At 46.6% G+C, this 144,179-nt stretch overlaps 1 long non-coding RNA gene across 1 annotated transcript; it reads left to right on the plus strand.

Moving 5' to 3' along the window:
* Nucleotides 1-1,450: 1,450 nt before the first annotated feature.
* LOC138282745 (uncharacterized) lies at nucleotides 1,451-114,420 on the plus strand. Its single transcript, XR_011200998.1, has 3 exons — nucleotides 1,451-1,560; nucleotides 86,134-86,242; nucleotides 114,189-114,420. It is a non-coding gene; the product is annotated as an uncharacterized lncRNA (long non-coding RNA).
* The last annotated feature ends 29,759 nt before the right edge of the window (nucleotides 114,421-144,179 follow it).

Below are 144,179 nucleotides of genomic sequence, written 5' to 3' on the forward strand. Positions count from 1 at the left end.
ATGAACTGCCTACTTGACTACATTTCCCATAATGCATCATTCTGGTGTTTGCTACCCTGAAATGGAGCTATCTTGGTTGAGCATGCCCCTGTGTACATGGTGGGTGGGGGTATGGCATTGATAGGGGTACAGGCATATCACATGATACTCACCGGTTGATGTAGTGGGCTCAGAGGTGTCCAGATCTCCAAATCCTGACACTGCCTCCTGCTCCAGGGTCTCCTCCACCCTTTCTTCCAGGGGTGTGGGTGGTGATACGGATGATGGTCCCCCTCCTGTGCCTCTCATCTCCCGGAGCCTTTCTGCCACCCTCTCCTTGGTCCGGGAGCGGAGGTCATACCACCGTTTTTTTTATCTCTTCCACACTCCTGTGGCTCACCCCCAGGGAGTTCACTTTTTCTTGGATCTCCTGCCAGAGTTGTTTTTTGGTGGCTTCTGGCACATTGAGGGCTGCCTTTCCGAATAGTTCATCATAGTGCTGACAGCATTCTTCTGTCAGCACCTCCAGCTCCTTCTCAGAGAATTTTAGTTTTCGTTTTCTAGGTGTTTCAGCCATTGTAGCTGCTGTTCCTCCTGTTTGCAGTTCAGCAGTTTAAAATGGGTGTGGTCCTCCCTCCTCCCAGGTGTATTTGTAAACTTCCTGGCTGTGATGTCATCATCATGTGCCAGGAAGTGTTTCCAGAGTGTTCTGGAGTGGTTTCTGGAGTGTTCTGCAGCACCTGCAATCAATTTACATGGTACTCGCAATTTGCGACACCCACTCGCAAATTGCGAGTTCGTTTTTTGCGCGGTCGCAAAAAGCGACCTCGCAAACAGCGGACTCGCTATCTGCGTTGCGACTCCGGGTGCAAGTCGCAAATTGTACACGGACATTGTACCTGCATTCCTATTAGCGACACGCAATTTGCGAGTCGCTAATTTTTTTGTACCTACATCTGGCTCCTATATCCTTGGATTGAACAATGATATACCATGGATGAGTGTTGCAGCATGTATGAGATAATTCCTTCGCTCGCCAGATTTTGATGATAATTGTTTCTATTTTTTGTAGTTTTGATTCCTGACGCTCCCATATTGTGTGGTAAAAATCTTTGGGGGGATTTGAGAGGCCAGAATCATTAATAATTTTACAAGGGACTCATCTCAGTCCCTTTCCTTTCCCTCTCTTCGTTTGATCTTTCACTCCTCCTTTTCTTTGCTTATTTATTCATTCTTACAATAGCACTTCATTGAGTAGTGCTTTCCTATTGAATTCTTTTTGATCTATGTATATTCTATTTGTGCTGCTAGCCACTTTTCCATATTGTAAGTACCTGTGTGCAGTATTTCCATTGTCTTACTATGGTTGTTGTTACTAACATAGAAAGGAAGGATTTTCTAGTCCTTCCTTTGTGTTGCTGATCGTTGCCAGCAGGACGCTAACTGAAGCCTCCTGGCTCATTTCTGATTGGGCACCTGTACTTCCGGCGTCCTTCATCTCCCGGCTACCGCGCGTCCCGTGTAGTTCGTCGGGAAGGCGGCACCCGAACTAGACCAAATTCTGTCTCGTAGGATCTCAATGTAAGTTGATCTTTTTGCTACCATTATACCAAGCATGTTGCTTCACCGCGTTCCCCCTGAGCCTATTAGGAACGCAACTCTTTGTTCTAATTTGACCAGGTACTGGCGTTCCGTTTAGTTCTTCAGGAAGGCGGCACCCGGATAAGACATATTCTGGCCTTGAAGGATATTAACGTAATTTGAGCATTCTGCTCCTATTATACTAAACTTGTTGTGTGTATTAGTGGTTGACTGCGTTTCCTCTGAGCCCATAGGGAACGCGGTCTCCGGCCCTTTTTTCTTTCTTTCTTCTTTTTTTCTAGTTTGAGGCGTTACGAATGTAATTCACACGTGGGTACTTGGACCCTTTTTACATCGGTAGCCCACACGGTCCTCTCGCCTCTACATTTGACTTCTTATTGATTTCTAACAAATGATTATGTTCCTAGTAGGTAATTTGACATATCTTTAGACTTGCATCAGATTATGCTTCTCTTGGGTTTCCCTTTGCTGTCTGTTTACCAAATGTGATAACACTGGCATTTTGACATATAACATTACTGTCTTCTGAATCACCCATGACATTCCAGAAACATAACTGTTTGACAATAATTTTTGTTCTGATAATTATACTATGCGAGTCCTGCGTTTATATGTTATTATAGAAACAACGAGTGATTGTAAGTTTGCGCTTCCCATGGAGACTTGTCCTAAGTCAAGGATGGTAAGCATTTCTTTCACTTATTCAACATACCCTCCCTCATTTAACATATGACAGTTTGGCTACGACCACTAAATCCTTTTTAACTGATAAACACTAATTGTGTATTTCCCTCAAATAGAATTGGGATATGTGTTATTCTGTTTTCTGTTTTTTCGTTTTTCTACAGGTATGTCTCAGTTCCTCTAATCAATGTGAACTGATGTGAAAATAATCTCACTTCTATATCCTTTCAGATGTTTTGAATACAGTGTATGGTTTCACTTATAATGTCTGGAGAAGATTTAGTTCAGTCCTGATGAAGCACCAAGTGATCCGTTTGGACGTTGTAAGGCGCGAAACATGTTGACTTTCTAGAGTGGAAAAAGTAATCGCTTTTTGGCCATTCATACTTTAGAGTATAGGACCGTTATCTCCGTAACTCTATATGTTTTTAATCTTGACCAGCACCTCCTTAAACTAATAAATTTGGTCTTCAAGGGAGTGACCGAGCCAATTTTAAAATTTTCTTTCTCTCCAGCCTTTTTTCTGTTCTTTGTCTTTTCAGAGGTCTGGCAAAGAGGCCCCCACAAGGGTCCGGTCTGACATGGAGCAAGCCCAATGATGATACATGAGGGCCTTTGCTTCTGAATTTACTCATACCTGGGACACCCTGTGTTATTTTATGTCGTCTTGTCTTTTTGGAACAGTGTACTTTTTTGACAGATACATTATGAATTGGGAGAATGTACACTGGACCAGTTAATCTTCCAGTCCCTCTTTCTTTTTTGATATCTAAATTTACTTGCCAGGCCTGGAACGCTCCTTTTACTACATGTAAGTCACCCCTAAGGTAGGGCCTAGCGAGCCTCATGGGCAGGGTGCTATGTATGTGGAAGGCAGGACATGTGCCTAGTGTGTGGCCTGTCCTGGTAGTGACAAACTGCCTATTTGGTTTCTCACTGCTGTGAGTGCTGCCTTGCTAATAGGATTGCATTGGAAATGCCCTGCCTTATGTCTAGTGGGTATTGTCTCATCTATGAGGGGTAGCGTAGGCATGTTTGGTATGGTTATAACGGTAGTGAGAAATGCTGCTTACTGGTGTATGTGGATTTTTTATTACCACAGTGCTCCATGTGGTGCTCCGGGGCGAGGAGCACTGAGTTAAGTGCCCCCGGGGCACAGGCAGGCACCTACTTTGAGTGCTTCATCTCTGCAGCCCGAGCTTGTGAACAAGCAGGTCTCTCTCTGTGTGAGAGACCCACTGCCAAGGGCCAGCGTGAGGCCAGAGGAGCCTCCGTGATGACGACGCACACCTGGAGGAGCGCTCGACCAACCATGACCACCGCTGGTCACCCTGAAGTGAAACATCATCCAGAAGCAGAGGATCACTGCCAGCTGGGCAGGTGAGGCGGCCTCCCAGCCCCGCACAGTCTTGAGGGCCGGATCACCGCGTTGAGCAGGAGGTGCGTGGCCTCCCTTGACGCGGCAAGCTGCGCGCACCTTCCCAAGCCTCATCAGGAGGCTTTCATTGCTGAAGGCAGCCCCTGTGTGAGGAGTGGGGTCGCCTATCGCATAGGTGTGGGCTTTTCCTGATGTTCTTTCCACCCCCTCCCCGGGCATATTTTGGGGATCGTATGGGCTTGATTCATGGGGATATTACTTTGCGGGGCTGACAGAGGCCTCGACCCGCTGAGGGCCCTTTTGCGCCCCACTGAACTCAGAGCACAGGAGATCCTGCGTTTCGCCTATGGGGCTGGGGTTTACCACACCCTTGTATAATTTAGGTGATGGTGCATTTATGATAACGTCCTGGCACTTTTGGGTGACATGTGCTTACTAGGACATGTGCATTTTTTGGGTAACGTGTTTACAATGACGTGCATTTTTAGTAACAATGACAACCTGACTACTGCTTATGTTGTAGATTAGCCAGTAACCTAGGTGTTTTATGTGACTACTGCTGGCGTTTGCAGAGTAATATTACTGTGTAATGTTCTGACAACTGCTTGGGTAGCAGGAAATTACTGACATGTTGTATTTGTTCTAATGATGTTGTGTACAATACAGTTTATTTTTATATAACTTGATGTTTCCTTTGTGGTGTGGCTATTGCGTCACGTGTGTTGTGCAATCACTTTACACATTGCCATTGGGATAGGTCTGACTGCTTGTGCCATGTTACCATAGGGGTGAGCAGGGGTTATCTTGGGTCTGTACTCTTGTAGCTTAGATAATAAACAAACTAAACAAGCAGACCCTTTTCACAAGCCATTCCCACTGAGAAGGTAGGCAAGAGTTTATGGTCCGTGTAAACGTCTCAATGGGTGCCCCAAATGCAGGTCTTACATTTTTGCACCACCCACACATGCTCCAAAGCCTCTCTTTCAGTGGTGCTGTAATTAGCTTCAGCATAGGAGAGAGTCCTGAATGCAAATGCCACTGTGTTCTCTTGACCATTGACCCTATGCCCCAAGACCTATCAGACTGGCGTGAACAGCAATGTAAGATTAAATGTTTGTAAGGCCGGAGCTGTAAGCACACAATTTCTTATGTCTTCAAAAGCAGTATTAACTTGAGTGTTCCACTCAAATTTGCTACCTTTTTTGAGTGAAAATCTTCATGGCTGTACAGCTAGAGCATAACCAGGTACTAACTTGGCATAATACTCACAGCGCCCCAAAAGTGAGGGCAGGGTGTCCTTATCATCAGGTGGAGGTGCGTTCTTTATTGCTTCCAAATTACAAAATTTGGTCGTGTGTCTTGCTCTGAAATAGTGTGGCCTAAGTATTCCACCTCCTGTACCGTTACTTTACATTTGTCGGATTTCACAGTCATACCCCTTGTTTGCAAAACATGTAATACGTTTTTCAAAACTTGCAAATGTTCCTCTTGACTCTATGAAAATCTGAATATCATCTTAGAAAGCTTGGATGTGGGACAGATCACCAAAGAGGGCGTCCATCATTTTTTGAAAAGGGCTTGTCGTGGATGCAAGTCCAAACGGCAGACGTAAATACTTGAATGCCCCAAATGAAGTAACAAATTTGATGAGCGCTTGAGAATTTTCAATCAGAGGAATTTGATGGTACACTGAGTGAAGAGGTATGGTAGAAAAAAACTTAGCTTGCCCCACTTTGGTAATCATTTCCTGTATATGGGGAAATGTTGACAATCCACCAAGATATTCTGATTAAGAGACTTCAAGTCCACACCTAACTTGAGGACTCCAGACCTTTACTTTGTAAGAACAATCAGAGAAACCCAATCTGATGAGTTGTTGGAGCGATGATGCCTTCACACTCCAATTTAATCAATAAGGTCCTCATTTGAACCTTGGCGGTAAAAACTGCCTACCGCTGCAGCGACGGCCACCAAAAGTCTGTCGCCGTGGCTACCAGCCATCCGCCGGATTATGACCACAGCCGGATTTCCACCAGAAGGGTGTCGGAAATCTGGCTGTGGCCATGCCGGCGTATGGCGGTAAGGTGGCGCTGCTGCCAGCAGCAGCGCCTCGCCAGTAGACCGCCGCCAGCCATATTATGAGAAATAATACGGCCTGGCAGTGTTCTGCTGTTGGACGTGGCTGCTGGCAGCAGCGCCCCGTCCCGTCCCCTGCTGGAGGACCCCCTCCACACAGGTAAGTGGGTGCTTCAACAGGGGAGGGAGGTATTGTGTGTGTGTGGGTGTGTATGTTTGTATGTGCGTATATGTGGGTGTGTGTTGTGTGTTGGATGCGAGTGTGCATGTATGAAGGTGTGAGTGTGTGTATGTTATGTTTTGTGAATGCGTGTGTGCGTGCATGTTTGAAAGTGTGTGTGGGTGTGTGTGAGTGGAAGTATGCATGCGTGGATGTTTGTGGGAATGTGTGTGTGTGTGTGAAGGGGGCGTGAATGTAGGGGGGTAAGAGGGCATTGGAGAGGCAGGGGGGGTTGGTGGATAACTGGAGAGGGAGGGGGGTAGACCCCTATCAGTGACGAATTCCCTGCCACTGATAGTGCCTACCGCCACGGTTTTCGTGGTGGTAAGGAAGCCACGAAAACCATGGCAGTAGGCTGGGTCATAATCCTGCAGGTGAACAGTGACGGCCACCGGGATGGAGATAGATGTCTCCAGCCCAGCGGCTGTCACCGCCATGGCGGTCTGAGTGGTACATTGGCGGGTTTGGCTGTCATAATATAGCCTGTTGGCGGTACTTACCGCCATATTTCCACCAACCGCCGGGGTCATAATGACCCACTAAATCTTTCAAATGTAGCCTAACACTCAGCAGCACGGGGCTAGCCTTATGCACCAAAGGAACTGGACTTTAATTTAATTCCATGTTCAAACCCTTGGGCTGTGCAAACGTGGTCCTTTAACACATCAGGGAATGAGGCAATCATACGATCCATGATATCACCTGCCACACCAACAGTCAACAACGGCACAGTAACATGCAAATCTGGCATGTCACCCAAAATCACTGGAACATCATGTCTAGGATGCAAAATAATACCCAACTTGCCCAAACCCCTCCAGTCCACAATGTCCCTCTCCTTGACTGCAACCTAAATTTTGGTAGGCGTGGATCTCCCCAGACACTGCAAAGTGGACTAGAAGAAACCCAGAAGGTCAATATCCTGATTACCAAATGCTTTGGGACTGATATCAGGATGGGCGAGCACTATTGATTAAGGCCACAACTTAAGGTAAGATTGGTCAGCTTGAATCGTGACTGGTGCTCCAGAATCTGCCATTACTATAAGATGTATACCATCAATAAGAACTTCACCACAGTGGCCCCTTAATGCGTCCCACTGACTTTCTAGAAGGTGTATGAGGCATATCTACTGTCAATAATACATTTGAGAATCTGTCAACACATTCCTGTGACTCATCACGCGAATCCTTGGTGTATACACTACTGATTTTAACACTGCTGGGTCCCCCAATATTCAAAACACTTCTATACACTCCCTGAAAGTGCCCCAGTTTACAACATGATCACATCTTTACTAACGGCTGCACAAGAAGGATTGTTACTGTTAGAAATCGGGCCTTCGGTTGGCAGTGAGGTTACCTGCTGTTCAAGCAAAGACCCTCACTCTAGTCAGGGCAAAGGAGAAACACACCCGGTTAACCCCCGCTCACCCCTTTGGTAGCATGGCACGAGCAGAAAGGCTTAACCCAGAGACAATGTGTGAAGTATTTGTACCAACTCACACAGTAATGCAATTAAACACTACAAAACGGACACCACACAGGTTTAGAAAAATAACCAATATTTATCTAAAGACCAAAATGACAAAAATCCAACATACACAAGCAAAGTTATGAATTTTGCAATATTAAACACAAAAATAGTGCTTAGAAACACAAATGCTCTGATTAGGTGATATCACGGCATCGTGACATAGTCATTCCCAACAATCTGACACTAATGGCGCCGATCACAGAGTCATGCGGATCCCCAGGTACAGTGCCTTAGTAAAATGTGGAAACAAGTCGGTGCACTGAGTCAGGGATCGCGGCGTCGCTCGATCCGAGGCAGCGTTGGTTCCGGTGCTGCAGAGCAAAAGAGCGGAGGTGTCACAAAGAGGCGTGGGGTCCTTGCTGCAGAGCGGTGGAGGTGAGGTAGTGTTGGTGTGAAGCATTGGATCTGCGCACTTCCGGCGAAGTCTGTATCCGGCGGTCACGACGTGGAGCGGTGACGTCCATGGAGTCGTGGACATCAGCGAGGCTGCTGCAGCGTCGGGCCTGGGCGTTTTCACACTCCATCGAGGGCCGCGGCTTCAGTTCCAGTCAGTGTCACGGGATTTGGCAGCGGCGTCAGTCTGGATTCATCCGAAGTTGGGTTCCCTGGATCTTCTCGATTTTCCACCAGCTTCTCCTTTCAAGGGCCCAGGGACTGGATTAGGCACCACTTAGCAGGGCAGGAGTCTCATCAGAGACTCCAGGTACTGGCAGAGGAAGTCTTTGATGGCCCTGAGACTTCAGAACAGGGGACAAGCTCAGTCCAAGCCCTTGGAGATTCTTAGCAAGCAGGAATATACCACAAAGTCCCCTTTGTCCCCTTTCACAGGCAGAAGCAGCAAGTGCAGGATAGCCCAACAAAGCACACTCACAGGCAGGGGCAGCACTTCTCCTCAGCTCTTCAGCTCTTCTCCTTGACCCAGACAGGGAATCTACAAACAGGCAGAGTCACAGAATGGTGTGAGCCCAAACTCCACATTTCTAACTGCTCTCAAAGGGAAGCTGCACTTTAAGGATATTTAAAGACAGCCCCCATGTTAACCTATGAGAGAGATAGGCCTTGCAACAGTGAAAAACGAATTTGGCAGTATTTCACTGTTAGGACATGTAAAACACATCAGTACATGTCCCACCTTTAACGTACACCACACCCTTCCCCTGGGGTACTTAGGCCCTACATGTGTGAAAAGGGAGGGTTTGGGCCTGGCAAGTAGGTACACTTGCCAGGTCGAATTGGCAGTGCAAGACTGCACACAGACACACTGCAGTGGCAGGTCTGAGACATATTTACAGGGCAACTTATGGGGGTGCCACAATCAGTGTTGCAGGCCCACTAGTAGCATTTGGTTTACAGGCCCTAGGCACCTCTAGTGCCATTTACTAGGCACTTCAAATATGCAAATTATGTAAAAGCCAATTACCCTTACAATTTCACATAGTGAGCACCTACACTTTAGCACTGGTCAGCAGTGGTAAAGTGCCCAGAGTAACAAAAACAGCAAAAACAGAGTCCAGCACACAGCATCAACCTGGGAAGTAGAGACAAAAAGTTAGGGGAGACCACACCAAGGATGCCAGGTCTGACAGTTAGTAATGTGATTCCTTGACCCCCAATGACAACATACTCATTGGCCAAGTCCTCCTTGCCCTTGACCACCCTGGTTTGCTAAAACCTTGGAAGTGATAATGGACCTCTCTATACTTTTTTCTACATCAGTGGTTTCCTCTAAAGTTGGATTACAGCACATCAATAGATGCTCTTGAATTTTCTTAGAGAAAAAGTAGAACACAAATTGATCACTTATGTAAATATCTACATTATTCTCATAGCAAAGTTAAACCTTTCCAACAATACATTTGATTCATCAGGGTATTGTTTTTTCATCCTCTCTTTGGCTTCCACAAATACATTCCTTGGTGCATTGCCCGGAGGCGCAGGTATGGGAGGCAAACTATCAAAAACATGCTGACCAGTTGCTTTCAAATGATTGAACAAAAGTGCCATTTTCTTGATGGGGTGATAGTCATTAGCACTGATTGCTGTTAAATAATTCTCAAAGTTTTGCAGCTGGTCACACCATTTACTTTCTGGTTTCCATGGTTTCTGGAGGAAAGGTGGTGGTTGCACAACCCCTTCACTCATTGCCAGGGCAAAACCAAGTAATAGAAAGTAAAATAGCAAAGACCTATTTGCACAGGTACACTTGTCACACCCGGAATATGTACTTATGTTTCCTGGTATGCAGCTCAATTTTCAGAAATAATTATTAGGAGTGATCCTAAATGCCAGTGCAGCTACAGCCAGTGTTCCAAAAAGCTGCCTTATCATGCTCACACGCAGAAAGAGGGGAAACAGTAATATCCACGCAGAGAAAAAGATAAGCGTATACAGCCCAAAGTTACCTTTACTAAGAAGATTTACCATCCCGACAGGCTGCTAAGAGAGGAACGGTGCATTCCACATTCGAAATACCTATGTCGTGCCGGCTGCCGAAAGCACTGAATTTTCCATAGAAAGATGGCCGCCCAACGTAGCGCGTCCCAGCCTGACGCTGAAATGTGGCACGCAACATACAAAGTCCAAACGTTACTAAGCAACAATGTAGGAACAACATGTTGTTGAGGACACAGTGATGTAGCAATGAGAATAACGTCAAGACTTCAGCGCAGTGTCTTCTAACCTGGAGCCAAAAAACAATCATGTTGGGAGGAAATGTTCTGTTGCCGAGGTGAGTGATCACAGCCAATGGTTTCAGCTACGTAGACAGAAAACCTTCGAGCAAATCCAGACTAATAAAAGTGAATACAAGAAAAAAATAAATTCTTCCAACGCAAATAAAACATGTAACATACACCCCCCCAGTAGATTTTGGAAGGCGGGGTCTTGAAACTTCCAAGACGCCATCGGTGGGTCCCCAGCAACCAGGCAGACAATGACCCCACTCCTGGTGCGTAAATGGAATGACAGACTATGGATGGCGACGATTATCCTCAGAGATTTCCAAACAGAAGCAGGAGGCGTAGGTAAGTAAATCCTTTATTAGAATAAGAGAGATCCTGTTAGGGTGGTCACCCCCAACATTTTGCCTGCCTCCCTTGACTTTTTTGACACTGTTGTTGCAGGTTTCAGGACTCTGTGCACTTTACCACTGTTAACCAGTGCCAAAGTGCATATGCTCTATCCCTTAAAACATGGTAATATTGGTTCATACTCAGTTGGCATATTTGATCTACTTGTAAGTCCCTAGTAAAGTGCACTACCTGTGCCCAGGGCCTTTTAGATTGAATGCTACTAATGGGCCTGCAGCATTGGTTGTGCCACCCACATAAGTAGCGTCTTAACCATGTCTCAGGCCTGCCATTGCAAGGCCTGTATGTGCATTTTCACTGCCACTCAGACTTGCAATTTAAAAATACTTGCTAAGCCTTAAACTCCCCTTTTTCTACATATAAGTCACCCCTAAGGTAGGCCCTATGTGGCCCATATGGCAGGGTGCTATGAAGGTAAACGGCAGGACAAATTCCAGTGTGTTTTATATGTCCTGGTAGTGAAAAACTCTTACATTCGTTTTCCACTGCTGTGTGCCCTGCTTCTTTCACAAGATAACATTAGGGCTCCCCTCATATACCGTTTGAGTGGTAGATTCTGATCAGAAAGGAGTAGACAGGTCATATTTTCTATGACCAGAGTGGTAGTACAAAATCCTGCTGACTGGTGAGGTTGAATTTTTTATTACTATTTTAGAAATGCCACTTTTAGAAAGTGAGCATTCTCTGCACTTAAAATTCTTCTGTGCCTTACACCCTGTCTCCAACCCACGTCTGGGCTGGGCTGGGTGACAGCTCCCTTGTGCATTTACCCAGACAACCATGAACACAGGATGGTCAGTCACACTTGCACACATCTGCATACTGAATGGGTCTTCCTGGGCTGGCGAGGTGGAGGGGCTTGACACTTACATTTCAAAGGCAAATGGCCTGCCCTCACACAAAGGACTGCCACACACCCTACTGGGACCCTGGCAGACAGACCTGTACTTAAAGGGGACCTTGTGCACTTCAAAACCACTGTTTGAAATCTCCCCCACGTCAAAGGCACTTTGGGTATATAAACTGTGTTCCTGACCCTACCAATTCAGATACATCCTGGGACAGATAACTGTGAACCAGACCCTGCAACCTGCCAAGAGGAGCTGCATGGCTGCCCACAGGACTCACCTGGACTGCTTTGCTGTGAACGACTGCTGCCTTCCTGTTGGCCTGCTGCTTTGCTGGCCTCTGGCTCTGCTGAGAGGTGCTCTCCAACGGCTTGGATTGAGCTTGCCTCCTGTTTCCTGAAGTCCGAGGGCCAAAAAGACTTCTTCTCTTGAAAGGAACTCCTTGTGCAGCGAAACTCGACGTACAGCCTGCCGGAATCCTCGCACAGCCTGCCTAGAGGTGAAATAATCACTGCATTGCCACTCCGAAATGACGCAGCCCGGCTCCCCGAGTGGAGATCGACCCAGCACCAGCGTTGAGACGGGAATTGTGATGCACAGCCCACTGGATCGAGGCATCGTCGAGCCAGACCGACACTGCCTGACCTCCTGCGTGAGGAATTGACGCAGCACCTGCCGTGCAGCAGAAACTCTGCAGCATCGCCCACCGGATCGACGCAGCACCTGTGACTTCGTCCAGCACAACCAGGATTTCCACGCATCATCCCTAGGCATCAAAAAACCCCGCATCGCAAAGAGAATTCAAGCCTGCACGCTGGAATTCGATGCAAAGTCCTTGCCATGTGGAAAAGAATCAACTCATTGTCTTTGTACGCCCAGAAATCCGACGCACACCCTTTGTTTTCCGCACATCTCCTCATCTGCGGTTTCTGTGCGTGTAATTTTGACACATACCAGGTACTTTGTGCACACAGGAGACAATTGTTGCTTTTTAAAGACTTAAGATGCTTCTTATCATTGCAAAAGTGATATTTCAACTTGTACATATCAAATCTTGATTGTTTTGACCTTAATTCATTCAGATAAATATCTTATATTTTCTAAACCTGTATGGTGTATTTTTGTGGTGTTTTCACTGTGTTATTGGATGATTTATTGCACAAATACTTTACACATTGCTTTCTGAGTTAAGCCTGACTGCTCAGTGCCAAGCTACCACAGGATGGGCACAGGATAATTTGGATTGTGTATGACTTACCCTGACCAGGATTGTGGTCCCTACTTGGACAAGGGTGTATACCTCTGCCAACTAGACACCCCTTTTCTAACGGACCCACAACTGCATCGACTACCAGCAGGCTCAAAGAACAGAAGGCAACTGATAACTGCCTCAGATTCCAGAACCCACACAGCGACCAATAAAGCCACAGTTCCATAAAAGAATGTTAAGCATGTAACATAAGTTTGCACTGACAAAATCAAATACAATAAAGAGCAAGTACAGTAAACATTACACCAGTGTCAGCAGAGTGCCATCCAGGAAAGCCATCCAGAGTTTCAGCCCACCCAGTAAGGAAAGTTCCGGTGGGTGAAGAGGCGAGGCCATAGCAGGACCAGAGTGGTGCATCCACAAGGTAGGCAGCGCAGGGGCATTAATAGTCCACCTACAATAATAAGGAGAAGCATCTGGTCACCCCTATTACTACACTGTTAGTCGGTGTCTGCCAGAGGAAACACCATGCAGAGCCTTTACACTACCCAGGAAGGATGCAGTGGGCTGCATGTGCCACTGTGAGGTCCTTCCGTGTTTATGATTAAGCACTAGTGGGACCAATTTAAGTTCCTGTCCACCCCACCTTCCTCACTCACCGGTGCAGGGACTGGAACAAGCCCCCTCTGCAGTGAGAAGAGAGGTCCTGTAGCTGAGCCGGCAGTATTGAGAAAGTGAAGCTGTGACAGTGAAAGAAGGACACCACACATCCCCTGGTGGCCACCTGCTTGCGCTGCCGCTTCAAAGACACCATTTGCCTTAATGGCCTCCTGCTTTCTGTGTGCCTGCAAAAGAAAGCAAACTGAGGCCACTGCAGCGAGAGGAGATCTCCCACTGCCACCCAGCTGCCCAAGAGATGTCTTCCTTCTGCAGGAGGCAATGAGACTGCACCAGAAATGGAAGGAAGAGCAGGGGCGGGGAGGGAGAGTACAGCACACCCCCTTGGTGACCGCCTGACGCTGCTGCTGAGAGTGGTTAACCATGATGGCAACAGCCACAGCACCATTGCTGGATACAGGTCATGGACACACTTGGAGATTCTTAGCCGCTGCAGACACTCATCCAGGCCAGATCCGGCTGAATCACAGCACTCAGGGCAGACCCGCACTAGCACGGGCTGCAATGACTTTTGCACATTTCTCTGTCACAATCCTAGCCTGGTGGAGGAAGTCCCTGTTGGCTGCATCGCTGCTACTTTGGTGAACAGCGGTACCACATCAACTCATCAGCAAGGGCCAGAGCTCTGAAAGGAGAAAGGCCTCAGAGAGAGAGATGAGACCAAACAAAAGGTTCTGAGGCCATGCACCTCCTATGGTGCCAGTAGACAATGTGAGGATAACCCTCCAGCAAAGAAGTCAGAGGGCTCCCAAGTGGCAACCCATCACCCCGGAACACTATCAGGTCCTGCTCCAAGCCACTGTCTGCCAACACTGCCATAGCAGAGACACTGTCAAGGGGAGAGGACAGTCATGTGTACGTGACGCCCACCCAGGGCAGACAGGTGGAGCGAAAAAAAAGGGATGCCTGTAACACCCTGCTAGTGAGGAAAGACAGTAGCCGCCACCCCCAGATCTCCAGATATACTCTGCCTACCCTGAGAGAATAGCCCGTTTAGCGCTGCAGCAACAACACTCGCAGAGAACGCACCATGTCAGACGGCAAGCCATGGACACTATGCATTTGCTGCAGCACACCCTGGCCCTTGGAATCAGTTAATCCCCAAGCTGCGAAGAGAGGCTGAAGAGAACGAGGGACGCAGGAAGGGTTTACGCTCAAATGTCACACGTGCCATATGAAAGGGAAACCTAGATCACGAGGGGCAACTAACAGATGGCCACCCCATACAAGCCCTGCACTTCTCCCCTACCCCAGGAAACAGACTGAAAGCGGGGATGGACCGCAAGGAGGAAGAAAGCACACAGCACTAGAAACCCTGGTCCACCCACACACCAGGAGCCCCATTTACGCACTCCCCAAAGGTACAACATGCCTGATGACAGCAATACCTCAATATTCATGTATTATCCCATAGACAGAGAAAGTGGACAGAGGCATAGCTCATCACTGCCCATGAAAGGAGGTCCTGGAAGTGGTAACGGGCATGAGTAGGAGCTCCATGAAGGCCCCTGAATAGGGAATGGGGTCATGGCTGGATGCCACACCGCACTCAAGAAGAAAAGGAGAACCAGATCAGTGACTGCCCTAATCATCACCTAGCCAGAGCCTAACACTCAAGCCTGGTGACTGAACTACAGAGACTCTATACCACTGAGAAGCCCTGTTGGCTGTCCCAGAACAAGGTACATGCAGCTGCACCTGGAAGAGGAGACTTAAGCTACTAGAAGTCTCACCCACATCATGCAGAGACCATCGACTGTTGACAGGCCCTGTCGGCCTGTCTCAAAGATGGTGCATGCTGCAGCACCCAGAAGAAGAGACTTGTAACTAGAAGCCTCAAGTGTTTCAATTGAAAGAAAGTGCAGGCTGAAGCAGCAAGAATGAAAGAGATAGAGGAGACAAGGAAGTGTGATGTGTTTGTCCACAGTAGGAAACCTGATGCCCAGCCAAGCTTAAGAGAGACAATCAAGAGAGGCCATGCCGGAAAGGCATGCTCAAGAAGACTCGAGCTGCTGACAGCACATCTGGACACACAAGCAGAAAGTAACCGAGGTGAAACAAGGACAACCTGGTGACAGCCCAATTGGAGAATTGAGTGTATCCGATCAGACACAATCACCGACGGCTCAGCAATGCGAATCATCCAGCTATAAAGATGCAGATGTCTCCACAAAGGAAGAAAGGTAACACCTGGCCACCATCACTCCCAGTTGTCAGCAACCCAAGAAAGAAGGCCTACGACCATCAAGGCAAGTTGTCGCTACCTGTCATACAGGTTCACCCAATGACTGGCAACCCCATCATGCCAGCCTTTGTCCAGTGTGTCATCACTACCACCCATGGAGTATCAAGCAACCAACCTAGAGTCCTACACCATTGATATGCCAACAGACATGAAGTGCCAGTTATGTTCTGAAGAACAAGTGGCTTCCTGCTCAACCCTGCCTGCATCCTGATCCCGGTGGCGAGAGCACATCTTGGCAAGGGTCCATCTATCCCTGTGATTGCACGAGCGACTAAGCAGTGGCTCCTCGGTGGTCTTGCATCGGCCTAGATGTAGCACACATGCAGCCCTAGTGGACCCACAAGCTGTCCTGTGGCAATCCAACCAAGGGGCCCCCATAAGCACGAGAGATGAACTTGGCAGTGCCCCTCCAACAGGTTCCAGGAGGTAGCAAGGCTGTGTAATGGAGATTCCAACAGGTCAAAGCATGACAAGACTGTCTCCAAGTGGTTTCAGAAACACCATTGTTAAACTTCACAATGGACTCCGGTAACACTCCTAACTCACCCTGTTTTTGTAATATTGACACCAAGTCCGAGTCATCATCAGCAGAGTGGACCAACCCCAGCAGAGACACCGTCAAGGCAAGAGGACAGTCACATGTAGGTGACACCCACTCAGGGCAGACAGGCAAAGAGAAAAAAAGGGATACCTGTAACACCCCCCTACTGAGGGGGAGACGACAGTCGCCACCCCCAGAAACGAGGAGGGACATGAATCCACCCAGAATGTCCCTGTGTCTCCGAGCCAACATTCGTGTTCTGAACCACTCAGGTTAAACTAGGAAGTGGAGCAGAGATGCCCTGGTGCAGCCAGCATCATCAGTCCATGTACTCACTGCTGCCATGCTGATTGACTATGTGGTATTCAGTTTCTTTTGTTTTGTTTTCCACAGTTTGAACTTGATGTCTTTCCATTTGGATTTTGTGTGAGATGTAGTGTCCTGCTGGGCACATAATGATGCAGCCGCTCCCTAGGAGCATTCCAACACCCACCACTCACCCATCCAACACAGACGTCACCAGTCTGATGACCCTGTAAATAAAAGGGGATGGACGCACGTGCTCTTGCCCAGTTATGCACCAGTCATACTAATGTACATGTCATTACTTTAGTCATCATGTGGGCCTAGGGCCCACTACTTGACAAGGGTGTTCGAAATTGGGTTTCTAGTTGGCAGAGGTATGCACCCTGTCCAAGTAGGGACCACAATCTAATTCAGGGTAAGTCAGTTACGCACCATAAATTAACCTGTGCTCACCCTCTGCTAGCTTGGCACAGAGCAGACAGGCATAAATTAGGAGACAATGTGTAAAATATTTGTGCAACTCATAAGACTGTAAAACATTGAAAATACTGCACCAGGTTAGAACAATAGATCTTCATTTAATGAACAAAATAAGACCCAAACTACAAAAATCCTATCAGTAGAAGTTGAGACAAAGGGGGTCATTCCAATGTTCCCCCATCCGAAATACCGCGCCGCGGTCAAAAGACCGCGGCGGGTATTACAAGTTTTCCCCATGGCTGGCGGGCGGTTGCTGAAAAACCGCCCGCCAGCCCAGGGGAAAACGACCTTCCCACGAGGATGCCGGCTCGTAATCGAGCCGGCGGAGTGGGAAGGTGCGACGGGTGCAGTGGCACCCATCGCGTATTTCAGTGTCTGCAAGGCAGACACTGAAATACTTTGTGGGGCCCTCTTACGGGGGCCCCTGCCGTACCCATGCCATTGGCATGGGCACGGCAGGGGCCCCCAGGGGCCCCGCGACCCCCCCTACCGCCATCTTTCCCGCCATGAACAGGATGGCGGTAGGGGGGGTCGGAATCCTCATGGCTGCGGAGCGCGCTCCGCAGCCATGGAGGATTCACACGAGCAGCGGAAAGTCGGCGGGAGACCGCTGACTTTCCGCTTCTGACCGCGGCTGAACCGCCGCGGTCAGAATGCTCGTTGGAGCACCGCCACCCTGTTGGCGGTGCTCCCGTGGTCGGTGGCCCTGGCGGCCACCGGCCGCCAGGATCAGAATGACCCTCAAAATGTCCTTTTTTACCACAGTTCTAGAATATTAGGTTGATTGCAGGAGAATCCTTAGTGATAACCAAATGTCCCACTAACTCATATCTAACATATGGACTGTTAGAACTGTCGGCCTTCAGGTGTTGTTCCCCCAAACATTTTCCTTACTCCTCCAATTTTTTGCTGGTCTCATATTTGTAAGCCTTAGGACTCTCTGCATTTTACCACTGGCAACCAGTGCCAAAGTGTGTGTGGTCTCACCCTAAAACATGAAAATATTGGCTTACACCCAACAGGCACATTTAATTTACAGTGGCACTACAGCTACCCAAGGCATGTAAGTTAAATGCTCATAGTGGCCCTGAAGCACTTTATGTGCCACTCACCTATGTAGCCTTTTAAACATGCCTCAGGTTTGCCATTGCAGCCTGGGTGTGCAGATAATTCATTTTTAATGCATATAAGTTGCCCCAAGGGTAGGCCATAAGTAGCCCGTAAGACAGGGTGCACTATATTTGAAAAGTTGGATATGCACATTTAGATTTTACATGTCCTGCTAGTGGAGGATTCTTAAATTTGTTTTTAACTACTGCAAGCCCTACCTCTCCCTTAGGAAAACATTGGGTTACCTTATTACATTTAGTGAATAAATAACTAAGTAATAACTTTCGATTGGCAGCAGGTAGAAATATCGGGTTTGGTATCTAAAGAATTGTAATTTAAAGCCCTCTCTAATGGTGAAGTCGGATTTTAAGTCACAATTCTGAAATTGACACTCTTAGAATGTTAATGATGAACCCCTAACTATGACAAAACTGGTCCTGGGTTGCTTGTGTTCCGGATCAGGTTCTGGTTCAGGGAGGACCTAGCTTGGTAGTTCTGGCCAAACTTTTCCAATTGGAGCCAGGTCAAGACTAAGTTGCATACAATTGGGTCCAAACTGAGGTGACATGGTGTGCAAAATAATGACAGACTGGGCTGCAGCCCAAGAAAATTACCAACAGCTGAGATTAATTCAAGCATTCCATCCATCACTATTTTGTAAACTTTTAGAAAGTCAGCATTTTCTTGCCCTAACCACTTGGTGCCTGCAGCCTATATCCTGGGTCACATGACATAGTGACATGGTCTTTGGGTATTACTCCCAGACAGTGAAACAAAGGAGACTAGGTATTGGCAGGATGGGCCATCTGTTACTGAATAGGGGGCGGAACTGTCACCCTCCCCACTTGCACATCGCAAAGATTCTGTCTGAGCACACTCACAAAGGGTTTGACACCAGTCTTTTGTGCCCCAAAACAAGCTGGGGCCAGGACAGGGAATCATGCAATTCTAAACACCTCTGGGTTGGAAACTTCCAGAACCTTCTCCTACTTCAGAGCTACTACCAAATATAAATATTGGACCTTCAGACCCAGCTCTTCAATACACCTCTGGACCTGTGGCAGTCATAGAAGGACTGCTGTGCAGCTCTGCAAGAAGGACTGCTGCTCTGCTGCCCTGCTGCCTGAGTGAGAAGGACTGGACTTATATCTTAGGATCACCAGAGTGACTCCAAGAATTAGTTGGCTATCCTCCTGAGCAGAGCCTCAGGGACAGAAAAGGCTCTTATCATCGTTAACCCAACACCTGGACTCTGACTGCTGTGACTCTTGTCACCCCACCCCAGTCCTGGACCCTCTCAGGGGGGCATGAATTTCCTCTGCCATCCCGCTGTGGTCTCTTAGGCAGAAATGACGGAGCACAGCACATCTCCTCGTAGGCTTGCATTGTAACTGCCGCTTAGTGATGCATCCTGGATACAGGACCTCACATTGCAGATTCTCATACCGCCGCTGTGCATCGCATCACCAGCACAGGCATTTGGATCACAAGCTTTTGTCAACGGCATCTTCAACAACAATACAGTACCCCGCATCACAAGCCCCATTGATGAACTCCTCGGAATCACCGCTGTGTGAAATATCCCTGATGCAAAACCTTGCATCACCGCCCGCAGCCCCTTGGAATCGCTGCTGTGCTAAGCCTCAATACAGGATCTCACAATGCTCCGCAACTAGAATTTAAAGTACTTTGTTCAGAGGGCCATACTTAGGGGGTCATTCCGACCTTGGCGGCTGACTACCGCCAGGGCCGGGGACCGCGGATGCACCGCCAACAGGCTGGCGGTGCATCCATGGGCATTCTGACCGCGGCGGTACAGCCGCGGTCAGAAACGGGAAACCGGCGGTGTCCCGCCGGTTTCCCGCTGCCCTAGGGAATCCTCCATGGCGGCGCTGCAGGCAGCGCCGCCATGGGGATTCCGACCCCCTTACCGCCAGCCTGGTTCTGGCGGTTTTGACCGCCAGAACCTGGCTGGCGGTAACGGGTGTCGTGGGGCCCCTGGGGGCCCCTGCAGTGCCCATGCCAATGGCATGGGCACTGCAGGGGCCCCCTAACAGGACCCCACCAAGATTTTCAGTGTCTGCCAAGCAGACATTGAAAATCGCGACGGGTGCAACTGCACCCGTCGCACCCCTTCCACTCCGCCGGCTCCATTCGGAGCCGGCATCCTCATGGAAGGGGGTTTCCCGCTGGGCTGGCGGGCGGCCTTCTGGCAGTCGCCCGCCAGCCCAGCGGGAAACTCAGAATTACTGCGGCGGTCTTTTGACCGCGCAGCGGTATTCTGACTGCGGGACTTTGGCGGGCTGCCTCCGCCACCCGCCAAAGTCAGAATGACCCCCTTAGTCCCTATATTTGGCCCGCGCTCCATCATGGTGAGGCGCAACCAGATTATCACAGCTGGCACTTTGTGCTTTTAGGGACTAGTTTCACCTAAATCTTTAAGACTGCATATCTCCAGGTCTCCTGATTGGATTTTTGTTGTTTTGGTGTCAAATGAATTTATTACATTTTGCTATATTTTTCTAACTTGGTGTGGGATTAGTCTTGTGTTGTGTTTTCACTTTATTCCTGTGTGTGCTACATAAATACGTTCCACTTGGCCTTTAAATTAAGCATAACAGCATTTGTGCCAAGCTACCAGAGGGTTAAGCACAGGTTAATTTGGGGTTTACTTGTGTTGCCCCCTGACAAGAATTGTGGTTGCTGCTTGAGTAGTGTTTCAGCCCAGTCTCCTACGTGTACCTTTTAGCTTATTCACTCTACTCTTTTTCAGACCCAGTCTCACTTCTCCTCCTGCTACCGCCTTATACAGTAGCACAATCTCTCTGCTTCCTTCTTGATTACTTCTACACACGCCTTGGTGTCTTCTGCTCTTTACTACAAATACTGTGTCTGCTAAAGAAGGATTATACTTCAACTTTATTTCTCACTTTTATATCCCCGCAACATGACATGATCTGGTCTCTTATTCATTCCTCAGTCTTTCCCCCAAATTTGTATGAAGCTGCCAAACGCGTCAGTTCAGTTCAGTGATCTTCTACACGTTCATTAGTTCTCTGAGCCATCATCCCAATATAATATATTTCCACAGCTGTTTTCACTTTTGCCAGATCTAATTTGTTTTCACATATTTAATTTTCTTTCCCCCCTCTCACTTCTTCCTCTGATAAACTTGTTACATTTTTTAATACATTTCTTCCTTCTGCAATTAGACAATGTCCTAGTAACATTTTTGGCCTCATATTTTCTCCACAAAGCCTTTTCCATTTTGCCCATATCATAAAAGTTTCCCTATGACATGTCAAAAGAAAGGTGAGACTGTTTTTTGTAGTGTGCTGCGACAGAAAGACAAATACACTCAAAATACAATAGGTGGCATACTTCTCCATCGGAACTGACATCCAATTACATTTTCAGCAAGATATCAAAGATGTCTCTCAGGTAAAGATCCATACTAAGGGTCCAGATATGAGTAAATTAGATATTGAAAGGGGTTCCTTGAGTGCTAAGGAAAAATTAAGCTACAAAACATTAAAAAGATGTCAAAAGCTAGGTGAGAGATAGAATAAAGTAATGCTCAAAGCCAGACTTGAGTGAGCGGAAGAAGATTTGTTAATGGTGGTCACAAATGGCAGCTGCTGAACCAAAGAAGACTTTCAAAGGACATAAGTATTAATAGGACGGTTGCATCGATGAGTATAAACATTTTGAATGATTGTTTTGTTCTAATAGGTTATCGGACTAAGACGTATTCTAAAATCCTGGGATAGATAATACAATTGTTTGTCTGCTAAGGTAAAGTGTAAATCGTGAGACGTCGTTGATTACACAAGATTAGGGGAATTAAGGGGGTCATTCTGACTTTGGCGGGCGGCGGAGGCCGCCCGCCAAAGTCCCGCCGTCAGAATACCGCTGCGCGGTCAAAAGACCGCTGCGGTAATTCTGAGTTTCCCGCTGGGCTGGCGGGCGACCGCCAGAAGGCCGCCCGCCAGCCCAGCGGGAAACCCCCTTCCATGAGGATGCCGGCTCCGAATGGAGCCGGCGGAGTGGAAGGGGTGCGACGGGTGCAGTTGCACCCGTCGCGATTTTCAGTGTCTGCTTGGCAGACACTGAAAATCTTGGTGGGGCCCTGTTAGGGGGCCCCTGCAGTGCCCATGCCATTGGCATGGGCACTGCAGGGCCCCCCAGGGGCCCCACGACACCCGTTACCGCCAGCCAGGTTCTGGCGGTCAAAACCGCCAGAACCAGGCTGGCGGTAAGGGGGTCGGAATCCCCATGGCGGCGCTGCCTGCAGCGCCGCCATGGAGGATTCCCTAGGGCAGCGGGAAACCGGCGGGACACCGCCGGTTTCCCGTTTCTGACCGCGGCTGTACCGCCGCGGTCTGAATGCCCATGGATGCACCGCCAGCCTGTTGGCGGTGCATCCGCAGTCCCCGGCCCTGGCGGTAGTCAACCGCCAGGGTCGGAATGACCCCCTAAATGTCTTTTGTATGGATGCACTAACAGGACTTGGTGATTGAGAACCTGATGCGCAAAGGTGACTTACCGCTAATTAGGTGATTCCCCAGAGGTCGAGAACTCACTTGAATGAATCGTGGATTCAAAGTTTGGTAAACTCCTTTCAAAAAGAGTCTTAGTCTGAAAGGTTGAGAGGCTATCTTCTGATTTCTTTAGAAGAAGTAGATAAACATTTAGTAAACTTCATATATTTTGGTGGATTTCTGTTGAGAATAGAAAGAATTGTGAAGGAGGGGTAGCTGCTGCAGAGAGTAAGTTGTGAGGTAGTAGGGTGTTGTACTGTTATTGGTCGGTTGGTGAAGGTTTGCACTGTGATTAGTGGAAATTCGGCGGAGAAGATGTTCTGTTTCTGATCATTGTAATTAACCTGAGTTTTGAGATTGTAATAGCAATAAGAAGGTTAGGAAGAGGGGGTGTGGTGATTCCAGTCAGAAAAGGAGAAGAAACCTTGTCACCAGGTCACCATATGATGGTGGCGAAAGGATTACATACATGTCTCTGGCTCTGAGATTGGAGTACAATTACAGAGAAGGAGGGTGAGCTGAGTTTCCTGATATGGGGAACCTTTAATTTGGCAGTAATAAGACAATTAAGAGAGTTACTATGTGATTTAAAACCACCCGCTAAACCCACCCAGTTTAAAGCATTATGTGAATGGGAGAGAGTGGCTTTCAAACAACAAAGGTAGAGATATATCAGACGAACAAAAAGAGCTGTAAGAAATTATGAAGATGCAGTTTGGGACCAAAAAGCACAGATTTGCGTATAAAGTATGAAGGAAGAACACAAAAAAAACAAGGGAAGAGAAAAGGCTACCTAGAAAGAATTTTCAGAGAGAGAGTAAGATACAGGAAGAGCAAAAGACAGATTTTGACTCTGTCTCAGGGGCTGATATATTGGAGGAAATATTATCAACTGTAGGGAATGCTGGAAATAGGCTGAAAAATGCAGCTGCTCATGTAGATCCTACAGTTTCACAGATTACTAGCCAAATGCCAACACTAATGCCTCTAAATATACCATCTGTAATGCAACAGAAAATACTGTCACAAGTAATAATAGCCCAACCGATTACTCCACTGTCAGAATGAAGCTCCTGTTTCTCAGGATCTGTATGGGATGACAAGTTAGGCCCACCTCCGGGCACCTCCAACTCTGGAAACCTTTGTAGCACAGAGTATTAGAGAGGCCAGGCGAGGGGAAGGGAATTAGGAAGGGGACTGCCGGGAAGGAGACCTGCAAAAAGAAATAGTAATACACACAGCAATGTAATCTTATAACTACTGTTATAATCTCTCAGTCATGAGTTTGTTTTCTCTAACAAACTCACCAAAATTCACTGAATATCTCACCAAGAATATGATGACAAAAAAACCCAAAATGAAACAAAAAAATACCTCCCAAGCTAAGTGTTCTAAAGATATTGTTAAAGCTGATACTCATTTAGACAATTTAGCAATATTCTGCATTTCTAAAATATCCTGTCTTAAATTAGGAGTAATCTTCCCAAAACATTTAAGTTAGTATCCTCTTTGCAAAACAAAAATATCCTTTACATGGAAGAAATAATTTCCTCTGAATTTTCCTTGCAATACAGATACACAGATAAAAGCAAACACTTAGGGGGTCATTTAGACCGCCGGGGCCAGGGTCGGCGGGAGCACCGCCGACAGGCCGGCGGTGCCCCGCAAGGCATTCTGACCGCGGCGGTTCGGCCGCGGTCAGAAGAGGCAAACCGGCGGTCTCCCGCCGGTTTACCGCTGCCCTTAGAATCCCCCATGGCGGCGCAGCTTGCTGCGCCGCCATGGGGGATTCTGACACCCCCTACCGCCATCCTGTTCCTGGCGGTTCGCCCGCCAGGAACAGGATGGCGGTAGGGGGTGCCGCGGGGCCCCTGGGGGCCCCTGCCATGCCCATGCCAATGGCATGGGCATGGCAGGGGCCCCCGTAAAAGGGCCCCGCAAAGTATTTCAGTGTCTGCTAAGCAGACACTGAAATACGCGACGGGTGCAACTGCACCCGTCGCACCCCTGCAACTCCGCCGGCTCAATTCTGAGCCGGCGTCCTCGTTGCAGGGGCATTTCCTCTGGGCCGGCGGGCGCTCTTTTGGAGAGCGCCCGCCGGCCCAGAGGAAATGTCTAAATGGCCGCCGCGGTCTTTTGACCGCGGTGCGGTCATTCAGCGGCGGTACCTTGGCGGACGGCCTCCGCCGTCCGCCAGGGTCATAATCAGGCCCTTAGTTCTATTCACAGTGCTCCCTTAGTTATGTAACTTCATATCTTTAGAAACAGGAAAAGAGCAATAAATATTGCATCTGGCAGACTGCCAGCAAACTCCATCAAATGCCCATTGTTTATCTAGTTAAGATAACATCTCACCACTAAGAGCATAACCTGCTCTTCAATAAACTTGGAAATCAACCTCCAGAAAGCACTCTACTAAAGCTGAGAGAGATAAGGCCTGACACAGCCAGACAAAGGACCAAACCCAGAAAGCTCTGGAGGAATAGTGAGCACCTGGGTACTGGGTGTGGCAGGCTTTATAGTTTGGACACACCCAACCTGGTTGCTATGGAAACCTCTACAGAGAGCATTAAAAAACAAGCACAAATCTGTATAATAATAATGTCACGGACAATCAACAAGCATAGGCTCATGCAAAAGGTCATGTTAAGCATACAGCTCAGATTATTTGCAAACAACAAGCATAGGCTCATGCAAAAGGTAAAACAAGCACAAGTCTTTGTAATAATAGTGTCAAGGACAATCAAAAAGCATAGGCTCATGCAAAAGGTAATATTATGCATGCAGCTCAGATTATTTGCAGAATACTAGATATAATGGACTGATTCTCCAGACTCTCTAACACAGGCAATGCCAGTGCCACCACCAACGTGCTCTGGGTGCAGCCTCCTGTGCCTTACCACACCAATGTCTCAAACATGTATGTTGAAGAACCTGTAACGCATTGGTTGGAGCGTGCCCTAGACAGCGCACTACCCTAGTTCTGACAGTATTCCCCTCTCCCAAGAGCAGTCTAGGGCCCGGCTTTTCGGGATGGTGACGATGGAAATAACAGATCAATTGAGGAGCATGAATATTAGTGACAGGTTCCCAAGAATTGTTGTCAAGTCCAAATACTTTCCAAGAAACCAAGTACCATAAAGTGCATCCTCTGTACTTTTAATCCAAAATAGCTTGTACTTCGTACTCCCAATCTCCATTTACCAGGATAGGCGCAGGAAGACTTAAACTATGATTGTTAGCAGGTTTAAGGAGTGAAGTGTGAAAAACTGGATGAATATGAAGGGAGCCGGGGAGTTTTAGTTTATAAGTTACTGGGTTCACTTGACGTGTTACTTCATACAGTCCTATATATTTCGGATGAAATATAGTTTTGTGTTTGAAGTGAAACATTTTTGGTGAAAGCCATACTTTTTCTTTTGGCTTTTATGTTGGGCCCATTCTGTGATGTTTATCATATTGGAATTTATATATTTTTTGCCTTATCAAGACATGTTTTGATCTGCTTATGTATACCTTGCATCTGGATTAAAATGTCTTTTACTGCTGGTATATTTATTGTGTTTGTAGGTAAAGTAATGGACAGCGTTCTTGGATGATAACCATAGAATCCAACAAAGGGTGTGGTATCAATAGAAGAATGATAGGAATTATTATAAGCGAATTCAGCTAGCCATAGCAACTCTACGCAGGATGTTTCAGCGTCATCGGCGTAACAGCGCAGATATTGTTTCAGGGTGTGATTTAATCTTTCTGTCTGACCGTCCGTTTGAGGATGATAACTGATTGATAAGTTGGATTCCGCTTGCAAGGATCAACACCATGTTTGCCAGAATTTCAATGAAAATTGAGAACCCCTATTGGATAGAAGTATTTTAGGTAAACCATGAATGTGTACTACTTGCTGTAATAAAATCAAGACTAGTTGGTCTGATGTGGGTGTCTTTACAAGCAATGAAATGAGCATACTTTTTTAGACTGTCTACGATTACCAATATAACTGTGTGTCCCTTTACTTTAGGTAACCCTGTGATGAAGTCCAAGGTAATGTGTTCCCAAGGGGTTGAAGGGATTGGAAATGGTAGCAAAAGTCCTTTAGGCTTACTATGATCTGATTTATTTCTGGCACAAGTTTCACAGTCCCGAACCATTTGTGTAACATCTTTTTTCAGTGAAGGCCACCAGACATATCTGACCGTTACTTCTACAGTCTTTTGTGGCCCTGGATGTCCTGCCATAGGATGTATATGTAGCCATTGAAAGGCTAATTTTCCAAGTTCTTGTGTGGCGAAGGTATACTTTAGATTCATGAGTAGGTAATCCTTGACCTATTGAATTTTTTGTATTCTAAATGCAGTCAGGCCACTCAGTAATAGGAAACTGCTTTCGAATGTCCTCAAAAAATGTTTCAACCGGGGATATACAAATCATTTCATCAGGAGCGATAAAAAGGTTGTGGTTCACCAATGGTGTGGTTTGTTCTGGAATTTTGCCGGGATATGGCATCAGCTTTTCAATTTTCTTGACCAGGTCTGAAAGTTACAATAAAATCATATTCAGCAAAAAATAACATCCACCGGACTTGCTTAGGTGTTAATAGTCAAGCTGAACTCATGAATTTCAGATTCCTATGATCTGTGTATACAGTTATTGGATATTTGGCTCCCAGAAGATAATGTCTCCATTCGCGAAAAGCATCTCTGATGGCCAGCAGTTCCTTTTCTGCAATAGTATATTTTGTTCTGTCGTATTTAATTTGCGGGACATGTATGCTACAGGATGGAGTTGTCCAAATTCACTGTGTCTTTGTGATAATATGGCTCCTATAGTTACGTCGGAAGCATCTGCTTCTCCAATGAAAGGTTTTTCAGTATCTGGATGTGCTAGAATCGGATCAGAAGTGAAAGCCTTTTTGAGTTGTTGGAATACATGATTGGCTTCGTCTGTCCATTCAAATTTGACTTTCTTGCGTAATAATTTAGGCAATTGGTGCTATTGTCTTGGAAAACTGTTCAATGAATCGCCGATAAAAATTTGCAAATCCAAGGAAACATTGCACATCTCTAACTGATGTTGGTGTTGGCCAGTCAGATACTGCTTGAATTTTTCGTTCTGCCATTTGCATGCCCGAAGGTGTTAGAATGACACCCAAAAACTCAGCTTGCATGACATGAAATTCACATTTACTTAGTTTACAGTATAGTTGGTGTTCCCGCAAACTGCTTAGTACCTGTTTTACATGAGTTTTATGAAGGTTCTCAGATTCGGAGTATATCAAAATATCATTGATATAAACTATCACAAATAAGTCTAAATATTCACGTAAGACATCATTAAAAATAAATTGAAATGCGGCAGGTGCATTACAAAGACCAAAGGGCATTATAAGATATTCAAAGAGGCCGTATTGTGTTTTAAATGCAGTCTTCCAATCATCCCCCTCTCTGATCCTAACTAGATGGTATGCCCCTCTTAAGTCCAGTTTTTTATAAATTACAGTAGATTTTACTTGATCTAAAAGGACAGGGATTAATGGCAAAGGATATTTATTCTTAATTGTAATCTTGTTCAATGCTCTATAGTCAATGCAAGTTCGTAATTCTCCATTAGCCTTTGAAACAAAAAAGAAAGAGGGGATGCAGCTAGTGATTTAGGACGTATGAATCCATTATCTAAATATGGGTCAAGATATTGACGTAGGTGTTTATTTTCTTTCTCAGACAATGCATAAATGTGACAGTTTGGTATGCTGGACCCTGGTACTAAATCAAGTTGACAATCATATCACCTGTGTGGGGGTAATACTGCAGCTTGTGTTTCACTAAATACATCTCCAAACTGTTTGTACTGTGTGGGTAGTTCAGTGGCCTTTTCTGCCACTGTGACGATTTGACTTGTCAAAAAAAAAGTCTGACTGGGTTTTGTCTGATGTCCCTGGACAATGTGTAAGACAGGTTGAAGGGGAAATTAATGTCTGTTTTTGCCAGTCTATGATGGGGTTATGTTGTACTAGCCATGGCATTCCAAGAATAAACCCATATTGAGGGGCTTGAATTCCATTAAATTGAATGCTTTCTGTATGTATTTTGTGCTCCTGATCTTCACAACCAATGGATATAGGTATCGTTTGCATATTTACTGGGCCACCAGAAAGCATCTTTGCATCAATAATTTTTGCAATCTATGGTTTTCCTTTCTGTACACAAGACATATGTAACCTCTGAGCTGTTTCATAATCCACAAAATTCCCTGTGGCACTTGAATCCACTAGGGCTAGAACAACATTTTCATGACCTTCCAGCGAGCAGGATGAAGGCAAACGAAAATGAGGTTTAAAAGTTGTGGCGCATGAATTGACTGAAGGGTAGGCAAGAGTACCCAAGAGGTCCCCGTCTCTACTTCTTGGGTTTTTTAGTTTTCCGATCCAGATTCTTATATAGCTGCATTCTTTTTTGGGGGCAACACTTCAGTTTTAGGTTTGGTAGGACAATCTTTAACAAAATGGCCTTTATGGCCGCAATACAAACACTGTCCATCGCGTCTTTGAGTTTCTTTTTCCTCCTTGGACAAAGGTTGGCGGATCGTGCCTATTTCCATAGGTTCAACAGAGGATTCCATTGAAACAGCCTGCAGTCTGGGCTTCTCATTTCGCCAACCTGATTTTTGTGGTCTTTTAGGATCTCTTTTACTTTCACCTAAGCGATGATCAAGGCGTAAAGTCAGATTCATTAGTTCTGGACATGAGGTTGACTAAGGATCAATTTGAGCCAGAACATCTTTTAGCTCATCTTTTAGTCCTTGATTAAGTAAAGCTGACCTCTTCTGGCCAAGATGTTTCTGCAATCAAACAATTAAAGTGAGCCAAATAGGTGATTATGTCCTTATTCCCTTGCTTTAACTCTAATAGCTGTCGATCAGCCGAGAGAGTTCCTGAACGTCTATCAAACACCTTTTCAAATTCTTCCACAAATCTCCACCAGTTATATTACAAGGGGCTATCTTGATGAACTAGCGGAACAGACCATGCTGCTGCGTCTCCAGAAAGGTACGAGATCAAGAAAGCAATTCTTGATTGAGAGTCTGGGAAGGTAATTGGTCTACAAGTAAAATGCAACTCTACTTTAGTAAGAAAGATTTGTAACTTGGTAGGGTCCCCTGAAGACCTCTCTGGGGCTGTCAGAGGATTTGAGTAGGAACATTGACCGATATGCTAGACGGAGATGTTGGTTGTTGGGCCCCTCTTGGCAGGGCTTGAACTCCAGTGGGATTAGGTATCCTGCGTTGTTGCTGTTGCAACTGCTCAACTTTATCTGCTAGAGCAGCGGTTGCATTTTTAGCATCTACTAAATCACGCTGCATTTGTGTGATAACCTTTAAAAGATCATCCAAGGTGGCTATGGTTGAATATCGTACACACCAGGAGGAAAATGTATTTGTGGGCTCACTATTCTGTCAGAGTGAAGCTCCTATTCCTCAGGATCTGTATGAGATGTCAAGTTAGGCCCACCTCCAGGCACCTCCAACTTTGGAAAGCTTTGTAGCACAGAGTGTTAGAGAGGCCAGGTGAGGGGAAGGGAATTAGGAAGGGGACTGCCGGGAAGGAGACCTGCAAAAAGAAATAGTCACACAGCAATGCAATTGTATAACTAACTATAACACTGTTATCATCTCTCAGTCATGGGTCTGTTTTCTCTCACAAACTCACCAAAATTTACTGAATATCACACCAAGAATATGATGACAAAAAAAAAACTAAAAATGAAACAAAAAATACCACCCAAGCTAAGTGTTCTAAATATATTGTTAAAGCTGATACTCATTTAGACAATACAGCAATATTCTGCATTTCTAAAATATCCTGTCTTAAATAGAGTAATCTTTCAAAAACATTTAAATTAGTATCCTCTTTGCAAAACAGAAATATCCTTTACATGGAAGAAATAATTTCCTCTGAATTTTCCTTGCAATACAGATATACAGATAAAAGCAAACACTTTGTTCTATTCATGTGTTCCTTTAGTTATGTACTTCATATCTTTAGAAAGAGGAAAAAATATTGCATCTGGCAGACTGCCAGCAAACTCCAGCAAATGCCCTTTGTTTATCTACTTAAGAAACAATCTCACCACTAAGAGCACAACCTGCTCTTCAATAAAATTGGAAATCAACCTCCAGAAAGCACTCTCTCAAAGCTGAGAGAGATAAGACCTGACACATCCAGACGGAGGACCAAACCCACAAAGCTCTGGAGGAATAGTGAGCACCTGGGTACTGGGTGTGGCAGGCTTTATAGTCTGGACACACCCAACCTGGTTGCTATGGAAACCTCTACAGAGAGCATAAAAAAAACAAGCACAGATCTGTGTAATAATAATGTCAAGGACAATCAACACGCATAGGCTCATGCAAAGGTAATGTTATGCATACAGCTCAGATGTATTTGCAGACAACAAGCATAGGCTCATGCAAAAGGTAAAACAAGCACAGGTCTGCGTAATAATAATGTCAAGGACAGTCAACAAGCATAGGCTCATGCAAAAGGTAATATTATGCATGCAGCTCAGATTATTTGCAGAATACTAGATATACTCAACTGATTCTCCAGACTCTCTAACACATGCAATGACAATGCCACCACCAATGTGCTCTGAGTGAGGTCTCATGTGCCTTACCACACCAATGTCTCAACCATGTACGTTGAAGAACTTGTAATGCATTGGTTGGAGCGGGCCCTAGACAGTGCACTACCCTAGTTCTGACATCCACAGCCTGTTGTTGTCATGCAACCCTTGACACAGAGAGCTGTTGTTGGTACCCCTGCTCAAATTAGGACTGATTGGGGTGTCAGTTGAACAGGCTACGGTTAATCAGACTACTGGACCAGTATCACAGCAAACAGGATCTACACAGGTCACACCGATTGGAGAGACTCAGCAAGCTTCAGTGGACAGTCTAACGAATAGATTAGTCCCGACTTCACAGAACTAGCAAATTAAGGTTTGGAAACCACCACAGAGTATTATGGCATTAGGAGAGGGAACTTGAGTTGTCTTTATGACACAACTTACACAGACAGAGTAAGTAACAAGAGAAGGATGGGTCACAGAATGGATACAAGAAGTTATTAGAAAGTATGGAAAGATAGAAGAATCAGAAAAACTGAGCACTAGCACTAGAGTAGTTCATGCTGAGACAAATCAAGAAACACAAAAAGAGAGACTAATCAATATTCCATAACTTAAAGTAGAATTGGAGGAAATCTTGAGAGGGTGTTTAACCCCTTCGCTGCCAGGCCTTTTCCCCCTCCTGTGCCGAGCCTTTTTTTGGCTATTTGGAGCAGTTCGCGCTTAGGCCCTCATAACTTTTTGTTCACATAAGCTACCCTCGCCAAATTTGCGTCCTTTTTTTCCAACATCCTAGGGATTCTAGAGGTACCCAGACTTTGTGGGTTCCCCAGAAGGAGGCCAAGAAATTAGCCAAAATACAGTGAAATTTTTTTTCTTCAAAAAAATGGGAAAAAGGGGCTGCAGAAGAAGGCTTGTGGTTTTTTCCCTGAAAAGGGCATCAACAAAGGGTTTGCGGTGCTAAAATCACCAGCTTCCCAGCTTTCAGGAACAGGCAGACTTGAATCAGAAAACCCAATTTCTCAACACAATTTTGGCATTTTACTGGGACATACCCCATTTTTACGATATTTTGTGCTTTCAGCCTCCTTCCAGTCAGTGACAGAAATGGGCATGAAACCAACGCTGGATCCCAGAAACCGCAACATTTCTGAAAAGTAGACAAAATTCTGAATTCAGCAAGGGGTAATTCGTGTACATTCTGCTAATGTTTCCTACAGAAAATAACAACTGAAAAAGAAAAATATTGAAATTAAGGTGAAAAAAACATCAATTTTTCTCTACGTTTTACTCTGTAACTTTTTTCTGCAATGTCAGATTTTCGAAAGCAATATACCGTTATGTCTGCTGGACTCTTCTGGTTGTGGGGATATATAGGGCTTGTAGGTTCATCAAGAACTCTAGGTACCCAGAGCCAATAAATGACCTGCACCCTGCAGTGGGTTTTCATTCTATACCGGGTATACAGCAATTCATTTGCTGAAATATAAAGAGTAAAAAATAGCTATCAAGAAAACCTTTGTATTTCCAAAATGGGCACAAGATAAGGTGTTGAGAAGCAGTGGTTATTTGCACATCTCTGAATTCCGGGGTGCCCATACTAGCATGTGAATTACAGGGCATTTCTCAAATAGACGTCTTTTTTACACACTGTCTTACATTTGGAAGGGAAAAATGTAGAGAAAGACAAGGGGCAATAACACTTGCTTTGCTAATCTATGTTCCCCCAAGTCTCCCGATAAAAATGGTACCTCACTTGTGTGGGTAGGCCTAGCGCCCGCGACAGGATATGCCCCAAAACACAACGTGGACACATCACAGAAAATAGAGCTGTTTTTTTGCAAAGTGCCTACCTGTAGATTTTGGCCTCTAGCTCAGCCGGCACCTAGGGAAACCTACCAAACCTGTGCGTTTTTGAAAACTAGAGACCTAGGGAAATCCAAGATGGGGTGACTTGTGGGGCTCTGACCAGGTTCTGTTACCCAGAATCCTTTGCAAACCTCAAATTTTGGCTAAAAAAACGCATTTTCCTCACATTTCGGTGACAGAAAGTTCTGGAATCTGAGAGGAGCCACAAATTTCCTTCCACCCAGCGTTCCCCCAACTCTCCCGATAAAAATGATACCTCACTTGTGTGGGTAGGCCTAGCGCCCGAGACAGGATATGCCCCAAAACACAACGTGGACACATCACAGAAAACAGAGCTGTTTTTTGCAAAGTGCCTACCTGTAGATTTTGGCCTCTAGCTCAGCCGGCACCTAGGGAAACCTACCAAACCTGTGCATTTTTTAAAACTAGAGACCTAGGGGAATCCAAGATGGGTTGACTTGTGGGGCTCTGACCAGGTTCTGTTACCCAGAATCCTTTGCAAACCTCAAATTTTGGCTAAAAACACGCATTTTCCTCACATTTCGGTGACAGAAAGTTCTGGAATCTGAGAGGAGCCACAAATTTCCTTCCACCCAGGGTTCCCCCAAGTCTCCCGATAAAAATGATACCTCACTTGTGTGGGTAGGCCTAGCGGCCACGACAGGAACCACCCCAAAACACAACGTGGACACATCCCATTTTTTGAAAGAAAACAGAGCTGTTTTTTGCAAAGTGCCTACCTGTAGATTTTGGCCTCTATCTCAGCCAGCACCTAGGGAAACCTACCAAACCTGTGCATTTGTGAAAACTAGAGACCTAGGGGAATCCAAGATGGGGTGACTTGTGTGGCTCTGACCAGGTTCTGTTACCCAGAATCCTTTGCAAACCTCAAATTGTGGCTAAAAAAACGCATTTTCCTCACATTTCGGTCACAGAAAGTTCTGGAATCTGAGAGGAGCCACAAATTTCCTTCCACCCAGCGTTCCCCCAAGTCTCCCGATAAAAATGATACCTCACTTGTGTGGGTAGGCCTAGCGGCCACAACAGGAGGCGCCCCAAAACACACGTGGACACATATCCTTTTTTTGAAAGAAAACAGAGCTGTTTTTTGCAAAGTGCCTACCTGTAGATTTTGGCCTCTAGCTCAGCCGGCACCTAGGGAAACCTACCAAACCTGTGCATTTTTGAAAACTAGAGACCTAGGGGAATCCAAGATGGGGTGACTTGTGGGGCTCTGGCCAGGTTCTGTTACCCAGAATCCTTTGCAAACCTCAAATTTTGGCTAAAAAAATGCATTTTCCACACATTTCGGTGACAGAAAGTTCAGGAATCTGAGAGGAGCCACAAATTTCCTTCCACCTAGCGTTCCCCCAAGTCTCCCGATAAAAATGATACCTCACTTGTGTGGGTGGGCCAGGTGCCTGCAACAGAATAAGGCCCAAAACTTGTAGAGATAGAGGGGATAGCACACCGAGTTTATAAGGACATATTCTTTTATACATCTTTAGACTGACTCTGCTTTGGGGACCCACATAAGTGAGGTGTCATTTTACTTGGGAGACTGAGGGGAACACTGGGGAGTAGGAATTTTGTGCTGGAGCGGTGATCCTACGAAGAAAAGTCAGGAAAATATGCTTTTTTAAGCAAATTTTGAGCTTTACAGAGGAGTCTGGGTAAGAAAATGTTGGGGGATCCACACAAGCCACACCTCCCTGGACTCCTTGGGGTGTCTAGTTTTAAAAAATGTCTGGGTTTGGTAGGTTTCCCTAGATGAAGGCTGCACCCAGGACCAAAAACATAGGTGCCCTCTCCCCCCCAAACACAGGTAGTTTTGTAATATATCGTTTTGATGTGTCCACATACGTCCGTGATGTGCCAAACACTAAAATTGTGAAAAGAAACGCACTTAGGTTATGTGAAAAAGATCCCTCACCCACCAACCAGGTTGGTGGCATGCTTCATCATCGGGGTCCCACCTGAGGCACCTAGCGTGTCACAGGTGTGCTGCGACGCCTGATTACAGCGGAGCAGGTTTTGTCATTTTTACCACACATACTGGTTGGATTTGGCACGAGGGTGAGTGATGGTTCAGTGGATCAAATTTTACTAACAAGAGCTTTCACAAAAATGAAATGCACTGTTAATAACTGAAAGGCAAAAAACTGAACCAATGACTCACAGCTCGTGAGCTGTAAAGCCGCGACAAGGCACCAACCGCTTTACAGTCCATTCACACAACTTTCTTACATGACACATACAAGACCATTCACACCGCCAGCCACGGGCCTAGCACATTACAACACTCACATCGACAGACAGCGCCACTCAAGGGCCCATCACTTACATACGCCCACATGCCTGATACAACAATCACACCAGCTGATGGGAGTGTGTGGACTGGTGTTTGGCTGGCAGTGTGTTGCAGTAGCCAACAGCATGTCAATATGTACACTCTCAGCCAAGCCCCACTCCACACACAATGGCATCATTTTTTTTTTTTTTTTTAAACAGAGGAACCCCTAACTAAGTAGAAAGAATTACAAAACTACAAACACAGAAGCTCTAACTAAGTACATGACAGAAATGCTAACCATGAAACTGAACACATGAAAATACAAAACAGACATGAGTTTACACTCATGGTTGTTCCCAGAAATTCTTCTGGGTGTGGTAATTCTTAAAACAACCACCCACACACAGCCCAGGCTTTGAAGGACAATCTGGGCAGTACATTCGAGTCTCCCTCCGGATACCTCTTCGAAAACACACTCTACATTTCTTAGCTGGAAAGTCTTTTTTGGGTGTGGGAGGAATGTGCTCAGCAAAGTGGCGATCTTTCAATCTAGCCACATCCTCCACCACTGCTTCTCTGGGAACTCTGGCCTGTTCCACCACAATAAGGCTCTCTATCACTGACTCCTGAAATTTCACAAATGTCATCTTTGACTCTGGAGACCTATCCCTAAACACAATAAAAGCATTGAAGGTTGCTAAGTGGAAGAGGTGAATTGCTAACTTCTTATACCAAACGTAAGACTTACGAATAGCAGTATAAGGTTCCAACCTCTGATCAACTCTATCTACACCTCCCATGTGTTTATTATAATCTAAAATGCACACAGGTTTGCGCACTTCAGCAACCTGGCCCCAAACAGTCACGGGGGAAGTACTCTCATCATGGATGGTACTTAGCATGTAGACATCCCTCTTGTCTGAAAATTTCAAAGCTAGCAGCTCCTCATTCCGCAAGGCACAACACTGTCCCCTCTCAAGTTTTTTACAGACAAGCTCCCTTGGATAGCCTTTCCGGTTAGAACGGATTGTGCCACAAGCAACTGTGTCCACTCTAAACAATTCCTTGAACAACTGCACTCCAGTGTAGAAGTTATCTACATACAAATGGTGACCTTTGTTGAACAGTCGTCTACCAAGATCCCACACAATTTTCTCAGTAACTCCAAAAGTGGGAGGACAACCAGGGGGGTCAATATTGCAATCCCTACCAGTGTAGACACGGAAACTATACACATATCCTGTCCTACTTTCAGACAGCATATACAATTTAATTCCATATCGTGCCCTTTTGCTAGGAATGTACTGCCTAAAAACCAAACGACCCTTGAAGAGGACCAAAGACTCGTCCACACTTATCTCTTTGCCTGGAACATATACCCCCGAAAACCGATCTACAAAATGATCAAGGACAGGCCTAATCTTAAAAAGACGGTCAGAATCTGGGTGATCTTGTGGCAAGGCTAATGCATTGTCAACAAAATGCAGCATCCTAAGAAGAAGCAAATACCGATTACGACTCATGGTCGCAGGAAATATAGCTGTTGCCATCAAGGGACTAGTAGACCAATAAGAAGCCAGTGACGGCTTCCTTATCAACCCCATCAAAAAAGTCAAACCCCAAAACTTTTTTATCTCCTCCAAATTTGTGGGAATCCACTGGGCAGCTCTAGAGTGTGGCCTAAGTCTAGCAGCGTTGTCCCTCAAATGCTGCTCCGCATACAAATTAGTCTGCTCAACAATCTCTTCCAAAAACACATCATCCATGAATAACTCAAAGAAATTGATAGGCAAAAAGTTCTCTGTATTGGCGTTACACCCCGGGAGACCAGTAAAGGCAGGCAACTCTGGCTGCTCCATGTTTGGGGCAACCCAGACATCAGGTCTTATAACGGGAAACCTTTCAGCCCCAGGTTGCTGCACTATTGGCACATCAGTGTCCTCCTCTAAAACAGGCCCTTCATCTGCACTGAGTGTGGCTTCATCATCAGAAGATTCCCCTCCAACAGAAAAATCACTGCCAGAATCTCTCACTTCCTCCTCTGCCTCAGATGCAGAGTCCGTCTCATAATCATGATCAGACTGTGACTCAAAAAGCATACCAACCACCTGCTGAGCGGTCATCCTGCGGCTAGCCATGATCTCTCCTACTAAAATTAACTGGACAAATTCACCACCAACAACCAGCACTGTGTAAGACAAGTAACAAAGTGTAGCTTTGTTAGTAAGAGTTATAAACTCAAAAACTATACCGCTCACTTGCCTGAAAAAGCTTGATTCACCAGCAACTACTCTGCACAGACACAGCAATCACCAATGATATCCCATTAAAAAGAAAGAAAGAAAGGCAAATTAGAAATAAGACAAAACAAATATCATTGTGCACAAATCTAAGGACAATTTCACACACAATCCTGCATTTAGTACACCCCCTACAAACATGTCTTTCATGCATGGCAACAATACTCCTTTGGAGTAAATTGTTTTTACTTACCTAAAACATGCAACTGTTCAAACTGCAGGTCAACCACCGCCAAAACCGCAAGGAGCCACAGCAAATAAAGCAAAAGCTTTGAACTAGAACAAAAAGGAGGAAACATTTTTTTTATCACAAATGCAAATACTTCATCAGTTGACAAACACCCCACCATCAAACATTTAGAAATTGGTGCCTAAGTGGATTCTGCCATAGGGGCAGATGGGCCTACTAAAAAAATAGTCCTGTCTGCCCCAAGGAGGCCAGAAAATACCTTTAGTAGTGTGTCCCCATGGGGAGCGACCCTTGCCAAAGGGGACAGCCCTCAAACAAAAAATACACACACAACACTATCCCTGGTGCCTAAGTGGCTTCTGCCCCCCTTGGGGGCAGATCAGCCTAAAAATAATAGGCTGATCCGTCTCCAAGGGGTGCAGAAATGGCCTCGGTACATGTGCCCCCAAAGTGGGGGGCGACCCTTGCCCAAGGCCCCCCCCCATCCACTAACACACACACACACACACACACTATCTCTGGTGTCTAAGTGGCTTCTGCCCCCCTTGGGGGCAGGTGGGCCTAAACAAATAGGCCCATCTACCCCCAGGGGGGCTGAAATGGCCAACAGGTCAATGCCCCCCTTGGGGGGGGGGTGCCCCGTGCCCAAGAGGACGCCCCCCACAAAAATAAACAAATAAATAAAATCCCTGGTGTTCTAGTGGTTTCTGCCCCCCTTGGGGGCAGATCAGCCTAAAAATAATAGGCTGATCTGTCTCCAAGGGGTGCAGAAATGGCCTTGGTATATGTGCCCCCAAAGTGGGGGGCGACCCTTGCCCAAGGCCCCCCCATCCACTAACACACACACACACACACACCATCCCTGGTGTCTAAGTGGCTTCTGCCCCCCTTGGGGGCAGGTGGGCCTAAAAAAATAGGCCCATCTGCCCCCGGGGGGGCAGAAATGGCCAACAGGTCAATGCCCCCCTTGGGGGGGCGCCCCGTGCCCAAGGTGTACGTCCCCCCACAAAAATAAACAAATAAAAAAAATCCCTGGTGTTCTAGTGGTTTCTGCCCCCCTTGGGGGCAGATCAGCCTAAACATAATAGGCTGATCTGTCTCCAAGGGGTGCAGAAATGGCCTCGGTACATGTGCCCCCAAAGTGGGGGGCGACCCTTGCCCAAGGCCCCCCCCATCCACTAACACACACACACACACTATCCCTGGTGTCTAAGTGGCTTCTGCCCCCCTTGGGGGCAGGTGGGCCTAAAAAATAGGCTTATCTGCCCCCGGGGGGGGGAAGAAATGGCCAACAGGTCAATGCTCCCTTGGAGGGGGCGCCCCGTGCCCAAGGGGACGCCCCCCCCACAAATATAAACACATTAAAAAACATCCCTGGCGTTCTAGTGGTTTCTGCCCCCCTTGGGGCAGATCAGCCTAAAAATAATAGGCTGATCTGCCCCCAAGGGGGGCAGAAATGGCCCTAAAAGACATGCCCCCCAAAGGGGAGCGACCCTTGCCCAAGGGGCCGCCCCCCCATCCACTACACACACAATCCCTGGTGCCTAAGTGGCTTCTGCCCCCCTTGGGGGCAGATGGACCTAAAAAAAATAGGCCGATATGCCCCCAAGGGGGGCAGAAAAGGCCAACAGTTCTATGCCCCCTTGGGGGGGGCGCCCCTTGCCCATGGGGCACCCCCCCCACATAAATACACAAATAAAAAAACATCCCTGGTGATCCAGTGGTTTCTGCCCCCCTTGGGGGCAGATCCGCCTAAAATAGTAGGCCAATCTGCCCCCAAGGGGGGCAGAAATGGCCTAAGTAATTGCCCCCTAAAGGGGAGCGACCCTTGCCCAAGGGGCCGCTCCCCGCAAGCCAGAAACGCAAATAAATTTAAAAAAAAAAAAAATCCCTGGTGTCTAGTGGGCATTCCTGCTGCCCGATCGCAATGCGATCGGGCAGCAGGAATGCTCAAAGAGACACCGGGGGAAAGGAAAAGCCTTTCCTTTCCCCCGGTGCCTCTTTCGGCAAAACCCCCCACCCACCGGGAAGAGGAACTCACCTCTTCTTTTCTCGCCGCACAGGAAGCAAATGGCTTCCTGTGCGGCGAGAACCCCATAATGAAGTCAGCGCGCGATCGCGTGCTGACGTCATTATGGGGGGTTGGGGGGGTCGGGGTGGAAGGGGAAGGGCTTCCCCTTCCATCCCTGACTTTGGGGGGGTGGGGGGAAGCACACAGAGGGAGCGAGAGTGCTCCCTCTGGGCTGTATGCCGAGGACGTAGTGGTTACGTCCTCGGCACAGCAGCACTGTGCCGAAGGACGTAACCACTACGTCCTCGGCACAGAACGGGTTAAACATTCAGCATATTGAATAATATCAAGGAGAGGAATTGGTTTATTTGTGTAAGGAAATTACCAGAAGAGCAGCACAAATGCATGATCACTTGACACAATTAGCAAATAAATACAATATAGACAATTCAAGGAGCGTGCCTCTTCAGAGAGGTTTTAGGGTGCAGCTAGATGGCAAATCCATTAAAAACATGTGCACGCCGGGTTTGCGAATTCATCTTGCAGTGATGAAAGCCTTTCAGCAGCATACAGGACAGAGGCATTTAGAACCAGGAGATATGTGTTTCTTTATTACGACTTTTGTGCTTGGATTGCAGCCTGACATTCGTCAGCATGTACAGCATGTCATTTGTTGGTAGACAAAGTCTTTGGATGAGATTTTGAAGTATGTGCAGTATTGTAGTGATGAACAGGAAATAAAATAGTGAAAGAATAAGGAGAAATTAATGCTAGTCCAGACTAATTTGGCACAGCGAGGGTTTCAGCATCCTACAAGCGTTGATAATATAAATGCTATTCAAGGGATGAGAGGATTGATGTAGACAGGAATTCAGACATTATCAGGAAGGGGAGTTCTTATTGATTCAGGTACAGTTGTTGATATTGCGACACTAAAGAAAACAACTGCCTGTCACGTATGTAATAAGGTGGGGTATTGAAGGCGGGAATGTAGATTTAATTCTGATATGAATCATGGTAATCAACTGCATGAGATGAATCACGTGCAACTATCAAAGGTCCCTATAAGACAGATTCAGGCCCCTTTACAGAGTCAGAATCAATTAATACCAATGCCACAACCCCCTGTAATTTAGCCTAACGTAGCCTGATTTACTCCAAATCAATTACCACAAATATACTGAAATATAACTCAGAATTCCAAAATAATATCACAATACCCAATGTTTGATGAGAATGAGGCACTGAATTTTGGCACATCACAATGCCAGTGCTTCAAGGAGGAGGCAGATTGCATGCTTCGTACAATCTTAGCGGTAGACCAGAGTGGACCATATTTAGATGGAATATTTAATGGGCATTCAGTAATGTTTTTATTAGACACTGGGGCTATCCGTTCAACTGTGAGAACAGTAGAAGTACCAAACCTACCCCTCTCAGGAAAAATAATACAAGTAATAAGTGTTGCAAATAAACTGATTACTAATTCATTTTTAGAGGCTTTCCCGATAAGTATAGGACCTTTCAGAGACAAACATCAGTGTGTAGCATGTGATTCCGAGTCTGCTAACCTGTTAGGAAGGGATCTATTTTGCAAGTTAAATTGCACCATTAGTTGTACTCCGGACTGAGTTATTTTTCAGGTTCACAATGATGCAGATGTGGGAATCAGACCAGGTTTGAGAGAAACTGCTGAATTTTTCCTGATGTTGGTATTAAATCATCTGCCCAAAGATTTGATGGAAAAAGTAAAGGTATATGTCTGCGATGTTACTGGATCAGACATTAGATTAATAAAAGGAGTTGAGCTAGTGCGAAAGTTAAGCCAAATGCGATTTTCCCAAGAACACCTTCTTATCCAGTGACAGCAGAAACAATAGCAGGAATTATACCCCTGATAAATGAAATGTTGGAGAAAGGAATATTAAAAGAACTGATTGGGAGTACATGCAACTCTCCAATCATGGGATTATTAATGGCAAATACAGAATAGTGCAGTATTTGAGAAAAATCAATGAAATCGTAATCCCATGTTGTTCCGTGGTACCGAATCCAGCCACCATATTTTATCAGATACTGTGTCCATCTGAATGGTTCACGATGATTGACCTCTGTAAAACATTCTTCTACATACCATTACACGACGACAGTTCCTATTTTCCTTTGTGTTCCAAGCTAAAGTGATTATGTGGTGTCACACCCCACAGAGGTATATATACTGAGAATCCTTCCCTTTTTAATAAGATTTCAAAGAAAAATGTGGAACCTTTGAAATTGTCAGGTAACTCAGTCCTAATCCAATACATCGATGATCTACTGATAGGATCTAGTACTGAAGAAAAGCGTCAGGAAGATTCCATAGCATTGGTAAACCATCCAGCTGGGAATTGGCACAAGGTGTCAACCAAGAAATTGCAATATTGTCAAATAGAAGTACAAAATTTGGGACACATAATTAAGAAAGGGACAAGAATAGTGTCCAAAGACAGGACTTAAATGATTTAAAAAATGAATACCCAGAGAACACAAAAGGAGTTCAGAATGTTTCTTGGAATAGGTGGCTACTGTAGACGGTGGATACCTAACTTTTCCCTGGTGGCAAAACCTTTGTTGAATATGAAACACAAGGATATTACTGATCTGATTCCACGGGACAACAAATGCATGAAACTATTCCTGGAATTGAGAGAAAGTTTCTGTTACGCACCTACACTGGGGTTGCCAGATCATACTAAAGAATTCATTCTGTTCTGCAGTGAGAGGGAATGGTGCGCTCTCTCAGTGCTAACCCAATTTTACAAAAGTTACAAAAGATCAACTGCATACTTCTCTGTGACCCTTGACCCTGTTGCTGCTGCTTTTCCTGGATGTTTGAAAGCAGTAGCCTCAGTGAGTGCGAACCTCGAAAAATGTGAAAAATTGTGATGGGATTTCTCCTAACTGTTATGGTCCCGCATTCAGTTGAGGTGTTACTAACCAAAACTAAGCCACAGCACCTCACGAATGAGCAACTCACTAAATATGAGCAATAGATATTGTCTGGAAACAATGTGGTACTACAAAGATGTAATGTTTTAAACCACAGTACTCTGTTGCCAATACCTGAAGAAAGTGAATACGATCATTACGAACATGATTGCCTTGTTGTCATGGATTTGTGCACCAAACCCTGATCAGACATAAAATATGAGCCTTTGATTAATCCAGATTATGTGTTACTTGTGGATTGCTCACATTTAAGACAAAATGAGGGCAGTGTATGCAGTCTGCATTATACAAGAAGTAGTTGAAGCATCCTGGTTACAGGGAATTACATCTGCTCAAGTTGCAACGGACCAATGGAGTAAAAGTGTCAATTTTCATAGACAGTACAAGTTTGGTGTTGCCCATGACTATAAACAATTGTGGTTGCAGCAAGGTTTCATGACCTCTACTGGAACGCATATTAGAAATAGGCAACAAGGGGAAAATCTATTGGAGGTTTTACAAGAACCCATTGACATAGCTGTTGTAAAATGTGTGGCTCATAGGAGTGACTATAGCTATGTCACAATCAGCAACAGGTATGCTGATGAAGTAGCATGTTACTGTGTGACTACGTAATGCACTTACAATGGATCATATATGATTGGAAATCAGGAAGGGAGCCTTCTTGCGATGATTCTGAGAACTGCGGGCAATTGGGATAAATTGAGACGAATGCAAGAGAATGCACTGATTGAGGAAAAGCAAGGTTTGATCAAGGCAGGATGTGGAATTGATGACAATAACGTTTGGCAACCAATATTACCAGACAGCTTACTGATTCCAATGAAACAACATCTACATGGTCAGGCACAATTGGGTAGGTATGCTATGATTCGAACATTTAAGCAGTATTGGTACAATCCAAGGTTTACAGCACAAGCAGAAGAGGTTCTCACCAGATGTGTTGAATGTCAACAAATGAATGCGGTAAAAAGGACACACGTTACACTGAGTCATGTAGGTAAATCAGGAGGACCCTTCAACAGGATGCAGAAGGATTAGATTGAAATGTCACCTTGCAATGGGTTCAGGTACCTTTTGGTGATTATCTGCATCTTTTCCCGGTGGGTGGAGGCATATCCAACAAGAAGAAATGACAGTCTCAAAGTGGCTACGCTACTGTTGTGAGAGCTGATACCAAGGTATGGTATGTTTGTTTCTCTGGAATCAGATCGAGGTACTTACTTTAATAGTGAGATTATAAAAATTTTGTGTGCAACATTGAGAATTGATCAGAAACTTCATTGCAGTTACCGTCCAAAAGCTTAAAAAATCATTGAGCAAATGAATGGTACTATCAAATCAAGATTGGCTAAAGTCTGTGCACCAACATGATTAAAATGGCCAGATGCATTACCCCTTGTCCTGATGAGTTTACAAAATACACCAGATCGAAAAACTGGGTTGTCTCCACATGAAGTGATGATGGGAAGAGCCATGAGATTGCCTGCAGTCCCAGCAAATGTGCCTGTGAACATAACAGATGACATGCTACACAATTACTGCAAAGGTCTGGCTGATGTGGTACATTCTGTGTCACAAAAGGTTGAAGCTGTAACCGAGAATCCTAGCCAAGGGCAGTGCCACACTCTAAATCCTGGATTTTCATTATGAAGTATGTGAGAAAGTCCTGTCTAGAGCCTTGTTAGAAATCTGGTATTCTGATCACAAACACTGCAGTAAAGTGTGCTGGAATTCCAAATTGGATTTATGCCTCACACACTCAAAAGGTAAGAAGTCCATAAGAAGAAATAGAGCCTTATGCTTTGGTGTAGGTGCCACTGAACGTTGCATGAGAAGAAATCAGTGGTCAGAATCAGCAAAGAGAAAATTGGGGTGACGAAACTCTAACTGGTGAAGTGGTCCAAATGGCGCACATCTCACAGAGTAGTGACAACTATGAGATGCAAACTGTAATTGTCAGAAAACAAGGTTCAGAAGGAAACACAGAAGCACCAAGGGAACTTGAGGACCCAGGAGAAGGTACAAGTTCCAGTGATAGCCATAATAAGAAAAGAACAGTAACTGAGATCTGGCAGAGTGTCAGAAAGATTGAGTTTGAGCAATAATCTACCACTGCTAGAAACAATAAAAGAGGAAGAAGAATCAAGTGGTGCTAGTGAAACAGAAGAATCATAATACACACTCAGAAGGTCAAAAAGAGCACGAGTACCTTGTTGAAGAAATTCCTCACCTGAAGGGACATATTATCAGGGACAAAGGCTGAACATACCAATTTCTGACATACTTGAATGGAGAGGATGTGGTGTAATGGCCAGAGCTGCCAACTTTGGAGCTGGGGAACCAGGTTTGAGTCCTGGCATTGGCCCAACATCCCATGGTTCTGGGCAAATCACTTAGGCCCTCATTACAACCGTGGCGGTCGGTGTTAAAGTGGCAGTAATACCGCTAACAGGCCAGCAGATAAAAAAATGGAATCACGACCATGGCGAAAATCGCCAACACAGATAGCCACTTTAACACTCTGACCGCTACGGCGGTAGCAACAAACACCGCGGCGGTCACCGCCAATAGACAGGCGGAAGACAATGTACCGCCCACACTATTACAAGGCACCAATCCGCCAGCTTTTCCGGGGCGGTACCAACGCCATCAAAAGCACGGCGGAAACAGAACACAGAAGGGAAACCACTCACCTCTCGACAATCAAGGAAGAACCAGGACGCCATGGAGCCCGAGTTACAGGTCCTGCCCATGTTGCTGTATCTATTAATACACGACGAAGTGGAAAGAAGGCGGCGACGACGACGGTGAGTATTGCACCTAGCACACAGGGGAGGGGAGGAGGCAAAAGAGAGTGACACACACACACGCAAAACGCAACATCCCCACCCCCACCCTCACCCACAACACCATACACACAAATACATGCAACAACATTACATATACTCCCCATAACCCCCTGGAAGAATGCAAGGACAAAAGGAATTGAGTCAAATCTTTCATATATTAGAAATAGGCAGATAAAGTAAACAATTGTAAAAACCAGTATATACAAATATTTACAATATGTACAGAGGGCCGTACACTGTCCTTTGCAGATGTCCATGGCCCAGTGGGTAAAAAAATCATGGGTGAAGCCCACACATGACACCTGCCTCAAAATCAGAGAGAACACTACAGGGGCATCAGGTCGAAAAAAATAACAGGCACCTCAGGGGGAAGGGGAGAGGGGGCACCTCAGCCGGATGATGGTACGACGCCACTGCTCCTCGAGGGGGCTCCATGCCCACTGCTTGGTCCTGGGGAGTGCAAAGCCACAGTCTCTCAAGTCTCTCAAGTGGGTGGGTTGCCCACTGCCTGGTCCTGGGGAGTGCAAAGCCACAGTCTCTCAAGTCTCTCAAGTGGGTGGGTTGCCCACTGCCTGGTCCTGGGAGTGCAAAGCCACAGTCTCTCTAGTGTATGCCTTCTCCACTGGTTCTGGAGGGGGCTTTGTGCCCAGAGTGCTTCATCCTGCCAAGGACTGTGTTAGTGGATGCTTTTCTCCACTGGTTCTGGAGGGGGCTTTGTGCCCAGAGTGCTTCATCCTGCCAAGGACTGTGTTAGTGGATGTTTTTCTCCACTGGTTCTGGAGGGGGCTCTGTGCCCAGTGCTGCAGCACTTGGGGTGTGGCAATTGACTTCGTCTCACCTGGGTGCCTCCATGAAGGCAGACCCACACTCCATCCTGCGGTGACTTAGGCTGCCAATTGCTGGTTCGTGTCAGTGCTGGAGGTTGTGTCTCAAGTGGCGTGTCCAGGGTCCAGGACGTCACCTGCAGACTCTGACGGCTGCACACTGGGGATGCTGCTGACGGCCGACAGAGTGGCATCGGATGTGCACGTGGTGGTGCTGATGGTGGTGCAGGCGGCGGTGGCTGCGGCGGAGATGCTGCCAGTGCTGGCCGTGGTGTAAGTGACAGTTGCGGTGGATGGAGACACCATACCATCTCCGAAGCCTCGGATGGCTGATCCTTGGAGAGGATGCTGCAGACTGACGTTGTGGTAGCGGCGGTGCAGGTGGCAGTAGTGACTGTGGTGCATGTGACTGCCATCCCTGATGATTTGGTGGTCACCAGCCCCTCACCAGGTGACATTGTGCCCAGAGGTGATGTGCCCTTTGGCTTGTGTCCCTTCCCCATCTTGACAATCGCTGCAGAGACTTTGGCACTGTCCACTCTGTGTTTGGGCGAGGCTTTGCTGGGTGGGTGGTGTGACTGTCACCTGCCGGAAGCTGGCCCCTTTTTGACCTTTACAGGTGGTGGAATAGGGTGGTCCTTCTTGTCTGCCGGTGGCACACTGGCAGCTCTGACGGGTGCCCCTTAGAATGTCCTGGAGTAGCACGGACCACAGCGGATGCAGATTTGCTGGCTGAGGTGCTGGGCTGGGATCTAGACTTCCTGGCCCTAGGGCAAGGACGGGGGGGAGGTGTAGGGAAGAGGTCAAAGTTAGCCAGGAAAAGTTTTTTAGACACACTGGGATGGGAAGATGGAGGGGGTTTGGGAGTGGAGAAAGAGGTAGTGATTGTAGGAGGTGTACGTCTGCTGAGTTTGGGTGAAGGTGCATGGGTTGGAGGCTGTTGTGAGGTGGATGGCTGTTGAATGGGTGTGTGCCTGCATTTGTGTACTTTGGGAGGAGGGCTTACAGACACACTGGGAGAGGACACAGGGGACGTGTGAATGGTAGTGGGGGTGGTGACTGCATGTGAGCGGTGTGTAGTGATGGGCGTGCTGGTGATGGAGGTAGCGGCTGATGATGTAGTGCATGCAGGTGTTGGTGGAGACGAGACAGGGAGGGAGGTGGATGACGTGGAGGAGGGGACACAGTGGAGGCAGTGGATGTTGGTGTGTCTGCATTGGTATGGTGCTTGTGTGAGTGCCTGTAGGATGTATGGTGCTTATGTTTACCTGAGCCACTTTTGTGTGTTGATGTGTGTGCATGCTGGTCGGAAGGTGTGCTTGGGATAGGCTGAGGTAGAGGGGATTGGGTCTGGGTAGTGGAAGTTGGAGGGGAAGGCTGGACACAGGGACAATGCTGAGGCCAGAGCCTGAAATGCTCTCTGTTGGGCCGTCACGCCAGAATGAATGCCCTCCAGGTATACATTTGTTTGCTGCAAATGCCTCTCGACACCCTGGATGGCATTCAGAATGGTTGACTGCCCAAAAGGGAGGTCAATAGCCTCCTCACTGAGGGCAGCAGGGCTGACTGGGGCGAGGCCTGAGGTGCCTGGGGCAAAGGAGATGCCCACCCTCCTGAGTGAGCGGGCACGGGAAACACGCTGAGGGGCTGCTGGGAGGGCGGTGCTGGTAGAGGGGGTGGCGGCTGTACCTGTTGTTGCGGTGGGCAGAGAGGTGCCCGCCACCGCAAGGGAGCTCCCATCAGAGGAGGAGTCGCTGTCGTTGGTGACCCCTCCTGTCCCCGTCGTGGAGCTCCCCTCGCCCTCCGTCCCACTTGTGCCTTCAGACTCCGTAGATTCACCCTCCAGGGCCATGTGGGATGCAGCTCCCTCCGTCTCCGGTGACTCTGCTCCTCCGCCAGATTACGCTAATGCACACAAGGACAGGGTGACAAAACAAGAAGGGGGGGAGACAGAGGAGACACATGGTCAATGCCAACAACACCACTACCGTTGGCAGACACAACACACAGGGAGCAGCCCTATGCACTAGGCAGTTAGTAGGAAAATCACCTGCCCATGGGGTACTATGCCTAACACCATGTGCTGCACACCTGGAACCCACAGGAGCCTGACTGGTTGTAGATGCCCACTAACACTTTTGGGGTTGGAGTGCCTCAGAGCCCGCCTCACAAGGGACCTACCCTACCTAGTTCGCCCTGGCCTAGGCGAACCCACAGCCCACATCCCTCACCCAAACACTTTGTAAAGCGTGCAGATTCAGCTGACACTGTACTCACCCCCCTGTGGCTGCTGTGATGCCCTCAAGCGCCCATCCAACTCTGGATATGCCACCGCAAGCATCCGGAATATCAAGGGGGTCATGGTGCGAGGAGCACCCTTTCCATGTTGGGAGGCCAGCCCCAGCTGGGCTTCCGCCGTCTTCTTGCTCCAGCGTCGCAGGTCCTCCCAACTCTTGCGGAAGTGGGTGCTCCATCTATGATAGACCCCCAGGGTCCGCACTTCCTTGGCGATGGCACGCCAAATATCCTTCTTCTGGTGGGCGCTGACCTAGATGAAAGGTACAGGATGAAAGGAAATTACTCTCCCGTCCGGGCCGTCATACTCCTTGCCCACCAGTTCCCACCCATGACCTGATGCACATACTCTCACCATCCTCACATTTAGGCCTCAGCTCTCCCCCACATGTATCTTCCATCCACATCACTCCAAACAGGCATTGCCCATGCATCACGCTCACAGTTTACTCACCTGTTTGTCTGTTTGTTGGACCGTAGAGTAGCGTGTACTGGGGGAGGACCCCATCCACCAGTTTGTCCAACTCCTCTGCGGTGAAGGCAGGGGCCCTTTCCCCAGACACATGAGCCATTGTCGCTTCCAGACACAGGTCACAACAGCACTTCCATTGTAGGTCCTCTCCTGTTGAAGGTCAGGTATCAAGTGAGTAAAGCGATAGAAAATGGTGGTCATGTCCGCGGCGGTGCGTACCGTCACCGCCGGCGTACATCGTCTTTGGCTCCTGGAACCCATAGGGCCCAATGATAACCAATGCTAAATTGCGCGGCCGTCTTCGACCGCCTACCCCGACGCTGCACAACACCAGCGCAGTTACCTCATTTCCCCTTGTCTCTCCTTACAGGTCAGGCAGCCGCCATTTCAGGGGGGCACATGGCAGGGCAACTAACTGCGTCACAGCACTATTTGACAGATATACGGACAAACAACGACACACACAGATTTACTCACACTACTGAAAACACACTTGTGCAAACTATGTGGTACATGACCCTCTGCTCACCATTCTCCTCCATATGGCACATCCGCTGGGGCAGATGATGAGATGGCGTCATCCTCCGGTGTACAGACCACTGGTGGACCTGTCGACAATGGAAGACAGACACATCATTATCACCTACAGACTTGATCGATCCACAATCCAAGAACTGTGTGCCCAATTGGAGCCGGACCTGATGTCAGCTATCCGCCATCCCACAGGAATACCCCGTCTAGTGCAGGTCCTGTCGGTGCTCCATTTCCTGGCAAGTGGCTCCTTTCAAACTACAGTGGCCATGGCTTCAGGGATAGCTCAGCCAGTGTTTTCTAACGTGTTGACAAGAGTGTTGTCAGCCCTGCTGAAACACATGCGCAGCTATATCGTTTTCCCCCATGTGGAGGATTTGCCCAAAGTGAAGGCTGACTTTTATGCCCTGGGACATATCCCCAACATCATAGGTGCCATTGATGGTACACATGTGGCATTTGTCCCACCCCGCAGAAATGAACAGTGTACAGAAATCGAAAAAGCTACCATTCTATGAATGTGCAGATGGTGTGTTTGGCAGACCAGTACATCTCTCATGTGAATGCCAAGTATCCTGGCTCTGTGCATGACGCTTACATTTTGAGGAATAGCACTATCCCTTATGTGATGGGCCAACTCCAGAGGCACTGGGTGTGGCTAATAGGTGAGCCCATGGTCCCCACACAGTATGAATAGGTGTCTGGGCATGGGGTTGTCCCTAAGGGTTAGTGTGTGTCTAACAGACATCCCTCAACATTTGCAGGTGACTCTGGTTACCCTAACCTCTCATGGCTACTGACCCCAGTGAGGAATGCCAGGACAAGGGCAGAGGAACGCTACAATGAGGCACATGTGCAAACTAGGTGGATTATTGAGAGGACGTTCACCTCCTGAAGGCCAGATTCCGGTGCCTCCATCTAACAGGTGGCTCCCTGTACTACTCACCGAAGAAGGTGTGCCAGATAATTGTGGCATGCTGCATGTTGCACAACCTGGCATTGCGACGCCAGGTGCCTTTTTTGCAGGAGGATGGGCCTGATGATGGTCTTGTGGCAGCTGTGGAGCCTGTGGACAGTGAGGAAGAGGAGGCAGAGGAAGAAGATATTGACAACCGATCTAACATCATCATGCAGTACTTCCAGTGACACACAGGTAAGAGACTGGCACTGCTCCTCTCACATCTCACTACTGTAGGACATGGTATAAGTCTGCCTCTTAACCTCTGTCTATGGACACTGACAGTTCACTTTGACTTTCCATTTCACAGATCTGGGTACCACATTCTGCCTTCTGCTATATTTACTGCTGCCCAACAACTGTCATACAATGGTATGAGCAAATGAACATTTACATTGATATTTGTGGATGATGTTGTAATTATACATTTGTGAAAGAGCAGACTGACTCCAGATTGGTTTGTGATTCAAGGGTGTTTATTTATGGGCTAATGTGTATAAGGGTATGTGGAAGGGGCTGGATTGATGGTGGAGAAAGGTCCATAGTAGAGTCCAGTCTCTTGGTATCACAGGTGCATTGTCCAATGGGGCATAGGAAGGGGAGCAATGTCAGTTCAAGGATAGACAGGGTGACAGAGTGGGGCAGGAGGGTGACATTCAGGAGAGTCTTATTTCCTGTCAGGGGTCTTGGCAATGTTCTCTGGCTTCTTCCTGGATCGCAGGGACCGTTTGCGGGTTGGTTCTCCTTCTGCAGGGGGTGGGGTGCTGGTGGCCTGTTGGTCCTGTGGCGGGCCTCCTGTCCACTAGCGCCGGCGGACATGGAAGGCTGTTCATCGGTTGGGCTAGTGTCAGGGGCCCGGTGGTATGCCACTGTCCCCCTAATGGTGTTGGCCATGTCTGCCAGCACCCCTGCAATGGTGACCAGGGTGGTGTTAATGGACTTCAAGTCCTCCCTGATCCCCATGTAGTGTCCCTCCTGCAGCCTCTGGGTCTCCTGAAACTTGGCCAGTACCGTGCCCATGGTCTCCTGGGAATGGTGGTATGCTCCCATGATGCCTCGTGGAGAGTGGGTCCCCTTGGCCTGTCCTCCCCCTGTCACACAGCAGTCCTCCCAGCTTCCCTGTTTTTCTGTGCCTCGGTCCCATGAACCGCGTGCCCACTGCCACTGACCCCAGGTCCCTGATTGTCTTGGGTTAGTGGGTTTGCCTGGGGTCCTTGTAGTGGTGGACACACTGCTGATTGACGTGTCCTGGGGACAGTGGCATTGGCCCGCTGGGTGGGTGCTGTGATGGTGTTTCCTGAGGGGGAGGTTCTATGGTGGGTTGGGACTGTGGCAGGGGAACCGACTGTCCAGAGGTCCCTGATGGGCTGGGCTGGTCATCTTGATCCAGGCGTGCAGAGCTGCTGTCATCACTGTGGGCTTCTTCTGTGCGGGGACTGGCTATGGCTGGCACCTCCTCTCCGGTGACGCTGGGTAGGGGTCCTGTTGGGGTGTAAATGCATTTTTATTATATCTGTGTGTGCCATCTTTTGCAATGGGTGTGTTTTCCTCTATTACTGTGCTTTCACTATCGCCTTGGCCCTTGTGTGAGTGGTGATTGTGTGCCCTGGGTGAGTCTCTCTCTTTGACATGCTTTGGTGATGGGTGTCCATGCAGGTCTTGGATGGGTGTCCATGCATTGTTGATGCATGCAGGGCTTGGTATTGGGATGGGTGGGTTGTGATGGTGGGGTATATGTGAGGTGTTGGAGTGATGGGGGTGAGGGTAGGGGTAGGAGTTAGTTATGGCATGCAGGTAGGGTGGGGGGATCAAATAGTAAAGATATGACTTACCAGAGTCCAGACCTCCTGCTACTCCTGCGAGGCCCTCAGGATGCATAATTGCCAAGACTGCTTCCTCCTATGTTGTTAGTTGTGGGGGTGGAGGTGGGGGTCCACCGCCAGTCCTCTGTACGGCTACCTGGTGTCTGGATACCATGGTGTCTCGTAGGCTCTCATTATCTTAAGGAGACTACTGGATTTGGAGCAACAAGATCGTCCACGATGTGGGGGACTGAGTCTAGCCCACGGTAGATGACGCTTGTCACTCCAAATCTAGGTTTTGCTCCGGCTAACTAGCAGTGCCTCATCTCTCCCAAATGGTAGAGACAATTGGGCAGCCGAGCGCATGACATCTCAGTACTTCTGAGGGAAGTCGTGGTCACTCAGATCACAACCGGTTCTCTCATACACAGTGCGGTCTCATATATAAATGACAATAAAGGCAGTATAAGTTTTAAGAATTGGTTTAATAAAACGACTGCATTTTGGATAACAAAGCGTTTGCTGCAATAACCAGAACTACACAACACAATAATATTAAAATAGTAACAATGAGAGTGAAGCACAAGAATAAGGCTATCATAGTGCCGCTAGATTATTCTCTCTCTAAGTTATATTTCGAGCACAGCATTTTAAGCTCTAAGTCTGCCTTTCAGGTTCCCCTGGGAGGACATCAACCCTCATACCTGAGCAAAGGCCTGTAATCTGCATCAGCATCTGCAACGGGGCATTCAGCATACAGTTGTGGTTCCCTGGCTGGAATCTCCCTCTTGACGTGTACTAGGACTAGAAAGTGTTTTTATAACTAACACCCAGATGTTGTAAGAAAATGTCCCTACGTAAGGATGTGTGTTTTCTACGAATGCTGGAGACTAAACTTCTATCACGTTTACCGGCAATGTACCAGACTGTAGCTTTGACTGAAGCACAGGGCGATCAAGAATGCATTATTTGAGAACACAGTGCTGAACTAAGCTAAACAGTGTGATAGAAGAAATTAAAACAAGACCGCAAAAACTGGTTATTGTAAAATAACAGTGCGAAACTGAATAAAATATATCTAGGGCAAAGTGCACAGCGGCCTAGTATGTTAAACTAACGTGCATGGAGCTATACTTAAAATGGCTACACAACAATGGAACGTACCTTCCCCCATAGGTCGTTCCACCTCTTCCTGATGTCATCCTTTGTTCTTGGATGCTGTCCCACTGCGTTGACCCTGTCGACAATTCTCCACCATAGCTCCATCTTCCTTGCAATGGACGTCTACTGCACCTGTGATCTGAATAGCTGTGGCGGTACCCGGATGATTTCCTCCACCATGACCCTGAGCTACTCCTCAGAAAACCTGGGGTGTCTTTGAGGTGCCATGATGTGGTGTGAGTGATGTGTGGGGTGATATTTTGGGGTGTGTGGTGTTTTGTGCGTGGATGGTGTATGAGTGATGGTGTTGTGTGCCTCTGGATGCTGGTGTGGTCTTTGCTTTTCGCTCTCTCTGCTTCTTCAAAATTATTTGGTGTCAGGGGTTGTAGGTAATATGGGTATGTGTTTTATAGTGTTGTGAGTGTGTGGGTATGGTGTGTGTATGTGTGTCAGGTGTGTGTATTTTGAATTGTCCAATGTGGTTGTGTTTTGTAAGTGTGTATGTATTTTGAGCGCCGTGGTGTGTACCACCAATGGTTTACCGCGGTTGAATGACCGCCGCGTTGATTCATGGGTCGTGATAGTGTGGACGTATTCCTGTTGGCGTGACGGTGTGGGTTTTGGTTCTGCCTTTATCACTGACCTTTGGTGTGGCGGACCTGTGAGGGTGTCTGCATTGTGGATGATTTCTCAGTGTACATCATAATACCCGTAGCGGATTTCCGCCGCTGTCACTGTATGTTGGCGGCCGTCGGTATGGCGGTCAGCGGCATTTACCACCAATGTTGTAATGAGTGCCTTAATCTCCCTATGCCTACCAAAAATGAATGTGTACTTGTGTAACATAACTGGTGCTCATGCAAAGTGCTCCAATACCTTTGGGTTTAGTTTGTGCAATATAAAACTGCAAAAAAACAAACAAACAAAGGGGCATAGAACAGCCTGAACCTCCCTAAAAGAAAATACTATGAATTCAATAAATAAAGAATCAGAAGTAAGATATAATGAGAATGCATTTAGGAATACCAATGAAGAAGAACATTGAGTAGGATTAACAAAACGTTTACTAAAAAATAATTAGAAACAAAATAATACATTTTATATTTTTTCCTCATTGCTGTTACTAACAGATTTCTTTGGTAGTAGATCTGATTGTAGAGAAAATGTGTACTGTAACTAGAACCAGAGTTAAGATATTCCTAAGGACTCTACTTATATTAATATAATTGCTAATTGCTAAAGGATTTTCCTAGTGATCTATTTTACACAAGAGACCGAGAAGGTGCCATCTTTACTAAAGAATACAACACATCATCCCACAATAGACAAGGACAGACTGAAAGCATCCTTTGTAGACTATATGAAAGATGATTTTGCGATGAATGGCTATTCAAAATTAGTACGAGAATACATTTGAGTCTTAGATGTTAAGGATTGCTATGTTTGTGCACACATGTCTTCTTCAGCAGATGAGCAAGTTTCATATCATCACATACCACTCACATAAGCTACTTCCTGCAGTCTACTGCTTAGCCTAGTATATAGATTGTGACATTTTGAATATTATTTTCCAAATTATGAAATGGTGGTTTAAATGGCACCACTAATGAAAGACATGAATCTACACCCAAAAGCAAAAGAAATGAGGACAGCTTGGCACTATTTTAAACCTTGTTTTCCTATAAATACTGTTAAGGCACATGAGAGAAATTTAACATGCAAAATGAATAAACAACAGAAAGGTTTTATACAAATGTTAGAAGAAAGAAATGAAAGGCTTACAAAGGCTGAGAACAACAAAAATGATGTACAAAATAATGTGTGAAAAAGAGAGGAAGATGAATTCAGGAAAAATTTAACTGTACCTAAACTAAGGTTTGAGGAGAGATTGAATGGAATGATATGTGTATACAAACGGCAAATATTAGGAAAGAAAATATTAGTGATAATATTGTCCTGATAATTGTCAGAAGGTGAATAGCAAATTTTGCAAGAAGATGATCCAACCACACCAGGAGTGGTACTGAATGATGAGAAAATAAGAAAACTCTCCACAGTTGTGGATAGATTAGCAACAAGTATATCTGGAGCTATATTATTAGAAAACACTGAGATTATTGCTGTTAGATCAATGGTTTTACCAAATCAGTATGCTTTAGACATCCTTTAGCTGAAAATGGCGGAGTCTGTAAAATGTTAAGAATTTAATATTGCTGCAATTATATCTTAGGTGAAAGTAAGAAGATAGAAGCATATGCAAGCAACATTACTGATTTGAAACTAGATTTAATACCTCTGGAGACTCCAACTATAGCTGAAAGTATTTGTAAAGGTTTTGCTAAAGTGAGAGTATGGTTAAAGGATCTGGGAGGAGGAATCTTTAGTTATATACTAATCCCTATTATAGTAGTGATAATATGTATGGGAAACGGCCCTTACCATGGAGGCAAACCATACACTGCAGTTACAACGCAGCCGTTACAACGAATAGGTCTTTACCACACATGTTGTTACAATGACATGCCTCAGGGAAAGCGGCTTTGGACTTTAAAGTCCAACGCTTTCCCTACTGTTGCACACACTGGAATTGAAATGGTAAACTATACAGCCCCAAAGTCCAGTGCTTTCCCTAAGGCATGTCGTTGCAATGCTATACGAGGTAATGGAATGCATGGTAAAGACGCATTTGTTATAAAAACTGCGGCATAACGGCATATGTGGTAAAGGCATGCGTTATTCTGACATACAACCCATATGTTTTATTTTATTTTACTGCTTCTGTGCAGTAATAAGATTATGAATGACGAAACACAGAGAAAACACATTAAAAAGAAGAAGGGAAAAGGATATAGAAATGAGTGAAAGTGTGAGTGAAGAATATAAAAAAATAAAAGAAAAAGAACAACTAAAACGAAAAAGACGAGAGCATGAAATAATTGAAGAATAATTACTGAAGTAGATTTATAATGGTTTCAAACCATCACAGGGGGCTAATGAGGCTGTAATAGAAAATTAGACAATAAAGGATCATAATACAATTCAGCAACAGGAAAATGAATTGCAAGGCCCAAAACTGCTGCTGCTTGAATGCTCTGAACTGTGTCTAACCAGACTGCTAGGCTGGCACAAAGGGGGTCATTGCGACCCTGGCGGTTGACGGAGAAGTGGCGGTTTTACCGCCAACAGGCTGGCGGTAAAAAATTTGGAATTATGACCATGGCGGTTACCGCCATAGTCATCCGCCACTTCTCCGATCAGACCGCCATGGCGGAGACGACCGCTAGGCTGGAGACTTGGGTCTCCAGCCCGGTGGCCGTCACAAGACCGCCGGCGGTATCATGACCCGGCTTACCGCCATGGATTTCATGGGGTTTGGAACCGCCATGAAATCCATGGCGGTAAGCACTATCAGTGCCAGGAAATACCTTCCCTGGCACTGATAGGGGTCTCCGCCACCCCCCATCCCCTCCCCCGAGTCTGTCCCCAACACCCCCCTACAACCACCCAAAGGTGACAACAGAAAAACAGAACGTGATTCGGTGGGTGGTGTTCTGTTGACGTGGCGGTGGAGGTGGAGCAACCTCCACTTCCCGGCCGCCCACCAGTATGGCTGCTGGTGGCTGTCCGGCCGGAAAAGGACGGAGGGCTGCCAGCAGTCATAATACGCCGAGCGGAAAACCGCCACCACTGGCGGTCTTCAGCACAGCGGTCCCTTGGCGGTCTTGTGAAAAGACCGCTGAGGTCGAAATGACCCCCAAAGTTGTTTTAAATGTTTGATTTAAAACCTCTTCTTGACTTATGATATGATACAACTTTCTTTAAACAATAGAACCAGTATAACTTACACCCACCCACCTACTAAACTGGTTTGGAATGTGCTGACATGTATTTAGAAAATAATATTTGCTTAAAGAATTGAAACATTAACATTGCATGAATGATGTGAAAAACATAGGCGTTATACTTATGTATGTAAAAAATTTTCTTACTGACGTGAAGGACGTATGGGAAAGAAAGCTAAAGTATCCATTCCTTTCCATCAAACAAGACAATGCATTGTCTACTGTTGCAAGAATATTATAAAATTGTTAACAATTGTATAAATCAATTATAAAAGGTGTTCTAGGGTAAGAGAAGGGAGTAGATCTTCTCGAGAGGCCTGATTGAGAGAGACTGAGAGACGACCACTGTGCCTTTTGCCTTGAGCCACTATTTCCTTGCCGCTGCTGCTGTTGGAGCTGATAGTTGCAGGTGACTAGAAAGCATATATGAACTATAGAGGGTCTGAGAGGAGATTTTCGAGAGACCATACTGAGTGGATCACATTAACTTAGGGAAACAGAATTAAGTGTAGAGAACGTTGTGAGAACTGTCCAACTACAGAGCTACTGGATACAACAGTCATTCATTCCGCTGCAGAGATTGTATTAGGTCTTAGAGGGGGTTGATAAATTGTTTCAGAATAGGATGATAAACATAAGTGCATGAGACAGATAACCGCAAGGATCTTGGTTAATGTAACAGATTGAATGTTCAATCAATCAATCATTTCTAGAGTGCACTACTCACCCATAGGGTCTCAAGACGCTGGGGGGGGTGGTCCTGAGTTGAAGAGCCAGATCTTGAGGCCCTTCTTGAACTGAGGCAGCAATGGCGACTGTCTGAGGTGGGGTGGTAAAGTGTTCCAACCTTAAGCTGCCAGGTATGAGAATGATATTCCTCCAGTCGAGGACTTCTACATGCGGGGTACGTTGGCGAGCGACTGCTGGGACCAACGGAGAGGTCTGGAAAGTGAGTACAAGGTGATGCAGTGGTTGAGGTAGATGGGTCTGCTGTAGTGGAGGGCTCTGTAGGCGAGTACGAGGAGTTTGAAGTTGATCCTCTTCTCGACGGTGAGCCAGTGGAGGTCCTTCAGGAGTTCTGTGATGTGTTCTCAGTGGGGGATGTCTAGGACGAGTCTAGCGGCAGCATTCTGAATTTGTTGCAGCTTGTTCAGGTTCTTCTTGGAAGTCCCAGCATTAGGGCGTGTGTCATGGTTTTCCGGCAGCAGGCAGTCAGCAGTGGTATCCATCTGAAGATGTTTGGAGGAGTCGGAGGGTGTGGAAGCAGGCGGAGGTGATAGAGTTGACCTGCCTGGTTCTGGTGAGCGTTGAGTCGAAGATGACGCCTAGGTTTCTTGCATGGTCTGTAGGGGTGGGAGGCCTGCTGAGTGTAGAGGGCCACCAAGAGTTGTCCCAAGCTGACGGGGATGCTTGAAAGAAGGTCTGGGAGTCACTGTCATAGAGTGTGTAGGAGAACCAACACACCTAGCTTGGATGTAAGGACTGTGAAGAGGTTTAGGTGATTACTGTGGCTGGTTGGCTGACAGCTGGGAATGGGCAACTTCAGAGGTAAAGTGGCCGGACCTGGTGTGGGCTTTTGTGTTTTGTCTTGTGGGCCAACAGCACTCTCCCCCTCCTCAACCAGCACCAGATAACTTTCTTCATCCTCCTCTACTTCCTCCTCATCCTACTCTTGTATTGCTAGCAGCAGACAAAGCTGCTTGGACGAGGATTGGGTTCTCTCCTTGGATTTCCCGTCACCATCCACTGGTGGATGGTGCAGCTTCCTCAAGCCACTCGTCGTCCTCAGCACCTGAAAGAGGTTTCAACAGGATAATAATTTGCCTTAGTATATCATGTGCTACTACACAAGGGTTAGGTCAAATATCTTTGCATCCATCTGATGTCTCACATGTGACCTTGTTTGTGTAAACCTACATGTGACAGCTCACACGGTAGCACTGATTTGTTCAATGCAGATGTGCAATGCAAAATCAGACTCACCAGCTCCAGCCACAGCTCCTTGTGGTTTTGAGATTCCTGGTAATGTCAGCTGCTGAACCTGGCTCCTTGAGTGTGTTGCAGAAGATGTGGTCCTCAATCCAGCAGCTTCAGAAGGAAGTGACACCAAATGAATGTTCAGCATGATTTATATGTGAATATGCAAGAATAATACAAACACTACTGATTATGTAGGAAACATATTACACACCAACTTCAGATGCTATTAAATAAAGTGGCAAAATCCGCTAATATCCACCCACAAGGAGATGGTTTCTGATGGATACAACTACCTGTGGATTCCTCACCTTATGAATTCGATCCTTGCGCCAGCATCCGACGGGTATACTACCGTGAGGAATCCACAGGTAGTCAGTGTATCCACCAGAAAAAGCGTTACCGAAGGTAAGTAACTTGTTCTTATGGGCACAATTTGAGAATCATTAGTTTACAACACTTTATGGTATACTTACCTAATGGACAGGTTGTAGTGGGTCTGACTGCTGCTGCCAAGGTGTCTCCCAAAACCCTGGTTGGTGTTGTCTGGATCACAGAAGAGGCCCTGACAGCAGCTGTAATGTGCCATACATATCCATATTTTAATACAATGGATGATGGTTATAATTTTACATGTATATGTCATGGGTATAAACCACTGATACTCAAAATGCAGCCCGGGTCTCCTGACCTTTACATGCAGCCACCCTAGTCAACAGCAGCACGGGTCCACTGTTAACTCAATATAGCACTGATACTGAAAACATATGAAATTAACAGGCAAATGTGTATTTGAAGGTAAATTTAGATTAAAGAAAGGATGTAACTGGGATGACTTGCATCGCTTAACATTAGAAACACCTTCAAATCCACTGCCGAATAGAGACCCCATTTCTAACAGTTTTTTAATATCCAAAACTGGAGAAAGTTTCCAGCATCCAGAAGCCATGTATTTCAAGGTTCTCTGATATATAATCGTGGTGAAAGAGAAGGGAAAGTGAAATGGAACAATTCCCAAGGATCACTTCATTTAGTTACGTTGAGAAACAGTGATGAATCACACATCTTCAGGTTGCACATTGTGCAGTTGAACCACCAGATGTATATTCTTTGCTTCACATACACCCATCTTACCACCAACCTCCTCCACCCCAAACACCAACCGCCACCCTCCTGGCACCAGTGTGGGCCTAAGTCATATCACTGACCATACATTTTTGCCTCTGGAAAAATGTTTGAGAGTATCCATGATATGGACTTTCAAGCCAGTTGTGGTTACTCTTCTTTACATGAGACAATATAGGCAATTTGGTACATACTGTGTTAGTTTGACATGAATGTAGAATCATCCTTTCATTACCTAACATGTTATGAAGTAGTACACTCTTATGAGCCATATCTGAACATATGGAGATGAGTGATAACAGGGATATTAGACACACATCACATACTACTGACATATAATCCAATATTTAAGAGCATGAGCATTTTGTGTACTTACCAGGGTCTGCCATCCGCCCAAGTGTGTGGTGCGTGACCAGATGTCACACCCATCCATGGAGCAGCGATTGCTGTAGTAGATGTTTTTCTGGATGTCAGGGCCTGAAATTATGAGTGAATTTAGTTTACATTCAAGTTGACACATGTAATGTAGCATATTTACTAGTTCAGTTCACATGTTTGAGAGGATTGGTGGATTCTATGTAAAATATCTATGGGTAATTTGATGTCAATGTCGTAGAAGGGACCCTTTTCAGGCCATACTTACATACCAGTTGATGATGGTGGAATGGGTTGATAGGCCCCATGACTTTGCCTCCCTGCAAATGCTGGGCCCTTTGCTCCAGTGTGTGATCATCTACTGGCTGTATGAGATAATGAAAATGAGAAGTCAACAGATAACACCAACAAATGATGAATATGTACAAAAATCCATATATTTACTCAATTGTATTTACAAGACAACAATGATGGTTACTAAATCAGGCACATTTTCCAGTACCATTTAGCAGTAAAAAGTGAAATCACTAGCACTAATGGGCCACTTGAAATCACCAGCAGTGATGGGCCACTATTTGTGAATGAGAAATTGGATATTACAATTTCCGCCAAATAGGATTCTGGAACTTGTAGTGCATTAGACAAAATGAGACACATGAGATTCTAACTCACTATTAATATCTGAATAACCTTGGACTGACATCCGTAGTCAGATTTGCAGTGTATCATACACATTTAGCATTTTAAATAATTGTTTAAATCTTCACATATTACGTGGCACCACATTAGGTTCATCAGTCACAGGCTGCCCATGTAGCAGTTGGGGGTGCATGGTGGAGAGAATGTCCCTCTCAAGTGGTGTGAGCCAAAGGTGTGTTCCAGTTGGTCTACCAGGGAGAGCTCTGGCCACCTCTATCCTGGTGAATGTCTCCTTCACCAGCCTCTTCTCATCCTGCCACTTCTTTATGTCAGTCCGGGCGTCCTTCCCAAGTGCACTAACTGCAGTTGCTAACTTCTGCCATAGTGCTGCCTTATGTGCTGCACTGCTATGGTAGGGTGGAAGGCCATGAACATTTTGTAGTTTCTGACTACAAGCTTGACTATCATGGTAGTCTCCACCTCTGTATAATTATTCTTCCTCCTCAGAGGTAGCATGCTGTAAGATTTTCCAGGCACAAAGCAGGCAGGAGTAGTCGGTGTGCAAAGACCAGAGCCTTGAATGTGTGCTGCTTTTATGTGGTTTGTAGTGCAGGGTTGCAGGTGGTATTAATTGTCTACAAGTGTTTGAAATTACAAATAATCCAGCCCGAGTGTGGAGTCTTCACCCTGAGTACAGATGTAAAGATACTACTCATAACTTACCTTTGTGAATACCTATTTTTGTAAACTTAGATATTTGGTCTGAGTTTACCTTTGCAAATAATGCTGTAGTTTTGCAGATATTCTTTAAAAATTCACAACTAAACTTCTACTTATTGGATGTATGCCATTTGCATATTGTTTTGTTCATTAATTTAAGCTCTATTTTGCTAGCCAGGTGTGGTATTGTTTTGTGTGATGTTCTCACTGTTTTACTGTTTTAAGTGTTGCACAAATACTTTACACACTGTCTCCTAACTTAAGCCTGTCTGCTCTGTGCCACGCTACCAGAGGGTGAGCACAGGTTAATTTATGGTGTGTAACTGACTTGGATTATGGTTCCTACTTGGACAGGGTGCATATCTTTGCCAACTAAAGATTCTATTTCTAACATTGGTGGTTAGCAGTGAGGATAGGACGTGTGCTTGTGCAGTGCTTTACATTAATTTAGTGTACACTACCAATCCTTACCTAAGACCAGTTTGAGTCAATTCTCCCTGACTGGCATTTTTGCTTTTTCCTAAAATCATGTCTCTGACTGGAGGTTCTACATCTGCACTTGCACCTGCAAAAATAGATTTTGAGCTGACAAAACTTGAAGGTTGCACAGTGCCACACCTCAAGGATTTCTGCAAGGGGTTTGAGCTTTCCACTAAAGGTTTTACCAGGAAGGTGTAGCAGCAAAAGTTGCTGAGGGCCTGGATAGAAGCTCGGGATGCAGTACCTGTGACCCCAAAGGAAGTGGATGAGATACTGGATGATGAGGAGGAGTTGGACCAGGATTCACTGGAAGATCTGGAACTGCCTGTGGGATAGGTGGCAATATTGTGCCAGGAGCAGTGGTTCTTTCAAGAGCAGGGTGCAAAGTATCATCTAGGGACCTGTCTCCAGAGGAGCTGGAAGACAGGAGGGAGGAGAGGGGAGAGGAAGGAGAGAAACCTCAGGTTGGAGTTGGCCAAAGTAAAGATGGAAAAAGATAAAGCTTTGATACAGAGGGCGAAAGCCATGGAGGAAAAGAGGCTGGCCATAGAAGCTTAGCAAAGGAGGACCCATGAACTAAGCCTCTGACAGCTGGACATCAAGACCATGGAAATAGTGACTGCACACCTGCAGTGTCTACTGGGGAAGAAAGGGTCTGTATTCCAAAAGATTTGGTGGGGAATGTCAGATAAGAGGTTCTCGGCCTATGAGTTGGCTCTAAGGGTGTACAAGATGCCTGAGAAGTATTGGGGGGGTTAGTTTGTGGGGGGTATATGCTCACAGTGGGGAGAGACACACTCCTAAGTTTGGGTTAACCCTTAAGAAATACCGACAGCGGTTCAGGAACAGCCACAAACTATCCACACAGACCTGAGTGGATTTCCTTGATTATTCCAGCAAGGCACTAAAGGGCTGGGTGAGGGGCAGTAAGATAGATAATTTTGATGGTCTGCACAACCTAATTATGATGGAGCACATGCTTTAAATTTGTTTTACAGAGCTGCGTCAACACTTAGTGGACAGCATGCTGACTGACCCAAGGAAGCTTGCTGAAGAGGCTGACCTCTGGGTCAGCACCACAGTGTTCAAAAAGGCATCTGAGGGTGGGTTCCCACAAGGGTGGTCAAGGTTCCAACCAGAAGAAGGAGGGGGTGAGATAAAAAGATGGAGATCTCACAAGTCCCCCAAAACAGTCCACAGGGGAAAAGGTTCCATAGTATTATGAGTGCTACGAGTATGAGCACTACAAGGGGGATCCCAAGTGTTCCAAGGGGGCACAGCCTCCCATTGGAGGTAGGACACCAGGAGTGGTGAGTGTAGTGCTTAGGGAAGAGTTTGTCCCAGTTTGTGGGAGGGAATTTAGTGATGTCCCTGGGTGACTTGGAGCTGGTTCCAAAAACCCATGTGCCCTCCAATACTGTGAAGTATAGGCAGTGGGTTACCATTAATGGGCAAGGCATTTAGGCTCTAAGGGACGCAAGTGCAAGAATGACTATGGTAAGGAGTCAGCTCGTGGCACCAGAGCAGGTTTTACCCAATGTATTCCACCAGGTTGTGGTAGCAGACAATGGGGAGGGTCACTACCCAGTGACCCTTGTTCAATTTGAGTGGGGGCGGAGTGCAGGACTTCTGAAGGTAGCTGTGAGCCTTGCCATGAATGGATTGTTTGCTAGGGAATGACCTAGAGCACACTACATGAAAGGAAGTGGAGCTCAGGTCATACCTGGAAATGTTGGGAGTACCTGAGTGGGCATGTGCAACCACCAGGTTCATGGCTACCAGGGAAGAAAATCAACAAAGTGGGGAGCCTGGAAGAATGGCCCACAGACAGCTGTCAAAAGGAGAGAGGGAATGGGGCATTGGAAACCAGCCCCTGAATGTCTCCCATCTGAGGTGGATGGGGTGCTGGTGGAGGTGACCCCGGAACGCAGCGGAGAGGACATAGCCTCCCTTGGTGACATGTCTAAACTTGCTGGATGGCAAGTAGAAGGAGGACCCACCAGAGAGGAATTATTTAAGGCGCAGAGACAGATTTAGCAAGGCTCTGATACGTAAGTGGGACATCCTCTTGCCATGCCTACTTTTTGCATACAAAAGCAATGTGACCACAGCACACAGAGATATATAGTCCAATCACATAGCAAGGATATGTATCCCTGGTGGTATAGTTGAGGTTGGAGAGAACAAAACGTGAAGATCCCGGATTTGTTATGGAAAGTGTCTTCTCACCCATAGATGCGCTGTTCATCGACTGACTAACTGCTCCGGCCCTGCTCGTAGGGTTCTTGACTCAAGGCTTATCAGGGCCTTCCTCAATCTTACTTGGTCACCACTGGGACCCATAACACCTGTTGCTGTGAGGTTACTACCTCATATTTACATCCTACTTTATAAGATCTCTACCTACCGCCTAAGGCCTACCTGCCTTACCGTAGTATTTTTCAAGTTTTGCTGTTCTGGCCGGACGGCCCAGCCTTGATGAAGTCACCTGAGTGACGAAACACGTGTTGGCTGTACCTTGAAGAATGCGCAATCCTGAGGCAAACTGTGCCTACAATTAAAGACACTTTCCATAACAAATCCGGGATCTTCACGTTTTGTTCTCTCCAACCTCAACTATACCACCAGGGATACATATCCTTGCTACGTGATTGGACTATATATCTCTGTGTGCTGTAGTCACATTGCTTTTGTTGTTACTGTGTACTTTTGTACTCGTTTTTGTGCCTACTGGGTAGTAAGGTACCTGACCATCTGGCACCAGACTGTGACTGTATTTATATTCGTTATTTATACTGGTTTTACTCCCTAGATGTGTGGCATCTTTCACCCTTACTACCCCTTATTTCTGGTTTAGGCCTACTTTTTGCATACATTGAGGTGCCACAGAAGGAGGTTGGGTTTAGCCTCTTTGAGCTTCTGTGCTGGCACCCTGTAAGGGTATCTCTCAGCCTTGTGAAGGAAGAGTGGGAGCAATCTCCCAGGAAACCTCCCCAGGATGTAGTTAGCTACATGCTGGCCTTCAGAAGCCAGATGGCCAAATTGTGGAAGCAAACTCTAAACAACTTAGAGGCCAGCCAGGAAGTGATGAACCAGTAGTAAGACCAAAATGGCTGCCCCTGTAGAATTGCAACCCAGGGCAAAATGTGTAGGTGATGGAGCCTGGGGCCCTCTAAGACCGTTGGACGGGCCCCATGAGATTGTTGAGAAGAAGGAGGAGGCCACCTACTTGGTGGACCTCAAGACCCCCCCAGTTACACCATAAGGGTTCTCCACCTCAACGGTCTTGATCCCCACTTTGAGAGGTCAGTTGTTGGTGACAGTTGAAGGGAAGGAGTAGGAGAGTGAAGCTCTCACTGACCTCTTCTCCTCCATAGAGAAGGATGGGTCAGTGGAAGGTGTGAACCTTTCCCCTACCCTGACTTCTGAACAGCAGAGGTGCTGTCACCATTTTTAGGAGAATTCTTCCCTCTTTTTTCCCTCACTCCTGGGATGACACACTTTTATAATCATGACATTGATACAGGGGACATCCTCCCTGTCAAAAATAAAATGTATAGGTTGTCTAGCAAAGTGAGGGCCAGCATTAAGGAGGAGGTCTCCAAAATGCTGAAATTAGGAGTGATTGAACCTTCCAGTAGCCTCTGGTCCAGCCCTATGGTGCTGGTACCAAAAGCTTCCCCAAAGGGCACTACACCTGAATTCAGGTTCTGTGTGGATTATAGGAGGCTCAGTTCAGTCGCCAGACTGATGCTCATCCCATCCCAAGGGCAAATGCGCTGGTTGACAGGTTAGGGGCTGCTCAGTTCCTGATTACTTTTGCCCTTACTTCAGGATACTGGCAGATTATCCTAGCTGAAGGAGTCAAGGAGTGGTCAGCCTTCTCCATTCCATAGAGTCACTATCAATTTAGAGTGGTACCCTCTGGGCTCAAAAATGCCCCTGTCTCTGCCTGATGAACTAGGTGTTGGCTGGCTTGGATGACATAGCTGTCTTCAGCAGGAGCTTTAAGGACCACCTCTTTCACCTCCAGGAAGTGCTTCAAGCCCTGTGTAATGCAGGCCTGACTATCAAGGCCAGGAAGTACCAAATAGGGCAGCGGTCTATGGTATACTTGCGACACCTGGCGGGCGGGGGTAAGGTGCAGCCCCTTCAGGCCAGAATAGAAACCATCATGGCTTGAGGACCACCAAAGACTCAGACACAGGTGAGAGCCTTGTTAGGCCGCACAGGATATTACAGGAGGTTTGTCAAAGGGTATGGCACCATTGTTGCCCCCCTAATGGAGCTGATAGCAAAGGAACAGCTCAAAAATGTCATTTGATCAGAGGTATGCCGAAAAGCATTTGACTCCCCGAAGCAGGTCATGTACACAGCTCCTGCACCCAAGGCCCTTGACTTTTCCTAAGAATTCATGTGCAAACTGATGCCTCGGAGCATGGCATAGGGGCAGTACTATCACAGCTTAATGAAGAGGGACTAGACCAACCTGTAGCCTTCATCTCCAGGAGGTTACTACCTCAGGAACACAGGTGGATTGATATTGAGGGGGAAGCCTTTGCTGTAGTCTAGGCACTGAAGAAGTTGAGACCATACCTGTTTGGGACTCATGTTTGGATTCAGACAGGCCACAGGCCCCTCAGGTGACTATTGTAAATGAGGGATGAGAATCCAAAATTGTTGAAGGGGTCCATCTCCCTACAAGGAATGGACTTTACGGTGGAAAACAGACCTGGGTCAGACCATGCTAATGCTGATGGTCTCTCTAGGTTCTTTCACCTTAGTGATGAGATCTCCCAAGATGCTGGGTAACTCCCAACTTTCAGTTATGGGGGATACGTGTTTGGCCTAGCAGCCTTGGGGTGGTTTTCCCCGAAACTCTTTGCCTCACTTGTGCTGATGTTTTTTGTTGGCCTTAGAATTCTTAAAACTTTACAACTGCTAACCAGTGATACCTTGTTTTAGGGGAGTGGGCACCTGCAAGTTAACACTGGTGTATCCACAAGTGGCATATTTAATATACTTATAAGTCCCTAGTAAATAGAACTATATGTGCCTAGGGCCTGTAAATTAAATGCTACTAGTGGGCCTGCAGCACTGACAGTGCCACCCACTTAAGTAGCCCTTTAAACATGTCTCAGGCCTGCCACTGTAGATCCTGTGTGTGCAGTTTGGCTGCCATGTCGATTTGGCATTTACAAACCCGTGCCTAGCCTTAAACGCCCTTTTTATTACTCATGTCACCCCTAAGGTAGGCCCTATGTAGTCCATAGTGAAGGGGGGTACATGAATGAAAGGCAGGACATATACTTTTAAGTTTTACACGTCCTGGTAGTGAAAAACTCTCAAATTTGTTTTTCATTACAGTGAGGCCTACCCCTCTAATGGGATAACATTGGGGACTCATTTTCATTTAATAAAGTGTAATTCCAGATTGAGAAGGAGCAGAGCTGTCTTGTTTAGTAACTATGGAATTATAATGATATACCCTCTTTAATGTTAAAAGAAGATTTACTATTATGATTTAAAAAACGCCGCTTTTAGAAAGTTGGCATTTTCCTGCTCTTAGCCCAGTGTGCCTGCAGCCTTTCTCCAATACATGTCTTGTCTGGGGTGACAGCTGGTTTCTGGCATTCCCTCTAAACAGCCTCACATAAAGGAAGGGTAGGGGTGACTGAGTTACCATTTACATGTTGATGGGTCATCCTGAGCAGGATAGGAGGTAGCAGCTGACACTTACACCTAAATAGGCAGTGCCCCATGCTCACACAAAGGACTGCTTAACCCCCTGTAGTGTAGTGAGTCTGTAGCCAGGGCAGGAAGGGAGGACCTCTGCACACTTAAAAGCCCTTCTTTGAAGACACCCCCACTTCAGAGGCACCACTAGGGAAAATAACTAGATATCTGACCCTACCAAATCAGGACACTTCTGGACCTGTGGCCAAGAAGAAGGACTGCTGTGCTGCTGCCGGGACTGCCACTCTGGACTGCTGCTCTGGAAGAACTGCTTTTCTGCTATACTGACCTGCTGCCCTCTGCCCTGCTGATGAAGGACTGAACCCATGTCACTCGAACCCACAGTGACTGTAAGGGCTTGCTGGCTTGCCAACTGTTCTTCTGAAGTCTCGTGGACACAAAAGACTTCAACCCCTCATCACCTATTGCACCTAGACTTTGCTTGCTGCAAGTCTTGCCCTGCCAAGTGGTGCCAATTCAGTCCTGGGCCTTTGGAAGTGGATATAAAGTGCTGCAACTGCTACAATCTGCACATCACCAGCGTTGAGCTGGTCAGAACCGACACATCTCCTTTGACGCTGACGTATCGCTACTTGAGAACTTCACATAACTGGCTTTGTGGCATTGCCTTCATCATAAAGGGCTCGCCGACGACGCATCTCCGACTACGCAGATTGAAACCAATGCATCACCTGCATCCAAAGGGATCAGCGCCAATGCATCACCTTCTCTGCTCCTCCCATTTGGTTTTCGACATTGATGCATCTCTATCCAAAGGTACTCTTGCAGAGGGACAAGGTTGGTCCCTGTACCCGACCCGTGCTCCATCGCAGTACCCGACCCGTGCTCCAACGCAGTAACTGACCCGCGCTCCATCGCAGTCGGCTTAGCCTGTCATATTTGACCTGGTCAAGCACGACAAGATAGTCCACGCAGGAGGTGATGCGTCGGCTCTGAGGGCTACGCGTCGAGCAGCAAAAGCTCTGCTTCTGCAGGAGATAGACTAATAAGGAATGCTTGGGGCAATGTATTAAAAAGGAAGGTTTGGGCCAGGTCGAAATGGCAGTTTAAAATTGCACACACATGCTGCAATGGCAGGCATGAGGCATGTTTAAAGGGCTGCAAAGGTGGGTGGCACAATCAGTGTAGCAGGTTCACTGGTATTATTTAATTTACAGGCCCTGGGCACATGTAGTTCCACTTTACTAGGGACTTACAAGTAAATTAAATATGCCAATTTGGGTAAGCCAATCCTACCTTAAGAAGAGGGCACAACCATTTTAGCACTTGTTAACAGTGGTAAAGTGTGCAGAGTCCTGAAAGGCAAACAAAAACGGGTTCAGAAAATAGGAGGGTCAAGCAAATTGTTTGGGGATGACCTGCAGAAAGGGCCAAGTTCATAAAGCGACTATTCAGAGGGTGATATCCAGGGTCTCTGTTTTTTCTCTTTTCTCGTTCACCTTTCCCTGTCCTCACTATTGCCCATTATGTTCCTTCTGTCTAGGGCTGGCAGTGGATGTGGTAAGGAGGGGAAGAATTACTTCCACTGGATTCTAAATATAAGGCTAGTGCTTTTGTTTTTTGAAACATACATTCAATGTTCAGTACTTACATTCATTCTAGGCAGCAATTTGCAATATTCTGTGAGTGACCTTTGTATGATTTCATAGCATTTAAACAATTGTGTCTGAACTTGTTGACCAGAGAAAGGCTTATTGTTTCCTACATGATAGGCAGAAAACAAACGGTGCTTTGTCAAGGCTCCGGAGACCTGGCAATGAGTGGCAATCCCTTGAATCTGCAATAACGAGTAAGAAAGCATTGTGCATGGCAACTATTCATACAGTGTGAGCAGCAAGATGGATACTGTGTGTGTGTGTCATCTGAAACATGTAGTTCTATTTTAGACAGTTTTACCTGCCAGCGGGTAAACAGGCTTATTGTTTCTAATATTGACTTAAATGGGATTTGTGTCCAGCCCCTGCATGGTTTTGTGGCTTTCTTATCAATGTTCTTGTGTTTCTTCCACCCAAGAACCCTTTCAGTCTCACCGTGTTTTGATTGATGAGTTGTATCCTTCCACTGCTGATGTCAGAATCTAGGTTTGTGTTGCATGCATGGCTATTTTATTTCCCTCTTCATTTGTCTCCCCCCTCTTTTGGACCATCTAAATTCTTTATAAATTATTTGTCCCATCTGTGCTTGTGTGCCCCACCCTACTCCCCAGTCCCTTTCCTGGTCTGATTGACACCTACCACTGTTTTATATAGATTTAAACCCATTCCAAGACAGCTCCCTAGATATGTGTATTGTTAGTTTTTTTATAAAAAACATTTAAGGATGGCCACAACATATGCATTTTAGACTTTCGTTGAAATGCGTTGGGTGGATATTTTTAGACAGGGCAGATAGTTATTTGCAAATATGCAAAATGTTCAAAATTAACAGTTTTCGTCCATATGCAAATTTGTGAACATGTGCAAAATGTATTCATGGTATTTAATTTTTCCTCTTTCCAACTCTTTTACTCATTTTTTGTTCCCTGTTTTGCACCTGGGTTCATGAAATTACACTGACTGGAAAACTTGTTTTGGAGTAATCATAAGTAAGGGTGTAATTACAGTTGGGATAGAAAGAACTAGAAACTGAATGGTATGTGTCTATAAAATTTACCTTCCCCAATTTCCGGGGGCAGGAAAGATGACAAAAAGTGCATCTGCTCCGCTGTTAAAGATGTACTTTTATCTGCTGTCTTAAGTCTCCTTGAGGACAAACTGGCCCTTAAGTGGGACAAAGTCAAAATTTAAGAGCGACTGTAATGGAGTGCGTGTCGGAAACAGGGACCAGGTACATTCTGGTGAAAAGTTTTTAAAAAGCATCTTAGAAATTTTCTCCAAATTATTTTTCTTGCTCTACAAACTTTACAATTGTAACATGCAAAAATAAAAAAACATACATCAATAAAGGCAAATCACAGATGCATGGTTGACGTCACAGCCTAGAGGTCCTTGTTCCCACATGTGACAGCATCCATCATGCAGACCATGCACAGAAGAAGGGAGGATGCTTTGTTGTCATTCATAAGTGTGCTTTGTCCTGCATCCTAGGAAAGAGTGTCACAACTTCATGGAGCTCCTTAAATGTTGCTTTCCACTCTCTCCAACTTGATCCACCACCTTCCATCTCATCTACAGATCCCCAGAGCAAAACAAGAACTTAAGCAATGAATTTTCAGGTCTCCTCACTATGCCATCTATTCAGGGTGCTCACACCACCCTCCTTGTTGACTTCAACCGTTGACTAAAAGCAAGTTAGAAAAAAGAAAAGAAACCCTCCTCCATCTCACAGACACACACAACCTGGTGCAGCTTATAAACCAGCCAACACACTCCACAGGCATCCTCAACCTCTTCTTCTTACCATCAAAACAACCAATCTAGTGTAAACCATTCATATATCTTAACTGAAATGACTAGCTCAATATTCCTATTTCCCTGCTCAGCGTTCAACCAGAAAACCAAGGTCAACCCAGAAGAGTACACCAAACTTTCAGATCTTTCAAAGAATTTCCAATCAGCAACCTAAAGCTTGAACTTATCTCTCGCCCTGCCAAATCCACTTCTGATTTTAACTTCCTTCTTAATGAAATCTTCAGCATCAGAGGACAGGAGAAAAATGATGGGAGGAAAACAGAACGCCAATAATCTTGTGTAACTTGCAGTCACCTCATCACAGCTGCCAAAGTGAAGTACCAACACCAGAAGGAGAACACTCTTTAAGACAATCAAGCACTGCATCAATCCTCTGCCCGGCTCTCCTATCTCACACTCTACAGATAAGGGCAATGCCAGCAATATGTTCTTCATTGAAAAAATACAACCATACAAGACCAAACCAGCAGGACATGTCAGTGGTTTTGGATGGTGTGTTGGCACCCTATATGGAATTCACACAAGGCATTCCAATTTCAGTTTCATCTTATTTTTTTTGTTGCAGTTTCTGTTTATTAAGTCAAAGCAGTCAGGTAAGCAATCAGCCTTTACACAAATTTCAACACATTTAGGCCCTCATTACATTAATCCCGCTTACCGCCGTGCTGACGGCCATCAAGATACTGTGGCTGCTGTGGAAATCCGCTACAGGTATTACGACCCGCCACAATACAGATACCCACACAAGTCCGCCACACCAAAGGTCAGTGATAAACTGGTGATAGCAAAACCTACACCGTCACGCCAACAGAACTACACCCACACTATCACGACCCACGAATCAACCCAGCAGTCATTCAACCGCGGTAATCCATTGGCGGTACACACCGCTGCGCTAAAAATACACACACATTTACAAAACACAACCACATTGGACAACTCAAAATACACACACCTGATACACATATACACACCACACCCACACACTCACAACACTATAAAACACACACCCACATTACCCAGAACCCCTTACAACAAATCTTTTGGAAGAAGCACAGAGAGAGAGAATAGCAAACACAACACCAGCATCCACAGGCACACAACACCATCACTCATACAACATCCACGCACCTCAAACAAAACACACCAACACAACACATCACACAGCACAACAAACAGCATCTCACACATCACCCACACCACATTATGGCACCTCAAAGACACCCCAGGTTTTCTGGGGAGGAGCTCAGGGTCATGGTGGAGGAAATCATCCGGGTTGAGCCACAGCTTTTCGGATCACAGGTGCAGCAGACCTCCTTTGCAAGGAAGATGGAGCTATGGCGGAGAATTGTCGACAGGGTCAACGCAGTGGGACAGCACCCCAGAACACGGGATGACATCAGGAAGAGGTGGAACGACCTACAGGGGAAGGTGCGTTCTGTGGTATCAATACACCAGGTAGCAGTACAGAGGACTGGCGGTGGACCCCCACCTCCTCCCCCACAACTAACAACATGGGAGGAGCAAGTCTTGGCAATCATGCATCCTGAGGGCCTCGCAGGTGTAGCAGGAGGACTGGACTCTGGTAAGTCATATCTTTACTACTATATCCCCCCACTCTACCTGCATGCTATCACAAACTCCTAGCCCAACCCTCACACCCATCACCCAAACACCCCACAGATACCCCACTATCACAATCCACACATCCCAAAACCAAGCCCTGCATGTCACACCAATGCATGGACACCCATCACCAAAGCATGTCCAGTACAGATACTCACCCAGGCCCCAAAATCACTAATCACACAAGGGCATTAAGCCAAGCACAGGAGTAGAGTGTAACTCACACATTGCACAAGATGGCACACTGATACAATAACTATGCATTTACACCCCAACAGGACCCATACCCAGAGTCACCGGACAGGAGGTGCCAGACATATCCAGTCCCCCCCCACAGAAGAGGCCCACAGTGACGACAGCAGCTCTGCACGCCTGCATCATGAGGACCAGCCCGGCCCATCAGGGACCTCTGGACAGTCGGTTCACCTGCCACAGTCACAAACCACCACTGAACCTCCCCCCTCAGGAAACACCAGCACAGCACCCACCCAGCGTGCCCATCCCTCTGTCCTCAGGACACGTCAATCAGCAGTGTGTCCACCACTATAGGGACCCCAGGCAAACCCACCAACCCAAGACAATCAGGGACCTGGGGTCAGTGGCAGTGGGCACACGGGTCAGGGGACAGAGGCACAGGATAACAGGGAAACTGGGAGGACTGCTGTGCGACTGGGGGAGGACAGGCCCAGGGAACCCACTCTCCACAAGGCACTCTCCAACATCATGGGAGCATACCATCATTCCCAGGAGACCATGGGCACAGTACTGGCCAAGTTTCAGGAGACCCAGCGGTTGCAGAAGGAACAGTACCTGGGGATCCAGGAGGACTTGAAGTCCATTTGCACCACCCTGGTCACCATTGCAGGGGTGCTGGCAGACATAGCCAATACCATGAGGGACACAGTGGCACACCAACGGGCCCCTTACACTAGCCTGAACGATGAACAGCCCTCCACCTCCGCCGGTCAAGTGGACAGGAGGCCCCGCCACAGGAACAACAAACCACCAGCACCCCACCCCCTGCAGAAGGAGGACCAGCCCACAAATGGTCCCTGAGATCCAGGAAAAAGACAAGAGAACATTGCCAAGACCCCCGCCAGGAAATAAGACTCTCCTGATTGTCACCCTTCTGTCCCACTATGTCACCCTGACAACCTTGAACTGCCATTACTCCACTTCCTATGCCCCCTTTGACAATGCACCTGTGATACCAATAGACTGGATAGAGTCCAGTCTATTGGTATCACAGGTGCATTGTCACTCCACCATCACCCCAGCCCATTGCACAGCCCCCTCCACTTATTAGCACAGAAATAAACACCCTTGAATCACAAATCAATCTGGAGTCAGTCTGTACTTTCACGAATGTGTAATTGCAACCACTCAGAAAAATAGCAATGTCAATGTTAATTTTCACATACCAATGTTCGACATTTGTTGGGCATCAGTAAACATAGCAGAAGGCAGAAAGTGGTACCCAGATCTGTGAAATGGAAAGCCAAAGTGAAATATCAGGGCCCATACACAGAGGTAAAAAGGCAGAATCATGCAATGTCCTACAGTAGTATGATATGAGAGGAGCAGTGCCAGTCTCTTACCTGTGTCTCACTGGAAGTATTGCATGATGATGTTGTTTCGGTTGTCTATATCTTCTTCTTCTGCCTCTTCTTCTTCACTGTCCACAGGCTCCACAGCTGCCACAAGACCAACATCAGGCCCATCCTCCTGCAGAAAAGGCACTGGCCACACAAAGCCAGGTTGTGCAACATACAGCATACCACGATGATCTAGCACACCTTCTTTGGTGAGTAGTATAGGGAGCCACCTGTCAGATGGAGGCACCGGAACCTGGCCTCCAGGAGGCCCAAAGTGCGCTAAATTATCCTCCTAGTTCGCCCATGTGCCTCATTGTAGCGTTCCTCTGCCCTTGTCCCGGGATTCCTCACTGGTGTCAGTAGCCATGAGAGGTTAGGGTAACCAGAGTCACCTGCAAATGTTGAGGGATATCTGTTAGACACACACTAACCTCTTAGGGACAACCCCAAGCCCAGACACCTATTCATACTGTGTGGGGACCGTGGGCTCACCTATTAGCCACACCTGGTGCCTCTGGAGTTGGCCCATCACATAAGGAATACTGCTATTTCTCAAAATGTAAGCATCATGCACTGAGCCAGGATACTTGGCATTCACATGGGAGATGTACTGGTCTGCTAACATACCATTAGCACATTCATGGAATGGTAGCTTTTGCGGTTTCTGTACACATGTTCATTCCTGCGGGAGGACAGATACCACATGTGTACCATCAGTGGCACCAATGATGTTGGGGATATGTCCCAGGGCATAAAAGTCACCTTTCACTGTGGGCAAATCCTCCACCTGATGGAAAACGATGTAGCTGCACTTGTGTTTCAGCAGGGCAGACAACACTCTGGACAACACGTTAGAGAACATTGGCTGTGACATCCCTGATGCCATGTCCACTGTTGTCTGAAAGGACCCACTGGCCAGGAAATGGAGTACTGACAGGACCTACACTAGAGGGGGGATTCCCTTGGGATGGCGGATAGCTGACATCAGGTCTGGGCACACAGTTCTTGGATTGTGGCCCTATCAAGTCTGGAGGTGATAATGATGTGTCTGTCTTCCATTGTCGACAGGTGCACCAGGGGTCTGTATACCGAAGGATGACGCCATATCATCATCTGCCCCAGCGGACGTGCCCTATGGAGGAGAAGGGTGAGCAGAGGGTCATACACTGCATAGCTAGCACAAGGGTGTTTAGAACAATCGTGATGTAATCGCTGTGTTGCGCTGTCTGTCCGTATTCCTGCCCAAAAGTGCTGTGACGCTGTTAGTTGCCCTGCCATGTGCCCCGCCTGAAATGGCGGCTGCCTGACCTGTAAGGAGAGATAAGGGGAAATGAGGTAACTGCGCTGGCGATGTGCAGTGTTGCGGTAGGCAGACGAAGACTGCGGCGAAAATCAGCATTGTTTATCATTGGGCCCTATGGGTTCCAGGAGCCAATGACGAAGTACGCCGGCATTGACGGTACGCACTGCTGCGGATGTTGCCGCCATTTTCTATCTGTTCACTCACTTGATACCTGACCTTCAACAGGAGAGGACCTACACTGCAAATGCTGCTGTGACCTGAGTCTGGAAGCGACAATGGCTACAGTGTCTGGGGGAAGGGCCCCTGCCTTCACCACGGAGGAGTTGGACAACCTGGTGGCTGGGGTCCCCCCCCCAGTACACGCTACTCTACGGTCCTCCAGACAAACAGGCGAGTACACGATGGATGGGACATGAATGTATGGAGTAGCGTGGATGGAAGATACGGGGGCAGAGGCCAGCATGTGAGGATGCCAGGGTGGGAGGTTTGGAGCCAATGATTAAGAAGAACCGGATGGGGGAGTAAAATCCATTCTTACTTAACTTTTCCTCTAGGTTAGCACCCACCAGAAGAAGGGTATTTGGCGTGCCATCGCCAAGGAAGTGCAGACCCTGGGGGTCTATCATAGACGGAGCACCCACTGCCGCAAAAGATGGGAGAACCTGCACCGCTGGAGCAAGAAGATGGCGGAGGCCCAGCTGGGGATGGCCTCCCAACATGGAAGGGGTGCTCGTTGCACCATGACCCCCCTGATGTACCGGATCCTGGCGGTGGCATATCCTGAGTTGGATGGGCGCTTGAGGGCATCACAGCAGCCACAAGGGGGTGAGTACAGTCTCATTCAGCTGACTCTGCGCGCTTTATGAGGTTTCTGGGTGGGGGAAGTGGGCTGTGGCTTCCACTAGGCCAGGGCAGATGTGCCATGGTAGATCCATGGTTAGGCAGGCTCAGTGGCACTCCCACCCCAAAAGTGGTAGTGGCCCTCTACACCTAGTCAGGCTCCTGTGGATTCCAGGTGTGCATCAAATGGGTCTAGGCACCGTCCCCCATGGGCATGTGATTTTCCCCTGAACTGTTAGTGCATGGCCTAGTGCATAGGGCTTCTCCCTGTGTGTTGTGTCCTTCACCGGTGGTGTTGTTGCAGGCATTGACTATGTGTCTCTTCTGTCTTTCCTCCCCTTTTTGTTTTGTCACCCTGTCCTTGTGTGCATTAGCATCATCTGGCGGAGGAGCATTGGCACCGGAGCACGAGGGAGCTGCAACCCATATGGCCTAGGAGGGTGAATGTATGGAGTCTGAAGGCACCAGTGGGATGGAGGGCGAGGGGAGCTCTACGACGGGGACATGAGGAGACATCAGTGACAGCGACTCCTCCTCTGATGGGAGCTCCCTTGCGGTGGCTGGCACATCTGTGCCCACCGCATCAACAGGTACAGCTGCCACCCCCCTACCAGCACCGCCCTCCCAGCAGCCCCTCAGCGTGTTTCCCGTGCCCCCTCACCCAGGAGGGTGGGCATCTCCTTCGCCCTAGGCACCTCAGGCCCTGCCCCAGTCAGCCCTGCTGCCCTCAGTGAGGAGGCTATTGACCTCCTGAGATCCCTCACTGTTGGGAACTCAACCATTCTGAATGCCATCCAGGGTGTCGACAGGCATTTGCAACAAACAAATGCATACCTGGAGGGATTTCATTCTGGCGTGGCAGCCCAACAGAGAGCATTTCAGGTTCTGGCCTCAGCACTGATGGCAGCCATTGTGTCCCGCCTCCCCCCTCCAACTTCCACTACCCAGACCCAATCCCCTCTACCTCAGCCTATCCTAAGCACACCATCAGACCAGCATGCACACTCATCAACACACAAGAGTGGACATGGCAAACATAAGCACCACACATCCCACAGGCACTCACACAAGCACCATCCCCATGCAGACACGCCAACATCCACTGCCTCCACTGTGTCCCCTTCCTCCACGTCCTCCTCCTCCCTCCCAGTCTCGTCTCCACTCACACCTGCATGCACTACATCCTCAGCCACTACCTCTATCACCAGCATGCCCATCCCCACACACCGCTCACGTGCAATCACCACCCCCACTACCATGCACACGTCCCCTGTGTCCTCTCCCAGTGTGTCCGTGAGCCCTCCTCCCAAACTACACAAACGCAGGCACACACCAACTCAACAGCCATCCATCTCACAACAGCCTCCAGCCCATGCACCCTCACCCAAACTCAGCAGACGTACAACCCCTACAACCACTACCTCTTCCTCCACTCCCAAACCCCCTCCATCGTCCTGTCCCGGTGTGTCTAAAAAACTTTTCCTGGCTAACATTGACCTCTTCCCTACACCCTCCCCCATCCTTCCCCTAGGGCCAGGATGTCCAGATCCCAGCCCAGCACCTCAGCCACGAAATCCTCGAGCACTGTGGTCCCTGCAAGTCCAGTAACATCGAAGGTGGCACTCTTCAGGGCTGCCAGTTATGCCACCTAGTGAGGCCAAGGATCACCCTATTCCGCCACCTGCCGTACACCTGCCGTAGGGAAAAGCCGCACCAACCACCAGCAAGCCTTCATCCAAGACAAAAAAGGACAGTGCCAAGGTCTCAGCAGTGACTTCCAAGGCTAAAGGGAAGTAAGCTCAGGGTATGGAGCCTCCAGGTGAGGGACTGGTGTCACCCCTTCTGCAAGACAGAACAGCAACCTGTACGGCAGTGGCCAACGCCGCAAACACCTCCACCTGCACCGCCACCTGCACGTCTGCTGCCTCTGCAACAGTCCCCAGCATCATCCCCAGTGGGCAGCCGTCCGAGGCTGCAGGAGACGTCCTGCTGTCTGCCTCCACAGGTGCTGACACATGCACCACCGCCAGCATCTACACCACAGACACCACCGCCACCTGCCCCGCGACGTGCTCAGACAGTGCCACCACAGCCGACATGAACATAATTCCCAGTGGGCAGCCTTCCGAGGCTGCAGGAGACGTCCTGGACCCTGCACAGACTACATGAGGCACCACAACCAGCACTGGCAGTACCAGCAGTTGGTAGGCAAAGTCGCCCCAGGGTGGAGTGTATCTCTGCCTCCATGGAGTATTATGCTACCTGTTCCCAGAAAATCTCGTGGCTCACACACCCAGGTGAGGGAATGGGAACTGCCACACACCATGTGCAGCACTCTGGGCACAAAGCCCCCTCCAGAACCAGTGGAAAAAAGCATCCACTCACCCAGTCCTTGGCAGGATGAAGCACTCTGGACACAAAGCCCCCTCCAGAACCAGTGGAGAAAAGCATCCACTCACCCAGTCCTTGGCAGGATGAAGCACTCTGGGTACCAAGCCCCCTCCGGAACCAGTGGAGAAAAGCATCCACTCACCCAGTCCTTGGCAGGATGAAGCACACTGAGCACCAAGCCCTCTCCAGAACCAGTGGAGAAAAACATCCACCCACCAAGTCCTTGGCAGGATGAAGCACTCTGGCCAAAAATCCCCCTCCAGATCCAGTGGAGAAAAGCATCCGCTCACCCAGTCTTTGGCAGGATGAAGCACTCTGGGCACAAAGCCCCCTCCAGAACCAGTGGAGAAAAGGATCCACTAGAGAGACTGTGGCTTTGCACTCCCCAGGACCAAACAGTGGGCGACCCACCCACTTGAGAGACTTGTGAGACTGTGGCTGTGCACTCCCCAGGGCCCAACAGTGGGCATGGAGCCCCCTCGTGGCGCAGTGGCGCTGTCCCATCATCCGGCTGATGTGCCCCCTCCCCCCTGAGGTGCTTGTTTATTTTCGACCTGATGCCCCTGCAGTGTTCTCTCCGTTTTGAGGCAGGTATCATGTGTGGGCTTCGCCCATGCATTTTGGGACCACTGGTCCACGGACAATGAATGGAACACTATCAGGACTTGTGTAGTTGCTGTACATTTTGTATTTATTACTCTTTTACAGACCTGTTGCCCTATCTGGATTTTCAATGATTTCACTTGTTAAAATCATTTCATTTGGTCCTTGCGTTCTTCCAGGGGGTTACGGGTGTAACTGTAATGTTGCTGCATGTATTTGTGTGTATGGTATTGTGGGTGAGGGTGGGGGTGGGGGTGTTGCGTGTTGCGTGTGTGTGTCACTCTCTTTTTTCTCCCCCCTCCCCTGTGTGCTAGGTGCAGTACTCACCATGGTCGACGCCGCCATCTTTGATGTTCCTGGTAGAAGAGGAGGTAAACCAACATTGGTTGCACCTGTAGTTCGGGCTCCATGGCGTCCTGGTTCCTCATTGGGTGTCGAGAGGTGAGTGGTTTCCCTTCTGTGTACTGTTTCCGCCGTGCTTTTGATGGCGTTGGTACCGCCCCGAAAATTCTGGCAGATTGGTGGCTTGTAATACAGTGGGCGGTACATTGTCTTCCGCCTGTCTGTTGGCGGTTACCGCCGCGGTGTTTGTTTCTACCGCTGTGGCGGTCAGAGTGTTAAAGTGGCTGTGTATGTTGGCGGTTTGCGCCATGGTCGTGATCCCATTTTTTTTACCGCAGGCCTATAGGTGGGTTTTACCGCCGCTTTAACACCGACCACCAGGGTTGTAATGAGGGCCTTAGTCATGAAAGTTCTTATATCACTTGTCATGAGAGATCCATAGCCTCTCCTTTCCCTCCCGCTCCCCGGATCAAGGTGTCCCATTGGGGATTGTCATCCCCAGCACTGTTGTGATGGTTATTGCGCATGGACTCCCTCTAGAAGCATTCCATTTGCCCTATACTTTCCCCCATTTTGTGGGGCAGCCTCTGCTTTTATGGACTGTTTTTTCCGCCACCATACACCAATCCATATCTTTTTTCCAGTCAGCTAGCAGTGATGTTGATGGGGTATCCAACGATTGTGCAATGCTGCTGTTGGCTACCACCAAACCCAACGTTGTCCAGATTTGGTCCATCCTGTTTAAGTCTGTTGCGTCCCATACGTTCAGGAGACACCACATAGCAGAGAGTGTGACACCGCCACTCAATACTTCATTCATTCACAGCACCACCCCCCTCCCAGAAGGGCAGCTCCAAAATATGTGAAAAAGTTCCCTCCTGCCTACACCGCCTATGACAAGTGGGGTCCTTTTGCTTTTCCATTTTGACCAATCTATTACAAGAGAGGTATGTCCTTTGAGGGATTTTAAGCTGTACTAAATGTAACTTTGCTCTGACTGCCACATCCTGAGAGGAGGCCAAGGCCTCCAACCACTCGTCGTCCACCAGGCCACTGAAATCTTAGTCCCAGTTTTTACATAGTTGTGTAAATATATTAGGGTAGTTATACCAGCCCTCCCAGTCCCCCCAGCTTCCTTTCGCCCCCAGCTGACCCCTCCCCCCCTCCCACCTCATAAGGCGGCCGCTGCGCGAATGCGCAGCGGGCGCACCGCTGGCGCGCCAGAGGCACGCCAGAGGCAAGCCCGTCTGCACCCGTCTGCGCCTGGCCCGCGCCCAGCGCCACGACCCCTGGTCCCCAGCTCTCCCAAACCCCGCTGATCCGCTACGACCCCACCACCCTCCTCGCCCTCAACCCAGGACGCTCCAACACCTGCTTCCAAGCTCACCCCAAACGCACCCATAGACCCTTCCTGCAACTCCTGCAAACGCATCTTCCACCACGCAACTACCACGACCACCAGCCCACGTGCCATCAACCACCTCAAGTGCATCCTGGTCAACGCTCGATCCGTCCACAAGCACGCCATTGAACTCTGGGACCTCCTGGACTCCACAGCACCGGACGTCGCCTTCATCAGGGAGACCTGGATGAACGCCTCCTCTGCTCCAGACATCGCCACCGCCATCCCCGAAGGCTACAAGATCTCCAGAAAAGACCGCACCAACCAAGTAGGAGGAGGTATCGCCATCGTCTTCAAAGACTCCATCAGCGTCACCACCTCCACCGAAGACACCCCTCTCGCCGCTGAACACCTGCATTTTCAGATTCGCACCGACCCGAGGACCACCCTCAGAGGATCCCTTGTCTACCGTCATCCCGGACCGCGCGCCCCCTTCACCGACGCCATAGCCGACTTCATCTCCCCGCACGCCCTCGCCTCACCGGACTACATCCTCCTAGGCGACCTCAACTTCCATCTGGAACAAAACAACGACCCCAACACCACCACTCTGCTCGACAACCTCGCCAACCTCGGCCTCAAACAACTGGTGAACACCGCCACCCACATCGCCGGACACACGCTTGACCCTATCTTCTCCGCCAGCAAACACTTCTTCTTCAGCCACACCTCCGCTCTACACTGGACCGACCACAGCTGTGTCCACTTCACATTCCGACGCGAGACCCGCCACCTCCGCACTCAACCCATCCCTCGTCGACAGTGGAACAAGATCCCCGAAGAGCAACTCTTCTCAGCACTCGCCGCCAACCAACCCACCCTCACCACCGACCCCAACGACGCAGCCCTCAGCCTCACAAACTGGATCTCCAACTGCGCAGACAACTTGCTCCCCTCAAACGCACGCATCGACAGACCAACACCAAAAAACCTCTCTGGTTCTCTGACACCCTCAAAGAATCAAAGAAAACTTGTCGCGCCCTCAAGAAGGCCTGGCGCAAGGACCACACCGCTGACAATATGACCGCCCTCAAGAACGCTACCCGCGAACACCACCGCCTGATCCGCGCTGCTAAAAAGAACTTTTTCACCGACAGACTGGACAAAAACAGCCACAACAGCAGAGAACTCTTCAGCATTGTCAAGGAGTTCTCCAACCCCAACGCCAACGCCAATGCCGTCACGCCCTCACAGGATTTGTGCGAATCCCTCGCCACTTTCTTCCATCGCAAGATCAGCGACCTCCACGACAGCTTCGGACACCAGACCCAACATAACACCACCGAACCCGCACCCCCGGCCATTACCCTCAACAACTGGACCCACATCAACACTGAAGAAACCAAATCCATCATGAACTCTATCCACTTCGGTGCCCCTTCGGACCCCTGCCCTCACTTCATCTTTAACAAAGCCGACGACATCATCGCCCCGCACCTCCAGACCGTCATCAACTCTTCTTTTTCTTCTGCTACCTTCCCCGAATGCTGGAAACACGCCGAAGTCAATGCCCTACTAAAGAAACCTACGGCTGACCCGAGCGACCTGAAAAACTTCCGCCCCATCTCTCTTCTGCCTTTCCCAGCCAAGGTAATAGAGAAGACCGTCAACAAACAGCTGACCACCTTCCTGGAAAACAACAACCTGCTCGACCCTTCACAAACCGGATTCCGAACCAACCACAGCACGGAAACCGCCCTCATCTCAGTCACTGACGACATCAGAACCCTGATGGACAACGGTGAAACAGTCACCCTCATTCTCCTCGACCTCTCGGCTGCCTTCGACACCGTCTGTCACCGCACCCTAATCACCCGCCTCCGCTCCACCGGGATCCAAGGCCAGGCCCTGGACTGGATCGCCTCCTTCCTCTCAAACCGTTCCCAAAGAGTTTACCTCCCTCCATTTCGCTCAGAACCCACCGAGATCATCTGCGGCGTACCTCAAGGCTCATCGCTCAGCCCGACACTCTTCAATGTCTACATGAGCCCCCTCGCCAACATCGTTCGCAAGCACGACATCATCATCACCTCCTACGCCGACGACACCCAACTTATACTCTCCCTCACCAAGGACCCCGCCAGCGCCAAGACCAACCTACAAGACGGTATGAAGGACGTCGCAGACTGGATGAGGCTCAGCCGCCTAAAGCTGAACTCTGAAAAAACGGAAGTCCTCATCCTCGGCAACACCCCGTCCGCCTGGGACGACTCCTGGTGGCCCACGGCCCTCGGCACCGCACCGACCCCCACAGACCACGCCCGCAACCTCGGCTTCATCTTGGACCCTCTTCTCACCATGACCAAGCAAGTCAACGCCGTGTCCTCCGCCTGCTTCCTCACCATCCGCATGCTCCGCAAGATCTTCCGCTGGATCCCCGCTGACACTAGAAAAACCGTGACCCACACCCTCGTCACGAGCCGCCTGGACTACGGCAACACCCTCTACGCCGGGACCACAGCCAAACTCCAAAATCGCCTGCAACGCATTCAAAACGCATCGGCACGCCTCATCCTCGACGTACCCCGCAACAGCCACATCTCCGCACACCTGAGACACCTGCATTGGCTCCCAGTCAACAAAAGGATCACCTTTCGACTTCTCACCCACGCACACAAAGCCCTCCACAACAAGGGACCGGAATACCTCAACCGACACTTCAGCTTCTACGTCCCCACCCACCTCCTCCGTTCCTCTGGTCTCGCACTCGCTGCCGTCCCTCGCATCCGCCGCTCCACGGCGGGTGGGAGATCTTTTTCCTTCCTGGCGGCCAAGACCTGGAACTCCCTCCCCGCCAGCCTCAGGACCACCCAGGACCATCCCGCTTTCCGGAGACTCCTAAAAACCTGGCTATTCGAGCAGCAGTAACCCCCCCTTTCCCCTAGCGCCTTGAGACCCGCACGGGTGAGTAGCGCGCTTTATAAATGTTAATGATTTGATTTGATTTGATTTATTGATCAGTTTTCTTTATGTAAGCTTTGCAGAGCATGTGGTCATCGAGCAGTCTATCCTCAAGTGGCAATGACTCAGGGAGGTCCGTCCCCTGGGGAATCGTTCCTCAAGTGCATGGCCGACCTGAATATAACAGAATGTCTCTGTGTGTGCTAGGTCATACTTCCTATGTATATCAGAAAAGGGGACCCGGGCCCAAAATATCACTCACCCTGGACAGACCTATGAGGTCCCATTTGTCAAAGCCCGTCCTGGAACCCAGTGTGCCTAGTTTTTCTGTGTCCCATAATGGTGTTGTCTGGGTGATTCTATTACCCTATCCTAATTTTCAAAGTGTTGTGTGCCATATCTGACCTGTGAGCATTGTGGGTCCCTGAGGCCCTGGTACTTGGGATTGGTGTAGAAGGCCTGTAGGTAGCCCCTTGGTTGTAGAGCAAGTTGATCCAGTCAGTATGCCGGATTGTCTTTAGTATGATGCATCCATTTATTTGTGACCGTGAGCTACGCCAGTAGTATTTCTGGATGTCTGGTAGTGTGATTCCACCAGCATACCAACTCCGGGTCAATTTGGTTAAGGCTATATGTGGTGGCCCTCTATCTCAAAGTAGGGCCCTTATTTCTCCCTCTATGATCTTAAAGTAGGTGTCAGGAACTGGGTATGGCACATTTTGCAGGGCATACTGGAAGCGAGGGAGAGACATCATTTTAAATAGCACCACCCTGCCCAGTAATGAGGGGGGCAGTGTTCTCCAGTGTTGAACATCGCTTTTCTGTCTAGTTACCGGGGCTTGTAAATTCTTGGCATTGAAGATCGCTGGGTCACTTAAGGTTAAAGTAAATAATGTTTGCACGATTCAGTGGTAATGCTGGATAAATAAATAGGAATTCCAACTGGAAAATGATGGATGAGTGTAATGTCAATAATTCTTTCTCTATTTTAAATTATTACCTGTTATGAATTTGTTTCATTGACCTTCGCCATATTTCCCTGTCATTGCAGTGTGATTTTTGACACATCCTTTCAGTGAATTGCCTTAATTCAGATTACTCGTTTTGTACAGGTCTCATTGTTGGAGTCTTATGTTATGGTCGTTTGAAGCTCGTGTGGGGGCCAGACTGCTGCTTTTTTCTTTATGGACCTGCTGTACTACAACACAACTACAGAGTTAAGTATGTTTGCTGCGAAAAAACACAGACTACTGCACGCTGAGTATTGGACTATATCTGGGGATTTGAATGTACTTTTACTTTGTGCACACTAACAAACTTACACGTCTGTCGACACTGTTACACTACACCCTCACCCAGGCCAAACCTGGAAGAGGTTGGAAATGTATTTATTACAAGAGAAGGAGTATTTTTTGCGCTGTGGGAAGGGACTAGGGAGTGTAGGGGAAAGGGTTTCTCCATGGGAAAAAACATTTCCCTAGGATGAAAAATGCAAACAGATTTAGCTGGTGCATTTGCTCTTGTTGGCAGATTTTTCCTGAACAGATATACACGTGTACTGGGCCGGCTTTAGCAATGGTGGCACCTGGTGCGAGAACTCCACAAATTCCCTCCCTACCATCTTCTAAAAGTGCCCCTCATCTCTCCATAGCCCCTCTTTTACACGCATTTCATTTGTTTTCTAGATATACTCATACCATTGTAGCGTCAGAGCACTGTACATCACACACACATTATACAGAGACAACTAATCATACCTGTATAAATCAGTCAACAGTGGAGGCTGGTAATTTTAGGAGGGGGCGGGCGGGAAGCACACTCACACTCATTCATTCACACTTGTATGCACATCCATTCACAACACTCATAAACATTCAAACATACACGCACGCACCAAACATTCATTAAAAAAAAAAAAACACACAGACACACACCTTCAGCTCGAAGGTCTCAGGAGGTTTGGGACTGCTGCCTTCCCTCACTGGCTGACCTCAAGTCAGCCAGTGAGGGAAGGCAGCAGTCCCAACTCGTCACAGAGTGGGATGGGCTCAGTGAGAGTTGCTGACCCCAACACACTCTGTGGCGAGGTGTCACTGATTGACACTCGGCCCTGGGCGCTTCAGGGCTTAAAACTGAAGCGCCCAGTTCAGAGTCAATGGGTGACGCTTGCCCTTGTCACTGAGGGGGAGGGCCTCGAGACACCTTTGCTGAGCTGATGAGGTCACACCCATATGAGCTGTGACCTCTTCAGCCCAGAAAAGTTCAGCCCAGGCAGCCAGGAGCCTGCGTAAATCGTGCATGTTTTGCTCCTGGCTGCCTGATCAGAAAATGAAGGGTGTCTGTCAGGCTGATCTTTGCTCAGCCTGACAGACACTCTTCTTGAGGGGCAAAAGGTGGGGGTGTGTGGCCCCTCCGCCCTAAAGGAACGGTCGCGGCTGTCAGTCAATAGGATATATTACATAAAACAATGAAGATTACAAGGTGTAGGAGTCACGTTATCCATACTAGTAGACAGTATATTTTAAGATTGCTTGATCAGGAAAAGCACAAACGTAAGATTTAAAACGTACCACAGTAGTTGGCTTTAGTAATAAGAATGCATTTCTACTCAAATAAGCCTTTTTTAGCAACATTAGGATAATGAAAGAATAGGGGGAAAATATCGTTCTAACCTTTGTCATGCAGTTTGCTTGCAGCTCTTTGATGACAGTTCACAGGTTACTGTGCTATATTAGATTTGCAACTTATGAATTGCAAGTGATAAAAGGATCTCTGTGGCAATAACAGTAACCCACTGAGTGATCCACATAAAGTACAGTTGTGTGATTGCAGTGTACACATTCTTTGCAGCAGGCATATTAACACTCTGCACTACTGTTTAAGGAGTAAAAAATGCCCCTGGACATCACTTGATCTCCATCCAGTAGGAACATTAATCACCTGAGTTATCTTGGCATTTCTAGTGTTGCCTGGAAACTGCAGGACACACAAGGAAAGCTGCAGCAGGTGCTTTTAAACCCCTAAGTTATTTCTAAACAGAGCACCTGTTGAACCACCCTAAAGCCAGCCCTGCACGTGTACATTTGCACACACAAAAATAGAATTTGCAAACATCTTAGACGAGTAAATCTGGAAACCTGTGTTTGTCTCTGGTTTCCAGGTGTAATAAGGCAAACATTTGCTCATTTCAGAAACACTCCCAGTTTTTTTTTTAAGAATCAAGCTATCAAGCTATCAAGCCCTCATTAACTTGTCCTCGGTGATCCAGATATGATGATGCCACACCTAGAATTGCTGATACCGATGAGTATGGTTTTCGAGCTGCAGTATCACTGCACCATTATGGGTTATTTGTATTTATTTATAAAGCGTATTCTGGCCGTAGCATCGAAGCGCTGCCAGAGAGAGAAGCTAATGAATGCAATAAGAGTTAAAAAACAGCCAAACAGCAAAAACAGGTGCAGATTATAGGGCAAAAAACTAGGTTTTAAACTGTTTTCAGAATAGCAGGAAGGCTTCTAATTTCCTGATATGTAGAGGAAGAGTATTCCTCAACTTGGCAGACACAACCGAAAAAGCCTTGTCACCCCATTTAGATTTCCTGCAGCGGGGGAACCACGGCCAAGTGAAGGCCAGCTGATCTTAAACAGCGGCTTGGCATGTACCACCTTAAAGTAGAACAAAGATATTTGGAGCCCTCGGAATGTAAAGCCTTATAAGTGAGACAGAGCTTTAAAGGAAATACGCTTCCCTATGGGCAGCCAATGCAGCTGCCTGAGGCTCTCACTTGCAGATTGCGTCCAAGGGAGATCCAGCACTAGGCGAGCTGCAGTGCTCTGAAGTCCCCACAGCTCACTATGGTGGTTCTCCCACTCAGAAAAGAGTGCAAAATGTCCAGCGCATCATCCACCCTGAGGAATAACAAACTGCTACAGAAATTGGTCTTTTCTAACCGATTTCCACATATTTTACAGAATGTTCACCAAGTTTGCATTGGCAAAATGTATACATGCGGCAAACTAATGATACAAATTTATCACATTTCTCATCATATCAATTAATCAAAACCTTTTCCACGTGCAGGATTATTGAGGCATCGTAATGAAGGCCAGAATGTTTTGCTGTGCAATGTCTTTGTACCATGGATGAAACACATAAAAGGTGATAGGAGGCTGCTTACAATAAGTCTAACCACTGGAAATAACGCAGGGTAGTGCTCCAACCTATCGTTCTTTTGCTCACCATGCCACCTCAGTTTGGACCCAGCCATATGCAAATCAGTCTTGACTATGCTCCTCATGGGAAAAGTCCAGCACAAACTACCAAGTCAGGCCCCCCCTGAACCGAAACACAAGCAACCCAGGACTGGTTTCGCCCTAGTTATGTATGGGCTCATCAGCTGGGTACAGCTTGGTTCCAGTGACACAGTGAGCGATGAATACCTGATGTGCTTAGAAAGGGTTTGACCAAAAAAAAAAAAACTCGGCAACCTTTTCCAGTTTGGATGGGTTCAATTAGAGTGAAAATGTACTTACTATTGAAGGAGCGTAGCTTAGCTGTGCCACTACATCTCTGAAACAAGAATGTGAAGGGTGGTCACTTTCGGGTGGTCGCAATTTGGTGGTCACAATCTGTATAATATGATTAAGTGCTTTTGTACAATTACTGCACTGCAAGGCATGAGTGGAGTGCACCCTCAGATATAACATTTAAGTAAAGTTTCATGCATATCTATTTGAAACTAACACTTTGAAAGTATTATTCTGCATAATAATTTCTTATATTCTCACATGTAGTGCTTAGAATTAATTTAATCTGAAGGCATATTTGTGTTTTGTTACCTTGGTTGTAGTGAAGACCTACACATATATTTTTATTTTTACAGTTAACTTTCAATGTGTAGTTTGTTTTTCTTAAATGTTTTTTCTCCGAGATGCAGGTGTCAGGAGCTGAGACTGAGTTAACAAGAAGCTTATTGTGTGTGAGGGATTAGAAAGCCTGAGATGAGCTATGGAAGGACAAAGAGAAGTATTCTGGAAGTTGGCAGCCTTAACTCTTAAAATTGCTGAGACCAAAGAGTATCAAGATCGAATGTACGAGGTCTCTGAAATTTGTAACTCCCAATTAAAAATAATTGGGGGTTCACTCGAAAAGCTTCAACTGTGATCTCATTGTCTTGGGAAACTGTGATTTAAAGAAGGTTTAGTTAGTGAGAGAACACAGATCTTTTTTCATCCTTAGAGCTGAACGGACCCTTCAGAAGGACAGACATCATGCTTTTATCTTATTTGGCTTCATGCTACACACACCTCTCTTAACAGAATATTATACAATTTCTGTTTGTTTACCTCTCTCAATCATTTTAAATAGAATTAGAATAGTTTAGTTTAAATGGTTAGGCAGGAGAACTTGGTTCTGGTGACTAAGAACCATGTGCTTTTTCTGATTTTCTGTGCTGGGACAATCAGAGTCCTAGGCCCTCATTATGACATTGGCGGTAAATCCTGCTTACTGCCATGCTGACTGCCGTCAACACATCACCCTACACACCCTCGCCCACACCACTCACATTACACCCATGGCACCACAAAGACACCCCAGATTCTCAGAGGAAGAGCTAAGGGTCATGGTGAAGGGAATCATCAGGGTAGAGCCACAGCTATTCGGATCACAGGTGCAGCAGACATCCATTGCCAGGAAGATGGAGCTATGGCGTAGAATCGTGGACAGGGTCAACGCCGTGGGACAGCACCCCAGAACAAGGGACGACATCAGGAAGAGGTGGAACGACCTATGGGGGAAGGTGCGTTCTGTGGTAGCAAGACACCAAATAGCTGTACAGAGGACTGGCGGTGGACCCCCACCTCCTCCCCCACAACTAACAACATGGGAGGAGCAAGTCTTGGCAGTACTGCATTCTGAGGGCCTGGCAGGAGTAGCAGGAGGGACTGGACTCTGGCAAGCTGAATCTCTATTAATATCACCGCCCTACCTGCATGCCATCACAAAAGCCCATCCGTATCTTCACTCCTATCACTCAACCACCTCACACATACCCTACCATCACAACCCACCCATCACAATACCAAGCCCTGCATGTAACACCAATGCACAGACCCCCATCACAGCCCTGCATGGACACCCATAACAAAGCATGCACACTAGAGACAATCACCTAGCCAACCAAACACCTACTCTCACAAGTGAAAGCTGCCAGGGCAATAACAACCATAGAGGGCATAAACACCCATGCAGAAGATGTCACACACAGAAACAATAACACTGCATTTACATCCCCACAGGTCCCCCACCCAACGTCACCGGAGAGGAGGTGCCAGCAACATCCAGTCCCCCCCCTGTAAGAGGCCCACAGTGATGACTGGTCGCCTGGATCTGGATGACCAAACTGGACCATCAAGGACCTCTGGACAGTCGTTTACCCAGGCACAGTCCCCTACCACCACAGAGCCTCCCCCCTCAGGAAACACCAGCACAGCACCCACCCAGCTGGCCCATATCTCTGTTCCCAGACATGTCAATCAGCAGTGTGTCCACCATTACAGGGACCCCAGGACATCCCACAAACGCAGGGAAATCATGGACCTGTAGTTAGTGGCAGTGGGCACATGGTTCAGGGGACAGAGACACAGGACAACAGGGAAGCTGGGAGGACTGCTGTGCGACAGGGGGAGGACAGGCCCAGGGAACCGACTCTCCAGGAGGCACTTGCAGGGATCCTGGGAGCATACCACCATTCCCAGGTGACGATGGGCCAGATACTGGACATGTTGCAGGAGACCCAGCAGCTGCAGGAGGGACAGTACCTGGGGATCAGGGAGGACTTGAAGGACATCAACACCACCCTGGTCACCATTGCAGGGGTGCTGGCAGACATGTCCAACACCATGAAGGAGGCAGTGGCACACCACCGGGCACCTACCACTAGCCACACCGATGAACAGCCCTCCACCTCCGCTGCCGCTAGTGGAGAAGAGGCCCCGCCACAGGGCCAACAGGCCACCAGCACCTCTCCCCTGCAGAAGGAGAACCACCCCGCAAACGGTCCCTGCGAACCAGGCAGAAGCCAGAGACTATTGCCAAGACCCCCGCCAAGAAATAGGACACTCCCGATTATCACCCTTCTGTCCCACTCTGTCACCCTGTCCACCTTGAACTGCCATTGCTCCCCTTCCTATGCCCCCTTGGTCAATGCACCTGTGATACAAATACTGTAGACTGGACTCTATCCTGGACTTTCCTCCACCATCACCCCAGCCCATTGCACATCCCCCTCTACTTATTGGCACTTAAATAAACACCACTAGAAAAATACAAGTATTGAGTCTGGCAAATGATTGAACCATGTATTTGTTTAACAAGCTTTAAACACTGTAATACAACTATACAGTAATGTATACATAGGAATGACCTGTAGTTGGCTGCAGTCAACACACCAGGAGCCAGATTGGGGCACAGATATCTGAAAATTGAGATGCCAAAGGGCACAGTAACTGGCCATAGAAGTGGGATAATCAGCCTGCCATGTACAATGTCAAACACAAAACTGAAGTTACAGTGTCTTACCTGTGTGTCACTGGAAGTCCTCCTCCTCATCCTCTGCCTCCTCATCTTCACTGTCCACAAGGTCCACTGCTGCCACACAGCCATCTCCAGCCTCATCCTCCTGTAGAAAAGGCACCTGGCGACGTAAGGCAGGGTTGTGCAACATACAGCATGCCACGATGATCTGGCACACCTTCTTGGGCGAGCACTACAGGGATCCACCAGTTAGATGGAGGCAACGAAACCTGGCCTTCAGGAGGCCAAGGGTCATCTCAAAATTCCTTCTTGTCCGCCCATGTGCCTCATTGTAACGTTCCTCTTCCCTTGTCCTGGGATTCCTCACAGCGGTCAGTAGCCATGAGAGATTGGGGTAACAAGAATCACCTGCAAATATCGAGGGACACACACTAACCTTTAGGGCCCACACCATACCCATACACTAGCACCTACTGGGAGGGAACCAGGGCTCACCTACTAGCTACACCCGGTGCCTCTGGAGCTGAGCCATCACATATGGGATGCTGCTATTCCTCAGGATAAAGGCATCATGCACAGACCCAGGATACTTTGCATTGACATGGGAGGTGTACTGGTCCGCCAGGCACACTATCTGCACATTCATGGAGTGAAAGCTCTTTTGATTTCTGAACACCTGTTCATTTCTCCGGGCGGGGGACAAATGCAATATGTGTACCATCAATAACCCCAACAATGTTGGGGATATGTCCCATTGCATAAAGTCAGCTTTCACTGTGGCCAAATCCTCCACCTGGGGGAATACGATGTAGCTGTGCATGTGTTTTATCAGGGCAGACAACACTCTGGTCAGCACTATTGAGAACATTGGCTGTGACATTCCAACTGCCAAGCCCACTGTCACTTGGAAGGAGCCAGTTGCCAAGAAATGGAGCACAGATAGTACTTGCACAAGAGGGGTGGATCCTGGTGGGCTGACGGATAGCATATATCAGGTCAGGCTCCAATTGGGCACACAGCTTTGTGATTGTGGCCCTGTCAAGCCTATAGGTGAGGATGATGTGCCTGTCCTCCATAGTTGCCAAGTCCACCAGGCGTCTGTACACGTGGGGATGTCTCCATCTCCTATTCATCCGCAGCGGTTGCAATCTAGGGGGCAAAACGGTGAGCAGCTGGTCAGTATTCCATATTTCCAAACACTACACTGCATTGCATGTTGTGACTGTAACAGTATATTGTTGTATAGGCTCAAATGGTAAATATGTGTACTGTGACGCAGTTAGATGCCATTGCCTGCCCCCCCTGAAATGGCATCTGCCTGTCCTGTATGGAGGGACATGTGGACATGAGGTAATTCCGTTGACGTTGTGCGCCGTTGCAGGAGGCGGTCGAGTACCGCGTGCAACTACTCATTGGTTAACATTGGCCCCTATGGGTTGCAGTGGCCAATGGTGATGTACGCTGGCGGTGATGGTACGCACCGCCGCGGACGTGACTGCCATTTTCTATCTGTTCACTCACTTGCTACCTAACCTTCAACAGGAGAGGACCTACACTGCAAGTGCTGCTGTGACCTGTGTCTTGAACTGGTCACAGCAGCACTTGCAGTGTAGGTGTTCGTAGTGGAGCAGCACGTAGAAGAGCATGGGGAACACATGCAACGCGGGCTCCATGGCGGCGTGGTTCTTCCTTGAGTCTCCAGAGGTGAGTCGTTTCCCTTCTGTGCAGTGTTTCCGCCAGGCTTTTGATGTCGTTGGTACCTCCCCAGAAAAGGTGGCAGACTGGTGTGTCTTAATACAGTGGGCGGAACATTGTCTTCTGCCTGGCTGTAGGCGGTTACCGCCGTGGTGCCTGTTGATTCCGCCCTGGCAGTCGGTGTGTTAAAGTGGCTGTCTGTATGACATGTGTCTGCCGTGGTCATAATCTTGCATTTATTACCACCGGCCTGTTAGCGGTATTATCACTGGGGAAAGGGCCCCTGCCTTCACCGCTGTGGAGTTGGAGCAACTGGTGGATGGGTTTCTACCCCAGTACCGAATGCTGTATGGGCCTCCAGACCAACAGGTGAGTACACTGTGAGCCTGATGCATTGGGCATTAATGCATGGAGTGCTCTGTGTGATGGACTCGTGTTGGGGACGGTGGTGGAAGGGTCCTGGGCAGCGTGCTGCATGCATGTTTGGCCATCTCTGTGAGTAAGGGGATGTGAGGGCTATGGTGGGACATGAGTGTAACAGACCAGACGGTGTGACTGATACCTTTTTCTATGTGTATTTCCTGCAGGTCAGCGCCCATCAGAAAAAGGGTATATGGCGTGCCATCGCCAAGGACGTGCGGACCCTGGGGGTCTATGGCAGGCGGAGCACCCCCTGTTGTTAACAGTGGGAAGACCTTCTGGGCATGGAAGAAGGTGGAGGCCCAGCTGTAGGCGGTCACCGCCGTGGTGCCTGTTGATTCCGCCCTGGCGGTCGGTGTGTTAAAGTGGCTGTCTGTATGACATGTGTCTGCCGTGGTCATAATCTTGCATTTATTACCACCAGCCTGTTAGCGGTATTAACGCCACTTTATCACCGACCGCCAGGGTTGTAATGAGGGCCTTAATGTTTGGGAACATGCTGCTCAGGCAAAAGAAAGAGAGAAAAACCGAGGCAAGGTAAGAAAAGCTCTGCAAAGTTATGCAGATGCTTTATGGGATATGAGCAGAAAAGGTGGAGCATAGACATGATAGAGGGAGTCAAGCTGTACCTGGCTCTGATTATGGATACGACTGAGGGAGAAGGGGAAAGGAAAACAACGCTAAAACAGAAGGAGGAGAAACCAAGGGAGCCTGATGACATTAGTATGGATAGTGATGGGGATTCTGGAGATAGCTTTCTGGGCATGTTACTTTCTAAACGTTCACCCCCATATAATGAAAATAGGGATGGAAGTGAGAATCAGAATGTTGGTGGTAGTGGTTCAGTTGCTATTGTGACTGCCCCAACCAAAATGACCCCTAGTCTGGTAGGAGTTCCTTCCACCAGTGTGCCTTATGAGTTTCAGAGTGGAGGACAAAGAGAATGTGCTACCATTGATCCTACAGTGAGTAGTGTGGATGCTCTTACAGTTCCAGTTACTATTGGTCCAGTAGTTCCTATGTACAAGATAGAAGGTCCTCAGAGAAATCCGTATAATCTGAATGTACCTGGTAATGTTGAAAGACATAGCGGAGATCTGTGTTTTGAGTGCCAGGGACTTTGTTCCTTTAATTCCAACTTACATAAGCACTCTGTGTGGGGCAAGTGCAGATACAACGATGAACATGTTAGGATGTGCTTCAATAGGTTCTTATCAAAAGATGTCTACCCCTAGTACTCCCGTATGGTAACCTCCTTTGAATCTGATGTATAGTGTCCAAGGAAATGATTCCACCCCAAAAATTCCTGTGGTTACACAAACTATTAGTGCCAAGGAGATAGATGATTGGGTACAATTCTTTAATGGAAATACCCCATCTAAGGAGAGTATGAATACCAAGGTGAGTGAGTGAATGCTTCCATCACCCTCAAGAGAGAGGACTTTAGATGTGACAAAATTAATGGCAGAGCTGGCCGCGATGATTGTTAGAGATTTTGGTATTGAAAGGCTAGACACATATCAAGAAGATGAGCTTGCTTACATGTGTAGGGACATCACTAAATGAGTGGGCCAAGCTCATGATAAGTTGGCAGAATTGGCACAAAGATATGAGGTGGACCTAAACAACACAAAAAACTTGCAGTGCAGCTATCAGGTGTGTTATAGTGACAAAGATATTTCTGAAATAAGAACACGAGGATTGAAAAACCCAGATTAAGGAACTGAATTATAACATTAGGAAATGGAATGAATTGGATAAGTGGGAAACCAAATGGGCGAAAAAGAAAGATCTGAAGAAACCTTCAGGTGAACCGCCTCCAGTTGGATCAAAGGGAAATTTTGATGTGTTCAGTTTCAGAGAAGTGCCTGGTGGTGCTTATGTTCATGTGCCATAAAGCAGGAGTGATCTTGCATCGTTTACCAATGATTTCCCAAAATTGCGAGAGAAGCCAGTTGAATGGTACAAACAGGTTGAAAGGTTTGTGAAAATCTTGCAGGGGTTGTGGGCTGGTTTGAACACGTTGTTTGACATTGTTGTTCAGAGTGATATCTGAATGGAATGTAAGATATCTGCTCACTGGCCTGAAATGGAACAACCTAGAAACACAGTAGCTAAGGATCCATCACTGTTGGTTATGAAGAAATATCAGGAGGTTTAAAAATTCCTGAAAGAGGAATGTTGATTGGGTCCACATTGACAGGAAGACACAAGAACCAAAGGAGTCAATACATGCCTATTATGAGAGATTGCTGCAGGCATTCAATCAATATAGTGATATGAAGACTTTGGAGTCAACAGATATGGGGCATTTTGTGTCAAGTTTTGTGATGGAATTAAGGCCATAGATTAGTTTGATGATTCAGCAGCATTTGATCTGTTGGCAGAACAAGTCTATTTACGAGATTTAGCGTAATGCCAAATAAATGCCACAACAAAATAGAAATGAAATGAAGGAAAAGTTGATGCTTGCTCAAATGGAAGCAGCTCAGAGAACTAGCCAGATACCCGTAATTGTAAGTAATGCAGGTGCAACACAAGGTGTATATCAACAGCCACAGAATCCAAAACAAGGTAGAGGTCAAGGTGTCCCAATAGACGCTAGTACAGGAATGGATGTAAATTGTTTAAAAAGGGCAGCTCCTTGTCATGTCTGCAATAAACTGGGACTGTGGAAGCGGGAATGTTATTTAAATCGTGCTAATGAAGCTCAAAATGCAGGGGTTGTACCCTCCCAGAATAATAATTTTAACCAGATGCAAGTAGTCCAAAGGCCCAAGAGTCAAAATTTCAATGTGCCCCAAGCCCCGACAATGCAAGCCCCTCAACCTCTGATGCTACAGCAAAATGCTACTGGCATTCGCCAACATCCAAATCAAAGTCTGAGGATGAATGCAAATGGAACACAGAATGGAAATGTGTTTCAACAATATCCTTTGTTTGATGCAGGTGAAGGAAATGGCTCTGATCAGTCAGCCTTATGGTGCCTGAGAGGGGAGGAAGACTGGGTACTTGGCGCAGCCTTAGAGGTAGACCTGAGTGGACCATTCGTAGATAGTAAAGTGGATGGCCACCCCGTTTCATTTTTGGTTGACACTGTTACTACTCATCCTACTCTGAGAACAGTAGAACTCCCAAACCTACCCCTCTCGGGAAACACACTTCAAGTTGTTGGTGTAGAATATAAACAAATGACAGTACAGGAAACTGCCCCAGTTCTAGCCGAAATCGGATCTTTTGAAAATAAACAAAAATTCATATGTGATCGCAGTTCAGTAAACCTCCCGGGAAGAGATTTATTGACAAAATTAAATTGTGTCATCTACTGTACCCCAGCAGGAATATAGGTACATACTCAAGAGAAAGATGCTGGCTTTAAGTTGATGAAAAATGAAGCACATTGGACATTATTGACCATGTTAACAGTTGATGAGTTGCCCTTGGATTTGAGGGAAAATGTTAAGCATAAAGTGTGGGATTTTTCAGGAAAATAAATTGAATAAATAGAAGGTGTAGAACCTGTCCGAATCACTGTTAAACCAAATTTTGAGTTCCAAAAAACTCCACAGTATAACTTGACCCCTGAGACGATTGCTGGAATAACACCTGTAATCGTGTCAATGATTCAGCAGGGAATTCTGAAGGAAATATCAGGAAGTCCTTCTAACTCTCCCATCATGGGTCTTCAGAAACCAAATGAAAAGAACAGGATTGTACAAGATTTGAGAAAATTCATCAATATTATTGTTTCCTGTTACCCTGCCATACCGAATCCAGCAGTGATATTGTTTCAATTTCCATGTGAGGCTGAGTGGTTCACTGTCATTGACCTGTGCCAGACCGTCTTTCCAATACCGTTGCATGAGGACACTCATTTCCTTTTGGCGTTCCAGCTCAGAAACAGCGCCTTATTGTGGAGTTGTGTCCCATAAGGCTATACTGAGTCTCCACCGATCTTTCATCAGATTCTAAAGAAAAATCTGAAATCTCTGATTATACCTTGCAACTTATTCAGTACATTAACAACCTTATGGTGGCATTGAAAACTCAAGAAGCATCCAAACAGGATACTGTTGCATTGTTGACCCACCTGGCTGAGAATGGACATATGGCCCCTGGAAAATTGCTGTATTGTCAAAAACAGGTTCAATACTTTGGACATGAAATTCCGAAAGGAGTGACAGGGTGTTGCAAGAGAGGATTTCAGCTATACTGAAAATTGCTTCACAAGCTCCACAGAGAGAAGTCAGGATGTTCTTGGGAATGGTGGGTTACTGCAGACAGTGGATACCCAATTTTCCCTAGTGGCCAAGCATTTACAGTGGCTGACGCACAAGGATGTGCCTGATCCAGTACCACAGTACAATAAGTGACATTACTTGAGCTGAGAGAATGTCTCTGTCATGCCCCGGCCATGGGAATGCCTGATTATAATAAATCTTTTGTACCTTTCTGCAGTAAGAGGGAGGGCTGCGCTCTCTCATTGCTGACACAAACGCATGGAAATGCCAAGATACCATTGGCATATTTTTCTGCTATGTTGGATCCTGTTGCGTCTGCTTTCCCTGGCTGCCTTAAAGCAGTAGCTGCAGTTAGTACTGCATTTGAGAGGTGTGAACATATTGTTATGGGTCATCCATTATTTGTGTACATGCCTCATACAGTAGAACTTTTAGTGACAAGGACACACACGTAATATCTTACCAGCAGTAGACTCACAAAGTACGAGCAGGTGATTCTGGGCGCAGAAAATGTAACAGTCAAACAATATGGAATTTTGAATCCTGGTACCCTATTGCCAATAGTAGATCACGGATCAGTTGAAGACTGTGAGGGAGATCACAATTGTCTTGATGTCACTGAACTATGTACCAAACCCAGTCCAGGCATATGTGACGAACCATTGCCTCAATCTGATTATGTCCTTTATGTTGATGGTTAATGTTTGAGAGACAGTGGAAGGAGTCTGAGAGTAGTCTATGTTGTCCATACTCTGTTTAGAGTTGTTGAAGCTTCTTGGCCTCAAGGAATATTTTCTGCCCAAGTAATTGAATTGATTGGTCTTAGAAGAGCATGTTATGTCTCTGATCTTTTCTGATAGTCAGTACGGATTTTGTGACGTTCATAACTTTGGGCAACTGTGGTCCCAGCGAGGATTTATGAAGTCTTCTGGATCTCCAATCCAGAACAGAGAACAAGTGAAGAATCTCCTTGATGCACTACAATTGCCTGAGCAAGTTGCAGTGGTCAAGTGTCGTGTACACCACTCTGGAGATGACCATGTGACCTTGGGCAATAGGGACGCCAACGAGATTGCAAAGTACTGCGCACACAATGTCAGTACATTTAACAGGGAATTTACCAATGAGGGACAGGTTGATACTAACCTTAACCTCTTGTTGAGAACAGCTGACATCTGGGATGAGGTGTAAAGGTTGCAAGAAGAGGTGTCTGAGAAAGAACAGCAAAGTTGGGTTAAAGCAGGTTGTGTCAAAAGAGATGATGACATTTGGGTTTCAGTTGATGGAAGACCAGTATTGCCAAGTAATTTGTTACCCCCTGTGGCTCAGCATTTTCATGGCCCTGCTCACATTGGTAGGGATGCTATACTAAAGTTCTTCAGACAAACTTGGTTCAATCCTAAATTCAGAGTGATGGCTGAAGTGCTGTGTCACAGGTGTGTTGTGTGTCAACAGACCAATGTTGGGAAGAGGACTGCAGTTACATTGAGCCACAGAGGGAGATCAGAAGGATATTTTCAGAGAATTCAGATGGATTTCATTGAGATGCCTGTATGTTTTGGTCATTGTATGCATATTTTCCCATTGGGTTGAAGCGTACCCAAGAAGCAAAATGATAATCTCATTGTAGCAAAATTGTTATTGAGAGAACTTATCCCGAGATTTGGCTCCCCAACCTCTTTGGAATCAGATTGAGGAACTCATTTCAGCAATGTGGTTGTGCGCAGCATTACAGATGGATCAGAGATTGCACTGCAGCTATAGTCCTGAGACTTGAACAAGTGAAGGGCACGCCGAAATCGGGATATGCAAAGATGTGTGCTTCAACATCTCTGAAATGACCTGGTGCTTTGCCCCTTGTGTTTATGAGTCTTCACAATGTACCTGAACGAAAGATTGGACTGTCCTCCCAGGAAATCCTGATGGGGAGGGCAATGAGACTGCCAGCGATTCCTATGAATGCACTTATGAATATAACTGATGACATGGTCCTAGACTATTGCAAAGGACTAGCTGATGTGGTGCGTTTTGTGTCTCATCAGGTTTGAACAGTCACAGCCTCCCCACAACAAGAACAGTGTCAGGACCGCAGTCCCAGCAATTGGGTCCTGGTGAAGAAACACATGAAGAAGACATGTCTGGAACCTTGTTGCCGTGGGCCTTATTAGGTGATCTTGGTGACAACGACTGCTGTCAAGTGCAGAGGTCTCCCCAATTGGATCCATGCTTCCCACTCTCCCAGGGTGGAGTGTCTCCTTGATGTGACAGCACCTGTCCTGGAAGAGCCAGTAGTGCGTGAGCCAAACTGTCAGGGACCAAACTTAGCTTGAAACAGCACTCAATCAAGGAGAAGAAGATCTACAGTAAAGCATGTCTGACTCTGAAACAGAAACCATTGACGTTTGTCCTGAGGTGGAGGAGTCAGACTCAGAATCAGACCCCGGAGAAGGACGAGTGCTAGCGGAAAGTGAGATGAGGCTGGAGAACGTTGTTCTAGATGACAGGAGAGTGAAAGAGTGAACCTGCCTGAAGGGCGTGTGCCACGAACAATTGTTGGGGAACATAGAATTCTGATCTGAGCAAAAGCGAAGACAAAGTCAAGAAGAACAAGAGTATTGAGCTGTAGGGACCTACTTTGCAAATGACGCAGACCAAGATTTCTGGAAATGTTGGCATCTGGTCCAACTGAGCCTCAGTGAACTGGACAATGTGATTGAACTGAATTTAGAGCTTTCATTGTCATCTGGAAACATAGTTTATGCACATATTAGAGACATTTCTATTGCTCGAGATTGAGAATTTAGAAAAACACCTAGGCCCCAGTAGAAAAAAGGGGGCTGCCATTTAGAACAACACGGAGTAGGGTAAGGAAGTCTTACGAAGATTTATATGCATTATTGGTGAAATAACTTTGAACATTTGAGCTTTATTTCCTAATTGCATTGGTATAATCAACAAAGAAACATTTACTGGTGCTATACTTTGCCTGATAATAGGTCTGATTCTAAAGACCTAGTGGAGTCAAATCAAAGAAATAGGCATAAATACATAATAGGTGCATTATTGCTTGTTTTACTCATAATATTAATAATATTACTAGTAGGAGTGTTTTCCCTTACTAATCCTCTAGAGAGAGAGGGGCTTCTTCTGATATTCCTTCCAGAACTATTAGTTCTAGGAACAGTAATATGTTAAATGAGAAAGCATTACACTTAGATGCAAATGTATATTTCTGCTTGTTATATGAATATGTAAAGACCATGAAGGCAAGGGACTGCTATGTAGGTACTCATTTGCCTGCATTAATTTCAGAAGGTATTACTTATTATCACATCCATGTGACTTATGGGATTTCATGTAGTTTGTTGTTGAGGTTATTTTATGGGACAGGACATTATCAGTATTATTTTTTCAACTACGGCATGGTTCTTTCAGAAATTCTTATAGTTGAACATTTGAGTAGATGACCAGCCCCTTTGGAAATAAAAATAATCGCAAGATATTTCAAACCTATTTCCACCTTAGATACTGTATATGCACATAGACACAACTTAACTTGTCTTTTATCAGATGTAGAAATGAAGTTCTTAAATTTAGTTGAAGACAGGAGGAGAGATTTCGAAGCTGGATCACAGTCAGATGAACTTTTCTGAAAAAAGAAGAAATAGAACACCAGTTAGTTGGAAACATAGCTACTTTAGTTTTAGATTGGGAACATAAAGGGAGATTGTGCATCTGGATGGAATGGTCCACCACTGATAATGTGTTTGTGGGAAAGAGTGAATGTGAGCACACTTTTGAATTTCGGGGGAATTTCAAGTTGCATTTGGATGAAGAAGATGCAGTGATTCCTGGGGTTTATTTTATTTGTGGAAAGTGGGCATATTTTAGACTGCCGAAAGGATGGTATGGTCTGTGTTATTTGGGAATTGTTCTCCCTAAGATGTATCATGTTGAGCACTTTGACAATCCTCTTTGGACACGAGGGTGTAGACCTAGGCGAGGTGTGAGTGAAGAAGTAGTGGGAGACATTTTTGGTGCTATGATTCCATCTGTGGAAGTGATTTTTAACGATCTGAAAATCAGAAGATTGTCTACTATAGTGGACAAACTAGTCACTAGTACTGCTGGAGCAATATCGGTTGTTAGTAGTGAAATGATAGCGATCAGATCAATGGTTTTGCAGTATCGACTTGCATTAGACATGTTGCTTGCAAAGGATGGCAAAGTCTGTCAGATGCTTAGGTTTCAACGATGCTGAACTTTTATCCTAGATAAAAGTAAGGATTTGCAAAAATATATTCTGAAATTTTCAGGGCTGACAAGAGGTTTGAAAGAATTGGAAGCAACAGGGGCATGGGAAGCGATTGTGTTTTTAGCTATAGGCAGATGATTTGGTAACATGGGAAGTGGAATATTAAGGTTTGTTTTAAAACCATTGTTGATTCTTTTGATTGTAACCATAGATTTTGTTTGTAGGATAGTGAATTTTCTGGTGAACAAAAGTTCAACAAGGCTGAAAGAAATCAGAGATTGGATTGGAAGATAGTAAGTGTAGATATCACAATGATATGAAGCATATGAAGAAATCCAGGCAAAAGTTGTTCAAAACAACTAGGTTTTAGAGAGCCTCATTCAAGAATGAAAATGAATTTGTGATGACTCTAAAAGTCATCAGAGGGAGGGTTGAAGGAGCGTAGCTTGGCTTTGCCACTTTGTCTCTGAAATAAGAATGCGAAGGGTGGTCAATTTCTGGTGGTCACAATTTGTTGGTCACATTCTGTATAAAATGATTGAGTGTTTTTATCTAAATACTGCACTGCAAAGCATATGAGTGGAGTGCACCCTCGCATTTAACATTTAAGAAACATTTCATGTATATCCATTTGAAACTAATGCTTTGAAAGTATTATTCTGCATAATCAAATTGTATAACTATATAAAGGTACACTGTTCCAAAAATAGAGAGAAGGAAGACAAAAACAGGGGAGACCTGTAATCTCAGGAGCAAGAGCCCTCAAGCATCACTCTGGATGACTAGCATCATCATCGGGAATAGCTCCTCACTAGGCCGGCGCTGCAATGCCTAGTGGGCAGCCCGAAGTGGGGGCTCTCAGCCGAATTTTGAGATAGTGACTAGAAAATTCAATAGTGCAGAATGAAGGTGCCTTAGGTCACCACTCAAAACAGGAAAGATGAAAAAAGGTTTAAAATTGGTTATTCATCCATTAACTTCATCATTTAATCAGTCAAATGTAACAAGGATGAAGACCAAGGTTAAAAACAATGTTGAAAGTCAGATAGAGGATTATGCTCATATACCTTTCAAAAGTAAATGTACTTAGAGAGTCCTAAAAATTACAAGGCACCTCTTTGTTATGGTCGACATGTTTCGTGTCTATTGGTCCATACAGATCCACTGACGCTTCATCAGGACCTACATAACTAGGTAAACAAACCTCTTTAGAAATATATAGACACCGGTCACTTACTTAAGTTGACTGGTAATACAGGTACCCTGAAAGACAAAAGCGAAGAATGCCAAAAGAATGTGAAACACATATCGCTATTAAAATATATCTCAAAAGTTCTGAGGAGAAATAGCACAACCAAACTCTGGTCAGTAACAATGAATGGGACGTCACATAGGGAAAATGCTTACCACCCCCTACTCGAGAACAGGTTCCATAGGTAAGGCGTCTCTAGGACTCATGATGACACTAGTTGTAAATAAAGATGAAGAAATAAAAAGAGGAAATAACTCTGTGGTACAAGTGAAAAAATGGATAGCAGATAACTATCCAACAGTTAGGAAATACCTAATAAATATTGTAAAATATCTAGGATTATTAAGATCATTAAATAGTGCCGTCCAAAAAACATCAATGGTGATTAGCGTAATAATTTGCCAGAAGTGCACCCAAGTAAATATGATATAATGTCTGGAGTTAAAAAAATTCCTAAATGGTACTGCACAAGACATCGTAGGTGATAAGAAAAATGTTTCTAAAGGTGTGCACCCAAACATGTAATCAAAATGCTGTAAATGTCAAGCATATTCAGGCACAATATGTCAAGTTCAAAATGACCCCACAAATTATAAGCGGAACTGCACATAACTGTACATCTAATTGGTCATGGTTAAATGTATAAAAATCGGTGGGCTGATAGCTCGTGGCTAAAGCGGTAACTGGTATCGATGCGTTAATCGTGCCGCCAAATTGGTGTTGTGAGTCAAAGGAAAAAGCCGAATAGTAGAGAGGTCCCGACGTTCTAACTTGAACGTCAGGGACGAGTACTTACTAATTCCGTCAATGGTCCTGTGTTCGGACCTACCCTCAGAGACAGCCGCCCGGGAGCAACCGGGTCGGGTGCTCTCCGAGCAATTAAATAGACGCTGCTAAACTCAGCGCGTCTATTAAGCAAAACAGAAGAGGGACTCGGAGAGTCCGGAAGAATAAAGAAATCGAGGAAGGACTGCAAGTGTACTACACTTGTAGTTCCGAACCACGCTACACTATTAAAGAAAAAGTACGAGTCCCAACTGGGAAATCAGAGATTGGATTGGAAGATAGTAAGTGTAGATATCACAATGATATGAAGCATATGAAGAAATCCAGGCAAAAGTTGTTCAAAACAACTAGGTTTTAGAGAGCCTCATTCAAGAATGAAAATGAATTTGTGATGACTCTAAAAGTCATCAGAGGGAGGGTTGAAGGAGCGTAGCTTGGCTTTGCCACTTTGTCTCTGAAATAAGAATGCGAAGGGTGGTCAATTTCTGGTGGTCACAATTTGTTGGTCACATTCTGTATAAAATGATTGAGTGTTTTTATCTAAATACTGCACTGCAAAGCATATGAGTGGAGTGCACCCTCGCATTTAACATTTAAGAAACATTTCATGTATATCCATTTGAAACTAATGCTTTGAAAGTATTATTCTGCATAATCAAATTGTATATTCTCAGATTTAGTGCTTAGAATTCATTTAATCTGAAAGCATATTCATGTTTTATTAACTTGGCTGACGCTATTAGACCCTTATTACTTGGTCCTCAGTAATCGAGATATGGTGATCGATACCTCACCTAGAATTAATTATACTGATCAGTATGGTTTTTCGACTTTCAGTATCACTGCACAATTATGCGTTATACCTTGAAGACTAACATACTGCTACAGAAATTGGTCCTCTCTCATCGATTTCCTCATATTTTCCAGAATATTTCTCAGACACCTTTCACCAAGTTTGCATTGGCAAAATGTATGCATGCAGAAAACTAATGATGCAATTTACCACATTTCTCATTTCAATTCATCAAAAATGTTTCCACTTACAGGATTGTTGAGGTATCATAATGAAGGCCATACTGTTCTACTGTGCAATGCCTTTGTACCATGATTGAAACACATAAAAAGTGATGGGAGGCTGCTTGCAATAAGCCTAACCACTGGAAATAGTGCAGGGTAGCACTCCAACCCATTGTTCACCATGTCACCTCAGTTTTTCACCCAGCCCTATGAAATCAGTCTTGACCCTGCTCCTCATGGGAGAAGTCCAGCACAAATCAATCAATCAATCAAGGAATTTGTAAAGCGCGCTATTCACCCGTGAGGGTCTGAAGGCGCTGGGGGGGCGTGGGGTGCTGCTAATGCTCGAACAGCCAATCCTTGAGAAGTCTCATGAAGGTAAGGAAGTCCTTGGTCTGACGCAGGTGGGTGGGAAGAGTGTTCCACGTCTTGGCGGCAAGGTGCGAGAATTATCTGCTGCTGGTTGTAGTTCTGCGGATGAGTGGGACGGTTGCGAGGGCAAGGTCGGCGGAGCGGTCGGGTCAGGGTGTAGAAGGAGAGTTGTGTGTTGAGGTATTCTGGTCCGGTGTCAGCCAATCATGATCCTGCAAGGGGCCCGTTAACAGAAATAGTAGGGATTTGGAGTGGTTCATTTGCACACCAGATGCCCAGAAGTAGAGAGCGAGCATGTCCAAAGCTAGGGGCTCAGATACTGCAGGGTCGTGGAGGAAAAGAACCACGTTGCCAGCATACAGCGCAATGCAGTCCTCCTCCACATCCCTGCCCCACCAGAAGCCTGATATCTGAGCATCACAATGGACCCACATCATCAGGGGTTTATGGCAAGGGTGAACAGAAGGGGAGACAGGGGAAAACCTTGTCTGATACTCCAAAGAATCAGGAACACTCAGGAGAGGGCCCGGTTTACTAAAATCTTCGCCATGGCACCAATATACAATGTATGAACAAAGCCAAAAAAACAGGGTCCAACGCCTATGTAAGTCAATAGGCCCCAGAAGATGTCCCAGTCAGTATAATCAAAAGCTTTCTCGAAATCGAGAAGGGGAAAGGAATTAGAAACAAGTTATAGGTGACAGTATGCCACTGCTGCCTTCACCCTCCGAATGCAATGATGATCCCTCAGTGTAGATTAAACCTGAAATGGCCCAAGTGGACCAGCGTGGGGACCACATGAAGAAGGCAGTTTGCCATGACCTTGGCAAAGACCTTAGGTTCAGAGTCAATAAGTAAGATTAGTCAGTATGACGCAGGATTCCGGAGGGCACCCAGCCTTATGAAGGACCACAATAGTGGCCTCGATAGGTCTGATGGAAACCGGCCATTGTGTATGGCTTCAGTATACATGGCCAGTAAAAGGGTCTGGAGTGCTGTCCAAAGCTTCTTGTAGTATTCCGCAGAGAAGCCGCCAGGCCCCAGCATCTTATTCGAATTGATATCTTTGAGGGCAGAATCAACCTCAGCAAGGGTGAAGGGCTCTTCTATAGCCACCACATTGTCTGCCGCAAGTGAGCATAGTGGAAGGTCAGCATTTGGGGGGAGGCATACTTGCGCTGGAGTCATAGATGGTGAGCATACAACTCACTAGTAGTGTGCAGGTCTGCGTAAGCAAGCCCTGTTCGTGTACTTGAATGATAGGGATTACTCTATCGGCTAACCCTCGAGAAGCCAGCCAGCCAGCATAATGGCTTTCTGGATTTGTCACCCCAGTCATAAAACGGCTTTGTGAGCCAATCCAGCACTGTTGCGCCTCATCATGGTGAAAATGGTGAATGGAGAGTCTATCCAGGGCTAGCTGACGGGGCTCAATAGCCACAGTCGCTGAAGATTCCTCTAACTGTGCAGCGCAGAGTTGAAGCCCCTCAATCTGTGACTGCCTCTGTTGGTCTTGGGCTATACCCCTCATATACGCCTTACCAAACCCCAGAGCATCTCTGGAGGATCCACCGAGCTAACATTAAGTTGGAGGAAAGCCTCTAGTTCCTACGTCTGGTGCTCAACCACGGCCACATTCATCAGGTGACAAGCATTAAGGCACCAAATCGGGCAAACCCTCTGGACCCCATGGCCCAATTGGATGGCTATGGGGGCATGGTTGTACATACCCCTGAGTAAGATCTTTGCATCAGCAGTAAGAAGCATATCCGTGGCTGGCATAAAGAAATAGTTTATGCGAGAGGTGTTTTGTGGGCAGCAGAGGTGTGAGTATATGCCCAGGTAGTGGGATGCCAATTGTACCAAACATCAAATAAGCCAAGGCCTGATACCCAATCTGCCAAGCAAAAAGTCAAAGGTGGGGATCTGGCCCAAACCTTTGAGGTGTCAATGGCAGGGAACATCAACATATTAAAGTCTCCTCCTACAATGGTAATCTCTCATGGGGTGCCCATCAATAACTTTTATATTGCATCGAGTGTTGGCCCAGGGACAGGAGGAGGGACATAGACACTCAGCAAATGGTATGCCTGACCATTATTCGACCTCTCCACCGGGACATACCTAACCTAAGGGTCTGATATGCTCATGGTAACCACTATGTGAAGGCACTTGTGAATCAGGACAGCTACCCCGCAGGAACCCCTAGTATAGCCGGCACTTTATTGTAACCATACCATGCCAAGACGGGGCACTGTGTACCCAGTATATGTCTCTCCTGCAGCAGGAGAATATCAGGTGTATGGCATTTCACAAACCCCATGACTGTGCTGTGTTTAATGTGGTCATTAAGACCGTTGACTTTCCATGTCCATCATCTGTTCTTTTTGCATTTGTTGCCCTTAAGGGGAAGATTATGCGCAGATGTGGTCCTGTGCTCGCTATGCCACCAGATTCAAGCCAGCCTGGCTGATGAGGGGTGATATCCCGAAACCGGTCCCAGGATGCTTGTTTTTGGTCCAGGGAGGACCTGGCATGGGAGTTCGGGCTGGACTGTTCCCAAGGGGGACAGGGTCAAGACTGATTTTGATATGGCTGAGGGCAAACTGGAATAGCACGGAAAGCAAAAGAAAATGGGGGATTAAACCAAGATATGTGACTAGGGGTGAATGTTTGATTTCTTTTGCATTCCATTCCACCATTATCTGTTCCTTTTGCATTTGTCACCCTAAGTTGGTAAGGTATGCCTAGACATAGATCCCTTGCTCACTCTTCCACCAGATTCAAGTTAGACTGGCTTATGAGGGGTGATACCCCAAAATCAGTCCCTGATGCTTGTTTCTGGTCCAGGGAGAACCTGGCCTGGCAGTTCGGGCTGGACTGTTCCTATTGGGAGTAGGTTCAAGACTGATTTACATATGGCTGGGTCCAAATTGGAATGGCATGGTGAGCAAAATAGATCATGGATTAAACCCAGATCTGTGACTGGGGTGAATGTTTGATTTGTTTTGCATTCTGTCCATCACCTTTACTTTTTGCATTTGTCACACGAAGTGGGATGAGTATTACCAGTCATTGGTCTCGTGCTTCCAATGCCACAAGTTCAAGCTAGCCTGACTGATGACGGGTGATACCCCAAAAGTGTGCCAGGATGCTTGTTTCAGGTCCAGGGAGGACCTAGCCTGCCAGTTTCTGCTCGACTATTCCTATGTGTAGCAAGGTCAAGACTGATTTGCATAAGGCTGGCTCCAAACTGGAATGGCATAATTCATGGCTGACGCCCCTCGGGCTGAGTCCCGTGATGGACTGACTGCCTCTGCGGTAGAGAAGACAAGGCACTCATCTACCCGCCTGCTACATTTGTCGGGCAGTTTCACCAACCCCGGCTGCAGTGCTGGGCTCTTCCCACAGAGTATCGTCGGGGAGCGATCGTCCCACGAGGCAGCATAGTGCTGGGTAGCGGTCAGGTTTCCATGGCCCATGCCCAAGCAGTCTTGAGCTGTACAAGCTGAATATAATTGGGGAAGACAATACAAGCTGACTAGAAGGTCATGGGGGCCAATTCACAGGCAAAACAGAGGACCAGGTCTCTGTCTTTATAGTTTAAGATTTTGGTGATCTGGGACATGGGGGGCACTTGGTGAGGGAGCCTTTGCCAGCAATCTATGGGCATGATCCACCACAAAGCCCAAGGATAACTGTCCATCGGCAACCATGACAGGATCCACTTTGCCAAAAAGCCAATGGAGTTTGACCCTTCAGCCTCTTCGGGAAACCCCACAAAGCGAAGATTACTCCTCTTGGTCCTATTTTCTGCATCTTCTGCTTGGATCTCTAGATTTCCTGATGCCATAATCAATCTGGCCACCTCAGCTTTAAGGGTCAAAACTAAGTTCTCCAAATCATATAGGTGCCTCTCGATGCCTTCCATGTGTTCTGCCACATTACGCAGATCCTGGCGAAAGAGCACGACATTGGCACCAACCTCCCTGATCCTAGACTCCAGATAGGAGTGGAAATAAGGGGGGAGGACCTATTGCTTGACCCGCTTGCACAGGGTTAACCCCACACCAGCAGCGTGAGCAGTCACGTTCCCCTGGGTCTGCATGGTGGGGATCGGATGGCCAACTGCATCATAGAAACCCCCAGGCCTCCAGCCCCTCACAGGAGAAGGATGAGGAGGGAGGTGGTGGAGCCCGCACAGTTCAAAGATCAGGCCCGCGTATGCCTAGGTCACTACTGCTCATCCGCAGGCCTTCCGGCCCTAATATCCTCCTTTTGCAGGGCCTAGGAACAGAGAAACAGTCATCAGGGGTCCCTCAGCGCCAAACGGACGAGGCTGTCTCCCTAAAGTTCAGCCGTGGCAGCGGTCCAATCACCGACGCCAGTCATGTAGTCCCGGCAAAGGTCCAGCATGTGTTGGGGACCCTCAGGCTAGGTGCACCAGGCTGCACTAGCTGCTGCTGAGCTGGCACCCAGAGAGGAAAGGGAATGGTGGCCCTTTCGTGTGGAAGGCCTGCAGTGGGGCCCACAGCATGCCAGCCACACAGCAGTCCCGGTATGTTGGCGGCCTCCTCTGGCACTGCGGCCTGGAGAGAGCCAGGGCTTCTATGAGGCTCACTTAAGCCGATCACAGGCTCCGACCAGCTCTCGTGTGAGAATGAAGACACCCCCGGGGTCAGGAGCACAAGCAGGGAGCACCAGCAGCAAGATGGTGATAGAATCACCTCCAGGACGTGGGGGAGCTCAAGGAGGAAAGTCCACCCTCCTGGCCGCTCAGGCCATGCCCCCTCATCTTACATTATTTAATTAGACTTTTACAGTACATGTTTACATTGATGAGAGTATTGGTGGTGTTCTGATGAGCACTGAACGGTTAAGCATAGAAAGATGAGGTAATACATGGTCATTCAAACTCAGGATGCCATTATAGAGAATTGGGTGGATTAGAGAGAGAAAACAAGTCTGCCACAGCCTTCTTGAGAGACACCATGAATGGAGAAGTGAAATGCGACAATGACAGCCTTTACTGATGTAAAATTCGGGACCTTTACCCAGAAATGTATTGTTGGCTAAAAACTGGATTTTAAGTGAACTTGATGGGGAAAAAGGTAAACAAAGCAGAGAATAAGTTGTTGGAACAACACGTTACAATCTGTGGTGTAGGAAGGGTGCCACTGCTTTCATGCAAGCAAGAATAATTCCCCCATACCTGTTGCTTAGTAGTAAAAAGCAGCCATAATTGGTGACCAAAAAGCCCAGTGCTACTGCAGCTGCTGCTCTATTGATAACCATGCCCCTGTTCACAATATGTTAATGCTGGTAAAAACCTGCCTTCCACATTCTTCGACTGGGTGTGTTCATTGAATAATTACATAGACAAATCTGCTGCTGTAGCATAATCTTCTTCTCAGGATTTATGCTAGGACGTGGTTGATGAATCTTTTCACCTAGCATGTAAAGGTGTGAAGAGACTAAACATAAAAAACTTCAAGACTACAACAATCAATTAAATTTACAGTATGACTCATTTAGCCACACAAATGATACTCCAAGCTAAATAAAGTTCAAGGGGTTTTATTACAATGCTTATAGTTACATAAATAATTCTCAAAACAAGACTATAAAGATACAGAACCATAATAGGTTGCCCGAACCTCCTAAAGAAGTTTAGATGGACTAACATCAAAAACACTTAACATTCAATGATAGCAACACACACACAGCAGTTGGCCTAATCTTGTTAATAATTTAGCTTGTTCTAAACCAGAAATTCTTAATAACCTATACAAGGGGAAACCCTACCAATTAGCAAATCCATTTAGCATGTGTTGGGACAAACACATCTGGGCAGAAAGGCAAAAGTGATAAAAAAAGGTTAACCATTTTGGAAAAAGAAAGTCTGGGAAATCATAAGACTAACTAAGGTTGACAAAAGGTAGGTAAAAAGGGGAGGCATCAACATTTCAGAAGCTCGGTCAAGAGTCTTCTTATTTGGGTCAAGGGAAAAATCTTTCTACATCTCAGCAAAGCATTTCAAAGCAGCAAAGAGTAGAGAGGGGGCTATACCTCTCAGAGTCCAAGGTGTTCAGCAAGCGGTAAAGAATGGAAAGGATTCTCTTCTGGGAAAAGGCAAGGGGAGTGCTGCCAATTCATCTGGAGAAAGGTATATTAAAGTTCATAGGGAATGACAATTCATCCATCCATCAATCCATATGATGCAAAAGGTGAAAATGTCCAATGGGAAACAGTCCTACGACTCAGACTGCAACATCAGTGAGAATTCTCAGGATCTTTATGTGAACGTCTTCCATCTGTACTCTTCCATGTGAATTTGAAACATTTTGTATATATACTTATTCCACAGTTCCTGAATGTTCGGGTCTCCAGGTTTAGCTCATATGTCTGCTATGCATAAAACAATAGAATATCTATTTCCAAGCTAGCTTAGTCATGAGAACGATATCTTAAAATAAAGTTAACGTCAGAAAGAATGACTAAACATTTTCTGCACAGTCACTACGCAGGGCCTTGCAGGCCCTACTTAGGCTAAAGCAAGTGAATTAAAACAGCACATTCATTTATGCATTTAATATACATTTAGCATTCTAAACCACAAATAAATTCATTATTAATAAGCTACTCGACTTACTCAGATTACATTAATTCAAAACAGAAAGACTGTTAACCCTTTCATGTACAGTAACTATAGGGCGGTACTAAATTCGCTACATTTGCATGTTACTTTTAAAACATTTTCTACATTAAATCTAATACTGTTCTAATACAGGCCATTAGTTTTCATCATGAAATATAACATAATAAAAAATGTATTATTTAGACATGAAGTAAAAAAAACACATGGGATTAAACTGCTGACCTGGAGTGAATGCACGTTAATATGGCTTTTCAGTGCACCACTTTACAAATAAACTATTAGTACTTAGATTAACATAATGCATAGATTGTCATGCATAAATGATCAATGTGACATGAGGAACTATACTAAAATTACTGCTATGCCAGTTCCCCTCTGTTGGTGAATCAAGCCATCACATAACACTTCAGCTCTCATTTTTAATGAGACAGCTCAAAATTTCTGCGATCGTTCCAGGAAAGAGTCTTCTTGGCTCTTCTAACTTCTTGATGTCACTGTGATATATAAATCGTCTAGTCTCCATCTCAAACTTTTCTTTCTCCTCTATTTGCTCTGACTTCGTTCAGCTTCTTTATCAACTTCTATAGACCATCTGCAACTAGGGTACACAGGGTTACAATCAATATAAGCCTCAAGATGGTTCCAACAAGTCCTTTTCCTAAGCTTCCAAGCCACTTTCCAACAGCTGAAAATCCACTACTAATTGCTTCCCAGGCACCTGTTGCTTCCAACTCCTTCAGGTCCTTTTTCAAATGTGTCATGTTCAAAATATATTTCCTCAACTCTTTACTCTACTATTATCGGGCACAATTTTGTAAAGTCATTGACCTTAGGGCAACTATTTCTGTGTCTATTAGCAAAAATGCACCTGTAGTATCTGTAGAGAGCTTATCTACAATAGTCAATAATGTCCTTATTTTTTGATCATTCAGGATAACACCTACTGATGGAATTAAGGCACCGAAGACATCACCTACTACTTCTGAAGCACTGGCACCTCTGACTCTGGTGTTTGACCTCTTATCCCGTACTGCATCCTCGAAATGTTCCACATGATAAATCTTTTGAAAGAGTACTCCTGGATAACATGTACTACATGAACCTTTTGGCAGCTTGTAATAGCCATTTTATCACAAATGAAATAAATACCTGGTATGATGGGGTCTTGCCCAGCTAACACAAAAGTCCATACACTTTTGAACAAAAACACAAGTCTACATTCACTGGTCCCTACGACAATTGTGTCATTCTTTGCTTTGGGTTTATATACACATAACAGCTTGCCAATCAATTGGTAAGAATCCTTGGTTTGCAGCTACTGAACGTCTGCCCTCTATTTCCTTATTTGGTAATACTATTCCCTTTTCTGCTTTAGCCTTCAGAACTCTCCTTCTGTCTCCAACTTGTCCAATGAACTCTTTTTCTACTAGGATCAAAGTACAAGTCAGGTGTTTTCAGTGGGCAAATACTGTTCCAAATGTCAAGTTAGGCTTAAAGAAACCTCCCACTGTGTCAATGTTTTTCGATTTTGCAATGCTGCTCATGTGTTTTATGATCAGGACAATTGTAAAAACGAAATCATAATTAGAATAATAATACTGATAATACTTACAAAACATGGAGCCTGATTTAAAGTTTGGTGCATGGGGCTACTCCATCACAAATGTGACGGGTATCCCATCCTCTCTATTACCATGCAATTATATCCTATAGGACTTGTAATGAGGCGGATGGAATATCAGTCATGTTTGTGATGGAATAACCCGTCTGCCAAACTCTAAATCAGGCCCATAATGTCTTTATTCATCATGCGGCAATGAGAGTTTCAAAGTTTAGTTCCACTGTGATCACAAACTCAAGAATATTGAATTGAATTTGAAATGTTAAAGCAAAAGGTTGAAAACTCCTTCTCCCATTCATTTCGAGCAAAATATGTAAATTTGGGTGCTGAGTATTTTTAACTAGGGACTCTTCTTCTCTTTGATCTCTGAAATACTCAGCCCACAGCATTACTGTCACTTTAACTAGGCTCTTAAGTTTCTTCAACAATAATTGGGGGCACTTGTACAGCTGGCCCTGTGTGTGTACTTGGTCAATTGTCTCCTGGTACAGCTTTTCTCAATACAGCATTTGGCCCTTTGTCAGCATCTGAGCTCACATTAGTCAACTGATTCTGTCTCCACCCTTCTGTACCAACCACTTTTGTTGACTCACTCACATCCCCCTCACACTGTACTTGTGCTGTAGCAGCCACTTGTTCAGCCCCAACAGCTTGACTAACCTGATCCCTCTTGCTCACTGTAACCGACCCTTCAGGAAAAGGTGGTGTATTATCTAGGGGACCTGTAACTTTGCGAGTATGGCTCGGATGTACCCAGCTAGGGAGACCAGCGCACTTGACAGTTGTGGTAATGACCAACACTATCTGGTGGGGCCCCTTCCAATGTGGTTCCAAGCATTACTCCCGCACATGATTCTTGACCTTGACCCAGTCACCAGGACACAGGTCATGGCAGAGCTCCTACTGCAGCTGGACTATAGCTTCTCCAACCTCGTGAAACAATAATCCAGTACCAAGTCATCTGTAATGTTCACAAGCGCATTGGCAGGCACAGCTGGCAATCTCATGGCCCTCCCTATGCTAATCTCCTGAGGTGAAAAGCCAGTCTTTCTGTCCGGTGTACTTTGCATACTCATCAGAACAAGAGGCAATATATCTGGCCATTTCAAAGTGGTGGATGCACATAATTGGCCATTCTAGACTTCAAAGTACCGTAGACTTGCTCCACCAATATAGAAGCCTCAGGTCTGTAACTGCAGTGTAATCTTTGGCCAACTTGTAATGCTGCACATAGTAGTTTTAGGACCTCACTGTTGAAGTGTGTCCCTCCGTATGACTCTAGAGAAGTCAGGAAACCCAACCTAGGTATCAGCTCTCTAAGTAACAGCTCTGCTACTGTGAGACTGTCATTTATCCTGGTCGGGTAAGCTTCAACCCAACGAGAGAAGATGCCCACAATGACCAAGAGGTATCTTAGTCCATTGCATACAGGTAGCTCTACAAAATGCAGCTGCATTCTGTTAGAGGGTCCTCCTCATCTACCTATGTGACTTGGTGTGACAATTGTGCATTTCTCTACATTCATCTGCTGGCATGTGAAACACAGCTTCTGCAGTCAATGTGAATCTGGGGTTATACCATGTCTATCTAAAATATCTGATCATCACGTCTCGACTTATATGAGTTTGTCAATGATAATATCTAGCCATGGGTGGTAACAAACTGGCAAAACAGCTCTTCCATCACTTGAGACCTATATATCATCCTCATTTCTTTTGACACATCCTGCTATAACCCAACCTTACTGTTCTTCTGTCACGTCTTCCTGCACTTTTTTAAACTTCTTCCCATATATTAACAGCAGTTAACAGGACATTTTGACTTGTCTCATCATATGCCTCATTGTTCCACTCTCCATTAAAGGGTGTGCAGCATCGGGCGCTATATCTTGCCACTTTGTCTGCATACTTATTTCCCAAAGATACATAATCAGTGGATTTTTGGTGAGCAGCACATTTTACAACAGCAATTTTCGCAGGTAATGGTATTGCATTTAGCAAATTATAGACTTTGCCCCCATTTCTAATTGGTGATCCAGAAGCGGTGAGAACATCTCTCTGGGGCCTTAACTGTCCAATGTCATGAACAACACCAAAGCTATATTGACTATCAGTAAGAATTGTCACTTTCTACTGTTCAGAAACACAGCATGCTCTAGTAAGAGCAACTAATTCAGTTACTTGGGCAGAAAAGACTCCTTGAAGCCATGAAGCTTCGATCACACCTGAGACTGTGCAAACTGCATAACCACCTCTCAGTGTACCATCTTTATTTTTTAAACTGGATCCATCAACAAATATGACAGTCATTTTCAGTTAGGGGAATATCTTGTAAATAAGGTCTTGGCTTGGTGCACAATTCAGTAACATCGAGACAGTCATGCTCAGCCTCATCAATACAATCCTTAACATTTTTGACAGGGGTAGGTAAAAGTTTGCAGGATTCAGTACAGTGCATCTCTTCAATGTGATATTTGGAACGGCGAGGTTACTTGCTCACAGCAAGTCAAGTGCGCACTGGTAAGAAACTGGGTCTTGGTTCGGGTTAACACTATCTCCAGTGGGCACAAAAACATTAATGAGGTGACCCGCAACAATGCCTTCGCATTGTTCAATGCTGAACCTCAAGGTAGCAACTGCCTTTAAACAACCAGGCAGAACAGAAGTCACAGGATCAAGAGTGGCAGAAAAATAAGCCACTGGCTTGCTTGCACCTCCATGCTACTTAGTCAGAACTGAGAGAGTGAATCCTTCCCTCTCACAGCGATACAAAGAAAAAGCTTTTGTTATAAACAGGCATTCCCAGAGCAGGAGCACGACAGAGATTTTCTCTCAGCTCTGTGAAGGCACATTTGCAGTTGTCATCCAGTGGTACTGGATCAGACACATCTTTGTGTGTCAGCCTCTGTAAAGGCTTGGCTGAAAGGGGAAAACTTTGGAATCCACTGACAACAGTAGCCATCCATTCCCAGAAACATTCTGACTTCTTTCTGAGAGGTAGGGAGATTCATTTTCAAAATTGCTGAGATTCTTTCTTGCTACACCTTCCTTGCACCTTTCTCAATTTGGTGAGCTAAGTACAGAACTTCTCTGTTACAATACTGTAATTTTGTTGGGGAGATTTTATGTTTATTTTCTCCTAAATTATTCAAAAAGGCAGTAGTATCTCTTCTACAGGCTTCTTGCATGTCTGATTTCACAAGCAGGTCATCAATTTACTGGACTAAGACTCAATGATAGGCCATTTTAAGTGACTCCAGATTCTTTTTCAAGATCTGGTTGAAAATCATTGGACTCTCAGTATACCCTTGTGGAACTTGGTACCATGCCAAAACATGACTGCTAATCCAAAACATGAAGAAAAAATGGTTCTCCTTGTGCAACAGTATGAAAAGAATGCTTGGCACAGGTCAATCATGGTGAACCATTCTGCTTCACATTGAATCAGAAATAAAATCACTGCTGGATTTGGTACCATGGGACGACAATCTCATGTACCTTTCTAAGGGCCTGGACTATGCAGTATATTCCATTGGGCTTCCACAGTCTCAGAATGGGAGAGTTACATGGACTTCTTATTATCTCCTTAAGTATTCTCTGTTCAATAAGGAAGTTTATAAGGGGTGTGATTCCTGCATTTCTCTAGGGTGACATGATATATGGGAGAATTTAAGGATTAACTGTATTTGGCTTCACTGTAATTTTGATGGGCTCAACTCCCTTAGTAAGTCCTAGCTCCTTTCCTGAAAAAGCCCAAACTTCAGCTGACAAAGTGTATTTTCAATTTTTGGGCAAATTATTGCTTGTCAGCTTTGGGTGCAATGTGACACTTGGGTACTGTTCCACAATTTTACATGGCATATCCTCATCATTTGTTTGGATCTCAATTTTGTGGGGTGTGCAGCTAAAAGAACATTTTAGCCTACATAACAGATGACATCCCAACAAGCTCACAGGACTTGAATCACACACCACAAATTGGTGCTCGTCTTCAAATGAACTTATCTTTTTATGGGAACAGATTTTGTTACTGGGTTGGACCATTGTTTATTTGCAACTTCTACATCCTGAATTTTCCTTCCTTGATGGGGCAAATTTGGTTCTTTTGCTGCTCTGACAGTGGAGCAAGTAGCCCAAGTATCAACCAGAAATGAGACATGCTGACCCATTACATCAGCATTTACATATGGACCATGCTGATCTATTTTTAAGTAAGCCACTACCATGCAATATTCATCATCTGAACAATCCAAATGATTTATCTCTAAAAAATCTTCTTCATCACTCAAATTAATCAGGGGGTACTGTGTTGTCAACAAATTTGAATCTACATTTGCAACTTGATTTAGATTCTGCCGGGAAACAAGTGTCTTCTGCTGAGACATTAGAGCTTGTGGTATCTGCATCTGCTGTCGTCAGGGAGCATTTACATTCTGCATTCTGGGTCTTTGAACACTGAATCTGAACTTGATTATTGGCTTGTGCCTGCATCACATTTCCATTTTGAAACTGATTAGCATTCACTTTGAGGACTCTCCGTCTTCAATGTCCCATATTGCTGCTCGCATCACATGGATTAGTTTGTTTCAAAGTCTGGACATCCACCACTCCACTCTGATCTACCGGAACACCAGGTCCTCTATGTCTAGGTTGGAAAGCATTAGTTCCCTGCTGTTGCACTCCTTGCATACCACCAGTGTTCACCACTGTCTGCAGACTGACTAGCCATGTGTGCAGCTTTTAATTGCATAACCACGACCTTCTCTTTTAGTTGCCACTGCTTCAATTCTAATTTATCACTGCAGGATTTTGCGTATCGCAGGATTTCATCAATTGGTTTGCTCTGCCAACAAATCAAATGATGCTGAATCATTTCACTTATCTCAGGTTTCAATCCTTGCACAAATCTGCGCACAAAATGACCCATCTCTTAAGCTCCTATAGTTTCTGTACTGCTGTAATGTTTGAAAGCCTGCAACAATCTTTCATAATATAAATGAATCAACTCCTTTGTTTTTTGAGTCGTTCTGTCAATTTTCACCCAATCAATATCATTTGGGGACACTTTGGCCCTCATAACAACATTGGCTGTAAATCCCGCTTAACGCCGTGCAGAAGACCGCCACCACACCGCCGCGGAATTCCGCCACAGGTATTATGACCCACACCTCGGAATCCGCCAAAATTCAGACACCCACAGAAGTCCGCCACACCAAAGGTCAGTGATAAACTGGCAAAAACAAAACCTCCACCGTCACGCCAACAGGAATACACCCACACCATCACGACACAGGAATCCACGCGGCGGTCTTTCAACTGGGGTATTCCATTGGCGGTACACACCGCCGCGCTCAAAATATACACACACATTTACAAAACACTACCACATTGGATGATTCGAAATACACACACCTGATACACATACACACACCACTCCCACACACCCATTACAATATAAAACACACACCCACATCACCCACAACCCCCCACGACAAAAAATACAGAAAGAAGGCAAGAGAGAGACACCACCAGCAAGTACAACAGCATCCACAGGCACATAACACCATCACCCACACAACTTCCACGCACCTCACACAACATACCACTACATATCACCACACTTATCACCACACACTCCACCCCACACATCACCTACACCACCCCATGGCACGGCAATGACAGCCCAGGTTCTCGGAGGAGGAGCTCAGGGCCATGGTGGAGGAAATCGCCCGGGTAGAGCCACAGCTATTCGGAGCACAGGTGCAGCACACCTCCATAGCTAGGAAGATGAAGCTATGGCGAAGAATAGTGGACAGGGTCAACGCAGTGGGACAACACCCAAGAAATCGGGAGGACATCAGGAAAAGGTGGAACGACCTATGGGGGAAGGTGCGTTCCGTGGTCTCAAGACACCACCTGGCGGTTCAGCGGACTGGCGGCGGACCCCCACCTCCTCCCCCACAACTAACAACATGGGAGGAGCAGGTCTTGGTGATTCTGCATCCTGACGGCCTCGCAGGAGTAGCTGGAGGAATGGACTCTGGTAAGTCAAATCTTAACTATTACATCCCCCACCCTACCTGCATGCTATCACATACCCCCACCCTCGCCCTCACCCCCACCAACTCCTCACAAATGTGCCAATATCACAAACCACCCATCCCAACACCAAGCCCTGCATGCAACAACAAAGCATGGACACCCATCACTAAAGCATGCACACTGCACATACCCATACAACCCCCTAATCCATCATCACACAAGCTCCCACACAGGAATGCCAGCACTGGGGTACACGGTCACCCACCCATTGCACACCATGCCACACACAGATGCAATAATCATGCCTTTCCACCCCTGCAGGACCCCTACCCAACGTCACCAGACAGGAGGGTCCAGACATGTCCACTCCACCCACAGAAGAGGCCCACAGTGATGACAGCACCTCTGTCCAACTGGATCTAGATGACCAGCCCGGACCATCGGGGACCTCTGGATAGTTGGTTCCCCTCACACAGGCACAGGCCACCACAGACCTTCCCCCCTCTGGAAACACCAGCACAGCACCCACCCAGCGGGCCCATACCTCCGTCCCAGGACACGTCAATCAGCTGTGTGTCCACCACTACAGGGAACCCAGGATAACCCACCACCCCAACAACAACAGGGACCTGGGGGCAGTGGCAGTGGGCACACGGTCCAGGGGACGGAGGCCCAGGAACACAGGGGAACTGGGAGGGCTGCCGTGCGACAGGGGGCGGACAGGCCAAGGGAACCCACTCTCCACGAGGCCCTCTCCTCCATCATGGGAGCCTACCAACACTCCCAGGAGACGATGGCAACGGTACTGGCCAAGTTTCAGGAGACCCAGCGCATGCAGGAGGAACAGTATTTGGGTTTCAGGGAGGAACTCAGAACCATCAGCTCCACCCTGGGCACCATCGTAGGGGTGCTGAAGGAAGTACTCAACACCAGGAGGGACACTGTGGCACTACAAGGGGCCCCTGACACTAGCATGGACGATGAACTGCCCACCACCTCCGCCGGTGCTAGTGGACAGGACGCCCGCCACAGGACCACCACACCAGCACCCCACCCCCTGCAGATGAAGAACCACCCCGCAAACGGTCCCTGAGATCCAGGAACAAGACAGAGAACGATGCCAAGACCCCGCCAAGAAATGAGACCACCCTGATTGTCATCCTACTGTTCCACTTTGTCACCCTGTCCATAATTAAACTGCCCCATCTCCACTTCCTATGCCCATATGGGCAATGCACCTGTGAGACTAATAGACTGGACTCTGCCATGGACACTCCTCTGCCATCACCCCTCACCATTTAACTCCCCCCTCCAATAATTTGCATTTAAATAAACACACCTAAAGCACAAAATTATCTGGAGTCTGTCTGTGATTTCGAAATAGTGTATTTGCAATTACAGTGACAAAATCTTTTTGAAATAGTAAGGTCAACGCACCTATGTCACACAGCTCTAGTCCATGAGGAATTTAAGCAGATGACACACAGTGGGACTCATCATCTGTGAAACCGTAAGGGAAAGTGACAACTCAGTGACCATACACTGGGTGAAAACGACAGACAGGAGAGAGGTAGTAGTGTTAAAGTACATGTAGTAGGCATGATTGTTTTCTCACCTGTGTTTCACTGGAAATATTGCTGGATCACTGAGTCCCTGTTCTGCATGTCTTCTTCCTCTGCTTCATCCTCATCACTGTCCACAGGCTCCACAGCTGCCACAACACCGCCATCTGGACCATCCTCCTGCAGAAAAGGCACCTGTCGTCCCAAAGCCAAGTTGTAAAGCATACAGCAGGCCACGATGATCTGGCACACCTTCTTTGGTGAGTAGAATAGGGATCCACCTGTCATGTGGAGGCACCTGAACCTGGCCTTCAGGAGGCCGAAGGTCCGCTCGATCACCCTCCTAGTTCGCCCATGGGCCTCATTGTAGCGTTCCTCTGCCCTGGTCCTGGGATTCCTCACTGGGGTCAGTAGCCATGACAGGTTGGGGTAACCAGAGTCACCTGCAAATTGCGAGGGACAACTGTTAGACACACACTAACCTGTAGGGATAACCCCAGACAACCATTCCCACTGTCTTGCTTCCAGGGGCTCACCTAATAGCCACGCACGGTGCCTCTGGAGTTGACCCATCACATAAGGGATGCTGCTATTCCGCAGGATGTAGGCGTCATGCACTGAGCCAGGGAACATGGCATTCACATGGGAGATGTACTGGTCGGCCAAACATACCATCTGTACATTGATCGAATGATAACTCTTCCGGTTTCTGTACACCTGTTCACTCCTGTGGGGGGGGACCAAAGCCACATGTGTCCCATCAATGGCACCTATGATGTTGGGGATATGTCCCAGGGCATAGAAATCACCTTTCACTGTAGGCAAATCCTCCACCTGAGGGAAAACGATGTAGCTCTGCATTTGTTTCAGAAGGGCAGACAACACTCTGGACAATACGTTGGAAAACATAGGCTAGGACATCCCTGATGCCATGGCCACAGTTGTTTGAAATGACCCACTTGCAAGGAAATGGAGCACTGATAGCGCCTGCACTTGAGGGGGGATTCCTGTGGGATGGCGGATTGTTGACATCAGGTCTGGCTCCAACTGGGTACACAGTTCCTGTACTGTGGCACAGTCAAACCTGTAGGTGATTATCAAATGTCGCTCCTCCATTGTCGACAGGTCCACCAACGGTCGGTACACCGGAGGATGCCGCCATCTCCTCACATGTCTCAGCAGACGGTGCCTATGAAGGACAACAGCGAGCACAGAGTCAAACAACTCAGAGGTACGTACCCACAGTTTACCCAGAACACCATTCATACACAAAAGGTGGCCTGTATGTGTGTTGAGACTAGGCCTAGGTATGTGTGACGCAGTTGAAAATGAGGCCATGTGGGCCCCTGAAATGGCGGCTGCCTGACCTCTAAAGTGGGACAATGGGATGTGAGGTAACTGCGCTGGTGTTGTACACCGTTGCGGTAGGCGGTCGGAGACCACGGCACAATGCTGCATTGATTAACATTGGACCCTATGGGTCCCAGGAGCCAATGACGATGTACGCCGGCAGTAATGGTACGCTCCGCCGCGGACGAGACCGCCGCGGACGTGACCGCCATTTTCTATCACTTCAATCACTCGATACCTGATCTTCGACAGGAGAGGACCTACACTGCAAGTGCTGCTGTGACCTCAGTCTGGAAGAGACAATGGCTCGTGCGACTGGGGAAAGGCCCCCGGCCTTCACATCGGAGGAGTTGGAGAAGCTCGTTGATGGGGGTCCTCCCCCAGTACACGCTACTCTACGGTCCTCCAGACAAACAGGTAAGTACACAGGGAGCATGTTGTATGGGCTATGCCTGTGTGGAGAGGGCTGGATGTAAGAAGGAAGGGGGCAGAGTGCTGCGTGCATGTAAGACGGTGAGTGCATGTGCCACATGGCAAGGGTAGGGATGGGGGCCACTCACTTTGACGGTGCAGTTGGTAATGACTTCTCTTCTTCCCCTGTACATTTCATGTAGGTCAGCGCCCACCAGAAGAAAGATATTTGGCGTGCCATCGCCGGACCCTGGGGGTCTACCACAGATGGAGCACCCACTGCCGGAAAAGATGGGAGGACATTCGCCGCTGGAGCAAGAAGACGGCGGAGGCTCAGCTGGGGATGGCCTCCCAACGTGGGAGGGGTGCCCGTCGAACCATGATCCCCCAGATGTTCAGGATCCTGGCGGTGGCCTACCCGGAGTTGGATGGGCGCTTGAGGGCATCACAGCAGACACAAGGGGGTGAATACACTCTCATTCAGCTGACTTTGCGCGCAGTGGAGTTGTCTGGGTGGGGGAGGAGGGCTGTGGGTTTCCCTAGGCCAGGGCGAGTTCCGTAGGCTAGGCCCCTCCGTAAGGCATGGCCCTGTGGCCCCCCCACCCCAACTCTGTAGAGTGCCAAGTACAGCTATTCATGCCCCTGTGTCATCTATGTGTGCAGATGTCGTCCATAGTCTTGTAGGCCATTTCCCAGGAATTGCACGGTGGAGCCCAAGAGTGCGGCGTAGTGAAGGGGGCCTCTGTGTCTGTCTTGTCCACCAACGGTAGCGGTAATCCATGCACTCAACATGTCTTTCTTCTGTCGTCCCCCCCTTTTTTTGGTCTTCCTGTTCTTGTGTGCATTAGCATCATCAGGCGGAGGAGCAGTGGCACCGGAGCACGAGGGAGCTGCATTCCACATGGCCCTGGAGGGTGAGACTACGGACTCGGAATTCACCAGTGGGACGGAGGGCGAGGGGAGCTCCACGGCTGGGACCAGTGACACGGACACGTCCTCTGATGGGAGCTCCCTTGTGGTGGCGGCAGCATCTGTGCCCCCAGCATCTACAGGTACAGCCGCCACCCCCCCTACCAGCACCGCCGTCCCAGCACCCCTCAGCCTTCGCCCTGTGTCCGCTCACCCAGGAGGGTGGGCATCACCTTCAACCCAGGCACCTCAGCCCCTGCCCCAGTCACCCCTGCTGCCCTCAGTGAGGAGGCCATTGACCTCCTCAGGTCCCTCACTGTTGGGCAGTCTACCATTTTGAATGCCATCCAGGGTGTACAAAGGCAGTTGCAACAAACTAATGCATTCCTGGAGGGCATTCATTCTGGTCAGGCGGCCCTTCACCGAGCTTTTCAAACTCTGGCCTCAGCACTGATGGCAGCCATTGTCCCCGTCTCTAGCCTCCCCCCTCCAACTTCCTTCACCCAGACCCAATCCCCTGTACCTCTGCCTATCCCAAGCACACCATCAGACCAGCCTGCACACACCTCACCACACAAGGGAAGCTCAGGCAAACATAAGCACCACACATCCCACAGGCACTCACGCAAGCAACACACACATGCAGACACACCAACATCCACTGCCTCCACTGTGTCCCCCTCCTCGTCATCTCCCTCCTCCCTCCCAGTCTCGTCTACACTCACACCTGCATGCATTACCTCTACAGCCACTACGTCCCTCACCAGCACACCCCGCTCACGTGCAGTTACCACCCCACTACCATTCACACGTCCCCTGTGTCCTCTCCCAGTGTGTCTGTGACGCCCCCTCCCAAGATACACAAACGCAGGCACACACCCACCCAACAGCCATCCACCTCACGACAGCCTCCAGCGCATGCACCTGCACTCAAAGTCACCAAACGTACACCTCCTACTACCACCACCTCTTCCTCCACTCCCAAACCCCCTCCAACTACCCGTCCCAGTGTGTCCAAAAGAATTTTCCTGTCCAGCCTTGACCTTTTTCCCACACCTTCCCCACCCCGTCCATCTCATAGGTCCCGAAGTAGCACCTCAGCCACAACATCTACGGGACGAGTGGTGCCTGTTGTCACAGGTATGTGGAGTGCACGGGCCACCAGGACACTCAGTGTGGCACGGAGCCACAGCACAGCCAGTCCCCCCCCTGTGAAGCATCAGAAGTTGGCCAGTGCCCGGCGGGAGAGGGGGAAGACTCCAGCCACCAAAGCCGCTCCCAGGGGTCCCCGTGGGAGTGTGGAGTCAGCTCTTACACCTCCCAAGATGGGGTAGGGCCACAAGAAACCCAGCAAGTCTGGGAAGAGCTGCACGGCGGAGAAGACCGCCATCATCCCCGCTTCCCAGGAGGTCACCGACAGCCCCCAGCCCAGCTGCCCAGGAGGTCACCGCCAGCCCCAGCCCAGCTGCCCAGGAGGCCACCGCCAGCACCATCCCACCTGCCCAGGAGGGCCCCGCCAGCCCCAGCCCAGCTGCCCAGGAGGGCCCCGCCAGCCCCAGCCCAGCTGCCCAGGAGGCCACCGCCAGCCCCATCCCAGCTGCCCAGGAGGGCCCCGCCAGCCCCATCCCAGCTGCCCAGGAGGGCCCCACCAGCCCCAGCCCAGCTGCCTAGGAGGGCCCCGCCAGCCCCATCCCAGCTGCCCAGGAGGGCCCCGCCAGCCCCAGCCCAGCTGCCCAGGAGGCCACCGCCAGCCCCATCCCAGCTGCCCAGCACAAGCCCCGCTGGGCCATGAGGGACCACCAGCACAAGCCCCACTGGGCCATGAAGGACCGCCAGCACAAGCACAGCTGGGCTGGGCACCGCCTACTCAAGCACCGCTGAACAGGGCACCGCCAACTCAAGCACCGCTGAACAGGGCACCGCCAACTCAAGCACCGCGGAACAGGGCACCGCCAACTCAAGCACCGCTGAACAGGGCACTGCCAACTCAAGCACCGCTGAACAGGGCACCGCCAAATCAAGCACCACTGGGCCGGGCACCGCCAACTCAAGCACCGCTGAACAGGGCACCGCCAAATCAAGCACCGCTGAACAGGGCACCGCCAACTCAAGCACCGATGAACAGGGCACCGCCAAATCAAGCACCGCTGGGCCGGGCACCGCCAACTCAAGCACCGCCGAACAGGGCACCGCCAAATCAAGCACCGCTGAACAGGGCACCGCCAAATCAAGCACCGCTGGGCCGGGCACCGCCAACTCAAGCACCGCTGGGCCGGGCACTGCCAATTCAAGCACCGCTAACCCAGGAGTGGCAGGGGCACTGACGCAACTGGGTCCGTCATGGGGTGAGTGATGCACTCTGGGCACCAGTCCCCCTCCAGAACCAGTGGAGACTGTCATCCACTACATCTGTCCTTCACAGGATGAAGCACTCTGGGCACCAGTCCCCCTCCAGAACCAGTGGAGACTGTCATCCACTACCTCTGTCCTTCACAGGATGAAGCACTCTGGGCACCAGTCCCCCTCCAGAACCAGTGGAGACTGTTATCCACTACCTCTGTCCTTCACAGGATGAAGCACTCTGGGCACAGAGCCCCCTCCAGAACCAGTGGAGACTGTTATCCACTTGAGAGACTGTGGCTTTGCACTCCCCAGGATAATGCAGTGGGCAAACTACCCACTGGAGAGACTTGAGAGACTGTGGCTTTGCACTCCCCAGGATAATGCAGTGGGCAAACCACCCACTGTAGAGACTTGAGAGACTGTGGCTTTGCACTCCCCAGGATTGAACAGTGGGCATTGATCCCCCTTGTGGATCTGGCGTTGTGCAGTCATCCCGCCGAGGTGCCCCCCCTTCCCTTCCCCCTGAGGTGCCTGTTGTATTTCTATCTGATGCCCCTGCAGTGTTATCTCTGTTTTGATCGGGTATCGAGTGTGGGCCTCGCCCATGCATTTTGGGCCCAGTGGTCCACGGACTATAAATGGTGCAATACCTGGACTTGTATTATTGATGTATATATTTGTTTATAGTGTATATATATTTTTGAGTACTGGATTTTAATATATTACAATGGTTGCACTCATTTCCTTTTGTCTTTGCATTCTTCCGGGGGGCTTGGGGGGTGTAACTGTAATGTATCAACATGTATTATTGTGTGTGTTGTAGTGGGTGAGGGTGGGGGTGTTGCGTGTGTCGTAGGTGCAGTACTCACCGTGGTCTTTGCCGCCGGCGTTCGTGCTCCTGGTAGAGGAGCAGCAAGACTATCGCAGGTAGAATTTGGAGTTCCGGTTCCATGGTGTCCTCGTTCCTCGTGGGGTGTGTAGAGGTGAGCGTTTTCCATTCGGAATTCCTGTTTCCGCCGTGTTTTTATCTGCGGTGAATCCGCCCCGGAAAAGGTGGCGGATTGGCCTGTCATAATAGTGTGGGCGGTACATTGCCTCCCGCCTGTCTGTTGGCGGTGACCGCCGCGCTGTTTGTACCGCCGTGGCGGTCGGAGTGTTAAAGTGGCTGTCTTTGTTGGCGGTTTCCGCCACAGTCGTAATTGCTATTTTTTTACCGCCGGCCTGTTGGCAGTCTTACCGCCGCTTTAACACCGTCCGCCAGGGTTGTAATGACCACCTTTGTCTTTCAAAAAGCCAATTACCTTGTAATACTTTTTCATCACCTCTTCAGACGGTGCACCTGTTACTGAATCTCTTGGAGGTTCACTTTCTGGCCAATCAGCAAAGACTTTACACTCAGTCTCACTTGGAACCACAATATCACTCCTACTCCAAGGTACATGGACATAACCTTTACCTGGTACCTCTCTCATGGGAAGCATTTTCACATTTGCCTCAGAGTGATTTGGTTCTGCCAGAGGCACAACTGGTTTCTCCTTTTTCTGATGTCTTTTCTTTGCCAGTCTAGCTTCCCACTTACACTATTGCACCCCATTTATGGATGTACATGATTAATTCCCTAATCTACAATATCATTCCAAGAGGTCTCATGTTCAATATATCCTTATTACTAAATTCCAATCTGTAATTTCGTAATTTCATTTTAAGAGCTTTGATTTCTCCAAATCCACATCATATTTCATAGCTTCTTCAGCTAATCTTTCATAAGCCTGTCCTGCATGTTGAGTAATGACCTTGCATATGAACCACAGTTTGTCCTCTGTATAAGTGCCTAATTGCGCACTGTCTAAGATATAATCTAATTTAATTCTAGTTTCAGTCTGGACACATTCAGGGATCTATCACTCTCAGGGGCCTCTTCTGTTCTCGTAGTGCAATTTGTCACTCCTGTTGTACCTTCTGGACTCAAACTATTTAGCCAATGGTTTCATTTCTGTGCTATAAAACCTTTGAAATTTATGGGATTATTCTGTAACGTTTCTAATCTTGACTGAACCAGGTTCACTTGATTCCAGTTGTTCCCTATGGACATGCTTTCATGTGGGTTAAAAGTGATTCTTCTTTGCGGGGTACTGCAATCAACATTCAACATATGCTCTGGACACAAAATATGTTGGGGATCTCTGAGGAAACCTTGCATCAGGAGTAAATCCTGCCTGACTTGTCATTGAAATCATATCTGAAATCCAGTTAGGGATTAATGGTCTCAGAAAATAATAAATTCCCTCCATTTGCTGAATCATTTGAATATACTGATCTCTGTACACTTCTTGATGACATCCCTTGGGACGTCACTGGTGTATCAGGAACAGTTTGGGCATTTAATCAGTCCTCATTACTTCCAGACATACCTGGAGCTTACAAAGGAACAACTGGATTTATAGTCACAGGAACGGTTAATGCATCTGGACCAATATAATTTGTCTGGTTCGGGGTAATAGTCATTCCTACCCTTTGCACTAATAAGGTAGTGCTGAAACTTTCACAACAGGAGTTTGTGTCACAGAATTTTCAGGTGTACCTGGCACTACCTGATTCAGTGTTTTTGCTACTGGAGCAGTAGGCACATTAGGGGTTACATCTGGTACAGCTAAACTCAGTGTTCCTACTTCTACAGAATGATATGAAGGTGGATTGTTTAACAAGATCTGTTTTATAAATTCATCATCCGAATCACTCTCATAAGTCTCAGTCTTTTTCTTTTCAGTATCTGTTCTGTTTTCCCTGTCTTTCTCTCAGTCTTTAAGTTAGTGCTTTATCCTTCTTCACTCGAAAAACCTGGATACAATCTAGGTTCCTCAATAATTTCTGCTCTCCAAGCTTTTTGCTCCTCATCCCATCTTGCCTCAGCAATGGTCTTTAATGCTTCCTGTATTCTATTCTTGCACTTGGTTTTCAGTTTCTGTTGTGCTGTGTGTTCCCAAATATTAATTGCTTCAAACTGTGTAGGTTTTGGAGGCGGTTTCATCATGCAGTACACGCCTCAGGTTCTCAAGAATTCTTATGTTGAAAGTTCCATAGCGGAGAAATGCTAATGCACCTTCTTTCTCTCTTATTTTGCACCATTGCCCAAGCCATAAGCATGCATGAAGACCTTTTTTAAACACTACATAATGACCTGGAGTACCTTCTGGTGGGGTCTCTATATGTTCTCTCACTGGAATAACTACATCTCCTCTCAATGCACATTTCAATGCTTTAAAGAACTTCATTTTCAGTCAATTTCAATAAATCACAATAATCTTTTTGTTCGAATCAGGTAATAACTTCAATCCCACAATCCTCTTCTTCGATGTTGGCAACCAATAGTAAAGCAGCACTGTCCACCAATACCAGTGCAGCTTCACACAAACCGACCAATACCAGCACGGACAAGATGAAGTCAATTTCATTCCTCACAGCAATTCACCATCCTTTACAATTTCTCATACACTTACCCTTCACACAAACCTATTACAAATATTGTGAGCAAAAACCAACAACCTGTCTGCTCACTGCAGGACAGGGCAACCAAACCCTTCAAAGCAGTATAGAGAAATGCTTTCCAATTATAGCTTTCACCATTATATGTGAATGAAACTTGATCCACAAATCTCACTCCGGTTTATATAGATTCTCCACGTGCACTCAGGATTCACTGAATACCAACCAAACCCACACTCGCTCAAGGAAAACTATTGTCACTGTCAACAATGTTTCACAACAAGCACCTCACTGCAGACAATAAATTAACCAAGTGTCTTCAACACTTGTGCATATCTCAGGATCGTAGGTCAGGACGGACCCGTCCAAAATAACAACTGTGATTTAGCATTAGGCACCACAACCACACAAGTGCAAAGACTCTGCAAAACACTTCACAAAATCAGCCTTTAACGCAGTCTTCAGGCCAAATCAATGCAAGTGCAAACCCTATCAATACTCACACATCCACTTCTGCAAGGAATGACACTGGAACTTCACCAATCTTCAGAACAGACCATGGGAGAGAATTTGGGGTGGGCAAATTTTAAATGGGCAGGTAGCATGGCAATAATCCTACTTCCGTAACGATATGCCTAACTATAGTGTCTCCCCTCTCATGGGAGAAACCATTCATCTGCTACCAGATCTGCTGTAGCATATTCTCATTTGCAGGATTTATTCTAAGACGCGGTCAATGAATCTTTTCACCCTTACATGATGGGTGAGTTTGGTGCAAAAGGGTGAACCGTCGTAAATGGCTGGTGCTTCTGCCATAGCAAACTCAAGGTTCTCTACAGTATTTAGAGTTGGGGGAATGTGCCGTGTTCACAGCAGTAGTGTCTCCACTATTGTAAATCCCTGACAGGGCCGCCATTTGCCACGGGGTCGCCAGGTCACAATGACAGTTCTTCCACTCTATCGGGGTGGGGTGGCTCTCAATCTTTTTCTCTGCCTTGTCAAGGCAGATACAGGCAAGGAAAATGTAGGATGGCCACCAAGCACTGGGAGAAATATGGCTGTGCATCGGGCCATTTGATTTGTGGATGGAGCAAAGAACGTCCTGCTTTTGGAGTTTTTTTTCTCAATAGAAACACGTTTACGGAATGGTACCTTTGAACATGGTGCCTGGTTTACCAAAAAGCTTATGCTGAAGCACAGCACAGACATCCCCACCAGCCAAATAGTATCTATGGTCCGAGCCCGGTAGACCTGTGCCCCAGGATCTAAATGGCCCTTCATGAGTTTTCCTCCCCACAACCTCCATAAATAGCATAGTAGAGCCAAAATAAGGAAGAAATATCAATGTCTCTGATGTGCCGGGAGGAATCTCCAAGTTCATGCGGAACAGGCTGAGGTGGGGCATTGAATGGTGTAGCCAGAAGGACTCTCAACATATTGACAGAAGCACTTTTAGTGAATTTTATGTCCTCAGTATGTAGGAACTCTAAATTGGATAGACTCGTGCCACTGCAGCATCAGATGTTGGGCCTCCTTGGCTGCACCGACTTCACAGCCATTTGCAAATGGCACCCTAGGTCACGGGTGGATATAGTTGTCGGCATTTGATTAATCTGAAAACAAATTGCTGATTGCCCTTTTATTTGTGATCTTTGTCTGAAGTGATAGCATGACATTAGCTCAAATTTCAAATGTGTGGGGATGATAATCAAATTCATCTAGATCTGTAAACTGTAATGTGCAGATACCTTATAAAGCATGTGAAGAATGTCTCGGTTTTAGCTTCACGTTGGAGCTCTTAGTATAAGAAGTAGCTTAGATGCAAATTATTCATCATAATCTACACAGATTAGATGCCATTAAAGGAATCCCCCCACCAATCAACACCACACAAACAACACCAACCTGCATGATTGTGATAAAAATGTGATCCCAAAAATAATTCTAAAAGCTGCATAGAGTTTAAAGCTGAGCTGCCACAGTGTGCTTCAACTTGAAGGAACCCAGTCACATAACCCGTTATGCAACCTTCAATTGCCACGGTTGTAAAATGCATGCAAAATCAATATCCTATTAATTATATGGACTAAACATTGGAGCACACCAGTCACAAAGACTTACAGTCATTTGCCCCCTCACATTTCCCATCCGGTTAGCTCAGATCCAGGAGCTACAGCTCAATTATCAAGAAGGTGAACTTTGGCAAAACATCATAAAGGTGTAAGGCAGCATACCGTGGAACCTACTAGATCATTCGCTAGGAGAACTCTGGACTTCTTGTCATTAAAAAGGGCCTAAACATGCCTATTTGTAGGAAGGTTTTCCCCATTTATGGTGCCGCCACTGGGAACGATTCCTTCTGGAAAAGAGGAAGGACCCTTTTTACCACTCAACTCTCCCAACAGGCAGGATAAAGACTCCGCTCTGCTAGTGAACCCTTCTCAACTCCTTGCCCTGCATGAGATCTCCCTAGAACCAATGTTTTGCGACTATAATACGGTTTGAAAACATTGAAAATTTACTAACACAGTAAAGGAGGTGGTAATGTATTCTCAAAAGGGAGAGGTGCTCTTGAGATTCTTTTCCCTTTGTGCATGTAGAAAAAAAGTTGAAGAGTGTCAGTAGTCTAGAGGACCATTGCCACCTTTTAAACTAACTTTAAAAAAAAGGAATTTCTTTTTTTAAACACAGACCTGTTTCCTTTGAAGAAAACAAGCTGCAGTTCAAAATATGTTTTCTTTTATTAAAATAAGTTACCGACATGGTTGTTTGCTGACCCCAGCAGGTCATCATTCCTTTAACGGTATCCAATCATAGGGGGTCACAATCTGTGAATTACCTCATTTATATTCATGACATAGGTCGGATTGCATCTCACTATGACTTCAATTTTCACTTCAAGTTGAAATTAAGTTTATTATCTGATGCTGTAAAAAGAAGCATACAAGTTAAAATTCATTCATGAGGGTTGGAGCTATGTTTTGCAATCCTGGCACAAGCAAGCTTAACAAATGCAGTTTGGCAAAATTACAGCTCATTAAAGCCATACAAACTAAAGTGCAAAAGGGCCATTTGTGCGATCATAATGTGAGCCTGGTGCCACAGATGCAATTCAAAGTTATTTGACTCATAAGGCCTTACAGGGTAAATTGCATTGAAGAGATAGGGCTATAAGATGTGACAGTGGCGTAGCGTGGGGGGTGCAGGGGGGCCGGCCGCACCGGGCGCAACATCTTGGAAGAGACTAAATCCACGGGTTAGGGGGCGCAAATTACTTGCCTTGCCCCGGGTTAGGGGGCGCAAATTACTTGCCTTGCCCCGGGTGCTGACAACCCACGCTACGCCACTGAGATGTGTGAAGTGATGGCAGCTTTAGCAGCATTTTCTTGAATCTGGTGTCACAGATGTAATTTAGCGTTTTTTGATGGATACAACTACCTGTGGATTCCTCACCTAATGAATTCTCCCAGTGCACCGGCATTCAACGGAAATTTTCTTCCCAGATCTGCACGTCGACGAGGACGTCACAATTGCCCGACTCCCACGCAACGCCGTCTGACGTCATTGAGGCAATAAGAGGTCCCCGCCGTCGTGCTGACGTCAGTTCCTTTTTTTCCGTGCCTTCGAGTAACGGTTTTTCTTCAAGCTCTAGGGAGCAACTGTTGCTTTCATTGATACTTTGTTAAAACATGTCTCCTCCACGGAAATCCGGTTTTGAACTGTGTAGGGAATGCGGGGGCCGTATGTCGATTACGGATCCACACAATGATTGCTTGTGGTGTCTCAGCTCCGAGCATGATGTGGAGGAGTGCGGTTCATGTCAGAGAATAAACCCTAAGGTGCTGAAAGAGTGTGAAGCAAAGCTGTTCTTGGCGAAGTCCAAGAAAAAGGAGAAGCGGCGGCATCGGAGATAGTCATCGAAATCTTCGAGGAGCCACAGGAGGCGGTGACGTCATGACTCCTGGCCTGAGTCACAACATCGGTCGGAGAAGAGCCGGTCTCGATCCAAGTCTCCTTCGGCTCGGCATCGAACGTCCTGGGAGGTCAGCCTCCCACCGGCTGGTCCCTCAGGCTCCTGAGCATTTGATTTGGGCGTTCCAGTGCCGTGCAGACCAATGCCTCTCATGCCTTTCTGTCCGATTGGAGGTGCAGGCCCGGCGCCGATGTCATCGCTGAGAAGACCTGCGATGCCGGTGGCACCTGCGACTCCGGCGGCGCCGTCTGCTTCCCCACGGCTTCAGATGACACCGGTAAAGAGGGCCCGCCTGTCTACGGCGCTGACAGATCCGATGTTGGGCAAATCTGAAGATCAGCGTCAACTGAGGTCGTCGACGTCAGCTAATTCCATGTCGACGCCGAGGATAGAGGCCAGGTTGCGTTTGAGGAGAAAGGCCTTCAGACTGTTGGAGGAACAGGAATACAGAAGGCAACTCCTGGAAGATGAGATCGAGGAGCCCCTGGGAGATTTCCAGGGCTTGGACTCCGTTAGCGGTCTGGACACTTCCCCAGAGTGGCTGCAGCTTGGGCATCCCTCCACACTTTTGCGAAGCATTATTGCTTGGATTCAGAGGTTAGGAGGTATGGCCATTTTGCACAGTCCGTGCTGCAGGATTTCTTGGTTTGACCATTCAGGCACCCACCACCGAATGTGGTACTGCTTTGGGACTCTATTCATTAGGTGAGAAATCCACAGGTAGTTGTATCCATCAGAAGAACAAGTTACTTACCTTCAGTAATGCCTTTTCCGGTGGATACACTAGCTACCTGTGGATTCCTCACGGTCCCACCCGCCTCCCCGTTACCTGAATGGTCATACCAAGATTTCCTTGGGTGTGCATCTGTATATTGTAGATATGTATATATCGATGCAATTGTATATTTATATGGGTATATATATATATATATATATATATATATATATATATATATATACATATATATATATTTTTAATCAATATTTTGCGGTTGTTTTTGATTAAATGATGATCTTAAATATTTGGTTGATGTAATCATGTCAAATATATCTTGTCGGTGGTCCCCTGTTCGCCTCATAGGCACGTAAAAAATTGTGAAAACTGACGTCAGCGCGACAGCGAGGACCTCTTATTGCCACAATGACGTCAGACGGCGTCACGTGGGAGTCGGGCAATTGTGACGTGCAGAGCAGGGAAGAAAATTTCCGTTGAATGCTGGCGCATTGGGAGAATTCATTGGGTGAGGAATCCACAGGTAGTTAGTGTATCCACCAGAAAAGGCGTTACCGAAGGTAAGTAGCTTGTTCTTTTGACTCATTGAAGCCATCCTGGCTAAAGTGCGTTCAAAGACATTGAGGGTATGTATGCAGTAATAATGACAGTTTTAGCAACATCATCGTAGATCTGACATCACAGTTACATTTTAACATTGTCTGGCTCCTGTGACCACACAAGCTAAAATACGTTCAGGGGAATAAGGAAAAAGAAGATATGTACGGCCGATTTTGTTAATGAGGTACTTTACTACGTCATATTATTATTCAACATCATACTACAGATGTTCTTGGCTCCATCCTCTTTTGTCTGGCCTCTCTGATGGACTTTTTAGAAATTACGGGCCTAGAGGCCTCAGTTTCTCTCTTGTTACAGCGAAGAACTTGGAAATTCTTGTTAAGTTCACAGAATTCGTGAATGTATAAACGTAATAGACAGCCCCCTTACATGCTCTAATGGCTTCCTACAGAAATATTGACTTTAGTAGGAGGTGGCTTTGGGGCAACAATTCAGGGCAACAGCACAGTAGATGCATCAGTGACCCCATGGCTGTGTGGGCCTAGTAGTTACATTTTCCAGTGTGTTCTAAGCTCACAAATTGGCAAGGTCAACAGCCTGGTGTTCAAAATGTTCCTAAGGGCCTGCCTTCCCAAAGCAAGCAGCTTTCAAGTATGGCTGGCACACCGTGTTCACATGTGAATTATAAAGACCTAAAGCAACCAGGATCTGCATAGCCACGGAAAGATCTTGTTCCTTCACAAGAATACTTCTTTGCTTCTTTAAGATGCTCTTTAAAATTGGAAAGCTTAGGGCTTAGTCAATTATGCTTTCTGTAATAATATTTAAAGTTGTTAGGGCACTGTGGAAGTAATTAGCCCAGCGACTGCGTCTATCGTTAAAGATGGTATTAAGTACATGTTTCATTGATCCAACATCAGCCCTGGCAACTTGGTGGTAGTACTTCATGATGTCTTTTTTGCATTCCATGTCCATATTTATGAGGCCAAATTCTAGCCGTATTAATGTGTTCCTTGTATATTTCAGAAGCTTAAATTTTTTCCTGTAGGCTGCTGTGTGACTGTGTTCCAGAATGAGCGAGATGACCATAGTTTATTGTGAGCGTGAATTTGGCTTGAATTATTGTACATTTCCCATCCACTGTTTTGCATTGGAACTTGTGATGTAGTTTAGTTATGGAGAATGTGTTTTTTTCTGATTTGACCTCTATTGCCTTTGTTTGAGAGAGGTTTTGCGTGAGGCCGGCAACTGACCCAAAGATATTTACTCAACGTGGAAATATTCATGTGGCTAATGTTCCATGTCAGCTGCAATTTTTGACCCGTTGGCGAAAGATACGAACTTTTGTTTTTTTAGCTTTGACTGTTAGTGCGTTTGCATTGCTACAGCTTATTAAGATGTTAAGGGCCCTCCTCATTCCAACACAAGTGTGGTCTAAAATTACCAAGTCATCGGCGTACTGTATGATGTGAATCCTGAATGACCTGAGCCTGGGGGGATACAGGTTCCCCACCATTAGTACCTGACCCAAGTCTGCTGTGTACAGATTGAATAATATGGGTGCAATAACGCACCTCTGCTTCAAGCCCTTGTTGGTGTAGATCTATGGTGTGCCATTAGACTGGGTTAATTAGACCTGGATCAAGGTATCTAAATATATGGCAATTATTGCACCGAGTAGTTGCTTAGGGATCCCCCATTGTGTACTTTGATCAATAGCATCGAAAGCCATGCTGTAGTCTATAAAGCAAGCGTATGGTGGGCTTACTGCTTTTTGCATTGCTTTATCCATCAGATATGAAAGAGCAATGACAATATCGGTCGTGGAGGCCTTGGACTGAATATGGTATTATATTATTAGCTGTGAAACCAGGCTTCTAGTTCACGCAAAAACAGCTTGGCAAATGCTTTCCCTTGTTCATCCAGCAAGGAAATTGGTCTGTAATTTTCGAGGGTCATGTTGTTGCACTTTTTGTGTCTGGGATATAGAATGGAACTCCTCCATTAATCTGGAATGGTGGTTGTCATCAGACAGTACTTGAAGTTAATATGCATGTGATGAGCCCAATATTGTGCATCCTCCCTAAACACACTACTGGGCAGGCCGTTTAGCCCAGAAGCCCCATCCCTGTGTAGGGCTTTATGGATTTTAGCATGCCACCATGGGTTTCGCGGAGGGAACCTGCTTGTATCTTGGTGTCAATATATAGGCAGTGTGAATTGCCTATCCAGTACTCTGCAGAAACTGCATTATCCTTTCCCGCGTTTTTATTTAGCAGACCATTTACAATGGTCCGAATTGGCGTGATTTGCCTGGTGTGTGAAGACTGAATAAGTTAAGTCACTCTTCCTCCAAGTGGTTTTGTTTAAGGGCATACGTATTTTTGTGTGTGTGCTCCTTGCCTATTTTAGTTGCCTTAGTGCCACTGCGCCTTTCTGCCTTTTACAGTTTCTTTCCGCAAGTCGACATACCCTTTTGCTCTGTTTTAGTTCACTATTCAACAGTGGCTGGTGAGTAGATCTCGTTAATGGTCGATTTGTGATCCTCACTACGATTTGGAATTTGGATTAGGAATTTTAAGACCCGATCTATTGCTAAATAGGTTGGTTCTTAAAAGTTTTACTGGCTGCAAAAATACTAGTCACATATTGCCCTACGATCTGTTGAAGAGAATTTAGCAAATCCAGGTACATGCTGACCTTGAAAGCATACACTTAGAACTATGTTGCACGCATGGGCCTGTAATTTGATGACATATAATCCTTAACCCCGTTCGTGATGTTCAAGGACCATGTACATAAAAATACGTACAGAAATGGACAAGAAAACATCGCATTATCTGTAGTATATTAGAAAATGCTAGTGTCACCGTCGTTTTGCAGTTTTGCTTGCCATGAAATTAAATTACCACGCTGCGCATTTACTGTTCACTATAGCCCTCCCTAAACATGAAGCCCAATAGAATCATATTTATAGAATTAATTGGAATAATGGTGTACAAACAGATCTACTTCTTGTCGTTCTCATTTGTAAGTATTTGCACTTTGCTCTATGTTGTCAGTGTCTCTCCAATTAAGCCTTTCATTGTTTGGAGGTGTTTCTATTTCGTGATTGTCGTACCTAACACGTTTCATTCGAATAAACTATGCAGTCCATGCAGTACATTAGTAATTTTGCTAATTATGATTTTCACTTGCTAAACTCGAATCCGAGCAGGTTTCCTACAAGAGATAGCTGGTAAAATTGTATTTATATTATTATATGCATATTAATTTAGAGCATGTTCTTATATGAATGCAAATTGCTCACAATGTCACTAATGTAAGCTTCAACACACGAGAAGGGAGGATTTTAAATTGGTATTCCTTGTCTGTGCTGTGGAAGTTCAGGGGTTTCTAGAGTTGTAGATTGAATTTTACCTGTTTGATAATTACACTAGCACACATCACTGCCTTAATTGGTATATCATGACTGATTAATCTGAATTAGTAACACAAGCGAACGTGATTACAGACCTAGTAAATTAAATTTCGCTGACGGAAAGCCATCACATTTTATAATGTCAGCTCCCTGATGTAAAAAATACAGTCACTACATTTGTTTTCTGCCCAATTAAACATCAGATCTCTCCAATATGTTCATATACACAAATACATACGTACATACATGCACACGTACATACATACATACAACACCAGGGCAACATCAGAACTGCACCAACCCTCCTACAATTCAGAAAGAATCTGAAGACCCTCTGCTTCACAGAATACTGCATTTCTGCTTAGGGGAAACCTCTACCCCCAAATATTCCGCCTTACTACAAACCTCCTTGTATTTTAACTTTGGGGTACCATCCATGTTCTGCCCTCTGTTGCACTCAAGCAATTTTCTGTTATATAGCCACCAACACGCACATACATCACTCCTTCATAACTCCATACCGGTCCTTTATAGTGACGTGGTTAGGAATGCCGAAGAACGCAATTGGCCACATATTTTCTACAGATCAGTAAGGTCAAGGATGATGGGGGGGCTCTTTAAAGAGTTAGCATTGTAGTGTTGCGCCCGTGATGTAACGGGGTCACGATCACAACCAATGGTAAGCATTCACCGAGGGGTGTTTTGGTGAATGCCCCTCTTGTTTTGAGTCATATGGATGTGGCCTATGGGTCACGTGTTTGTGTTAAATAAAAGATGATGCGGCTTCTCAGGCGTGGTCTGAGATGTGCTGACTGACTGTAGCACGGGAGCACACCCGTGAAGCAAGAGGCACCGTAAAATGTTTAATGTGTTGCCGTGCACTTATTTCCGTAACGCGCATTGATAATGGAGCCGGCGCGCCCCTAGAACCCACCAACTTAACAAGCATTAGGTAGGAAACACACAACAAGAGGAAAATGGCGGGTAAATCAAAAACAGATTTTATAAAAGCTGTGGCAAGAACTAGCCCTAAGAGGTTAAGTAACTACCGATGGTTGCGCATAGTACACCGGATCATACTGTTTGGAGCAGTGCTTAATTTGTAATTGTTCCCGGTGCGGAACACCGGCACTTATTTTTGACGGCAGGCGCTAATTTTCTGCCTCAAGCATTTACTGTGAGCAAAAGACACATATGGGAAAAACAGAGGAAGAGAAAAATGAAAAAGCGTCATAATGGGAGGAAGCAGAAAGCTGCAAGAGTGAGCTGAAGGGGCAGGGAGTGGCTTAAAATGGATTGAAGAGGCCCGAGATGGCTTCAGAATTACGTTGCCTCAGTATTCTGTGTTCGCATATTTAATTGCAGCACCTGAGTGTTTAAGAGGAGGATTTTGGGCACCGGCACGTTTTTATTTACAAATTAAGCACTGGTTTGGAACTATCTAATCTCCCAGCAACGACGAGCCAGCCACTATCGGCTTCAAGGCTGTATAAGGTTACGATACATTTGAAGATAGGAAAACAGAGTAAAGAGGGGCATCCTTACCACATACATCATGCAATGTCATGGAAAATATATCATAACATCATATCATATGATATCATGTCATATATCATAATTTGTTTTTCCTTTTAATATTCATTGTTAGTAAGGCAGCCACCCTCAAAATGTAATGGAGCATATTCGGTCTTTTTATTTTGTTAAATTGTTTAATTACCTGTTCCGGCTTTCACTCCATATCACATATGAAGTACAAAAAACACTCAGATAAAAATGATGTGGAAACTAAACAAGTATTTGTGGAGTCTACATTCTGAACATATTGCAGAGGTCTTCAAACTGTGTTGCACTGAGCCCACCAAAGCAATTTTCTTTAAAGTAGGGCCCATCCCCATAACTTAATGGCAAGGACTGGGCAAGCAGGAGTGGCATGACTGAGTTCAAGGAGGAGGCTTATGAGATCATTTCACTGACACCAGTGATACGTGTTCTGTTTCTCGTAATCCACAAGAAGTGAGAATTATATATGGGAAAATTCATTGACTAAGACTGTAAAAGGGCAATTTCAGTGACTAAGAACAGAAACTGACTAAAAATGTCTACTCTCTATAATTTGTGTGTTGTGAACCCCTTGCACTCCTTGGCCTCAATGCAACTGAACCTGCTGCACTAATGATAGCTGCACCCTTTTGCCTCTGTGCATTCATCTCCCCCCCCTCAAGCCTGATCATCACTCCAATCTTGAAATAGACTCGTTGTTCCTTTTTTTAGATTTATATGGTGCAAATTCAGTTCCAGGGGCATTGGAGCACTTTACACGAGCACCAGTTATCTTACACACAGTCAGATTTGTTTTTTTAGGCATGGGTAGATTAAGGCATTTGTCTAGAATCACAGAATGGTCAGCAGAAACTGGGGTTAGAACTGGGTTTTCCAGTTCCAAAGTTGGCAACTTTTGCTGTTAGGCCACTCCTACTCCATTTCAGAAAAAATATGCACTTTTTGCACTTGGCCCTCTCTACAGGGTCCCCACCAAACTTTTTGCCTTCTCTCCTCCTATTTTCTGAACCCTTTCGTGTTGGCTTTTAGGACACTGTGCACACTTTTCCACTGTCAACCAATGCTAAAGTGATTGTCATCTCTCATTTAACCATGGTAAAACTGGCTTCCAATTTCTCAGAGCTCCCATGTGTTGCCCCTCTTTTTCAGCAAAGGTACCCTCAACCCTAAAGCTAGCAAGGAAAATGAACCCTCACAATCATTCTTTAGCAAAATACAATCATAATTATAATCTAATTAGCCCCTCAGACTCCTGGACCCTGCTACTGCAGCACCCGCTTCGCTTATGACAGCTACTGCCTTGCAAAGTGGACTGTCTTCTCTGCCTCTCTTTGAAAGCCTGGGCTCTCATCTTCCCCCATCTCTCTCCCTGTCACCTCTCTGACACCAAGGACCAAAGCAACACTGTTGCAGCAAGTGTGCACTGGGCCCTAATGTAAGCAAGGAAGGATAGTAAAACAACTCTACTTGAAGTCATACCACTCAGCCTTGGTACCACTTTACCTGCTAAAGCAATGATACCTACAGCTGTGTGAAAGAGGCTGTCTACTCTTCCCACTTCACTGGGCCAACACTCATAGATCTGAGTGAAAAACCAGCCTTTCTGCCCCTTTGTGAAAAGAAAGGCCCTTGTTGTGAAAACTTCCAAATTTCATAATGTACTTCATACAAGAAGCATTTTCTGCGTTGTTTTCTGGGGCCTAACAGGAAGTCCTGTAAGTCAGTGTTATTAGACAGGAGACTGAGGTGTTCTTTAACTGCGTCTAGTGAGGATGTCTTTAACCATTGCTGGCAGAGTTTCCCTACACTGTATGTTGTTACTATACCCGCATGTTCGCACGATATATAGCGAGGGTCTGGCCTACTAGTTCTCAAACCCCCTGTGGAGTTGATAAAATGTTTGTGACTCCCATTGGTATCTATTGGCCACAATAACCACCCGCCAGGACGTGTCAGTGGAACATTAAGTGTGCCATTCAGGAACCATTCATCAAGCTGATCTTCAGTTGCATTTATATGTTTTTTCCAATTATAAAATTTTGCAGGGGCAGGTATACTGGGCGTGTTCAATTCCTTAATCTTTTCTAAGCCTAAACAACTCATTTGTTGTAAATTTTCATTTAAAAATATCATTTGAACAGGTATCAGGCATGCTCTAAAGAAAGCTTCCTTCCCCTGTATTTGCCAATGTCTAGTTCCCCACACTTTTCAAGTCAATCGACTTTAGCCAATATTCATAGCCTTCTATAGTCAACCGGGAAACAAAGGAATCCGAATAAATACATTTTGTATTTGTTAATAAAATGCGTACATTTTGTATTTGTGGCAATTTAAAATAAAAAGACTCAGCATTTTTAACATCGTGCCCAGCAAAATATGTAAACTTTTCAGAATACGTTTTAGAACTCCCTTGCGGTGGAATCAGACAATGTTCCCATTGTGTATAATTAAAAACAGTCTTTGAGCTGCTTGCTCTGTGGATGAAATGGTGCCCATAATAATTATAGCAAAACATATCACCATAATTCTCTTTAGATTGATAAACATCTTCGTTTTCAAATACAGTATAATACTGCAGTTCAGTCATCATAGAATCAACTGTTTTCACACCCCAAGCATCAGAAACAACCCTGGGTATTATTAAATCGTTCATTGAAAGTTTAAACACATATGGTATTTGAATGACCTCCGTAGGGCCGTAAATATCAAATATTACTTTATCCCAAACAATCCCATCATGAATTGATATAGCGGAAATGTTCACAAAAGACAAGTCTCTGCGGACCTTGTGAAAAGAAAAATATGGTTTTAGGACCTCAGCCGCCAGTTCAACTGTTGATTTTTCAGGAAGAAAATGACCATGTATTAATAAAAAGAAGGTGATGACAAGCCCAATCCAAAGCTGTAAGGCTAGTACAGTCAAGAAAAGCCACAGATAGTTCCATGGAAGAATGA

This window comes from Pleurodeles waltl, chromosome 2_2 (genome assembly GCF_031143425.1).
Source record: "Pleurodeles waltl isolate 20211129_DDA chromosome 2_2, aPleWal1.hap1.20221129, whole genome shotgun sequence".
NCBI classification, from domain to species: Eukaryota; Metazoa; Chordata; class Amphibia; order Caudata; family Salamandridae; genus Pleurodeles; species Pleurodeles waltl.